This window comes from Pezoporus occidentalis, unplaced genomic scaffold (genome assembly GCF_034315485.1).
Source record: "Pezoporus occidentalis ecotype Australia unplaced genomic scaffold, CSIRO_AGI_Poc_V1 ctg38, whole genome shotgun sequence".
Lineage (NCBI taxonomy): Eukaryota > Metazoa > Chordata > Aves > Psittaciformes > Psittacidae > Pezoporus > Pezoporus occidentalis.
The window spans coordinates 1,062,878-1,197,225 of NW_026915702.1; the positions used below are offsets into that span (position 1 = coordinate 1,062,878).

Here is a 134,348-nt window from a genome sequence, read left to right on the forward strand (position 1 = left end):
GCATCCGCAGCACTGCCAGGACCCATTCCACATGCTGGGAATTTTCTGAAGGAAAAAAGCATTTCCTGACATCTGTTCTGAATTCGCTGTTCTCCCCCTCCTCCTGACTTCGTCTCACCCCACCTCCATCATCACCTGAGCCTGGCTGACCAGAGCTCACTAGTTAGAGCTGAGAATCTCTGTGGAGAACACAAAACCCACACCTCTCCTAGCCCTGTTCCTCCTCATTTTCTCTGCTGTTGACACAGGATTTTGCTCTTTGCAATGAGCAATCTGCCCCTAAACCCTAATCACTTGCACATGCGCTTTCTTTTACTGATTCAGGTTTTTCCTACCAGAACGATGGGCTTGAGTGTCGGCCAAATTAAAAAAGCCTTTGCAGGACTGAACCCACAACCAGGTTCATCCTTTTAGGATGGAGCTTTTTCAATGTGAACAATTCCAAGGTGGAATTCTATGCATTCTGATGAAGTTAGCAGGATAGGGAAATGATTTTCTGTTATCTGATTCCATCAGAAGTTTCCCTTCACACTCTGCCTCACCTTGTGCTAGCTGAGCAGCTTTCTGCATCAAAAATAATCAAAAGATAAGACTGAGAGACACAACAAGCTGCTGCTGCCAACTAATCTGCCAATAATTCTTCATACGCACACATGGATGCAGCTTTAAGGAGCCAAAAGTCATTGTGATCTTGTTTTTTCCCCCTATATTGCAGAAGTTTAAATAACCTGGGTTATCTCAGCACAGTGCCCGAGGTTCTGTTTGCAGCAGGACATGACAGACACCACCAGGTAAGCCAAGCATGTAAGTAGATTTTATTAAGCATAACTTTGGTTCTAAGTATTCCACCCTCATTCTTGTCATAGCTTTAGTTAAAAACAATTATACAAGAGCAAATACAAAAAATATTAAATTATGAAAACAAATCCATTAAGGCTCCCTTTTTATATTTATATATATTTATATATGTACACTCAAACAAGTGCAGATATTAACAGAAGGTTAAAGACACAAAAAATGCTATAAAATTTACTGCTATACTATCAAAAGCAAGAGTTTTAAAAAAGTACAAAGTGGTAAGTAAGCCATTTTCAAATCACTGAAGTATTTGCCAGATTGCTTCAAACCCCATATGGCTAAAGGGCAGATCAGGAGTTGCTTACACTCACTGACAAGCAGTTTCTCACTTGAGCAGCCGCACAGGACACTTGTGGTGTGACTAGCTGACCACCCATTGCAGGGTTGCCCATTCTAGCCCAATCCTGACTTTAAAGACAAGCTCTCGCCTGTCGAATCGACATGAAGGTGGCTGGGATTCCTAGACTAAAGGGTCAGCAGGATTCAAAGATGTTCTAACACACACATTGATGTTCTGTTCACACAAAGAATTAATTCCAACTGAAAACAAAAAACTACTGCACACTGTATGTACAAGGGAGTTGTCTGGCCTCCTGTGTTTCAGAAAGAGAAACTCTACCCTGAATCACAAGCTAACACGGAGAGAAAGCAGAATGCCTCCAGCCTTGAAGGGCCCAATCCAACACAGTCCCCGAAGCCAAGAAGAGGTCCTCATCCCACACTGACTCCGCTGCCATTGGGATTACACCAACTTCATTTCACTGTGCATTTGTGGAAGGGTTACCATGTTCACCAAGGGGAAATGGCAGAGAAATGGTCTGCTCAAGCCAAAGGAGGGTTTCCTCATCAACTTCTAGACATTTCCATACTGAGCAGAAGGTTAATTGTGGCGTGGAAAGCAAGAGGCATGAAGTTTGGTAGGCTGGGAGTGGCTAAAATAACACATGAATGTGGCATGGAAGGCTTGTGTATAGTGCTGTCTCAACAACATGAAACAAACTCAATCAGTGCAAGTGTTTGTGCTGCCAGAAAGGAAGATCTTCTCCTTCCAGAAGAAAGGAAAAGAGAGGGGAAGAGCCTGCAGCACTCGGGTTGTTCCTTTGTAGAGAAAATACAAGGAAGAGTCTTACGTTTGGCCCTTGTTGTATGTCCATAATCTGAAGTCTGGTAGACCAGATTTAATCTTCTAGACGCGAGTCATGCTGCAAGTCTAAATCAATGGCAATCCACTTATCACAATTCAATTTACTCTCAATCTGATTCTGTCCTCATTAAAAACACCTGGATCTTGACAAATGGAAGTCCGTATCTAGGAAACACTTCTAATTGTGAGCATTTTGTCCCAAGTGTTATGCTGAAATTGGATTTAAATCGTCCAATGCTTACAGGAAAGGGAAAAGGAACTAGAAACAAACCACCACCCCCACCCCCACCTTTACAATATAAACATGCCACTCTTGATATCAACAAAACGTGTTCTCAAACAGTTATAGCCAATGTAATTACGAAGCAGAAATTATTTTGTTTAGCATCCTAAGGCAAAGGCTAGGATTAGATCCTCAGGTGATAGGGATGAACACGGCTTCAGTGAGATCTACGACTGTGCCAACCAAGGAAGATGAGGATTTCTCCCCTCAGATTCTGAAGATAAGATATCTGCACCCATTCACACCAGGTAAAAAATCAATTCTATAATCCTACATGAGTGATCTCTTCCCCTCTTCTCATCACAGGCTTTCCTGGATATCTAGTAGTCATAAGCATGAAGGATCAGATTCTGCCATCCCTGTGCAAGCTGAGCAATATTTAACTTAATGGCAAGTCACAGGGGCAATTTGTGGAAAGCCAGAAAGTGACAGGATTGGACCCAAAGACTCAGTGGTAAACACACTTCTTTCTTGAGGCTAAAGAAAGGGTGGGATAAAATGAATTACATTTTATGCCTCACTTTAGAGTATCTCAGTAGATTCCAATTATCGGTCTGGTGTGGCTTAAACACTGCTCTGGTGCAGGAACTGCAACAAGTTCCTGCAAGCAAAGAGCAGGAACTGATAACTATTCTACGGTTATATGGCAAATCAGTGTCCTGATTTCAGTTCCAGCAAATGAGTTTAAACACTACCAAGTAACATGTTAACACTGTCCTCAGATCAGCATGTCCCTGGAGGAGAAAGGTCACAACAGCGAAGTAGGTAGCATTTCAAAACACAGAAAGTAGAAGACGGGTTATTTTGCATTGAGAGGTAAATCCACAGGTAGCACTGTACAGGCCTGTACACAGCAGTGTAAGCTTGGAGACAGATAAATCAGCTTCTGGGTTTTCCCTGGTGAGAGGGTTTCTGCTCTTTCATAGCCCAAATTCTACAAGCTGAACAGGGAGAAATGGGCTTTAAGGCTGCTTAACTTTTCACTGCTGGTGAATTTTAAGCATTCTTATCCTGCCCACACCTGCCTATCCTAGTGGGGATGGGCAGCAGCGATCAACATACCTCATATCCCCCAGATCTGATAGAAATTCCAACTAAATGCATATTCTTCTAGGATATACACAGGCTGTAGGTCTAGATGGAGCAAATCTACCTGCACAGCAAAGCTTCATAAGATATCACAGGAGGATTTTTGTTCTGCTTTAAAGCAAAATATAATCTGTGTATCTCCACTAAACTAGGATCACAAAAGATAAAGCAGTGCAACACTGAAGAAGTTTCTCTAGTATCCCTGGTTGAAATCTCTGAGTAAGCACATCAGACTGGTCCATGACACTTGAACTGACAAACAGGCTCCTTGTCCATTGATCTCAGGACTGCATTTGGCAAGTCGATCTGTTTACAGTGCTGTCTTTTTAATCCACACGTCCCAGGAATTAAATATCTCATCTTCAGGTATCAGCTGGATGCTGTTGTTTTCCCTCTTGAGGGGCAAAGCTGAGACAACTTGCAAAAGCCTCTCTCTGCAGGAAAGCTGGAAGTCTTAGCAGGTGCTGGCTCTAGGAGTCTGGTGCTTCTGTTGCTTCCTGGACCGTCCTCCTCAAGTTGCCCTTGACTTTGACAAATTCAGGTGCGTTTTCCTGCTCTTCCTGCATCTTCTGTTGCTCCAGTTCCAGCTTAAAAGAGAAGCACATGTGAAAAACAAAAGTATATAAAATAGATCATGGAAATACAAGACAAAAAATCTAAAGGTTTCAAGAACTGGCCACGCAAAACTCTTTAAACTGCTTCCCTTCCTCCTCTCATGGAAAAGATAAAGTTGCATTTCTTTAGGAGTATCTGCTCTCATAAACCATAGAATTTTTTAAATCCTTGGCTCTAGCTCATTCCAGATGTCAACAAACTCTGCAAGCCGAGTCCAAAACCAAGAGGAACCATTTTTGAAGAAATTCCTGGATATCTTCATTAAAGAAACAACAATAATTCCCATCTCTGGCTTTTACAACAGGACAAGCACTAATGTGCCTTGTTGGAGAACACATGCCAACAGCTACTACTGAGCGCACTTGCAGGATTTATTTCTGAGTGTCTAGGTATGGATTTCTGTATCGAACTTTTGCTGTATCTGTTTTGTCTATCACACAAAGCAATAATAAAACACAAAAATCCTCCTTGGCCCTTAGTTGTTCATTTTTGAGAGCCCATTCACTGACATTTTTAACCCAGCTGGAGCTTCTATGCAGACACTCAAAATTACCATGTGAGTAATTACTCTTGGGGCAATATTACTGTCCTATTCTGTGCAGTACCCATACAGAACAGGGCTTACACATCACACAGAACACAGATTGCTTAGCAATCCTCAGTGAAGGCAGATAAGCTGGCAGAAAGGAAGAAACAACCCTTTAGAAAACTAACAAAAGCTCCTCAAAGAGGCTTTTCCTTTTTAACAGACCAAGGTCTCCTTGATTAATGGGGACCACATACAGCTCACCTAAATAATCTTTCCTTTGTCTCTGGCTCACTGGGAAGGGGCATGCCTTGATGCAATAAATCATGACAACATTCCTCCATGAGCTGCATTGTCAATTAATGCCCTTTCTATCTTGTTTAAAGAGTCACAACACTGCTTGCAATGGGCAGGCTTTTCCTCTTCTAGAAGAGTTTTCTACTCTACCTATGATCTTGGATGGTTCAGTTTCAAATCAAATCTTCCTACAAGCTGAACGATTTGAAGCTGGGCCCTTAAGAGCAGAAAGGAAAAGTGACAGGATGGCACACTTAAAAACAACAATTAATTGATTTCCATTGACAAGAACAGGAGAAACTGTTTTAAAGCATTAATTTATTTAAAACCAAACACAATGCACCAGCACAGTGACTTCTCTAATGAGGTGCTTGTTTTACTGTAGAGGTATTTCCCTGTAGGTACAGGAAGTGCTTTAAGAGGCACAGACACACTTGCCTGTCCGGGTGTCTAGAAGTAAGCTTCACCACAATGAACTCCTACTCCACATCATCTCCTTAGCCAGGGTCTGAGTATCTTCCCCTTCATTTGAAAAGGGCAATGGGCTCACACATTTTAAGGCTACAGAAGATCTTTGAAAGTCACCTAGTTTCTTATGTAACCCAGGAGAAAGAATCAATTGATTTAACTCTTTAAGCATCCACCAGTTTTGATACACTACGGTCTAACAGCCATTCTTAGTGGATCATCTCTTAATAGTTAGTCCAAGAAAGTTGACTAGTTCATCACAGTTCAGTGGTCAAATAAGGTCAGTGCTCCACACACATTCCTGTTGCAGGATTCATTTGACCTAAGGCAGACACCATATGCAGTTCCTATACAGTAAGTAACAACAAACAGGTAATCACAGAGTGTGATTTGACTCATCCTAAGAAGATATCTGATATCTATTGGTATCTATCAATAAGACATTCTGATCAGAGGTAATGTTACAAAAATTGGCTGCTGCTTCTTTCCTGTCTACAAAGGAAAGCCTCAAAGTGAGTAGCTCCGATGTAGACGAATACAAGTAGTGTTACTGCCCATCTTACCTGCTCCAGTTTCTGCTGCCGTTTCAGTAGCTCTATTTCCAAGTCTGATTTCTTCTTTTGTGCTTCCTCTTCTTTTTGTTGTTTAATAACTTGATCTCGTTTCCTTTTCTCCATCACCTTCTGTAGCTCTGGTTTGTTTTGAGGTGCAAGACCCCTGCAAATTAAATGGGGGGAATGGTGGTGGTAGGGAAACAGGGGAGAAAGAGATCAAGTTTAATTAGCAGACATTCACATAGGATTGTATAGGTAGGTTTTATAAAGTCCAGTAGTTGCCTATTTAGATATATTGGAATATTAATAATTGAAAGGAAAAAACCACAGACATTTGCCTGGTTTCTACAACCCCTTAAACTAGAATTTAAACCATATTATTCCTGAGGGTATTTCCCTTTAATATGCATGCTAGTGTTTCTCCTGTATAATTCACTATTTTGACTTTCATCTTTAGTCTTTCCTCTATTCCCTTAATTTTAGAAGAATGTATTAAAAATCCCACCACAAATCAAGACTAGCAGAGCTAGAAACCAATTTTGGACAAAAAGAGCTCTCCTGCTGGCTGATAACTTGGAGAGACTGTGTTTACAGTCCTATGTAGGGTATTATGCCCAGAGAAGTTTGCATGGACAGCACAAAAAAGTGGTGTCCCTCTGGATTTTGTCTCACTGTCCTGGAAATCCTGAAAGTGTGAGAGCTTTACCCATGTCTGTTTGCGAAGGCACTTCCAGTGAGAGCTGCCAGGCTACACTCAAAAGAGGCTAAAGACAACACAAATCCAGAAGAAAAAAGTTGCAGTCACCTTGGAGACCAGACAAAGGCTGAGGATTCTCCCTCTTACAAGACTGTAGGTGCTACATCAAGTGAATGTTTCAAGTTCGCTCAGCAGAAACTGCTTCCTGAGCCAACTACTCTAAAATGAGAAAGCTTACTCTCTGGGAAGATGCATGACTTTACTTATTCAGGTACACACAACGATACACACTCACTCCTACTTCTACTTATTTTTGTGACTTCAGCCAGTTCTTTTCTCTCTGTTATGCTATCATGTCTTCAAAATTTGTTATGAGAAGATTCAAAGCTCTCCCTGTTATTCAAGTATCAGTGTCACTTAAATCAGAGCAGAAAGATCCCAAATGTGCCTTCCTTATTGTTGCCTTTCCTGTGAAGATTATTACAGAAAAACATTTTTTTTTTAAGTTTAATGTCAACCATTTCTTATTTCAACTTTAAGAGATTCTCAATAAGCTTTCAGAAAGCTACTTTTACCCTTCCCTATGTGCTGTGTGTCTGTGGTTGCCTGATTCTTCCATAATATGAATATTTGACAGCACGTCCAATAATACATAAAAATGCTATTTTACAGTGACATCTATGAATGACTCCATATATTATTCAACACATGTAGCCCTGTGCATACCCTGACAGCAAAATCAAATATTTAGCAACACCAAATGCTGTTCCCTTTTTCTCATAATAGATCTTGTGACCTGAAAACAACAGAAGCTCCGAGATCGCGTTCACATTTAATGTTTCATGCTATTTTAATTACATTTTAACACATAAAACTTAGGCAGAGAAAAGCTGGAGTGATTTATATATTACTACTACTACTACTACTACTGGATCATTGAGAGCTGAGTCAGCGGAAGCTTCCATGTTGGCAATTAGCAATTCAAGGCAGCCACAAACCAGAGGCAAGCTGCTAAGTAACATTACTTGTTCCTGCTTTTATTCAGTAAGGTTGCAGCATAAGAAACCAGAGGCACAAGGCTGATTTAGATGTGTTGTAGCTATAATAAAGGAGACCCACAGAAGTAAATACAACCTCTCAGTCTAATCAAGTGGGGTTGGTAGTCAGATCTGTAATGTCAACCATATGTAAAAAGGAAACGCAAGAAATAGGTGGCCACTGGATTAACTGGGAGTCCTGTAATACCTCCTAGTTATTGCTCTGGTTAAATAAGTAGTCCTAAAGCTTTGCTATACAGTAAACAAAATGTGCTAGACCACAAGTTAGAGCTGATAGGGTTAAAACCTCTGGAAGGGACAAGGCCAATACTCTGCAGAGCAGAGGCTGACTCCTACTAAGTAAAACCAGCTTAAGCTAAGTGACCAGTGCCTTGAGGCACCATTGCCTGGATCTTTGCCCCCAAAAACTACCATTTGTGCAAGTAAATAACTACAGCAGCAGGCAGGGAGGATGATCAGACCAGCACTGGCTAATATCTTCTGAGATATCTCTCTACAACTACCTGAAAGGAGGATGGTTTGAGGAGGTGGCCGGTCTCTTCTCCTAGGTAACAAGTGACAGGACAAGAGGAAGTGGCCTCGAGCTGTGCCAGGGGAGGTTTAGACTGGATATGAGGAAAAATGTCTTGACTGCAAGGGCAGTCAGGCATTAGAACAGGCTGCCCAGGGCAGCCTTGGAGTCAGCTTCCCTGCAAGTGTTCACAAACCATGTAGATGAGGCCCTCAGTGCCATGGGTTAGCGGTGGCCTTGGCAGTGCTGGGGTAAAGGTTGGACTTGGTGATCTTAAAGGCCTTTTCCAACCTGATTGATTCTATGTTTCTAAGATCCAGAAATGGCTGTTTAGAGCAGATTGGTCAAAAAGTGAAGCTGCTGGTGCCTACAGAGTCTTCACAATAAAATAAGGTGCTTGTTAAGCAGACTTCTATAAAAGCACGAAATCCTCCATAAACATGACAGTTTGCAGTAACAAAGCAGACCATAAGCTTAAGGCCTACATTACTAGAAAGCCTCATATCAGAGTTAGTACAGTGGCGCAAAGCACAAAGACTAACCCCCTCTTCTCAAAAACACCAGTTTTTCTGCTGGTGGAAACCCTCAATATATTTCATTTCTGCACCAGTAATTAAGAATCTAAAATTAACAGCTGCAGCTAATCAAAATCTCACAATAAAAGAAGATGGGTATTGAGAGCTGCACAACTCCACTGTGTAATAGGATACTCTCCCACAAGAAAAGAACTCCATAACTATTCAAAAGTGCTTTATGCTTTCATAAACTTAGAAGGAAAAAAAAATAGCCTTAATTTGTTGCAGCCTCCACATCCTTCAGAAATAGATCATAAGTTGGGAAACTTCGATTATCTTTTTTTTCTATGACTATAAACTTCTTGGTGCTAGGAACTGACTTTGATGTTTAATCCCATTAATGAAAAATAGGACAAACACCTATTTAGGCCAGTTTCTTCCAATTCAGTTGGTATTCTGCAGAACTTTTCTACTTCATCACTAAAGAAATGCTGTATTGTGTACGCAATTCTTTTAGAGTTAAGTATCTAAGCTTACTTTTTGTGAGGATTTTGCTATTACGAGTAAAAAGACCTATTTCTCCCCTCAAAATCCTCCCCTGCCAGAAAGGAGTTTTGTAATGTGCCTCTTCCTGCCAAACAGACAAATCCAGTTGTGCTGGCATAGCCAAAGCAATAGCAATAGCTTCCTCCTCTCCCTTCTCAAGGTCCTGGGTCTCAAAAAGCCTGAATGCCTGCCACCAGCAACTTGATTAGCAAATGCACTCTGAAATACTGTTCTCCCCTTCTGTTTTGTGGATCCCCACACCCTTGTCTTTGGAAAGCCCATTTTGGGTGGCTTCTACACACCAAATCTCTGGTTTATATCATAGTGAGTTTCTGTTTAAATGGAGGAGCAGCAACAAGCTTGGTGGCTTTTCCTCCACTGTGTGGTCTGGTGGCTGTTTTCTTATTATGTTTTCTAAATGAGTCACGCATTGTTGAAGAGATTTAATAAGAGAACTTCAGCTATCTCTGGGACAAGTGCTTGTGTCTCTGAAGTTGATGAAATCAAGTTCCAGTTATTTGCATCTTTAAAAGCAATATCTATAGCAACAGCTGTGCATCCCATCCCAGAATGGAAGCAGCAGCATTTGCATATCATACAAAGAAACACTTGTGTAGCATTGGAGCAGGCACCAGATTGTCATACTGCACTGTAAGAAAGATCAAGTAGGAGAGAATAGTTTCATGTGAAACAAAATATTGGATTTCTTTGATTTAAAAATGGCCCCATGAACTCAGTGTGCTGGGAATGGTGAAACCCACAGATTTGATCATCCTGCTGGTAATGGCAAAATGCTGTCAAATACTTTGTCAAAGTTAAAATTCAAGACAAATTACAGTGCCCAGGTAGCCAATATGAAATGAGATAGGGGAGAACTGAACTGCTTCCCCTTGAAACTGACCCCTTGCGAGTATTCACAAAACCAGAATGAGAGGTCTTGTACAAGCTTTTGCAGAGCAACTGAGATTGAAGCAGAAATAAATGCCATGGTTAAGAACCACACTCTTTTCATCTACAAGATCCAAATCAATAAGAACTGCTGGATTTTGGGTAGAATGTCATTTTGATGAAACTAAACCTCAAGCTATGTGTTTGGGGTGGGAGGGTAGCACAACAGGTTTTTAGATTCTTACCGTTTCTGATTCATAAGCAGCTCTCTATGGAGATCCTGATGATTCCGAGATGACTTCACAGGATTAATTAATTTCTGAGGTCTAATTAATTCAGGATTGTCATCATCTATGTAGTCTGGTTCAGCCATAATCTTTCTTGGAATGGGATATGGATCTTTGGGTTCAGTGTCCTTGTTCACAGTATCTGTAAAACAGGGGCAAAGCTCCAGTGAATCTACACCAAATGGCCTTTTAATAATATATTAAAACATAAAAGCAGCATATTACACTGGTAACAGTTATGCTTTCCCTAGATTAATTTTGTCTGTAGTAAGTAAAGGCTCTCAGAGCAAACATCCACAGCATATAGACAGCAATTTCACACCAATATCATCTCCAACAGCCTCCATCCCTTGACTTGCAGATGCAGATTCCCTCTGGTTTATGAAGGACCAGACAAATAGTTCAGGTTAAGTGTGTGAGAAACCCTATTGATTTTAATAGGCTTACTCAGATGAAGGATTTTTGACATCAGTAATACTGAGACCCTAAAGGCATTTTAAATACTGACTGTATCAAATACTATGAGTATGTACTGAAACCATACAAAGTCTCATTTTCTGCCACCAGTTCCATGTCAGCTAGGGGGTAAACACCTTCTGTGGATAAGTCTTCAACTGTAGTGTGCTGAGCAAAAGCTTCCATGTGAAAATTACCACATCTACAATTGCTGGGATAGGGCACAGAGTTTGGAGTGGAAAGATAGAGGAGAAAAAGTTGGGTGAGGTTGTTTCAAAGGCCAAATTTCACTGAAAACCCATTGATCTGAAGGCAGTGAAGTCTTGATGATTTATACCAACTGGAAATGTGGCATTTTCCTAACCTGTTATAGCAAAAGTATCTATATACCAAATCACAACACTTCTAATCAACAGCTGACAAGTATAGTTGTCAAATACTTTCCATATGACCATTCATACTCCCTTCCAGGACAAAGGCTCAGTTACAAAAAGCTCAGCATCCAAAACAAAGCACATTCAGAGCAATTCTGCCTCTGTTTGCTGTTGTGAAAACCTGCACAACTGCCGAATCTGCAATTATCAGTTTAATGAAACACTGGCCCCTCAAACAGACCCTAAAAAAACCAATCTCACAGCATGTGATTCATCCCATGAGATGAATCAATGGGACATGAAAGAAAAGACAAGAGACCTCCATTAGCCTGACTGGCAGAACAGCTGAATGCTGCACACTATATGGTACAGAGAATCATTGGAATTTGCCATGTATTTTCCAGTAAAAGCTGAGTATGTGCTTTGATTTATACTCTGCTGTTTGAGCCTTTCTCTCCCTCTCTCACTTCATGGGCTGTGAACCCTATATTCAGTCTCAGTTTAATCCCTGACCTATTGTTTTTTTCATGAGGAATCTCATGCTGTTGCTCAGGTCTGATTCAAAATCCACTCGGTAGAGTGGAAAGATTTCCACTAACACTTCAGTACATGAATACTGAACCACTATCACCCTGCTTGGGCTGTGTGTGCACTTACAGATGAAGCAGCAAAACTACAAGACCAAGTTTTCAGTGGATGCAGGGAAGCCACTCAATTTAAATGTGTCTCATGGACCTGACATAGCCCTTTCAGCTTCCTTGTTTGAATGGATAATGTGAACTGTGTTTTGCTGCAGCTACATCTCCCACACCAGGATTCTATGGAGCAAATGTGATGAGAAACAGCTTACACCCATGTGAGCTGCTTGCAGGGTGGGCTCTGCATTAGGTTTTCAAGGCAAGTTTTGCTGTAGCGTTTTTGCACTCTGTGGGGATGCCAGTTCTCCCAGAGACCTCTCAAACTAATATAAGAATTGCCCACAGTTTAAAACTATGTAAGCATATTGCTGTACATGGCATAAACCTCTTACTGACATGGCTCATGCCATAAAAATACTTCTCCCATCACCCCTTCAGAGTCCTTCTTGATTCAGTCAAACAACCAGCTACCACCACATGTACCAAATACAAGGGATCATAGAAAAACTGACGTCAGAAGAAGTTGCTGAAGCCTTTCAAGGCTGCACAGCCTCTGTGGGCAGCCCTTTTTCACTGTCTTCATGGTGAAGTTGACCTTTACACCTATATGAAGCCCTTGTTTTAACATAGGTACATTGCCTTTTACCTTCCTGCCGCAAAGCACAGTGAAGAGTCTGGCTCTGTCTTCTTGGTAAGAAGCTAAAAACAAAACCCCAACCCACAGCATACACCACATAGCACAATGTCATTAATAAAAAGCATGTGGAAGTCTATTCTCTTTCCCACAGACAATGAATATGCTACAGTTCTTTTCTCCTTTGAATAAGGCCACAATTCATACTTCCTCAGCGTTCACATCAGGCTTATCACAGCTAAACCAACTCCAATGTTACATATCCAGTCTCCACCCAAAATAAACCTGCTCTGTAAATATTTGGTTTTCTGTACTCTCTGAGTTCTGTTGCATTGATGGGGCTGTAGGTCTTTTAAAAGGCATTTACCAGACAGCTCTCCATTAAAGTAAATCTGAAAATAACCTGCTGCTGCTTCAAGATGAGTCTTGTTTGCTCTAGGCAGAGCTGAAAGCCGCAGAATTACCCTACCACTGTCAGAAACAATGTAGGGTGCTTTTAACACAAGCCCTTGAAAAATGATTTGATTCAATCACTTCTCAGAAAGTTTGATGTAAGATTTTGAAGCCTGTAGATTCCCTTTTGGCAAGCCCTGAAAAAGAAGTCTATTTATTCTGCTTTCTTCTGCCCCCATCTCCGCTTTTAAAAACATGTATTCAACACAGAGGTCAGGAATGGTTTCCTCATGTAACATGAACTCTACTAGCAGCAAACTTGAATGAATAAAACTCCCTTGGGAACTCACGATGCCTTCCATGTGTGATTAAGCTGCAGATGATCGCAGCTAGGATTTCCAAACAGAGCCAGCCAAACAGGGCACTTAGTTCCCACTCACTCCTCTCACACCCTTTGCAAACCTCAGCCTGGCTGGAGGCCACAGACCCAGTCCTGCAGAGTCACTGTGTAAGGTTATGAGCAAACAACACGATTAAATGGTGTGAGTTCTACCCACACCTTTTCAAAGCAAATGTTTACAGAAGCACAGGCGTGTTTCACATAAGAAGGAAACTGAGGCACATAGGATGCACCAAGCCAGCAGTAGACAGGAATGGAGCTGTCAGAAAAGCACCAGTTTCATTGTGAGATTCAGGCTCACACCTATAAACCAGACAAGCCTGATGACAGAACCCTGTAAAAGTCCTTAAATGTTTAATCAACATTCAAGCGATAACAATTAAAGAAATACATATTCCAGTAGTCCCTAGTGCTCATCACCACAGAGTCACAACCCATAGAGCTGCTTTCACATCATCAGAAAGTGCAATAGCGGGACATGAATAATCCAAATAATCACTTAGCAGGAATATGCTGCCTTAAAAGCATTTGAGAAGCTCCTTTTAACCATCTGCTGGTATATGATCAACTGAGAATGCACAATCCAGCTCTGTGTTTCCCCATTACCTTGCTTTAAGACAAAGAGATTTGGATTCAGGGATGTTTGAGCTCAGCTTGGCTCAAGTTTAATACACCCACTAATCTGGCAGGTGTTTCCCCAGTGCATTTCCTGAATTAGCTGCTGCTGCACAAGAGCACAAAAGCATTTCTCTACCCTATCTTGTCCTGCCCAAGTAGCTCTCACATACTTTGTCACTTCTTATGGATACATGGTTTTCCATCAAGAAACAATAAATTGTGGGTCCTGCATGTATGAGGCGTTTTAATTCCTCAAACAGCACTGAAAAGCAATTTCACTATCCTGTTAGACAAAGAAAATGATCTATATATAAAAATAACTTCAAGTATCCTCCTAGTTTAATGCTTTCAGATACAAAGATGCTCTTAGAGAAATCAAGAAGTACCATACTGGTACCTCAAGTCTTGGAGATCCAACACTAATGCTTGCAATTCTCCCATTTATTTTTCTTGGAGTGTAGGTAAATTCAGGAAGAATGAAGAGATCCTGCAAGCTGATCATATAGAATAGACACAACTGAACTGCAGTGTGCCAGAAGCACAGGTTACATGTGGGGGAATGTGTCCAACAGCCACGTTTGCTTACAGCTTTATTCATTTATAGTCTATTTATAGATGTTTTTTTCAGCCAAAGTCCCTCAATGGTAATAATGCTGGAAACTTGTACAAAGAGAGCTACAACCAGCCACAAGTGTTTTTAACAGATCTAAAGTAGATCTTAACAACACCAGGTTAAGGATTTAGCAGCTGTCAGAGCTTTTGCTACAACAGGGCTCCATGGCTTCCACAAGAAAGGGAAGTTCATGCCAAAAATCCCCTCGTGTTCATATGGCATGCAGGGAATTGCACTTATTTTCTCTCTGATACTCTTCATACCAGAAATCACCTTCTGCATATGGAATCTGAATATAAAAATTCCTATGGGACACCATATATTTAGATTATTATACATATATATGGCATTTTCACCATTCACATGATTCCCACAATTCTTTCCAGCTGTGAAAGCAGAGGTAGAGTTGAGGTCCCTTAAAAGGCACATAAATAAATGCCTAAAAATACCAATGAACAGCAAAATAATAGCCTAGTCCAGGACCCAGAAGTTACATTAAGGCCAAATTCATTTCCTTTTTGCCCTAATAAATTCTTGAACTGATACTTTGCACAGAAGCATTAGCTCAAATACTGAACACCTCCTGAAGATTTTACTCTCACAAATGCTTCAACATCTGCTCTGAGCTGTGCTGTGAAGCATCAAACACTGGTTTTTAAGACTTACATTTTTAGCTCTTTAAACTACTGCATACACTTGTGGTGTGTTACAAGTAACCCAAAGGCATTACTTGAGAAAAAATACGGTTTTACTCTCCCCCTTCTGATTTCAAGAGGTACTGGAATAAAAACTCTTCAGTTTGTCTCTGCTCAGACGTTACACAACCAGAACCACCTCACATCAGCACGGGTGGAAAGGAAAGAGCCACTTCAATGCAGAGTGTGCTTCCAGGCACCATCTTCCCACTGTTTGCACATGAAAGCTCACCACTGCTATCATTTCTATCCATATGCTCTCAGTGCAGCAAGAGACTCTTGACTAGAGAGATTTACTTGATTAATCCTTGATTATAGATATCATTAATAACTTCCCACATCTCACCTTTAATTCAAAGTGAAAGTTCCTGAAAACTGAATACAAAATAGTTTTCCCAGCCAAGATGCTCAAGCAATGTTCAAGGAGTCTGGCTCTTACTCACACAGCCTTTTGTGGCTGAAAGGGATGACAGGCTTTGAATCATGGCAAAACCCATCCAGACTGCCTGTGGAGGAAAAGGGGAGGACCATGGAGGTCCTGGTGGCTGCAGTTCCTCCCAGCCCCTCATATTTTGTTGAGCAAGGCTGCCACTTCCCAGCTACAAGTTTTGCTTCTAGATCAGAAGAGTGTCTGCACCTTAGAGAAACCTCCTCTAGTGGAAGGTGTCCCTGTCTGTGGCAGGGGGCTGGAACTGGAAGAGCTTAAGGTCCCTTCCAATCTAAACCATCCCCTGAGTCTATGATTCACCATTCTCAAAATTGTGTACCTACTGTGCCACAGGGATCACTCACTGAATATCACCCTGTTACCAGATTACTTACATTTCCATTCTTCAAACAAAATGGAGACCATCAGAGTTTTAAAGCCTTTAACAGGCTCTTGTTTATGGCTCCAGCCTTGCTCTTCTCATCTTAGGCAGGTTATTTCATCCCACAGCTCACGCACATACAAGAGAAAGAGCATCTCCGAAACCAGCTCAAGCTTCTGCAAGGCAAATCTCGTTGCTTCTTGTCATCTTCAGATCCCAGCAGACAAAATGAAGTAACAAGACTGAAAAACTTCTGTCTGTCCTATGAGAGAACAGCTAAACTTATAGCACCTTCCTTATACTGTGTATCATCAGTTGCATGGCTACCCAATGACTGACAGACCACCTAGGCTGCTCTCAGGAACAAGGGTGCTGCACATGTGATCAGGGTAGCCCAAAGCAATCTTAGTGATGTCAAGGATATGGAAAGAAGCAGAGAGCTTGCTGGCTACTGAAGAGGTTCCTGTTGTCACTTCAGAGGATATTAAAATGAAATAAACCACTCAAACTCTCAAGGAAATCCATCCAGTTAATGCTCATTTTCTTCCCTTAAGTACTGCTGAGAGTGTTAATGTCAACAAAGCACAGATAAAATCCACTAGATGAGACACCAGAAGACACAGGATCGTTTTAAAGATGTTTGTATTAGCACCAACACCTAAAGGGAGACTGTGTGCAAGATCGGGGGCAATGCTTCACACTGTTACAGTTCTCTCATATGCAAAGGGCTGCTTATGGCTCTCATTCAACTTAAACACCACCAGGCAGTCTCTGTTCCTGTGCTTTGAAGTTCAGTCAAGTCTTGAGTGTCAAGGGGAGAGCCTAGCTCCCCACAGAAGCTGAGGGCTGAAGAGCAATGCCAGTGAGGACAGAAAGGCTGGTTCCTCTTGGTCTCTAGTGTTGGAAAAGAGATACAGAAAGATGCAAACAGTTTTAAGAATAGCCTCACCTTCCACTAAAATTACCATGCCAAGAGAACAGGAATTTCTGTTAATTCAACAGAAATTTCCCTCTCTGCCACTGGCTTTGAAACCAGCTGAAAGCACCAGCTCTGAACAGTTGTATTTCTTTCTTCTCTTGCACAGTTAAAATGCTGAAGAGGTATCAATGCAGCTGTGTAATCAGAGGTAGAAGATGAGAGAAAAAGTGTCTCTCTCCTGCTGCAGCAGGAGGTCTCCATGCAAGGCGGGCTGGGAAGAGCACTGGGAGGATAGAAGGAGATGGAGAACTTCATTTACCATGAGTTAAGACACAGGAAAAACTCAGATATAGATTCTCCCTACAACAAACTACTTACCAACTAATGTTTAATACAGGCAGTGGAAAAGACTGAAAGACACAGGATGAAGACCATCACACTGTGAACAGCGCCCATCTACCCTAAACCCTCTCTATTCTCAACCCACTGTAACCCTATGGTTCCAATCCAACACTAATAGCAGATAAAGCAGACTATGCATCTTACATCATTTCTCTTCCCCAGAAGTCCTGCATGTTTATTAAGGAATGCATTTTCTCCACACTTATTTTACTCAGGTCCTTGTGATTGCTGAAATCCCTCGACAGAGTTGAGGATGCAGAAAGACATTCTGATGGCAAGGAGTGTTTTGGACACTTCTCATCAAAAAGGCCCATAGTAACTATATTGCTTTCTTCCTGCAAAACAACATCATGTCATGCACAAACCCCCTCCCCTCAACCTCATCTGATATCATTCATTGGAAAGGAATAAATCATGACTAGCAAAGGCAACTGAATCTCTATCTGGCTTTCACCAATACACTGCACAGGTTAATTACTACACCGCAGTAAACATGGCTTTTGGGAGGAGATCACTGAAATTATGCCTCTTAGGAAATGCACTCCACAGCACAGTTTGCAACTAGATTAATCCCAAAAGATAACTAGCAATTTATTTAGACATGGGTCAGCAGTGATCCATAGGAGATTCTGAAATGACACAGTTTTTAAGGACATTTTAAGATCAGAAAGCAAATCTGATCAGTTTGTACTCCCTGAAGCTACAGCGCAACATCAGTGTTCTAGACCAGTCTGTTTGGAGCACAAAATTAAACATGAGGGCAGATGTGGCTGAATCAAATTTAACTACAAATTTAATTACATTAAAACATGGGATTTCATATGAACACTGAGCCTTGATTCAAAAATCAGAAGTCCAAAGAGACAGAGGACAGTTTCTTCAGGGCTTCACTGTCGTGAATGTTAAGAACTATCAAACAGTGTCACCCAGTGGTAAAGGACTTCCTGCAGACAGGAACAGAGCAGAGAAAGTCGTAGGGAGAAGAGGGAAGGAAGACTGACCATGCTTACATACAAAACTGCTAAATATAAACAGCAAACAGACTAAATCCCATGCTGTTTTTGCAGAAAACCTTACTTCCAAGTCATCCTGTTTCTGAAAACATCAGCATCAGAGGGCAATGACTCTTCAAATAGAAAAGGTTTAGCACTAAAGGTATTTCTGAGGGAAAGGGGGCACCAGAACAGCCTCTTATTGACTGGGGGAGCAGAAACAGTCAAAACATCTGACTTGAGATGCTTAAAAAGAGACTGGTGAATCCTGAATTCTCTTAGAACCTAGAGCACAATACTTCAGCAAGATTGTTGCAGGGAAGAGGAACACGTTGATGTGGCTGTTTCCACACTTGTTCTGTATTTCTTTCGCAAGATCTAGTGAGCAAGACAAGAGAATAACATTGAGGCCAAGCAAATTCCAGGAACAAGAGTGTAGTCATACTTCTGAAATGTAAATCTTCTGGATGCTACAATGATGATGATGGAGGGTCTTGGTGAATATTCAACTGGATTGAAGTCTATGCCAGATATTTTATATATATATACATATAGGACAGAACCTTTTTGGGTAACATGGTCTAGGGTGAGGTGTCCCTGCCCATAGCAGGCAGGTTGAACTGTATGAACTTAAGGTCCTTTCCAACCCAAACCATTCTATGATTCTATGTAAGTCAAAAAGGGTAAAGTTATCTTTGATATACATCAAAAATGTGGAGCAAGAGAAGAGGCAGGTTATGGCACGCATATAAACATGACTGGCACAACAAACAGGGTCTTTATTTATCAATAAGGTAGGAATTTAAAAAGTAAATGGAAGAGCAACATCTGTGAACTGAAGAACATGTCCTACGTTGAGGAAGTTGTAACAGCCCTGCTCACTTGATTTTTAAAATGCAGAGATTAAGACCACCCTGATTCTCTCATTAGCAGTGGGCCTGACATTGGTTTGAGAAATTCCAGTGACTCAATATTGGGACTAGAAACCACATTCTTAGAACAAGGCACTCACTTTTAAGCAAAGAGAATAAAATGGTAGACTTAGTGAAAGGTTTGTGTTCAGCTGCATGAAGAGACTGAACTACAGAACATAATCATCCCCTCTAGCTTTACAAATTCATAAATCTACGAGTGCAATTAACAGGTGTTAGTAAGGGGGTCAGAAGATTAAAATCTCTCCATTAATCAGGTAGTTGTGCATTCAGTAGCTACAGCAGCAAAAAATGAGACCAAGCAAAGTAAATGTTCCACATGTTGCCTAAGTTACACCAGCACTGTGAATTCCAGAATCTTGCCAATAGGAGCATAATAAGGCTGGTGAAGCTCCAGATTTTGCTCCATGCCACATGCTGTTCCTTAGGGCACACCAGCATCCTGCCTGGAGCTAGGGCACAGCACGATCTGCTGAGCTGTCAGGCCTCAGCTCCCTTCCGGGTGTTTCTGAATGACAACTTAAAAGGAATTCTACCACCAATAAAAGAAGCCCATTTTCAACAAATGTAAAAATACCAATGTAACGAGAACCACACAGCGCTCTGCAGCCTGCCAGCTCCCCAAATACATTCATAGCTAGTTATGCAAAAGTTAAGTATTTCTTCAGACGGGGCAGATATGTATCAGTGACCTGCTAACTCAACAACTTGAGTTCCCTTCTTTTTCTAGCAACAAAACAGACAACAAAATTGCTTCTTCCTTCCCTCTGTGCTAGCAAATGGCTCAGAGCAAGCATCCAGCCTCTGCTTTGATTTCTTAACACAAGATATATCTTTTCTTAGATACAGAGAAAAGGAAACAAAGGTTTTCTTAAACCTATTGCTACTTCAAGCTAACACACTCCCAGCTTACTCACAGGAAAGAAATAAAACCTTCACCTCAGGGAGTTAGTGTTGGCACAGGCAACTACATCCGCATTCCAGCCTGCACTCTGTCCACAGACATCCCTCCTTGCCCAGACCTGTCTTACCACTCTGAGCTGGCAGAGATGTATTTAGGTATGTGGTTCCTCACTGCAACTCAAGTCAAAAAGTTTGCCACTACAAAGGCAGGGAAGAAAGACCTGAAGGAAAAGGCAAAAAATGAGACCAGTAAAACTGATGACCTGATCTTCCAAAAGTGAGGTAGAAAAAGAAATTAAAAAGAAGGCTGTGTCCCACCTTACTCACGACCTTAACCAAAGGCATGATGCCCTGAAGGATTTAAAAGGAATGAGGGGGTGCAAGAGTGTATGTCAGTCAGAACAAGCTACAGGAGGCAGTGCATACACCATAGGGGTTTAGCACAGTCAAACCTGCTACACATGAAGCTATTAAACTGCAACAGTGATCAACAGAAGCCTGACAAAGAACACAACGTGCCACAGGCCATTTAATGGAACAGCATCTTCTAACAGTTTGATGGAAAAAAAACAAGAGTTCTGAAAACCAAGAATTCATAGAAAACAAAACCTGAGAGAAATTGCACTGGGTCACAACTGTCAAAGCTGGTGACTTTTTACATGCTCTTCAGAAGCAGCTACAATCAGCAGCTTCTACTGAAAGCTCATAAATCAAGTAGCTCTGACTGGGCACGGCTGAATACCAGCCAGTACCTTGCACATAAAAGGATAACAGAGCAGTCTGAGATGGAAGGGCGTTACTTTCTCCAGACACATGCCTCCATGTGAACACTTTGCTGATGTGTTGCTCACACAACTGAGCTGCTTTTGGCCTTTTAGATCCTCTAGAATGAAGAACACCTTAAACGAAAGCACTCACACAACTGTAGCATGTACACAAGGATGAACTGTGGTTATGTATGGTGACACAGGAGAGTTTCTAGGTTGTTTTTTGTCATCTTCTTTTCTTGGTTTTCTTAGAAAGGCATAAAGAGGTTCAGGAAGGGAGAAACAGGCCACCATTCCCTAGTCCCTGCAGAAAGGAACTGCTCAACAAATTCCAAGTAGTGAACAAAGACAAATAAGACACTAGAGGGATGACCCCAGTGTCTCCGCAAAGGGATTGTTTGTTGGGCTTGTGAGCTGGTGGCAGGAAAGGAATTTCCTTCAATTGTTACCTTTCTGCTTGATAGACCACCTGGAGGGAAGTCTCAGATGGTCCTTCCTCAGCAGCACTCATAAAGGGAGCCAGCCATAGCACTGGAATTAATAGGACTCTTCAGCTCTGCTCCTCACATCCTTCTCCAGGGCATTTGAGAGGACAATTCACTCACTTTATGTGATACAGAAGTGGAATTGAGCTGGATTTAAACTTGAACTGGAAGAAAACTTAAGTACTCAAGTTGAACAAGCAAACAACCAGAATAGTACTAGTTCTAAGAGGCACTACAGGGTTCTCCATTGTGGTAAAATGTGTTAAAACAAGCCACCTGCATCCCAAAAAGTCACACACTAGTTCACAACAGTCTCATAAAGGAAAATGAAATGTGCATATTCATGTTTACTGATACTCATAAACAAAGAAAAACCTTACAGAAGCCAAAACCCAAAGGGCTGCAGAACAAGACTCATGCAGCGTCAAGAAAGGGGCTGAAAGTCTTTGTCATAAAATGCCTGCAGATGAGGAACAAAAGCAGTATTAAGTCATGGTTTGGCTCTTGCTAGTCAAGGTTCACAAAAGCAACTGTACAGAGCTCCCAGAGAAGTGAATGCCATTTGTCACTTGCATATGGACAAACACATCTCTGAATGAGGGTGCTGTCAGCCTGAAAAGGGTTTGAAAAAAGCCATCTCACAAGCCTTGGAGCCCTCTCAGTACCACCATTTCACAGGTGGTACTTTACTTTACAGCTTACTTTAAAACAGGCAGCTGAAAAGCTGTCCCTTAGCTCCAGTTTTAACAGCAGCAGCTTCATTAATATGATGAATACCTATTGATAGGCAACCACCCATTGCCAGCTGCACCTCTTTACAAAGAAGCCAGCCCTTCTCCTTCCTCTGCTGAACAGAGAACTCAGGGGGCTCTGAGCACCTGCTGGGGCTGCAGCCAAAGAGGGGAACCTTCTGGCCAGCAAGCTTCATATGCTGGCAAGAAAATACATGGTAAGGACTCCTTAAAACTGTCACTATCCGGTGTCCCCATAGGACTCCATCTTACTGCTTCAGATGTTTGTAGAAGGGAGGAAGAGATGGCAAGAGGTGTTTCTGTGGTCCTGTTCCTGCTCTCCTCCAATAGCTAAATGGGCTAGTTAAAAATAAACAGAGAAAAATTTTAATTAAAATTCCAACATGCCTCTATGACCCCCATGTTTTTTAAAAAGCAAAACCTCTGGTTTGCAATAGGACACTCCAACAAATGGTCACGGGTGAATACTTGGCACTGCAGTGAGCACATTGCACTGTATTACATCCCAGCAAGCACACTGATATCACACACTGATAGTGTGTCCTATCACTAAAGTAATCACTAGCTTTTTCCACGACTGTGCAACCTACAGAGACCTTACGGATTCATTAGGAAAGGAACTGTCTTTGTGATAAAGGGTGAAAGAGGAACTGGTATTTGTATAGGTATGCATTCTTGATTCCTTAGCTGTGCTTCCCTACAGGAAAGGTGCTCTGCAAATGTCAGCACCATTTCTGAAGAACAAAAGGAGGTAGAAGCCCCTATACTGTAAATTCTTGACTGTTACTGATCCCATAAACTTGAGTTAAACAAACCGACTCTCCACAACACCACCAGATGCTTAACCCAAGTTGCTCAAGTTCCTACGTACATCACAGGTTGTTCCTCAGCTTCCAACACAATCACTTTCTCAACCTGCTTGCTCTACAAGTGGTGGAGGATTCCACACTGCCAAAGCAGAAAATTAACAGCTGCTTATAAATTAGATAATCATGTTTTGTCATGTTTTAATTTATGTTTTAAAACTGAAAAAAAAATCACTGAGCAAGGAGAATATATCAAAATACAAAGTGGGACCTGCTCATCCTAATGGGCTTGGATACACCGGAAGCTCACTTCCTCAGCAAGAAAGCTGCCCCACAATTACAGCAAGGAACCCAGTCACGACAGAAGAGAAAGGCTCTATTCCAAACTGCACCAAAAATCACATTTCTGATGCTAAGCAAGTCACCAAGGCTTAAATTAATCTGGAACAGGCTGTGGTTGTCAGCACAAGACAACATGTCGGATACTAAACGCTGAGAGAGCAAGACATGCTTTTTTGGATGAGCACATCAGTAGGAAACATCATAAATTACACCACCACGATGCTTTGTTCTATTATAGGCAGCGCTTTGTCCAAAGTATTGGAGCCATTTGACGTTAAGTCTGTTTTTAGGACTGAACAAAATGCTTGGTTTAGGATCAAGAGGCAAAAATCCAAAGAGGTAATTTGCTGAATGAAGTTTAGAAAATGAAGTTGATGACGTTTAAAATAAGCTCAAAAGTTATGGATTAACAGACACACAGAAGATTTATAAACTATGTTAGAGGCTGTTAACTTGGTGCTGCAAAAGTAACACGAGGGATTTACGACTCTTGTGCCTGAAGGACTGACAGCATTTTCATCCCAAAGCCTATTTTAAGTATTTCTTCCTTCCCAAGTTATTACCAATGTCCCCAGTGTTTTCCTTTTTGTTATTTGTCTGTGGATTTATCATCTCTGCTACAGCAAAGACACATTAAACACATGTTTTTGAAAGCCACACTTCTAAATACTGTCCTCAGAAACAACTCCGCGATGAAGATCCACATTGAAAAGATGCAATATGAGCTGAGAGCCTGAGGGCTTTCCTATTCCATTGGGGAGTATAGAACATGCACTCCAGCATGTTAGTAGTAAGACAGAGACCCATTTATCAAAATCTGTCCTCTTTCAAACAGCATGTACTCCTCAACAGCCTCAGTGCTCAGCAGGGTGCATCTTCAGCCATTCATCAGTGGGAGTTTATTATACACATTAGTGTTTAAGATAACAGCAAACGCTTGCTACAGTTAAGTCCAATTTCATCAAGAGAAGGTGAGTAGTCCCCCTGTAATGGGAATGTTAACAAGCCAGCCATAGCTCTTCTCATATCAAGATACAAGACGTTATAAACAGAGGATTCTTACCCACTACACTGAACTCGGGACCTTGCCTGCACAGAGGATGTTGTCCCACTTGCTTTAATATTGATCCCCAAAAAGCAATCAGAAATGCTGCACAAGCACCACAAAGGCAGCATTTTTACTGCCAGACAGCAACAGGATCCATTTCCAGTTTAGAAATGCATTTGGTTATGAAAGCAAACAGGCTATCAAAAGTAATCCAGGAGCCTTCCCCTGCACACATTTGTCATTAATGCTTCTTGTTCTCTCACCTACACCTTTGCAGCACTGGTACCAGGAGCCACAACATCACAGGTACCAATGGCACCAAACTACGACTGGGGAATGTTTGAATATGGTGAACGCAGTTTGAACATGGTGTTAACTCAGCCAAATGTGAGTCTTAAGGCTCTTTCCAGCTGACAACAGCCATCTCCACCCAGTCCCAAATCAGCCCCATTTAAGAAAATCTATAGCCATGATCAGCCCGTGCTGCACTCATATGAGCAAACAGGCAATTCAAGGAAGCAGAACCCCCAGAAGAGACACACACAGTTGACTGGGATCATGCAGCTTCTGCCAGTGCAAGGTGTTAGTGAAAATCAGCACAAAGAGTAGTATCAGGCAAAGTTATTCCAGACTGGGAACAGTTGAACCAGTATGAACACCATCGGCTAATGCAGAGGGAGCATCCCTCTACTTCAGCCCTGCAGACAAAGCAGTATAACTTGTAGGCAAAGGCTGGAATCCCAGCAACATTTAAGATCAGACAAGCACAGATGGAAAAGAGGAATCTATTAAGGGCAGTCAGAAAAACAACCCCAGCTCCTTCATCCTTCACAATACATGCAGGCAATGAGGAAAGAGTTGCCAAAGGCTGAAATGACAATATCTCAATCATTACTGTTCACGTTTCATTAGAGCTCATGTTATACATTTATTTTACAAACAGCAATTAGAACCAAAATAAGAGCAGCCTCAGTGCCCACACACACTCGAGAGTCATTATGCTCCACAAGCTTACAGTCTACGCAGAGGGCTGAACCACTATTCCCATTTTACAACCTGTATCTTTCTGGAAGCCAACAACAACCTTGTCCCGAATCAGTCTCCAAAACAGGAGAAATTTTGGACACTTTACCTTTGTCTGCCCTTGATCAATGTTTTATCCTTCCAGAGAGACATGACCCACAGCTCGTCTTTCACATAAGGCAACATCCTGCTCATGTTTTAGGTAACTGTTTGGTTTAGATTTTCCAGATAAAGCTGCCAGTTGCCACCTCCTTCCCCAAACCTTGCCAGCACTACTAACCTGTTTGCTGCAAAGTCAGGCTGCATGAGATGCAGTATTATGTGTCTCTGAGCAGGGTGACGGTCACCTCCACAAGAGTTCACTACCGTGGCATCACTTTATGCGCAGCTACGCTAACGACTCCAAGCTTCAGGTTAAGCACCCTCTTTCAAGAATCATTTCCCCTCTGACAAACACACCTAATTAAACACACACCTCAGGGTCGGGTGGAACAAACAATAAGTCTTTGTGGTTGTACAGCTCTGCAGAGCTTGATTCAGGAAGTATATGTCTGCAAATCAATGTTGATCCGCATCCTACTGTGCTCAGTGTTTTCCTACAGCTTCTGTTCAACATAAGCATCTACTGCCATTGAAAACCCAGCACTTCCAGGAAAACAGTGTTTAGTTAAATTCACACAATGGTTAAAAAAAGGACAGTAAGGCCATTAAAAGTTTGAAGTCAATGGATGAACTTTGCAGGTCAGCAGCACTGGCCTTACTGGAGTGCATGCCAGCAAATGTGCCTTGTCCACCACGAGAAACACCAGTCTCACTACCAGGGAGATTAACACATTTGTTAAATGTAAAAATGTAAGAGTTTGTAGAGGCTACAGCACAGGTTCTTATCTTGGAAAAGAGATTTATGCACCATTTCAGAGTTCTTTCATCTTATCCAGGGGGCATTTCCATTGCGAGACGGTGCTGACACCCCTTCTAGAGAAAGCCTCTGAACATGTTTTTTAAATATGCGTTCTCAAAGAACTCACATGGGGCAGCTGCATTGCTTCAGCAACTGACTTGAGAGGCAGGAGGAGACAGTATGTTAAGGAGTAAGGCAGACACACAGGAGGCCAAGGCAACAAGAATTTTATCCAGATCCTCATCTCATTCTCCTTTTCTTTGCATCAGATAAATCACTGCAGTTCAGCCACAAACACCTTCTATTAATCTTACCCAAGAGCTCAGCTAAAACTTGAAGACATCAACCACTTGTCTCTGTCTCATGACCATTTTTTACATCTCACACAAGCCCACTCTCAATACCATTATGATCATTATTTAATTATAAACAATGGCTTGATTAAAACATACATATTTATAGAAGCATTCATGTCACCTACCTTTTCGTCTTTAACTGCTGTAGCTAAAATGGGAAGCAAGCTCCTTAGAGCGTTAGCATGGTCATCCAGAGGGCAAATCAAAGCAGCTATGCTGAGCATTGATGTCAAATATCATCACTCTCACACAGCTTCCATAGACACTCGCCTTCCTCCATTGAGTTTATGAGAAGTCAAAGGAGCCCAGACTCCCAAACTGCCATTTAATAGCAATGGGAAAAATCCCTTCAAAAGCAAAATAATCAGAAATTCCAGCTCAAATGTCATCAACTATAGTAATACTGAACAAATCAAACCTGCCACTGTTTTCTGCAATGCCTCCAGTATGCCAGCTTCACATACAGGATAACAGTGGAAAATACTCAGTTTAATCACTTCCTGTATTATTCACCACATTGTGTGCAATACCTTGTGGATTAATTATCTAGATAACAAAATGACTGTGAGTGCTATTAACATTGTCGGTTTGAAGTAGTCATCTAAAGAACCAGGGCGCTGTCCTCCTGCAATCTACAGCATAAGGGAAGCTGAACTGGAGAACCCCCGCCCCGATCTGCTACATACAGGGGAAAAAAGCCCCTTCCTCCCCATGTAGGAAGGTGACTAAACCACCGTGCAAGCGCAGAAAGCCCCAGTGATTGGGAAAGTACATAAGAGGAAAGGGTTTCCATACCTGGAAGGCAAACTATTCAAAAGAATGCAGAGAAGGGTCACCAAGTCCAATGTATTTGAGTCTTCTTCACCTGAGATCCGGTGAGGAGCCAGAGCTTCCTATCAATCATTACGTGAACTTACTATGTAGCAAAAACTATTTCTTAGTCCCCTATGTAGTCCCCTATCCCAAGGCATAGCACAACACCATCAATGGCTGAACTAACTGTGGAGCACAGTGGATTCCCAGAACTGACTGCTTAGGGATGCACACAACCCCCCTTTTCCCAGAGCACTCTAACTTGGCCAGAGCTGTTCATCTCCTTTCATGGAAGTGGGAAGCTAAACACTAGGTCAGGTCATGGGAGGAACAAAACCACAATCACTGAGTGGGACAATCCATTGCCTCTACCAGTGACATCTAGAAGATGTGTACTCAGGCTAAGCTGATCCTTTTGGCTGGTCTAAGCTAATCATGACTTTTTCTGTAGAGAAAAAAGGAAAACAGCACCTGCAGGAAACAACCTGCTCAACCAGGTCCAGAGGAGGACCATGAAAATGGTCAGAGGCTGGAGCACCTCTGCTATGAAGACAGGCTGTGAGAGCTGGGGTTGTTCAGCATGGAAAAGAGAAAGCTCCAAGGACACCTTATTGCAGCCTTTCAGTACCTAAAGGGTAGGAAAGATCGAGAAAGACTTTCTACCAGTGTCTGTAGTGACTGGTCAAGGAGCAGCAGTTTGAAACTAAAAAAAAGGCAGGTTTTGATTGGACATAAGGAAGAAGTTCTTCCCTGTGAAGGTGATGAGGTGATGGCATAGAGTGCCCAGAGATGCTGTGGCTGCCCCATCCCTGGCAGTGTTCAAGGCCAGGCTGGAAGGGGCTTGGAGCAACCTGCTCTAGTGGAAGGTGTCCCTGCCCATGGCAGGGGTTGGAGCTGGATTTAAAGGTCCCCTCCAATTCAAACCTTCTGTGATTGTACAGCTGATCACATTTATACTAGGACAAGATAAAGATGGTTTTGAGGGTGCTTGTCCTGATCCAAAAAAAGCAGACCAGAGTTGACATAAAGCACTGGGGGTGACAGGGTATTCCTGGACCCAGGACAGCCACACAAGCAAAGAAGCCCTTGAGCAGAATTCTGCCATCCCTAACCACAGATGGTGGTGACATCCCACCACCAGCTTGGCTGCATAGCTGGAAACATCTCATTTTTGTACACTGTGGTAAGCAAGAGGAACGGATTTCTGTTTGAAGGCAACATAAAGTGAAAATATCAGTGGAAATATTTCTGTTACTTCCAGGCCACCAAACACAAGTAGCACTTGCTAGTTTACTGCTCTGCTTTCCAATTTGAGAAATGCCTTGAATGGAAGTGTTTTCTTGAACACATACCAAATGTCACTGAACGTAAATATGCCTAAACTCCACCTCCAAGAGAGCTTCGTTTTTAAATTAACTTTGAGCATGTTCTAACCTAAAAAGGGAAGAGGGAAGAAAAGAAACAAAAAGACAAAAAGTGGAAGAAGGTCTCTTGAGGCATTTTTCTTTCTGTGAACACAGAAGGAAATAGGTGTTGGTACAAGCAGAGAGGAAGAGAGATTTACATCTCCCTGTTTTGAAATAAAATGCTACCAGCAAAAATACTAGATTATGGATGCAGAGAGAGGAAGTTGCAAAGCTGCCGAATGGCTCAAGAGCTGTGAGACTTCACTCAGTGCTGTAGCTGTGAAAAATAAAAGTTTTGGGTACTATAGAATGGTTTGGGTTGGAAGGGACCTTAAAGCTCATCCAGCTCCAACCCCTGCCAAGGGCAGGGACACCTTCCACTTAGAGCAGGTTGCTCCAAGCCCCTGGGTCCAACCTGGCCTTGAACACTGCCAGGGATGGGGCAGCCACAGCTTCTCTGGGCACCCTGTGCCAGTGCCTCAGCACCCTCACAGGGAAGACCTTCTTCCTAATGTCTAATCTAAGTCTCCCCTCTGTCAGTTTAAAGCCATTCCCCCTTGTCCACTCCCTACAGGCCCTTGTCCAAAGCCCCTCCCTGAGTTTCCTGTAGTCACTGGAAGCTGCTCTAAGGTCCCCTCTTAAGAAGCCACCTTTTCTCCAGGTTGAACCAGTCCAGTTCTCTCAGCCTGGCTCCAGAGCAGAGCTGCTCCAGCCCTCGCAGCATCTTTCATGGCCTCCTCTGGACTCACTTCAGGAGCTCCATGTCTTTCTTCTGTTGGGGGTCCCAGAGCTGGGGTAGAGAGTAGGATTTAGTAACTCAAAAGTTAAATAGATTAAATGTTGCATCTGTTGTTATAATTAAATTAACAAAGTACTGATAGAATCATGCATGTTTTCCCCTTGTGTACCATACCCTGGGCAAAGATGTGCTGTAGCTGTATGCATTTCCTGTGTTATAAATTAAAACACAAGCCAGATTCACCCTTCCTGCAATGCTATTAAATCAAGGAAAAATTACTCCAGGGATAGATCTGGCCCAGAGATGTTTTGCAACAAAGATGAGTTTCAGACTAAATCCTACCAAAAAAGGTCTGTGTGGAAACACTTAAAACATCTTCACTGGTGTTCCCAGGAGTACTTGTTTAAAAATATATTGGAACAGATAGTTCTCAGTATTAAATGTGTGGAAAATCAGTGGTTTAGAATACTCTGTTTCTAGGTGATTAACCTGATATTATTACCTTCTGGATATGGGGGTTAGGAGAGAGTTTTATTGTTGTTACGGTCTCTTTTTGGTGCTTTCAGGGGGTTTTGGGGGTGTGGGGAGGCACTGGGGGGGGGGGGGGGGGAGATTTGTTTTGGGTATTTTAAATACCAAATTAGCTGCAGTCTTAAATAAAGGGCACTTTATGTGCAGCATCACTTGTGTACCAAGAACTGAGGAGCTCAGAAATTACAGGTGTACTTGGAGGATCAGACCCATGCATTCAAGAGATTTCAAATCCTCACATTGAAGTTACACAATCAGGTGAAACATTACTATAAATAGCACCAGGTTAGACTCTCAGCTGGCATGAGCTGGAACCAGCCTAGTGAAATCAATTCATCTTCCATCTTCCACAGCTCATCTGAATCACTCAGGGAGCGTGCAAAACATTAATATTCCAGCTCTCCACAGAGTCACACATGCAGAAGTGCTGGCAAAGGCAATGGCCTTGATTAACCTTCATATGCAGTAGCATGATGCTGGAGACCTGCACTTGTAACACTCCTCCCACAAAAGACTACATCAACTAACATGATGAAAACAGCCATAAACCACACACAAGCTGTTGATCTCCAGCAAGTTGTACAGCTAGTTTAATCACTGTAATCACATTTTTCCAGAATCATGGAGAATTGGGCTGGAAGGAACTTCAAGAAGCCATTCGTCCCTTCCCTGCCTCAGGGCAAGCTGTAGCACAGCTACACACGCCTGATACCTCCTTTCTTAGAAGTCTTTGAGCCAAAATCCTTCGCTTTTGGTCTTAGTCCAAAACAAGATGTAATTTTAACAGTTGTTCATCTTGTTTTAAGCTCCAGGTGTTGGCCTTCAATGCTAATAAACAGACTGGCTAGGCCTGTGTGAATACAGAGCTGAGCCTCTGCTAATGCAGGGACAGCAGAAGATATAAACAGGTAGGATTAATGAGTTTTATAGAGCAAGAGTCAAACACAGCAGAAATAAGAAACCTGTTTGACAAATCTCCATCGCAGGGGATATTTTTAGCACATCTGGAGGAGACCAGAGAGGTCATGGGAAAAAGTCTGCAGTGCTCTCACCAGGGCCATACTCTCCATGACAGGCACTGAGGCACAGCAGGCATATGGACCGTACTGCTGCCGTACAGAAAAGGCCACTCTGCTCCCAAAGAGCTCTGTTCTCTCCAGCATTACTCTGACCAAGCCTGTTTTCCATCCCCAGCTTGTGACAAAGTCCCCTCACTACAGCACAGGAGCACGTACTTCTGCCTTCTGTTTTCCCACCACAGAACGTCCCATGGAGCAAACAGCTCCAAACCTCCCGAGGCACAAATCCAGAGCTGGGAAGCTGGCAGGGAAAGCCATTAATAGTACTTGGACGGTTCTCACCAGCACAGAGCGATTCAGGACTAACAGCACTTACTGATAGTGCTTCTGCAGTAAGGTGAAGAGAGAAGGGTCTGGCCATCAAATCCTAGTCTTAAAAGAGCTTTAAATGATTAAAGCAGGGCATCAATTCTTGTCACAAGGTGCTGCAGCTTATTTAAGTCAAGTAAAGTGCTAATAAGAACATGTTTTCCCTTCCACATCTTCCAGTCATGGCATCACTAGGATCTGCTTGGAAATGTTTCCACTGCTGCTGGCACAACCTTGTGCTTATAAAGAGATGCAAACTGGGATCCTCATTTAGATTCCAAGCCAGAATATAGATATACAGATTTCTTGTATTTCCGTGCTCAAACCACCCCCCCACACACACCCCTCCCACCCCCCATATTTCTTTGCATGCAATTATTTGGAAAAATCACACTCTTCAATCTCCTGGGACTCAGTTTATTCCAATAATTGAGAGGGCTTTTTTCTGTTCTGATGTTCTGGTTTTGAGGGCAAGGTTATTTTTTGTGTTTATGATCCTTCTTCAATTATGCAAAACCCACGGCAAAAGTGTAATAAAATATGCAACAATTCTGTTGCTTATTTCTGCAGTCTGACGTTTTCATTTCATGTCATAATGAGTCTAATCAATCCAATCCGCATTACACACACATCCCATTCCTAACCAGTAGCAATTACAAATAGGGATCTGATTTCTTTCTTCCAGAATTGTATGAAAATTAATGTCACTTGTCACAAAAAGAGTTCAGGCAACAAAGAGCAACACACAGAACTTAAGTATTTTAATTTGACACCATTCTTCATGCAGTTCTCAAATCAAAAGCAACACTGTTAAATTCTATTATTAGTCCTTCTGCTTGGATCATCACTCTGAATAAAGGCACTAATGAGATGGAGACCTGAAAAGCGTTGTCTTAGAAGCCATGAAACTCAAATTGAACAATTTGTACCTCGGGATTAAAAATCCTCAGTAAATCACATGTTCACCAACAAAAGGCTGAAGTACTGAACAAGGAGCACCTGCAGCAGCTCTGTTCCTGTCTGCACAAGTGACAGGCTATCTCTTGGGTGACAAACGTGTGAGTCTTCTCATGACCTGTATCAGAGATGCTGTACCCATTGTGGTTGGGATGCTGTACTGGCAGCTTTCCACTGGGGCTCAGATCCTCACAGCTGCCCATAGACAGCATTTCCCTGCTCTTCTCCAACACATTTGCCTTTATGTCCCAGGGTGCCACAAGCACAGTTGTCTCACTTAAGCGGGAGGTGTCTTTCACCAGTTCATGCCCTCCCAAAGACCCAACTGGTCTCACTTTGGCAGCTGCAATAAAAACAACTGCTCCACTTCAAGGAGCAGCCAGTTGCTGCAACAGCTTCTGCCCCAGCTGATGCAAGTGGGAAACACCAATGTTTCTTCATATAAGTTACAGAAGTCTTGCCTTGAATTTCACTTGGAAGCTGCCTATTGGGCTTTTCCATGTAGTGCATCGGCCACTTGTTCCTTAAAAAGTTCAAACAGGGAAAAAAAAGGATGGAGAAGCTGGAGGAACACTGAGCAATTCTGCAGCTATGGCTTCTGTATCTGTCTCCAGAAGTGGCTGTATCACACCCAGAGTACATAGTTTACCACCTCAGAAGTCAGTGGGCTGCTCCAGTTTCAATTCCCAGTGCAGCCCATCACGCAGTCGCATGCCAAGTGTGAAATGCAGACTGTGACTACAGCAGAGATGGGCACAGAGCAAAACATCAGTGATTCAGCCTCAGCAATCAGATGTCACATCCATTTCATAAAAACATCTACCTGTTCTGCAAACTGTGTTAATGGAGGAAAAAAAAAGCTGAGTCTTGCAGATGTGCAAAGCTCAGACAACAACAAAACCAGGTCACTGATCAGATAGACTCTGGGGGTGTAGTCACTGTGAAAGGTGGCATGAGTTTTTTCCTCACAAAGTAGCGAGACAGATGGACAGGAATGCCTACTGTAGAACTGTCTCATGAAAAGTGAGTGACACAATGAGGGATACAGAACATTTGTATACAGACCTGTTTAAGCTGAATCCCACATAGCGTACACAGGACTGGGGGCACAAGAACTGCACAACTGTTACTTTCAAGCTACCTGAATCTTGGACAGAATGCCCATGGCCAGGCATCCTAGGACAGACTTAGGGAAGTCTAACAGCTCTCCAGCTGCTACTAAAACCTGTATGCAACAAGAGGCTAAAAATTATCGAGTGATCTCTTATAGAATTATAGAATCATAGAATAGTTAGGGTTGGAAAGGACCTTAAGATCATCCAGTTCCAACTCCTGTCATGAGCAGGGACACCTCACACTAGACCATGTCACCCAAGGCTCTGTCCAACCTGGCCTTGAGCACTGCCAGAGATGGAGCATCTTTGGGCAACCTGTTCCAGTGCCTCACCACCTTCACAGTAAAGAACTGCTTCCTTATATCTAACCTGACCTTTCCCTGTTTTAGTTTGAGCCCATTCCCCTTTGTCCTATCACTACAACTTACTAGGTCCCAACTCGCCATTGAACAAAGTTACAAGATAGGCAGGATCTAAAGAGTCTCCTGTATTCCAGTGATCCCTTGAGGCCCAGTCCCTCCAAAAGCAACGGCAGTGACAAAGGTTCAGTTTTTGGTGACCTTTGCAGTCACCAAAACCCTCAAATTCCCTTTAGCACATGAAAGTTTTTCATACCTAAGTCCTTTATATAATCCGAGCACCAGCAAGGGCAGATAACTGGATTTATTTTCATACAGCAAACTAAATAGAAACCTGATAGTTAAGATCAAAATAAACAATTGCAGACTTTGAATAGTGATGGTTATTCCCTCCTCCTGTATGTAACTTCCAAATGCTGAGTAAATCAAAGCCTAGAGACAAATGCACACTGTGGACCAGATCTTTCAGCAGGTATAAGTCAGCATGGTCTGAACAACTCTTCATACATAATTATACTGCCAAATACTTGATGAAAAGAACTGGGTGGATGTCAGCATATGCTTTGTGTAAAGCAGACAAGAGGACCTTTGTCAGACAAGAATTAAATTAACTCACTATAGGAACTGTATCATGAAAGAAAACCACACTCAAAACACATGTGCAGGCCTGAAAACAGGGGTAAAAAGCATGCAGAATGTCAGCCGAGGTCTGCTCCTTACAAGGAAAGAGATTCAACAGCAAGAGATACTGTTATACATTGCATCCAGAGAACTGGTTTTATAGGAACCAGCAGGCTTGGCTTGAATACGTAGTTTGAAAGGTGGACTATTCCTCACATTTTCTTTGGTGTCTTTTAGCTGAAACGCTCTGCTGACACAGCAGTGCCAAACAGCAACATATTCCATAGGGGACCACAGTGCCTTTAGGCAGAATGAGTGCCTGGTAAAAGCTGCTCCTGGTTTGCATGCACATTGCAGTGGAGAGCACAGATCCAGAGGCGCCTGGAAGCTAGCACATCATTTTTGAGGACAGGGCTCAGTGGGTTCACATCAGCAGGGCGCTTGTACGTGAGCCATGGTCAGTGCTGGCTATTCTGTAAAGGCAGACAAAGGAGGAAGCAAGCAGAAAGAGACAGAAACCAGTGCAGCAAGGAGAGCAGCAAATGACTCACATGCTGTATTTCTGCCTGTGAGACTAGTCTGTGCTAGTCACAGCTGGATATTACAGATAACAACTCCAGCAGTCTGGATTGCATAGATACCAGTTTGCAGCCTACACATCTGCCAGATTTCTTGCTAGATACTGAAAACCAGTGTACATCTATCTAATCACTCAGCAGCAACAATTCCCCTTCCTTCAGTCTTTTCTTACACAGCTTCATCTTGCCCATGAGACCTAAAATTATTAACAACATCTGATTTTTTGCTGGAACGGTGGAACAAGAGAACTGATAAATTAAGGCTCAAAAAAAGAAGAGATAAAGCAAAAAAATTGAAGTTTACCAACTGAAAATCATTTCCAAAGCAATGATTCAGCTTAGTGTGTGATCTTATGCACAAAGACACAGGTTTTCCACATATTAAACTAATGCTACCTAGAACAAAAGACAGAATCATAGAATAATTTGGGTTGGAAGGGACCTTCAAAGGTCATCTAATCCAACCCCCCTGCAATGAGCAGGGACATCTTCAATTCAGGTGCTCAGCTTTCCTTCAAAAAGCCCATCACACAGGTAGGTAGCTAATAAATAGAGACAACTGCAGTCCAGTACAATATGTCAGTTTCAACCTAACACAGAATCTTGCTGGTACTGATGCTGAGGCCACATATTTTCAAGGAAAGCTCCCAGACCTTTCCTGGTGTGAATACTTAATGTTTTGAGGGAATTCTGTGTTTAGAAGTTACTCCATCAGAAGCACGCACTGTTATCTCATGCACTTTGTGTTAAATTATGGATAACCAACTTGGAAGATTGCTCACAAAATCTCCAACCCCTCAAGCAAAACAAGCACTCCTCAGTCGGACACGCTATGGACAAAGGGGATTATCAGCCTGGCCTGCAAGTGCAAACAGCCTGTTGAAAAAGGCAGGTTCACATTTGCATGTGGAAAAAAATTAGAATTAATATTACTAAATATAATATTGCACCTTTCTACCCCCCATGTCATTTACAGTAATACACAAACACCCATCTCTGCCTGTTCCAGTAGATAACAACAGGTAGCAGAGCCAAAGTCAAGTTCTTTTTCAAATCACTTGGGATTTGAGCACTCCCTCCCAGGTTCCCCCAGAGTAGAGCAGGAATAGGAAGTACCTGCACGTGGCCCTTGGACCCACCTTCTTAAAAGCCTCAAAATACCCACAAGATAGCCAGAATTCCCATACAAATTCAAACTGGGGAGTGGGAAGGGGAAGACTCAAGTATCAGGATGTTCCAAATTGGCATTAAGAATTGTAATCCAGCGCTAATTACACTGGGGGAATGGGGGGGGGGGGGGGGGGGGCAGGCAAATAAAAATCAGTCAAAGAGGATCTGTTTGCTATGGCATGTAGATGGCAAGAGAGAGAAGGATTTATTCTGCCACACTGAAATCTTCATATTCACAGTCATTGTCACAGTGTTGAATAAAGTGTTGCTGCTGCTTCCTTGTATCATTCTCTGCTATGGCACTCTCTGCCATCCCAATTCCCACTCCCTCTTACACCTTTACAAAATGTCAGTGCAGTGACTTTCGAGGAATTTGGGCCAAGCTCAAGAATCCCCATCTGCTCCCGTTGGAGAGGAATGAGATCAGACTGTAAATGAGTGGCAGACTCCTAGCAAGGAGACATGCAAACACAATTTGGACAAGTATGAAAGTCAGTCCCAGCTTCCTTCATTCCAATTAAAAACTTCAGGCTTGCCTCTGTCTCTCTGTAATGAAGCATTCATATATTCAGCTCATCATCCTTTTAGTATGAACTCATGCATGTGCAGGCAAGCGCTCTCCAGACATTTCATTAATCTACATTTAACTTAAAAATGGTTAGATTTGGAGACGTGCATGCACAAGATGAGGCTTTCAAGGCTTAAAGAGTAATTAGGTCTTCAGAAAAGTGGCTTTGGTAGCACATCTTCTCACAGTTACTCAAATAAATTCAAACTAAACAGATGTTTAAATCAGCACAAGATTTCTCATTAGACACCAGTGGGTTTTTTTCCTGTTTTAAGAGCTTTTCTGAATTGCTTCGCACTGTGTATGTAGAAGCATGTACTCATGCAGGTAATCAGCTTGCAAGGTGGTTCCCCTGGACACACACACAACCTGGGTTCCAAAGTGTAATTTATAATAATATGTCATTATAGTTGGTAGCACTACAGAAATAAATATACAGAAGACATGTTTCATATCAAACCATCAGTCTTTCACGTGAAGTGCAGGAACAAACAGCAGGAATAGAACAAATAACTGAGGAGCAGGGCAGCATGTCTGCTCAGGTCATGTGCTGGAGCAAACCTGGGTCAGTGATTCCCTGAGTGCTTGGAAGGAAGCATCTAGAATAGAGAAAGGCCGTAGCAATAAAAAAGAAAGAGAAAATACATTCAGCTTCTGGGCAGCTCACATTCACTTCTTCATTTATGCTCTGAAGTGGATAAATCTGGAGTCACTTTATGGAGATGTTTCCCTCTATGGTAGTCCAGGGGCTAAAATGAGGAGCAGAAGCCTGGGTCTACCCACTGGACACTTCCCAAGTTATCTTTATGGCATTTGTAAAGCTGAGATCAAACTTTCTTATTTTTTAAGATGGAGAACATTAAGAAAATGCGTATTAAAAACCCCAAACCAAACAGGAATCAAGCTACTTGCTCAAAGCCATACGAGAAATAAGGTAGAGCTGGAAACTCAAGGTGGATTCTGGCAGTGTTCAAAGGTAGATTGGATGGGGCTTGGAGAAACCTGGTCTAATGGAAGGTGTCCCTGGCCAGTGGCAGGAGGTTGGAACTGGATGAGCTTTAAGGTCCCTTCCAACCCAACCTGTTCTGTGATCATGAAGTCCCAGTTGAGCCCTGTAAGATGCCCTCCTGAATTTGACCCTCTACTACACTTCTAGTAGCAATTACTAGTACCGTAATTGCAAATCATGCCTACTTCAACTCCAACAGAAGACTCTTGAATTCCCTAAAAAGCCTACCTTAACTCTGGTGGGGAATATTAGACTTCCTTGTAATCCTAAGCGTCTCTCTTGCGTCCATCTGTTTTCCTTTAAGTCCACTTAAAAGGAGAATAAATAGTCCATTTCTTGTTTATTATAAACATACAGATACATATGTACATACATATACACGCATGTAACCTTTGTTAATAATCAGATGTTGATGAATCACCTCTATATAATTATTTTACAGTGATTCTTGTACAAAGCAATCCCCAAATGTGCAAACTATTAAGAAATATGTGACAAAACCAAAGTCTGATTGGCAGACTGAAGTTGTAGCTTGAATAAGACATAAGTCTGTTTAGCATTAATGCCAGAAGATCCCTTCTCACTCTCAAAATCTGACATGCTGCTTGCTTTATTAGGTTTAAATCAACTATTCATTTCATTTACATTAAAAATAGGAAATCAGAAATTTAAACAGTGCATTTATAACAGAAGTCATGCAAAGACAGCACTTTTTTAATAGACTTTCAGTTTGGAAGCTTACTGCATACTGCTAAATAGTGCAGTCCAGAAGGCCAGCACTAGAAGGCTGTTGATATAACCACTAAGATTTCATTTACTAAGAGTTGATTAGCTCAAGGCTTCCTTTTCCACTAACTGAATACCACAAACTGCCTCCAACTACCATAAGATCTGAGTGCATGAGCAAGAAATTATTATCTTATGCACCATCTAGAAGTACAATTTCACAGATACAGGAAATTAAACTTCTTAAAACTGGGAGAAGAAAACAGGCAGGAGTGTGCTTCACCCTAGGCAAAAAGCCACTGCAGCACAGATTAACGTAGAATTCATGAGAATTTAGTCAAGAAAGTAAAAATGAAAGTCTGACTCTTAAAAAGCAAGGCCAGATTTCCATTAATTTCCTCTTCCATTTTTGTGAAGTACATGGTCCAGGTTCACAGAAAAGTCTATTACAGGTCATAAATATGGCACCAGTAGCAATCCAAGAGTTTTCCTTCCAAGCTAAGGACAATTACCAACAAAACAGAAGACACCACTCCAGCACCAAGCTAAATAGAAAGCAAGCCAGAGGTCCTCATCAGCAATCCCATGTAATAGAATTGACAATAGAAAGAATGAGAGCCTGGGGCTGGCACAGCTCCCAGGGCACTGGGGCTACTCCCTCTCACAGGACATTACAGTTGCTCATACCCCCTACTCAACACAGGAGCCTTGATAACACTTGTGTTTACTACTGTAGGTCCACACCAGTAACTTCACAGTCCTTACCTTTAACCTTCCCTGTGTTCCAGCAGTGTTAAGGGCATGCCTCTTACTCCACTCAACTCCACCTAAGCCCACACAGAGGCTTTCTTCCCTTCCAATATTTTTAGTTAACATAACATTAGAAGAAGATGAAAATTTTCCCTTTCTTAATCTTCACAACACCTTCTTCCACTAAATGCTTTGTAATACACAGCAGCACAGCTACTGGAAGCCAGGGATTTATAATGGAAATGGTGATGTAACTTTAAACACAGCACCAAGCTGCATGAACACCCTGTCATGCTTCTAGAGAGAAAATGCATTTCAAGCCTAACAGTTCTGTCCCCATCATAAAACACACAAACTATTGCTGCATGCTTTCAAATAAACCTCATTAAGTGAGGCTAGGCACAGCAGCAATGAACTGCAGTCTGTCTCCCCTGTGCTCAGTGCATGGGCTCATTGCTACCACCAGCTGTGACCATCCCCATGCTAACAAGGAAGGGGAAGAGAAAAAGCTGCACTAAATTAGAGTCTGGTTTTGCAATCACAAAAGGAATAAGGGAACAGTCAGTCCCAATAATAGTCAGTGCTAGAGGGTTACTCTCACTACCTGGCCATTGTATACTTCGTTATTCTTTGCCTAGCATCAACACCTACCTGTTTTTCCAAACCAGTGACTCTCATTATCATCCTCATTCCTTTGCTGTTATCAAATTAGCCTTCTTCTGGGAAAGGCTCATCAGCTGCAAGTAACACTGGCCACTTACCATCATAGTTGGAAACTCTGCAGTTAAGACAGTAGTAGATCACCACTATTCTCTGCACACAAGAGACAAGATGTGGAAAAGCTATATAATGATGCTATTTTATTAAATCAGTAAAAGAACACTGAAGTGAACAAAATTTAGCCTTAGTGAACATCTGAAAGTTAACAGCCCTAGATTAATAGCCCAGATGAGGACTGCCATTACAAACATACCCAGGAATTAAACACAGGGTAAGTTTTACTTATTTCTACTATTAAAACTATTCTTACACCTAAAGTGCTCTGGATTAAGATTTATATAAGTGAGAGCCAGGAGACCTCATCTAATCAGGAATACGTTGTAGTAGCCTCTGATTCAATTTACTTTGTGTTCACAGGCTATGTACAAAATACTATAAAACACAGTAATAAAAAGATAAAAGGAAGGAGCTGATGCAGCAAAAGACCTAAGCAGTAGCAAGGGGAAATTAAAACACAAGAAGGGTGTTTTAAAGACAAACTCTGCATGGGCAGTTGTGAAACTGAAACTCCCAAAGTCCCCATCACATTGCTGTGTGTGCTGCAGATGAAACAAACCAATGGAGAATAACAGGGCCATGTTGTCTCTTTGGAAACAACAACTTCACCATCATGGAAAGTTAATAAAGGGAATAAAAGCAACAGGCAAGACTAAGCAAGCAGAGAATGAAAAGCAACAGTATTGATTCAAGTAGTTCATTTTTTATTCATGGATATTCTTGTCAATGGCTATCATAGAGGCATTTTATCCTTAATAGGTGCCATCACAGGGCAAATGTTTTCTAAAATAAAGATTTATTCTTAAGTACAGAGGAAAAAAAAAACACCTTTCCCAAGGCATTAAATGGCTTCAGTCCCCAATCCAAAGCCTGCACAGAAGGAAACAGCAGGAATACGCACAAATCCTTTACAAAGGTGTCATCACAGCAGACAGCCACATGCAGGATTCAAGAACCAAAATGTAAAATAAAAGAACGTTTAACCTCAGGGAAAGCCCTTTGACATTGAAACAATCTAATGGAAGGTGGGTGCTGCAGACGCTGAAGTATTCTGCTGATCGAAATTGCAAAGCAAATTAAAGTATGCTTTCATTTGGAAACACTGGTTAATTTATCTGTCAGTGATCCCTGACTGAAGGCATGTGTATTACTAATCACCTTTTATAGAGCTTCCAAAGGAAAAAAGGAGGAATAAAAATACACTCTGTGTCCTCAAAGGGCAATTGAGAGCTTTATCAAAAGCCACTCTGGGCACTTCCCTGACCAGCAGATGGTATATGCATGATTCTTCACACCTGGTCTAGACCAGCCACCCCAGTTCACTGCGGTGAGTGTAAGCCATCTTTTAGGCACAAACTCTAAAAACTGTCTTTCTTGATGACTATAATGGAAGACAGAGCCAGTTCAGTTGGATGGGATGAACATAGGCTGTATAGACTAAAGAAACCATCAGGTGCTTATAATACTGACACGACACTGAAACAGCGCATCAGAACTCTGACAGTTAAAAGATGGTGTTTTCTGCATAAACGGGTGATTCTCCCTCCCCTCATGCTCCATTTGCTCTTTTATCCAGTCACAAGGACCATTCAACAGCAGGGTGGCCAGCTGACCTTCACTGGTATTCTGACAGCAGACTCCATGTCTTTGAGGCTCTAGTGCACCACCAGACCCCTTCTCCCATGCCTTAAAGTAACAGTTTATGGGGTTTTATTATTTATGAAGTCCAAGTTTTCCAATACAGTTTTCTGAGTATAGCTCTAATACAGTAAACACATCTCTGCTGTTACCTAAAATGCCAGACAAGTAGCAGGGCTTCACTGCATTTACCTTGAGAACCATGCCTTTAAAACACTTACTATTGTTATCTTCAATTTTCAGCTTGCCCCCTGTGATCAACTGTATGAAATACAAACAGATGTTGATCAGAAGTTTCTGCTTCTTAATTAAACTTTTATTTGCCTTTACAATGGCACTTCTCCATACATGTGACACACAGGAAGCAGAATAACTTAAACTATGAACAGAAATACTACGATGCTGTTTTCTCTTATTCCCAGAAAAACATGCATATGGTGCATAGCTGTTAGGGATTTTTTCCTAAGAAAAATCAATATTGAATAATCAACATGACTGAAATCCAAAAGCCCTCAGTTAGATACACAAATCCTAGTCTCAGAGCCTTAACAGAGAGGGTGCCCAATTGCTTCCTACTTCTCTCCCTTCCTTTTCCTGCTTCAGGTTTAAATACTTGCAATACCTGTTTATCCCCTCAGTCCACTCCACATACTTTAACTGGAACCCCCTAATTCAGGTCACAGCTTAAATTCCATTTTTTAAACTACGCATTTTAAGCCATAAGTATGCAAACCGAATCCTCTTTTCATTCCTTTTGCATAAATTGCTCTTCTCCTTCCCCAGTCTCCAGGATAGAGAATGTTGTTTGTTAGTATTTTGCTTCATAGTCTCATTAGCAGTCTCTTCTTCCCACTCCCAGTCATTTTGTATTTAGATGGAAATGTCTTTGGATGTAACAATTACAGCAATCACATCCAGTTGGAACTGAAAACACTATTTAATCTGCTGTGATTTTATTGATATCAAATATTCAGATTAATAGTAAAGGTGTTGGTGGGGAAACTGTTACAGCTTTGGAAGGATGTAACATACTTGATACCCACTTATTTGCTGGGAGAACATGCAAAGACATACGTGTTCTCCTCTATGGACTCAGGACTGTGAGGGGGTCATAGAGTCTGAAGGAGACTGGGCAGAAGTAGGTCCCTTTACTGTCCGTGCTCCTTGTGCGCATCTGTGCGTGTGGTGTAGGATGCTGGCTGGAGATGACACAGGGAAGCACAGACGTTTTACACTTACTTTAGCAATGGCCGCACTTGGGTAAATGAGTATCAGATGACTGACAGTCTTCTGTGCTGAAAGGAGGCAGTAAGCAGACTGTTAACAAAGCCTAAAGGGTACTGGAAGGAGGCACTGGGATAGGATTGGCAATCTTCCTTCAGAAACCAGAGCCTCACTGGTGCAGCTGACCTAGTCTCCAGCCCAGCACTGTAGGCATAGCCAAAATATGCCTAAATAATGGCTCCAGATCAGCTGTATCTACAAGCATCCTGCTGGCGAGAACAAGTCGTCTCCTCCCGTGTACTGCTCCTTCACCAGACAGATGCTAAACATGATTCCAAACCGCTGTTTTAACCTGCATAAGGCCCTTCACACACCACACTGTATCTTGCCAGAACTTCATGTTAGATTGCATTTATTAACTCTAGTGGCAGTGAGAAATCCAAGGTTTTAAATGACTCACATAACCCTCACTTTTGAAATCTAATTGAAACTAGTTTTAAGACTTCCTTCTTATGACTAATTCCCTTCATCCAGGCACCTATGTATTTAAAAAAGAAATCATAGCAAGCTTTAATTTTCGAGGTCGCTTTTACCCAAGGCAGCCCTTCCTCAAGAGACCACTTTTCTTCAAGACCTGCACATTTAAGAATCCTCTTGCACAGCCAGGGGCAACTTTACATACTGAAAGCTTGCAGCCTGTGGGTTTCAACCACCAAAGTATATACAAGCTCAAATAATCCCATGCCTCCATTTCTCACTTCAACTGAAAAGGATTCAACAAGATGCATCAGAGGGGAGGGCACTGCTGTTGATTTGTATTCTAGAAATGAACAGATGCTAAAGATGAAAGTTATGTAAGCAGAAGTCTTGATTGTTCAGTATTTGTAGCATTGTCTACATTTTATTCTCTGCAGGATTGCTGTAACATGAGCCTTTGTTTGCCGAAGAGGCAGGTAACTTGGACATCACACACCCTTACTTAAATTGTTACACATGGAAAACGACTCGGTTCTAATGCTCTATTCAAACACACTCTCAGCTCTTATTCCTATCAGGGTGGCATTAAGAGAGGTGAGCGGAGGCAAAGCAAATTCATAAACCCATCAAACTGCTGTTATTTACTTAGATAAAATCACCTGAAGCAGGCTGGGCACAGAGAGGAACAGACATTTTGCTTATGGATCAAACTTATGACATGAATTCTCACCTAAATCACTTTCTCAGCTTTGGAATAACTATTTGTTGAATTGAAATAACTAGATACTGAAATCACTGAATGAAATAAAAATCAACAAAATCTCTCTGAATTTGACAGATAACCGACAAATTTTGCTTGTTTCTCAAAAAAACTGGTTCCAACCTCTTAGCCAGTAAATTTCAGCAGGTCACAAAGGGAGGAAGCCTTAAGGTGCTTAGATTAGGGGATAAGGGAACTTAAGTCAGACTGAATATTTCATTATAGCTAAACTACACATTTATTTTAAACTTAGTTGTAAATAAGATTTTTCCACATTATTTTTGTGTATTTCTAATCCAGTTTAAATTAATGTTTCAATCTACACAATATATATATTCAACAAAATACTTAAAGATGATGTTAAAACTCACAAACCAAGGAACTCCATCCTGTAGCCAGTCTTTGCCAATCCTGAATTTGCAGTTAGCATTTAAGTCTTACAACCCCAATAGGGAATCTAAAGCACACTCATCCTGAGCTCCTCCTGGATAAGACTCGCTCCTGTATCAACACTGGCAGGATGCTTATACAAAAGACAGTAACATGGTGGCTGCTTCCATACCTCCTTGAGCTACCAGTTAAACAGCAGAGTGGTGGTAAAGCAGTGCTGCTTTATCACACACCAGGCACCCAGAGCAGGATCAGGTTCATGTCAGACTTACATCCTGCAGAAAGCCTTCAGGCTCTGCTCATCTGCATTATTCTTCCCTGGAGAAGCAGGAAATGATCCTTCAAGAGCCACATCACCCAAGAGCTAAAGTCTTCCTTTTCTTCCTCCTACAGCACAGCTACCTACTTTTGGGTGATGGCTGCTGCAGATACAGCATGCCTCCTTCCTGCCTACCTTCTATCCTTGCTTTTACTGGCAACAACAGAAACCACCTGGCTCCCTATATCAGATAGCAGAAGCTCTACTCATCACCCTGCAGCAGTTCCCACCGCTTTCCCCCCTCTCCTCTCTTTTCCCACCTCTCTACATCAGCCCTGCTCCAGGGGGCTGGCTTAGCAGTCAGTAAATGCACAGGGGATGCAGGGGGACACAGCTCCAGCATAGGAGGTTTCAGTGTCTAGAGCACAGAGAGGTGGAACCTCAGTGTAATCTTGGCGTGTGTTGACTAGAAAATACAGAGCAAACACTGGATTGTGTGCATCTGTGTACACATAAGAATAACAAGGGGCAAAGATGGTCAAAAAGATAAGGGCTGTAGAAGCTTCCCATGCAAATGCAGGAGTGCCGGGGTACATGGCAAAAGCAAAGATGGGCATTGTATAGTGAGAGCCAGGACAGCAGCACTGCAGCAGAGAAACCTGAACTGGTTTAATTGGGTCCTTCTCCTTATAAAATAGTTATAAAAAAGAAATGTGAGATTACAGGACCAGCTGAAACTGCTGTGCTAATAAAACACAGGAAACCATTGATCTCGATAAGTCATTTACTAAATGCTTGCAGAGAGCTGAGTCTGTAGGGTTAAAATACCTTATTATTTCTCATTAAATTTCTTTACAAGGAACTGTACCTTTTTAAAGTTAAGGACAGCAATGGGAGAGAACCCATTCCCAAATGATTCTGCAGTGATCATGGTTTTGCTGTAATTCTGAAGGCAAAGACACCACAGCTTCTCCTGCATAAATGCAAGGCTGGCCATTTTAGAAAACACAACCTGCCCAAATAACTTAAGACGGTACCACATCATCTCAAAACACAGGGGTAATATAAGGAGTCCAGTGAAAAACACTCAGAAGCATATACAATTTATCTTCTTTTTTTCACATGAATGACCATACAACTGAGGTCCCTTTAAACTTAAGCATCACCAACAGATTAACCCATAGCACAGAAAGCCAAAAAGCAGAACAAGAATACAAAAGGAGAGACAGAATTTACTTAACAAGGTCTACAAGAGCTCCTGGCACATTTCTGCCTCAAGAAAAAATAGGAATATTGAAAAGACACTTACCATGAGATTCTGTCAACTTGGGTGGATGCTCACACACCACTCAGCATTGCACATGGTTGCAAAAATTCACTGTCTCTTGAGCTCGCACGCAAACACCCCAAGTTATGAGTTTATGCAAGCTTCTGCCAGAACCAGACGTTCTCCTTTATTTCCACAGCTGCTGAAAAGCATTATCGCATCCATACTCTATCACGTCCAAATTTTCCTGGCTTTTGAGATGATCCACGCTTCCTATTTAAAGCTCGAGCTGGAATGGATGTTTAACTCATTTCAGAAGGAGTCTGGTTATACAGATCCCTTTATGAAAAATTTAAATTGTTTGGCTAAGAAGCAGTGTCTTTTTTACCCCAAGATGCTTCTTCCGCAGCAGTTAAGTCAATAACATGAAACAAAACCAGGGAAAGGAACCAAAGTGTTTTGTAACTAACAGAGAAGAGGGGTTTGGTTTGTTTTCATACAGTTCAAACACAAGAAATTTCATGACTTAAGTAAAAGGAGTGCAAAAGGGTTTGGAGAAGGAAGGTTTCCATTAAGCAGATCTGAACTGGTTCTGCAGTAATTTGAGCTCCATATGAGCTCACTTTTTGCTGTGCCGCAGTCAGGAAAGAAGCAAAAACTTCACATAACACAGGAGGGAGCTGATGACAGATGAGAGGGCAAGAGGCAATGCAGGGGCCATCTCTGAAATAATGACTAGCACTACATTACAGCCTGACATGAGAGAGCCTTTTTAAAGCTGCAAACGTAAACAACACTTAAAAGGGAAGTTAATATGAGTGGTGAACCAGGAAATGAAAAAAAATGGGCTGGAAGAAAATGATGGATTTCCCTGTGCTCCAAGGAGCCGCCCTGGGAAGTCCTGGCTCTCAACTTCATGGTCAGAGAATCCCACTCCATGGTCACCAGGGCTCTCCGTCTGTAGGGACTGGGATTTCAGGATGATGTTTTCTTTCTCCCACCTTTTGCTGGCTATCATGAGAGGCTGCTATCAGCTGTGGCAAACTTCCCTCTGTAAGAAGCTGTAAGGCCACTCAGGATGGTCATTGTGCTGTGAGCCTCAACTGCTTTGGGGCTCTGACAGAGACACCCTGGCTTGGGGAGATGTCCTCCACCTGCTTTTAAGTCAGCTCTGATTCACAGCAACATAAACATTTTGATGCTGAAGAGCAGCAGCAAAATGCTTTCTTGCAACAACAGTGCCAACAACACCACTGACAGCATCTGCATTTACAGGAAACAGGCAACCAAGGAGCGGCCAGCTCATTAGTGGGTTCATCCCTGCTGCCTGAAGCTCACCCTCACTGCCAGCACCCACATTGCACAAGGGCAACGTGGTTCCTCAGTAGGTGATGCAGGTAAACCTTTGGAGAGGGGCCCCATCATCAGTCCACAGGAGGATGATGGAGGGGAAAAGAATCACACAAACCTGCAGATGAAAGATGTCCCAGCTCACATCCGGTGCCAGGGCTGCACTTGGAGTTCAGCGCTAATGCTGCCCCTAGGCTCTGCCCTTGTGGGGTACCAGGGGGCACCGCTGGGCTCTGGAGGGACATAGTGATATGTGGTTTGCCTGATGGGGATCTGACAAGACCCCGCTTCATCTCAGGCAGCACAGCAAATCTCCCTTCTGACAGCTTAATGTTTCACAGAATCAGCTCAGTGTTAAACCTCATTGGCTGAGCCTGAGGATTAGAGATAAAAACTGGCAGATTTGGGAACAAAAATAAAAGCAAGGTGGTTAGAATGGTTGTTTCCTTCCTTATTAGTCATGACCATAACTGTGCCTAAAGGACAACCACTTGCAGGCAGCACTGCTACTGATTCAGCCCCTTCTGGAGAGGCAGGCAGGCCACTACTGGTCTCCAGCATAAAAAGTGGAGAACTAACTAAAACCTTGCATAGGTTTAGGGTGAGGAAGTTCATTCCTCCAGCCACCATCAGCTGCCCAGTACCTTCTCAGACAGTTTAAATCTGACTTACTAGGTTGAGCATCATTTGCAGAAAGACCTCTCATCAACAGGAACTGGGTTAATGGTATGGGAGGAAGCAAGGCACAGGCTTTGCTGAACAGGAATTTTCCTGTCCAAGGAGGTGGCATCCTGCAGTAAATTGAGGCAACCCTGGATGGACCTTATAAGCAAAGCCAACAGGAGTCTTGCTGCAGGATCCATACTTTTTGTATATAGAAAGGTGATTTTAAATGGTTTGATGAAGGCGACTCTTTAGGACACGCAAATATAAGGAACCACAACCTGCATCACCAAGATTTCTTTGCACATAGAGACTTGCCAGCCAATTCATCTTTAGCTTCACTGCAGGATGACAACGTAAATGGAAACAGAAGTATTTCTGATAACAGCAAATAATGGCTTAGGAGAGTTGCTCTGATTTTTATTTATTACATGGGCAAGAGGCCAGACAGAGCATTTAGTTAATTAAAGTTTTATTGATAGTAGTAAGTGGTACATTTCTGATATCCTTTATTTTTTCCCTCCTCTGTAGAATGTGGTCCTCAGCCTTCCTGACAGGAAAGACCCTTGCCTAGGCTGATAAGGGGAAATGCTGCATTAAAAAAGGCAAGTTCTAAATAAAAACCCCAAAGGGCAGGAAGGAGGAAAAGAAATAATGAGATCCTGATACTCTGCAAGTTGGCCAAATATATCAACCATTGTTATATTTGTTTTTCATAAGTTACTCACCAGGCATCTTCATGCACTGGGAAGCATACCAGATACAACATGTGGTTATTGGCCAACAGAGATAATACAGTTATAACACAAGCTCAGGTCTGCGGCAGCTTTCCTTAATAGGTATTTCCTATGTAAGCGAAGATTGGTCCTACATGATGCGACAGGCCACTGATACAAAGAAATTGCTTTATAATATGGTCTTTGACTGTGGAAAAGAAACAATGCCCCCCACCCCCCCTCCCCCAAAATCAGCCAACATATATTCACTGTGGGCTTATGAGTTTCATACCAGTGTGTCCAAGTGTCCACTTCACATACAGCCACCTTTGATCTTTCTGTGATACAACCCACCCAGAAGTATGCTGAATTCAGTGGTTAGTCTTCCAGCTCCAAGGCCTGAAGCCCATTTACAAATACATAACAATTAGAAAGAACAAGAGTTTCTACCCTTATTTTCAAGACTTTGCAATGCACATCTTGCTGAATTATGGGAATAACTCAGTCAGTTACAAAGCAATAAATTAACATTACGCCTTTAGATTTGTAACCAAATAAGGGGACTGAAACACAGAGGGTTTTTTTCCCCTGTCTTCAGCTTTACAGAGTTCTGATGTTGCTCATTGATCAGAAGTTAGCGAGAATAAAAATGTATTTACTGTGCTCCATCTCAGCTACACACCAAATGACAGTTAACAAGAGCTAAAGGAAATCTGCATGGTTTGCTTAGAATCATAGAATCATAGAATCGTTAGGGTTGGAAAGGACCTTAAGATCATCTAGTTGCAACCCCCCTGCCATGGGCAGGGACACCTTACACTAAATCATATCACCCAAGGCCTCGTCCAACCTGGTCTTGAACACTGCCATGGATGGAGCATTCACAACCTCCCTGGGCAACCTAGCTTGCACAACAGGCTTGCTAAAAAGATAGCTATCATGTTCTAAAGCATTCAAATGTCAAGTAGGAAGAATCTAGGATGCTGTTCTCATGCCCACATCTTACTTAAATCAGTATGGCACTAGCAAAACCAGACTGCAAGAGCCACCACAGGGAGTTTCCTTGGTGCAAAGCTAAGCCACAAAAACATATCAAGAAAGACTGTTTCACAATCAAGAAACAAATACAGGATGAGGTCAGGTATTTAAGTTAAATGACCTTAGATTTCCTATATGGTAATTTAAATGTGCACTCGTAGCCCTCCTCATAAGTTTTGTCTGGTTTTTAAAGGGTTTGAAGCATTCAAGATGTGAGGCTCCCCTAAATTTCATGTGAACTGGTGGCTGAGTAATGAAAGACTCCAGCCAGGAGTCCAGGTTTATCCCAGTGCTGCTACACCACAGTTACAAGGAGCAGCTCTTGGAAGCACACTGAGAAAATAAAACCCAAAACAAACAAACAAAAACCCCAAATAAACTGAGAATTTGGATCAACAGGAAATGAATTGTCAGGAAAACAAAACCAAGGTTTATGGAAGGCAAAATGGGAGGATCCCCACGCTGGCTACATGTGGGCTGGATAACAACAGGGGTTTAGCTAGGCAGCATGGAAGAGCTCAAGCTTGTGATGCTGGTGTGAAAGGTTCATGCAAGCTTTTCTCGTGCACATCAGCGAGAACATTTGCAGTTTCCGTTTGTAGCAGAAATACATACGGTACAAACAGATACGCCAGATTATTTTGTTGCTGTTGTTATCTCACATCTCATTTACTTTCCAGTCTAGTATTACAGCATGACCCATTTTCTTCCCCAATACAGAGATAAGGGCAAAATTTAAACACCATGATGATGAAAACATCAACTCCAATGTACTTTCCTGCCTGCATTCTTTCTGAAAGTAGATGTCCTGTAGAATACCTCTGGCTTCTGTGGCATATACAAGTAAAAAAAAAAACCAAACAAAACAAAACAAACAAAAAAGCCCCTAAAGCCAACACTATTCCAGTTTTAAGTACAAAGACCTCTTCTATTAAGAAAAATACACCATCACTGTGATAAACATGATTAAAACTTTTGATTCTTGCACGAATCACTTTCAGACATTTTACAGACTTTCTGTAATAACTGATAGCTACAATCTGAAGCATCGTTCACTTTAGAAAAAGCAAAAAGAAACAATCTTTAATGAATTGTTTTATATGGGATAATGCTGCAATGAGAATAAACCCAGTTTAATCCCAGGCCATTTACTCAGATGAGGAAAAGCTGTCTCACTGAAAGTCTTTCCAGTTACCGCGTTCTTTGCTTTTACTTCTCTTGCTTATTTTGCTCATGCTTAGAGGGGAATCAGGCACAGACCCAGCTGCAGTTCATCATCGTCATCATTTGGCTGTGGAAGATACATACACGCTTGTACTGAACACAGAGCTTTGCTCTGTGCTATGAAAAGCAACACATGGAGTCCAGAATGCTGCTGGGAGGACAGAAGGTCTGGTGCCACCAGGAGTTAAAGCTGCAAGACAGCTTGCTTTTCTTTAGTGCACATATGTGTACACCTTAGCCAGATTTCAGCTGAGAGCCTTTACCTTCTGAAGTCAGGATTTCAGCTTCAAAACAGCTGGTTCTGGATAAGACGCTCTTAGCAAACACTACTCAGATGAAGGGGAGAGGAATTACACTATTGTACATTTGAGCTTTGCACAAGAGACACAGAAAATACACACATCAGAAAAGAAACAATTCACAGTAGAGACTAAATTAAGGGAGTTGAGAGAAAGACAACAGAAAAATCTGACCCCCTTACATTGAATAGTATGTGAATACTTCCACTCCAATGCCAATCCAACCCTGTAAACTCCAAGCCCTAGATTCAATTATAAATCCCAGGCAAAGATAAAGAAAGCCCTTTAAAAAGGCTCTTCTACTCCCCTTCCATTAAGGACTCTGAAGTAATAACACTTAGATCTAGTCTAGGCTTTCCATGTCCCAAACTTTAACAATTGAAGCTTTTAAACTTCCATTCACCTGCTCTTCATTCAATAATTGGTTTACAGAAAGACATTTAAAATGTCTTTAAAAAATCACCACAACTCGTTGTAGGACCTTTTGATTCTCCAGAATGTACTATCTCATATTTACTTTAGGTTTTCCATTGGTCACATTCAAATGAATCACAAGCACCAGAGCAAACAAGGCATTTAAGGAATCCAATTTAAACATCTAGTACAGAAAACTAAGAGAAGTTTGCTTTGCTTTCTAACTTAGTACATTTAAAGCTAAAAAATTATAAATAAAAGTCTGATACTGCCTCAGCTTGTACAGAAACACCATATAGATATATATGACCTCGCTATCTCTTAATTTTCATGGATGACAGGAAGGCATTGACTGAAAACTGCAATTAACTGAATTCTTTCCAAATGCATCTCTAGAAAAATGCAGGGGATGCGTGGGAATCCCAAAGCCTGTTACAGACCACACTGTTATCCCAGAATGCGCAAGTACTGAAGTGCTATGGTAACCCCTGAATACTATCACCCCTCTAGCAAGTGAGTGTTGTGCTTCAAGATACATCATCCTTTACATTAACAAAATAAAGGTCATGGCTCTTGTGATCCGGAGAGCTCACCAGATACAAAACAAGAAATTTTTATTCTAAACCTAGCCCAAATTCTAATGAAGATTAACATTTGACCAGGTGAGGGTGGTGAGGCACTAGAACAGGTTGTCCAGAGAGGTGGTAAATGCTCCATCCCTGGCAGTGTTCAAGGTCAGGCTGGACAGAGCCTTGGGTGAGGCATCCCTGCCCATGGAACCGGATGATCTTAAGGTCTTTTCTAAACCAAGCCATCCTGTGATTCTATGACAGAGGGAAAACAGCAATTTAATGAAGCCACAGTTAATGACATCCCATAAGCCAGTGCCAATCACTTGTCTTTGAGTCAGCTGCATTTCTACATTTAGTATGACTGCTCTGAGTGACTCACAGCAATAATCTATCTGGGAAATAAGTAAAGGAAATCTCCAGCATGATTGTTTTGCAGCTTTTGAGATGAAGCCTAATTTGCTGTGTGCTCCTCATCTGAACTTTGATTATTGGAAAATCTAATTTGAATTCTAATTTGTCTTTAGGAATTTTCTCAGTAGCAACAAGGTTAATGGTAGTGCAAGACACACAAAATTGGCAAGCAAGGTAATGATCATGGTCTAACCAGATCCTGTTTTCAGTAAGAAGCAGCATTTTAGGCTACCTACTTGCCTAAAGTAGAAGATTTCTATAAAGGGAAGATGATTTCTATACTGGGGTCATGAATTTATGCTTGAAATATAAAGTTTATATTATCTCTTCATTAGGTTTCCATTTGCGACATCCTCAGTTCAAATTGTAACCACGCACTAATCAGTTGTAGCTGTAGGCAAGTCAATTCAGCCTTTGTTTCTCAATCTGTAAAAGGACAATAATAAATATTTATCTACTCGAAATAGACATTGGAAGGATTTGTTTACCCTGACAGTTTGTTTTTCAAATACACAATATAAAATTTGAAGCAGGAATTACCTAGTTTAAACACATTCACTGGAAAGATTGTAGGTCTTTGTAAATGGCTTGTTGAGCTTTCATATCCTTTCATTCCTGAGGGATACTGTTTCCTACAGTACCATAGAATCATAGAATGGTTAGGGTTGGAAAGGACCTTAAGATCATCCACTTCCAACCCTCCTGCCATGGTCCTGCTGGTCACACTCCTTTTGATGCAGCCCAGGATACGGTTGGCTTTCTGGGCTACAAGCACACACTGAAGCTGGCTCATGTTCATTTTCTCATTGACGAGCACCCCCAAGTCCTTCTCCGCAGGGCTGCTCTGAATCTCTTCTCTGCCCAACCTGGAGCTGTGCCTGGGATTGCTCCCACCCAGGTGTAGGACCTTGCACTTGGCATGGTTAAACTTCATGAGGTTGGCATCAGCCCACCTCACAAGCGTGTCAAGGTCCCTGTGGATGGCATTCCTTCCCTCCAGCAATCGAACCACACAGCTTGGTGTCATCGGCAAACTTGCTGAGGGCGCACTCAATCCCACTGTCCATGTCAGCGACAAAGATGTTGAACAAGACTGGTCCCAACACCGATCCCTGAGGGACACCACTCGTTACTGGTCTCCAGCTGGACATTGAGCCATTGACCACAACGCTTTGTGAGCGGCCATCCAGCCGGTTCTTTATCCACCGAGTGCTCCATCCATCAAATTGATGTCTCTCCAATATAGAGACAAGGATGTCGTGTCGGACAGTGTCGAACGCTTTACACAAGTCCAGGTAGATGACATCAACTGCTCTACTCCTGTCCATCAGCTCTGTAGCCCCATCATAGAAGGCCACCAAATTGGTCAGGCAGGATTTCCCCTTAGTGAAGCCATGCTGGCTGTCACCAAGCACTTTGTTGTTTTTCATGTGCCTTAGCATGCCTTCCAGGAGAATCTGCTCTAAGATTCTGCCAGGCAGAGAGGTGAGACTGACTGGTCTGTAACTCCGCAGGTCATCCATTTTCTCCTTCTTGAAAATGGGGGTTATATTTCCCTTTTTCCAGTCATTGGGAACTTCACCTGACTGCCATGATTTCTCAAATATGATGGCCAGCGGCTTCACAACTCCATTTGCCAGCTCCTTCAGGACCCGCGGATGGATCTCATCAGGACCCATGGACTTGTGCACATTCAGATATTTAAGATGGTCTCGAACCAGATCCTCTCCTACAGTGGGCGCAAGGTCTTCATTCTCACAGTCCCTGCGTCTGCCTTCCAAGACTTGGGTGGTGTGGTCAGAGCCTTTGCCAGTGAAGACCGAGGCAAAGAAGTCATTCAGAACCTCAGCCTTCTCCAAATCCTGTGTAGCCAGTTATCCTGAGAGCTTCCTGAGGGGGCCTACGTTCTCCCTAGTCTGTTTTTATTTGCTATGTACTTGTAGAATCCCTTCCTGTTATCCTTAATACCCCTAGCCAAGTTTAATTCTAACTGGGCCTTAGCTTTCCTAACCTGGTCCCTAGCTTCCCGGACAACATCCCTGTACTCTTCACAGGCCACCTGTCCTTGCTTCCACTTATTATAAGCCTCTTTTTTCATTTGAATTTTCCTCAGCACCTCCTTATCCATCCAAGGAGGTCTCCTGGCCCTCCTGCTGCACTTCCTTCTAGTTGGGATGCAACAATCCTGAGCTTGTAGCAGGTGATCCTTGAATATCAACCAACAGTCTTGGGCCCCCTGCCCTCTAGGGCTATATCCCATGGAACCTTCTGAAGCAGGTTCCTGAAGAGGCCAAAGTCTGCTCTTTTGAAGTCCAGGGCAGTGAGCTTGTGCACGCTCTTCTCACTGTCCTGAGAATCTCAAATTCGACCATCTCGTGATCGCTGCATTCAAGGCTGCCCTGGAGCGTCACATTTCCAACGAGCCCTTCCCTGTTGGTGAGCACGAGGTCAAGCATGGCACCTCTGCTTGTCGGCTCCTCTATTACTTGCAGAAGGAAGTTGTCTTCCACACAATCGAGGAGCCTCCTGGATTGCTTGTGCCAGGCTGTACCATCCTTCCAACAGATGTCAGGGTGGTTGAAGTCACCAATGAGAACAAGGGCCTGTAAGCGTGAGGCTTTTCCTATCTGTCTATGGAGTGCTTCATCTGCAGGTTCTCCTTGATCAGGTGGTCTGTAACAGATCCCCACAGTAATGTCTCCCATAGCTGTTTTCCCTTTAACCCTGACCCACAAACTCTGTTGACTGCTCACCTGTCCCCAGACAGAGTTCCATACTCTCCAGCCTACCCCTAACATAAAGGGCAACTCCCCCTCCCCGCCTGCCAGGCCTGTCTTTTCTAAAAAGCTCAGCCTTTTCCTGACAAATGCTGCCAGTAGTCATCCCATGCTAGCAACACCATGACAGCTTCGAGGAAAGGAAGAACTACTTTGCCATAGGAAATCATGGCAGTGGATTAGGAAAAGACCAGATACCTAAATTACAAGTTAAGCAGAAAAGTTAGCTACTTTGGTACCCATATGGCCCACTGCTACAGGATCAAAGAAGCACAGCAGTGTTTAAATACTCTCACTTCTTTTGAAGTTCTTAACCTGCTTATGCTGCCCTTTAGGGATATTTATACTTTCCAGCTAGTTAAGACCTATTTTTTCCTCTTTAAAAACACTAAGAAGTCATCTCCTTAACCTTGTTACCTGTTTCAAAGTAAATAATAGGATTAACAGATCCAAGACAACATGTTCCAGTAGCAAAATGTAATCCATTCGCCAGCTTCAGTTCGCCAGCTTCAGTCAAAAACATTACAGGAAGGAGAAGCACTTTACATAGCAAATCTCATTTTCAAAGCGAAAAGGACTTAGTTAGACCCGTACTTCTTGCTAGAAAGTTTCTGCAACTGATGTCACTTTTATTGTGACATTTTACAGCAGACAACTCTGGGAGGACAGTTCGAAATGAAGAGCCAGAGAACACCCTGGTCAGTGATGCTGGTGCAGCTTTTAAAGGAACTGGGTGAAGAACTTCAAAAGAGGGGAGAGTATTTAAACATATTTGCACACATTTGAAGGGCTGCTCAGCAACTCATCCTGCCAGGAAGAAGAAAATTTCCTTTGGCTCAAACTAAACTCCTTGCTCTTCAGAGGTACTAAACTATAAAGCTTTTGCTCTATGCTCATATTAACATGCAAAGCAACTCAAGATCATCCATACTGATGCCATCCTTAAGTGCTCTGCTCATCTAGAGGTGCACTTCACCCATCTGACAGCATGAACTCCAGCTCCCCTGAAATCTTTTCAGCTTGTTTAGAAGCATCCACCACAGGCATTGGCCTAAATTAAGAGTGCTGTTATGCACACATGAATGGTTTCGACCCACTTCTTGTCACATCGTCTTGACTACTCAGAGCTGTGAACTCTGTTTTATTACTAGCACCAGAACAAAAGCCTGTGTATATATATGAGGTCTTACAAATGCCCATTCACTGTACAGGCAAGCAGTGAAAAGAATTGTTCTATTATTTCCCATCATCATCCTTCTCTCACCATCCCACCAAGAAGACCCACTGAATGCCATTGCTATTGAGATACCTTTGACAGGCAGTATTTGGCTCCCATTCAGAGCAGGCACCACTGGGTGAGTTTGCTTAGCACCAGTGGGCACAAGCATGGAGAACTGAATGTCCTTCCAAGACAGACAAGAGAACTCTTAATATTCAAGTAAGCAAAAGCAGCTTAACGTAGGTTTTCCTCTAGACAATAACGAGCAGTTTCAAGACTCAGTTTTGCCTCCCTTAAATATGTTATACTGCAAAGCAGGAGGACTGCATCAACCACAGTCAAACATGAGGGCAGTTTCTCCTCCAAAGCATTTGTGCGTTTTGGCTCTCCAGCTTACTGGAGTGGTCAATAATTTGTGGGTACCAGGGAAAAAATAAGACCCATCTCACCACAACAAGCAGCAAGGTTGCTGTCCAGGACATTAAAGCATCCCTTACAGAGAGAGCACGTTTCATGATTCATCACTGTAAAAATAGTTCTCTACAGGACTCTAATGCAGCTTATAAAAAGGGTCAGCAATTGTAAGAAGTTAAGATTTGCAAGAGGACAGAAGAGAGGTTTTGCAGTTCATCCTGCAGGCACACACACTGCCCGAGACTACAGTATAAATGTGAAAATAAATTGATCTCATCCCACTGTTCCTAAATGACTGTGCTGTTCCGCTCTTTGAAGAGTGGCACGTAATTGCACAAAAGGCAACCTTTACAAGAATCTTTACAAATGTAAGCAAATTCAGGAGGTTTGCTTCTAGAATAAAGTTAAATAAGGCAAAGGTTATTGCACTCATCATGAAATTAGGACCCTTTTTCCATCTAAAACAAGCTGATGACCTGCTGAAGACTCAATTAACTCCAAGCCAGACTTAGATCTATAACAGAAAGCAAACTGCACCAAGTCACCACAAAGCCTGCCCTTTCAGCTAGACCCATCAATTATAGCAACTACTGATTTCAAACATTCTTTTAAAACATGATACAGACCAATGGACACAGAACTGCACATAACTGATCCAAAAATCTTTGTGCCTTATTCTTTCTTAGACACAACTTGGAAATGCTGCTCGAGTTTCACCTGCGCGTTTCCTACCCTTCACTGCGCAAAACTTGCAGCATTGGCCTGAACACAGGAAGTAGGCTGCTGTTTTGAAACTGAAGTTAAAACTGTGACAGACTTTGCAACTGTAACAGTCAACCCAAACACAGTGCTGTAACGAAAAACCTGACTGCAAACTTCAGTTTTCTCAGTGTGATGAAATACAAAGGTGGGAGGCATCCTCTGGAGTTTATGAGTTAGAAAGGGGAAGAAAAGACCACATCCTTTTCTTGCAGTCCTCCCTGCTCACATAATCCCTGAAATCCAGGGATTACAGCAAGAGAGTTGCCACATATAGTCCTTCGCACCCACACCCTCAAGTGGAAGAGCAGCCGAGCAACAACAGCAGTTCTGTGGGTGCACCCATCAGAAATAAGAGACCCAGAAGTACAAGTGTGGCCTCTCAGGGTGAGGATCTGCACTCGAATTATCTCATGCAGCTGCTGGGGTCACACAAAGGCAGTCTTAGTCCTGCCAGGACCCTCCTGGCTCTGCAAAGCCTTCTCTTCCCTTCTGCTGACACCTGCTTGTATGCAACTGTGCAAGGAGCCAGATGAAGGACCTCCCAGAGGTCCAGCCAGAAACCCATGTGTAAAACAGCACACACTGTTTAAAGGCAGGTGTAGAAAGGAGAAGAAAAACATCCCTTCCTGTTTTTCCTCTCCTGTGTACACTGAATGTCTTTCTAAACACTTATCGCAAAACCCTGACGTTTGGACTGTGCCTCTTCTACTCTGTGCGGGGTGAAATTTTCTCATTTCAACACCAGCCACTACTTCAGGAAACGTAAGTTCAAGTTCTTGCACCACTGTGTAGTCATGGATGACCCATTTACTTTCTGGTGGTTTTAATCCTCACCTGCAAAGGAAAGGGGTCTTCCCCACAGTGAGAAGATGCAACACCTTTCTACTTCCATAGAGTGTTGAGAGGATTAGTAAGAATGAAGCACACACAGACATATGCAAGATGTGGAAAGAGGAAATATCACTGAGAAATGCAATCCTAGACAGATAATTGAACTTCCTCCTACAAAACATTTCTCCTGTCAAATCTGCAGCCCTATGTTCAGGTTAGCAAGTGACCAATTCCCTTTCCACAGCTGGATCCTTCCACTGTCTGATGTTAAAATTAAACATCAAAACCCCAATTTACGTACTCTTTTAAGTAAATACAGAAGAGTTGCAGGCTCTTTGCAACATCATGTTAAGCAGCAAACCACACTGCCACTGAGCACATAAGGTCTGGCCAAACCAGAACAAACTTTAGACTAATCATTGAATTAAAGAAGCATTAAGCACATTTTTTCCCATTCAGAGTTGCATGTGTCTTGCTCTTCGATACGTGCTTTTTCCAAAAGCATCAGAAGGGTATCAGCTGTCAGTTGTGTCTAACATGCTTTTTTTGTGCACTTATGAAATGCAGATAGAGCCAAAGTTGTACAGCACAAAGATGTCAGAAACAAAAACGTCTCAGCAGAGATGCTGCAAAACTGAGCAGTGAAGCTTGCTCTCTTTAAAGCTCCCACAGTGTCAGAACAGTCTTAGAGTTGGCCATGTGTATGTAACACTGATAACTGCCTACAAAAAAAAAAAAAACAGTTTTATTCAAGAAAATCTTTGGTTTTGAAACTTTTATGGAGCCAAAGTTCTGTTGAAGAACATTACTAGTTAAACAGTTCCATTCTTTTTCTCACATATTAAACAAGAATATTTCTTCTATGTTTCCCCATTTTTAATTCTACTCTTATTTTCAGGTGATTTTCCTGTCCTTACTAATGTTATGAAGCGGGTTGTCAAAAAGAGTTGTTTCTCAGCATCCGGAGTACAGCAAAATGTAAAAACCAAGTGACTCCCCACCTCCATCCCAGCAACTGTCTGTCTCAAGCCTGGCTGTTCCACAGCATGACTGTCAGACAATCTGCCACTTCAGCAAAACACACTGACCAGAGCCACCACATAAGTCAGCTTGTAAAGAACCATGTGCAAGAAAGATTTCCCAACTGCAGCTGCCACACAGCTACTCACTTACCTAGTTGTTGTGCAGGGATGGTGTAGGGCTCAGTACAGCAAGACTCGAGACCTTTAAAAGCTCAAGGGTAAGCTGGAGTTCAGAGAAACTTCTTAATTTTGAAGAGAGAAAAGAGGTGCTAAGACAGAAAAAGGACGAAGAGAGTAAATAAAGGGGTGTAAGATCAGATGCAGAAAGGAAAAAGGAAGCAGGGAAGTATTTAGAGGATCTGATGAGATGACTCTCCCACCTCTACCTCTTCCTTTTGGGAAGCATCAGCATACCATTTGAGTTAACAATACTTTAATGCTGGAGGCAAAGTAGCAGCATTACTCTTGAGCATTTTGGACTCTGAAAAACAGAAGTGACACTTCACCTGCCAGAATGATCCCTGGCAAAACTCCACGGACATCAGTGGAACTACACCAAGCATGAAATCGGCCCACAGTTGCTTTAAGACAATAAAGGCTTTGTTTTAGGAGATATAGGGATCTTGTGGTTCTTTTTAATAAAGCCCAGCAAACAATTGTTTATTGTCCCCGAGCAAATATCGCTGGCAATAAGCAACCAGCTATCACATAGTACGTACTCTCTGTCCATATATTGCTAGGAAAACAACCATCAATAAAGTAAGAGATTCCTAGTGTTCTGTCCACAACACAGCGAGATTAAAGACAGTTTAAAACCCTCTCAAATTACCTAGAAGATCCCCAAGCAATTATTGCCATTTTTTTAACAACATTCTTCCTTTCTCCCACTTCTGTGCCAAGCCAAAGTTAAATATCCTCACTGGTGCCACAGGACTTAGTACATACACATATACGTACCACAATGCAAAACAGCAACGCTGCCAGCGTTACTCAACAGTACTCCCACCACAAGCTGCACACAGCTCACACAGAAGCATCTTCCCCTTGTTCTGCTGCATTTTTTTTGACTATGCAGAATTCTCCACAAAACCCAGAAAGTTCACAAGTTCCTGCCTTGCTCTTCAGTTTGCTACAAACATGCCCTGAACTTAACAGGACCAAGCTCTGCTCTGATGCCAGCCACGGCCATACTCTGCAGTCGCACAGTATTGATACATGCCAGAACTCATTAAGCTATGAAAAGAAATCCACTAGAAGAAGCAAACAAGTAGTTTTGATACACAGAGCTCCTGCACTGCATCCCTTTCCCTTATGAACCCCCTAAATGGGTTTATCCATGCAGTTACGCTGGCCAGACGCAATGCTTTCCAACCCAACACATAGGAAAACCTGGACATTTGGACTGCCTGAAGGGAAACTCTGACAGACTCGCACTGGGAAGGATGGGAGCACAGGGGGACAGCGCAAGTGCTCACCACACTCCCAGTGTTTACTGCTTCTAAAGATTTGTAAGGCAACATCCACTGTCTACATCAGAAGTTCGACTGCTCTGAACCCTCATTCTACAAGGCAGGACCTATAGGAAACAGAATATATCTATTTCTTATTTTCCACCTCTTCTTCCCATCCAACACCACACACCCCGGCTCCAACCCCCAAAGTCACCAGAGAATAAGTTTGCCCTCCGGGAAGCAGAAAGGCCCCGCCGGTTCCTCAGCCCCAGCCAACTCGGGGGGGGGGGGGGGGGGGGTTGGAGCGGGCTTCGGTGGCCCCCCGGCCGGCGGGACCTGTGACATCCTCGGTGCCCCGCACCCTTTCCGGGCTCCCTTCTACTTCGCTCCCCCCTTTCATTATTGCTCTTACAAAGCCACTATCAACTCGCAGGGTTTCCCTTCACGAATGAAGGCGCAGAGCCGGGGCTCTTCCGCCGGACCCCCACAGCCCGGGGGTGCCGCCGCGTCCCGCCCCGCAGCACCCCACAGCGTGAGGAGGGGGTACGGCGATGGGACACCGCCACCACCCGGACCCTCACCGGGAGCCGCCTTCCCTCCCCACCCCGCGGCTGTCCCGTCCCACCCCGCCAGCGCAGCGCCTTTGTGTGAGGAGACACAAAACCTACCTCGCCGGGGCGGCTCTCCCGTGGGGGGACGAGGGCAGGGGGACCCCGAGGCGAGAGCAGGGGAAGAGTGAGCCGGCGCTGCCCGCTCGGTCACTCACTGACTGAGTGTCCGCCAGCGCGGCCCCGCCACACGCGCGGAGCCGGCCCAGCCTCGCCTGAGGGGAGCGGCGGGGCGGGCCAGAGGCGGGCCCGCCGCTGAGTCACCGCCGACCGCCTCCTTTGTTGTCAGGCGTGGAGAGATCCGGGCTGGGGGTGAGGGGGGATGTGCGGAGCATAGAAGCATAGAACGGTTTGGGTTGGAAAGGACCTTAAGATCACCCAGTTCCAACCCTCCTGCCACGGGCAGGGACACCTTCCACTAGAGCAGGTTGCTCCAAGCCCCTGTGTCCAACCTGGCCTTGAACACTGCCAAGGATGGGGCAGCCACAGCTTCTCTGGGCACCCTGTGCCAGTGCCTCAGCACCCTTACAGTAAAGAACTTCCTTATATCTAATCTAAACTTCTTGTTTCAGTTTGAACTCATCACCCCTTGTCCCGTTACTACAGTCACTGATGAAGAGTCCCTCTCCAGCATCCTTGTAGCTCCCTTCAGACCCTGGAAGCTGCTCTGAGCTGGGGTGCCCACGGGTGCTTCTCAAATGCTGCTGGCCCGGCTCACCTGTAAGAGCCACCTCCTTCTTCATGGAGCAGGAATGCCTTCATTTAACCTTCCCTGAGTGGTTTCCTCTCCCTGTTCATGGTCTGGAGCCCTCTCCCTATGGGTATTTCCATCAGTCAACCTGTAAGAATTCAGGCTCCCACTCTGCAAGTGGACCCATCCAAGTAAAAGGACAAGAAATCACAGCCAGACAGCCAAAACATACCTCAGTATGCCCCAGAATCTCTTTGTAGTGAATACTACGGGATGGAGACATGATGGAGAGCCTGGGACCCAACATGACATGCATAGGCTTTGGGAATGAACCCAAAGAAAAGAAAGACCTTTGAGGATGAAGTATGTGTTTATACATTGGTGTACATACTTGGATTGAATTGATTTACCTAGTCTAGTGGAAGGTGTCCCTTCCCATGGCAGGTGGGTTGGAACTGCATGATCTTAAGGTCCTTTCTAACCCAAACCATTCTCTTATTTCTTCTGTATATTTATCACTAGGATTATGTTGTTATTCTTCAGAGCAGATGACTCAAATCACAGCAAAGTGACAACAGCAACTTGAGTCATACCAGGGATGGAAAGCTTCAGACTGATTTAAGCTCAGTAACTTGAGGAGCTGAGTAGCCAACATCACTTGCGCTGTAGAGACAGATCCTACCCTTCCCAAAACCCCCAGCCCCAGGAAGCCCCTGCAGGAAGGATATTGGGTGCTCAGCAGGTGGTGCTGTTTCCACCGAATCTGTCCTAAATAACCCGCTGCCCCAGCATGGTAAGGGAGCAGAGTGGGTCGGGAGAAATATGTTTTCTGTGACCATGTTATTTGGTCACAACTGCATTTTACTCATGACAAGGGCCGACATCTGGAGAGCTGGTATGTACTAAAAGACCGCTCAGGTCTTTGTGTGCAGCTGTTCTTTCATTAAGGAGAAAAAAGGTGAAACCTAAGAAATGGATGAAATCCAGAGCATGGGTGGCCACTGTCAGTTCTGGTTCAATCTGAGTCTTGCCAAACAGCAACATCATCAATCAGAGCTCTCTGTGAACAAATGAAATGTTATAAAATGCTAAATGCTCCTCAAAAAGTCACTTGTAGTATACCAAGGTGGACACCCATTTGTGTTGTACAAGTTCGCAGTGCCAGCGCTGGTTATGGGCAGCCCCATTCCCCAGGTGCCCCTTCCTTCACAAGAGTGTTGTGAGATATAGTTGTTCTGTATTGTGAAGCCCATGGATACTGTATGGAACAAAACCTAATAAAAATTGATTTTTTTTTTTTTTATTAAACGCAATAAAATGATGTGTTTAGGTGAATGAGAGGGTATCAGCATTGAATAGTTCCCTGCTCTGTGAGCAATGCTCCATCTGAAGCACGGGAGGGAGGAATGATGTATGACCAAGGAATTGCAAACAGCAAAGAAAGAAAATGAGCTGCAAGGCCAGCTGGAGTGCTGAATTTCCCTATCTTTTGCATTCTTGACCTTACAACCTCTCCATATCATTTCTGTATGTAAGCATTAACCATTTGTATTCTAAAGATGCTTTGTAGTCCTGACCATGTTTTTATCTCTGCCCCCTTAGACACTGCACAGGCAGTTGTCCCTGCTCCGCAATCTGACACGTCACACCAGTGTTTCCCAACCTTTTCTCAGCTCAGACAGCTATTTTGCTGTGATATGTACCTTTTCCCCAACAGATCCTGCACATCCACACCTTTAAATGGAATGTAACACTTCACTGAAGCTACCAAAAATCTCTAGGTGTCTTGCCACAGCTTGTCAAAGGAGCATAGGCATTTTTCATGGTGATAGCTGCTTTGTTCCAGTGTTATATTCAGTTTGAGTGTGTGGTTATGTGGTTGGCCATACTGGATGCAGATATAGCAAAGTCCCTCCCATACATACTATTAACTTGTGCTCCATGAAATGACTGTGAAGCTGTGCAGACTCTAAGCTACTGTGGCTGTATACAGACTTGAAAACTATTGCTGGACATAAGCAATGAAGAAAAAGGTTTGGAAGAGGCAGAAAGTTGAAAGGACTCACCAAGAACACATCTGAGGATCAGCGATGGCTGAGATCAACCTGCTTGTTACCATAGCGTCTGAATTCCTCACTCAGTGCCTCATACAAGACAGTGCTTAAATGACAGGTTTGAGTCAAACATCTCACAAGTAATTTAAGCGATAGCTTGTCTCGTCAGGCTGCCTGGTTTTGGTGCAGGAGCTCCCACTCACTGGGGAGACAGTCCAGCACAGCTCCAGTCCAAAGGTGAGGAATTTGACCACTGCCTCATATGAGGTGTGATGGGGAGTCAGTATTGTCTCCTATCTGTGAGCCACTCAGGTTCCTGATATTCACATTCCTTCTTTAAGGCACATCGTATGCTCCTCATGCCTCTTGACCACATGAAAATTACAGTGTTTGGTTCATGTGATAAAGAAATTTGGTCACAGTTGCATTTTACTTATGACAAGCCTGCTTCCTCCAGCACTCTGGGTACTGAAACTCCAGAAAGCACTCAAGAAGGATTCAGGGATCTTTCTAGATGAAAAGTACTATATAAAATTAAAACATTACCTTTTTATGTAATGAATAATGAATAATAATGAAAAGCAGTGTATTGGAATCCAAAATATGAATCAACTGGCTGCACTTCAGAACAACTCTCAGGCAGAATTATGCACTGGAAACACTTAACAAGAGAAATCCCTTTTTTATTTACATTATAGCCAAAACTATATAGTCATTCTGTTGTATAAGTGTCATGGGACATATGTAGTACATACTTTGGCATTTTGGTATCTTATGAATCAAGTATTATGTATTTTAATTGCAGGTCGGTGTTTGTAATTCTTTTCTGTCAAACTACAGAGTTAAAAGCAAAATCATTCTGTAATTACTTGAGTTGTCTTCTTTGTGGAGTCGGGAATTGCATTTTACTCCACCATACCTGGCCTTTGAGTCTTACCATAATGTAACTTTAAATAATAATAATAGTAACAATTTTACTGCGGCAGAAACAAAGTGAAGTACAGAGTCAGATGCTGTGGGATTCCCCTTGCTTAATTTCAGCTGTCTGAAAGCAGACGTCTCCTCTAAGCAGGTCATGTAGGCTGGGGAGAGGGAGGTATCTCCAGAGGGATCATGCCTCCTACCTTAGGTGTCTGGATTAGAACTGGATTAATTGCTTCTGGAAGTGCTTCTGTTGGTTATACGAGGAAGCAGCCCGACAAGCATCCACTAGATGCCTTCCTCAGAAATTCTTTAGCTGTGTGTAATTCCTCTACCCAAAGTGGCAAAATGCTGCCCAGTTACCAATAAAGGAGAGATGGATGCTGCCTGTATTTTTATTCCACTTAACATGGAGAAGCACTGACTTACATCATAGCAGAATGTGGTTCTCTTTATTTCCATGTAGCCACTTCAAATGTTTTTGGGGTTGTTTTCTAGATCTTTAATTTAATCAAAGTAAATCAACTGGAATGCAGATTGTTATGAAGGTTTCTCCATACCATCTTTCTGCCAAAACATCAATTAAGTATCTGGAGAAACATCTGCTGTGCACGTAGACGTATAAATATATATAGGAGCTGAACAATATGACCTCCAAGTTTGCAGGGTTTTCTTTACACAAAGCCAGGGGCATAAAAAGGGATTTCCTCCAAGTTTTCCTGTTCATTAATAATGAAGATCAGGATGCCACCTTTGTTTCCTCCACTTCTGACCATACAGTGAAAGGAAATGGTTCTGGATCGAATCACAAAGAGCAGTGTTAAATACAGACTACACTCCACTTTGGCACTCAGAAGTTTAATTATCCAGCATGATGCATCTTTATGGAAGAAGGAGACAGATAAATCCCACATCTTAATAGCTGGCTCCCTGTGGCTGACCTTTGGCTCAAATATTCCATATTGTGATTAATGTTGCACAGTTGGATCCAAAACATGCTCATTCCCCAGGCTGCAGGAAAAAATAAGGGCTTTAATTTATCTTCCAAAAGTAGAATTTCATTTGATCACTCTTTTAGAGACTGATATTTACCACTGGCTGTAGGTTGGCCTCTGAAGAGCTGTTACCTGCTTCCTGAGTTAGGACTCTTAAGACCCAGCTTCTCATATCCCCTTCACTACTGTCTTGCTGGGCAGCCTGAAGTAAGGAATTTTGCCTCAGTTTCTGATCTAGTAGAACAACAAAATACCTGTGCCTTACTGATGCAGTTTGAAATTTGCAGATAGAAGACACTAACCAATGTTCATATTTAGACAAAATTGGATATTGACCTCTATAATCTAGAGGTCTCACAAGATTAGGTCAGAAAATCATAGGTGCTGTGCTTAGATCATGGTTTTCTGGTCACCTTCACCTGTAAGATTTCTTTTCTTATATAACATAGATTACGTTTTCCTTCTTATGCCATTGTAGTAATCTTACATCATTCTAATAATATAAGATGTATCAGTGGACCTGCCATAAATAAGCAGACATCAGGATTTCTGAGACTATTTTTCAGTTTGACCCTGAAAGACATAGGATCTGTGGACACAATATGCATCCCATATATTACGAATATACAGTGCATAGCATTCCATGGCACTTTTCTGGGGAAATCAGATCCTTGAACGTATGGTAATAGATGGACTCAGAGTTGCAATGCAGAACATTTGAAGAGACTCGAACATGTCACTGGCATCTGCTGTAAGGTTAAAGCTTTGAGGTGCTGCAATTAATAATACCTGAATTCCTCCCCATTTGGCTTCTCTAGGTCTGACACAGAAAGCCTCATGGATAGCTAATTAAAGCCATTGCTAAAATTGCCATTGCCCTCAAGTGAGTTTAGACTGAATCTTCATTTCTGCCTTCCTCCTGGATGAGATGAAGCAGCAAAGACTGATGAAGGCTTGGAAACTGTTCCTACTCCTGTGGAGATCACAAGAAATTTTGCTTGGACTGGGCCTATGAAGACATGCCCAGATGTCTTCCCAGGGATGCCACTAAAAGGTCTATAAAAATACAGCTGTAATAGCTGGAGACACAGAAAAACGTGAGACAGAGCCTCTCAAGAGGTCTGTCCCTACCTCCAACCAGGACACATCTGGAGTGTTGCACAGGCTGGGCAATTTTTTCCATTTCCAAGCTGCTTTATTTACCAAAGATGACAGGCTGTTAGCCTTACAGCATCTGGAGCAATCTCATATCATTTCTCACCAAACCAAATAATCAAGTGTTCTTTCCGCCACGAAAGGAAAGTCAGACAGATGTTCTCTGTGCTCTGAACCATGAAGTACATGCAAATTGCAAGTGGCAAGTAGCTCTTTTTCTGCCTTTTGTGTAGTTATGATTGCACTCCAAGACTTTCCTTAGGCCACATACACACTTCCAGAGGAACATGCACATTGAATCATAGAATCATAGAATCATTTAAGTTGGAAAAGACCTTTAAAATCACCGAGTCCAGCCATTAACCCAGCATTGCTAACTCCACCATTAAACCACATCTCCATGTCTTTTTGTTTCCATGCCAAGTGCAAGGTCCTACACCTGGGTCAGGGCAATCCCAGGCACAGCTACAGGTTGGGCAGAGAAGAGATTCAGAGCAGCCCTGCGGAGAAGGACTTGGGGGTGTTGATCGATGAGAAAATGAACACGAGCCAGCCTCAGTGTGTGCTCACAGCCCAGAAGGCCAATCGTATCCTGGGCTGCATCAAAAGGAGTGTGACCAGCAGGTCAAAGGAGGTGATCCTGCCCCTCTACTCTGCTCTTGTGAGACCTCATTTGGGGTATTGTGTGCAGTTCTGGTGTCCTCAACATAAAAAGGACATGGAACTGTTGGAACAAGTCCAGAGGAGGGCCACAAGGAAGATCGGGGGCTGGAGCACCTCCCATATGAAGATAGGCTGAGGAAGTTGGGGCTGTTCAGCCTGGAGCAGAGAAGGCTGCGTGGAGACTTCATAGCAGCCTTCCAGTATCTGAAGGGGGCCTCTAAGGATGCTGGGGATGGACTATTCATTAGCGACTGTAGTGTAGGACAAGGGGCAACGAGTTCAAATTTGAACAGGGGAAATTCAGGTTAGATCTAAGGAAGAAGTTCTTTACTGTACGGGTGGTGAGGCACTGGCACAGGTGACCCAAAGAAGCTGTGAATGCTCCATCCCTGGCAGTGTTGAAGGCCAGGTTGGACAGAGCCTTGGGTGACATGGTTTAGTGTGAGGTGTCCCTGCCCATGGCAGGGGGTTGGAACTAGATGACCTTAAGTCCTTTCCAACCCGGACTATTCTATGATTCTATGATTCTTTTAAACACCTCCAGGGATGGTGACTCCATCACTGCCCTGAGCAGCCTGTTCCACTGCTTGACAACCCTTTTGGTAAAATAGATGCTCTGCAGCATCTTCCATCACAGGATCTCAAAGTGCAGGTCAAACCTAAGAACTGTAAGAAATTAATAATCTCTTGAACCTTCTCTGCAAGATCTGCAGAATTGGTGAATACACCCATAGAATGCCCAAATAGTTACGAGTGTGCCCAAGTCCTCTCCCATGGGCAGATTAGCTGTGCTTATCATACTGTAGCAATGACTGAGCACCTAGAAATACTCAATATTAGCCAAGTTCCTCTGGTTTTCCATAAATTCCTAGAAAAACAGAAAGGTCACAGGAACGGCTGATAACTTAGGGATGTGGTAGAGCTGACAGAGACATCCAGGTCAGTACAGTGGGTTAGTAACAATTCTGGGAACAGGAGTCAGAGCTTCTGGTTCTCCTATCCCAGTAACAGGCAAGTTGCACACTGGAGTGCATCTCCACCCCGAACTGATTCACATATGTGATATGTGTGTGACATCTCCATCTAGTTCAGGCACATCTTAGACAGTCACACGTGAAAATCTGCCTGTGTTATCCCTGACCCTGCATGCTACTGGGACTTCTGGGGTCATTCTTCTTAGGGAAGTTGTGCTAAAATAAGTTCAAAGTCTTTCTGATTCTTTCTCAGTGAGTCATTCATCATGGGGGTGCTTGTCTTGGTCTTCTAGAAACATGGGGAAAAGCATGGAAAGAAACTGAAGAGACAAAGCAAATGAGTTAGCATCCCAGGGGAAAGTAGAGCCATAGCCTGCACTTCCAACCATGACTTCAAAGTTCGGTGACAGTGTATTGTGTATGATCAAGAAAGAAAATGTGGGGAAAAATGTATCAGAGCCTTCAACAGTGGGTAGGGAAGAATAGACCCATTTCAGCTTAGTCAGTTTATGGTTTCATCTGAGTCTCTAGTTACCAATTCTTATACCAAAGCATAATGACAGCAACACAAGCAATTAATAGAAATAGGTTTTCAACTTTTTTCCTAGTTTCTCACTTGAAATAAATCATTATTCTGTCCCTAACTCTTCACTTTTATTGTCTAACCCCTGTGGTTTAGTAACCAGCTGGCATTCCTCATAAAGAAATCAGCAGGTTGATTGACACTGTGGCTACCCTGAAGTCCTCTGAGGCTTTCTTATTGACTGACCATATCTTAGATAAGGTTGCCAGTAAATTATAGCTCTGCTTAAGAGCATCTGCCTCAGGGCTGCTTTCTCCTCATTATAAAACCTGATCTAATCCTGCATGTCTCTTCAATTATGGGAGAGTACAATTCAAGAAGTGGCTTCCCCAGTGAATGTGAAATGAGACAAACTATTCCTAAGGAGGGTAAAAATGAATACTCAAGACTGAAGCTAAGACTATTCCTTCTGATTTCCATGTGGTTTCCAATAGAATAATATATCACCTATCGTGCTAAGGTTGACTGTTATTTCATCAAAAATCAAACATCAGTTAAACAAAAATCAGTTAAACAAAAATCAGTTAAAAAGTTCTACCTGTCAGTAAGTATTTCTATGTGCAGGAGCCATGTGTGTGACAATTCAGGTGATAACCGCAGGAAAGGCACTGGATAAGTCACTTGCTTTAGGCTCCCCACTGAAAGCTTTGGGAGATTCTTCAGCTCCATGCCAAGATACAGGAAAGACATTTAATTTATGAGATCAATGAATGTCAGAGAGCAAATGGAAAAGGAACAAGCTTATCTAAACATTTTTGCACGTTAGACAGATAAATTATGTCCTGGATTGCAGGATGAGTTCAACACATGACTGCTGATGGAGACGAGTTAGTCCATCTTATAGTTCCATGAATGATAATATCTCACGTTGTGGGAGCATCCTACCATACTGAATAAAGGTGAATAAAGGAGCCTGTTAGGGTTTCTGTTGGATCAGTACCTGCTCCAAGTTCCAGTAACTGGGACAACTGCCATCACTGAGGCCTTCCACACACACCACAGCACCAATGCCCAACTTCGCAGGTCCTGCCTGAGCTCCAGCCTTTCTTGAACCTCACCTTTGGTGAGCACCTTTTCACTGGAGAATATGATGTCTTTATACAAATCTTGTATATATACATATATATATGTATACAAATCTTGTATATATACATATATATACAAGATTTGTATATATATGGTTTGAGCACTAGTAGATAGAGGACTTCTCCTTACAGCTTTGCATTTCATCTGGATAAATATTAAAAAACAGAAGGATTTATTTTAGTCAGGGGCGAATGTGCATCTAGCAACTAAATTAATGGAATCTGTGAACCCATGCCAAGATTATATGGCAGTTTGTCTCAATGTAACACTACTCTAATTGTGTATTAAAACCCCAGATTATGTTCATTCTACCATACCTCTTTCTGTCTAAGGGAAGTATATTGCTCACGAGCTCCAAATACAGAGTGCATTTTGGCATGTGAATTTTTTACTGTGAGGGTGGTGAGGCACTGGAATGGGTTGCCCAGGGAAGTTGTGAATACTCCATCCCTGGCAGTGTTCAAGGCCAGGTTGGACAGAGCCTTGGCCAACATGGGCTAGTGTGAGGTGTCCCTGCCCATGGCAGAGGGCTGGAACTGGATGATCTTAAGGTCTTTTCCAAACCCATTCTATCATTCTATGATTCTATGTCTGGTGGGAAATGATCAAGCTGACTCATTGCTGCTATCATCTATGTGTGCTCTTTCTTAGATCATTAATCTGTGCCAAGGAGGACAAGGCAGACTGTGATGTCAGTCAACATAAGGAGGAGCATTCATCTGATGACATAGTGGGACTACCCACAGATCATCCTTCCTCATCCTCAGCCTACACTGCCAGCCCAAGGAAGCACTGTCTGTCTTGTGGACAGTACTCATAGGATCCTCTCGGAAACTTCCGTCCTTCAGCACTTGCTCCTGATCAGTTATAGTACAAAGACATAAAAAGACTGTAAGAGTAGCTGCGGTGTTCAGATTACACTAGACCCATCTAGACCCATCTCCAGCACTGAACAAAAGTAGATGTCCAGGGAATATTACAAGAAAAAGGCAAACATACATGATTCCCCCATCACAGCCTCCAGTCACCTGCAGCTTCCTGAGCTGGGTGTAAGTTTCTACTAATTCCTGTAGATAACTCTCAATAGATCCTTTTCCCTGTACAGCTTCCCCTTAAATTCATGTAAGACTTTGGTAGCATCTTTTGCCAAGAAATTGCAGAGCTCAATAGTGTTCTCATGAGAGAGGATACTGCACTACCACTGGTTAGAAATTAATCGCTGTCAGTTAGTACAACTTTTCTTATAGGAAACATGATGCTACGAACAATGGAGGCAAATTTCTATAGGCTTCTTTGGTGTTGGATCTCAGCAGTATGGTCTAACCCAAGCCCCCTCAATATCAGCAAGATATTCCTAATTCTAGTTAGGTCTGCAACTCCTGGCTGCCAGAAAAAAAAATATTCCAAATTAAAACTTAGTCAAAGTGAGGTTTAGCCTCTCCTAAGTAGCCAGCCTTTAATGCAGCTCTGGCTTTGTAATACTGCTTTGGCTTCTAGCAGGATTCATCAAAACATTGATTTAACTTCAAAAAAGACCCTACAGAGTGTTTCTTCAGGAAAGATAAAAAGGTAAATGGTGAGTGGGACTGCCCCACTACAAACAATTAGGGAAACAAATAGGTCCATTAAAGAGCTGTGTTCTCATTTACATGGCTACAGCGCTCAGCTAGCTAAATTGCAGCTCCTTTTATCAAAGGATTTAAATCCTGATGATCTCCTTGTAATTCCCTCAAATTTATACGGTTTGCATTCCGGTTTTGATTCGGCTATTTTCTACTGTGCTTTTAACTACAGCAGAGGTACCCTGTAAATCCAGTATACGTCAGTGAAGAGAACTCATTTATGTACTTCTAACTTCAATATTTCCCTGAACTAGACATGCCACCATGACCCATATAGCCAATATGTCTTGCATTTGCATTCTTTTATAATGCAAGTCAGTTGTGGAGTTACGTACAAATAGACCTCAGGGGGCCCTGGCCTCCCAGCTGTATTAAATAAATCCCCTATGCACAAAAGAGGAAGAAAAGGAAGGAAAAAGCTTCCTGCTAGCTTTTCCGGGAAGGTAGAAGTGAAATAATTCACTTCAGTGTCCTGTGGAAATAAAGGGTAGTTAGAAAACATCAGAAGTAAGCCTTTACAAAAGCACAGTCCTAGCAGTGAAATAGTAAATATGTTGCCTGTAGAGAGGAATGGAGTTTTCCCAGTGTATTCACTCACTGTCACGGCTCTGCCGAAAGCACTTAATCTTTACTCAGGCTAAATGCCCTTGTACTGTGGAAATCATAAAGGGAAAGTTCACCGTTTGGATGGACATGGCTTCAGGGTAGATTTTATAGTTTATATATACTCCTTTGCTCTGCTTTACCAAGTGGCAAATGTATGTCTTTATTGGTACTTATATAGTACTCAAACTGACTTTGATCTGATAGAAGGCACTATGTGTAGACATAATTTCTGTTTTTCTTGCAAAATATTTAAATGAAAATTTGAAAACAATTTTGGTTTAGTTTAAAATCAAACATTTTTTCAGGGTTTGCTCATGAATTAACCAAAACCCACATGCCTTCCCTTAACTTTTGACAAATATTTCCATTTAGTCTAAAAACACATTTTTGTGGGGAAAAAAACCTTCTTTTGGAGATATCAGTTCTTCTAGAAAAATTGATGTTAGATTTACGGTGACCCTGTAATGTGGGTGGTTCTCAGTTTGTTCCTCCTTGTGGGCATCCTATAGGGCCCTCTTATACATTTAAGACTTGGCCAAGTAGTATATCCATTGCCTTGAACACCAAGCCCTCCCCTGTGTGGATTTCATTGTCTGTATTCCTCCATTTAACAGCAGTGTAAGGATATTTCACTCGTCTCCTATGGTGACTAGTGTTTTTCCGTATGTCCTTTCCCAGAAAGAGACTGGAAAGAACGGAAAATCAATGGTTTTTTTTTTTGTTTATCTGTGTGTTACAGGATGGATTTTGGAGGGGGAAGCTCAGTAGTGTTTAGTCATGGCCCTTCGGTTTTGCCTGCTGATTTCATTGTCCTGGTTTCACAGCATCCAAAGTCAAGATACACATTTTGTTAGTAATGATGAAGTAAATGGAAAAAGGCTGGCAAAAGTTTGGCCCATGGCACATTTCATTTCACAGATCAAGGGATCAGAGAGAGCAAGCTGAAGCTTACCATGTGTCACCAGCTCTCCTAGGACCTGCCTTGTCTTGCATACAAACATGATTTTACCAGTCTGAGCACTGAATCTGCACCCCTGTTTTCATGTGACATCATATGCCAGATGAGCTTAGTTCTGCAAAATCCAAAGTGGGAATAACTGGGACATAATTAAAAATCCCTGACTGGGAAGCGTTAGATAAATGGTTCTGGTTCTGGTTTCAATCCATCTCCTTTGTTAATCTTATTATTCAAAGACTGCTTAGAGCCGCCCCTTGCTCATTTGGACTAAATACATAACCCAATTAAAACAATCCTGAGCTATTTAGACCTACAGAATCGGACTAAATTTCAGTGCTTCCTACATCTCACACCATTCAGACATCCAGAGCAAGAATACCTCTACCCTCAGTTTATCCCCTCACATCCCAGCCATCATTAATGAATTGTACGTATGGGTTAGGAGGTTGTCATATTTCATATATGATGCAACAGTTCCAGCCAATTTCTTTAGTAAGCCAGCACCTAAAGCAACTAATGGATACTGAAATCCCTCAGTATGGCTTTATGTCCGATGACAGGATACAGGACTTGTGTCTGCAAATCCACTTGGGTCCCTGGGATCATGGGAATGTGCTGAAGCAATGGCAAGAAAGGACAGAGGAAAGGGGTGGAGTTGAAAGTATTCAGTCCATCAGCACAACAGCTTTCCTAGCAGAGCTGGAGCCTTACCAAAGGCCTGATGGCTCTCTCCTGCTGTAGGAAATAATCTGCTAACTAAATAGTTCACAGTGGAAGGAAACAAGGAGAAAAGAGTAGATTGAAACAATGAAATGCTTTTCTCATCAACTGTACTTAAACCCAGCTGCAAGTTGATCTGTGTGTTAGGAATGGGCAAGCAAGGTCTTTCCAGAGCATTCTTACAAGTTTGTGATTAAAAACAAGGAATGCTCAAGAAATTAAAGTGAGAACTTAACTAAAACAAGGGCAAGAAACTCATGGCAAACATATAGCTCAGCAAATAACTCCAAGCATGTAATTTCTTCCATGGATTTTATACCGTTTAAGTTCACAAACTGTTCATGAACAGATTGCAAAATTAAAACAAGCAAACAAACAAGAAAACATTTATTCATTTGGGGGATAATTAATATACAATATGTTACGACTTAGAGATAATTCTTGGTCTACCTCAGCCAGGATGATGTGATTGTCATAATTTGCGCAGTGTAACCTTATCACACAAGTCAGATGGCTCTGTAGGGCTTAAAACAAGTACAATTCATCTCAGTGGTGAATGGAAAGCTTTGATGTCTCAAAGACAGTGGAGGACCTGAAGAAGGTAAGGAGAAAGACAGCTGAAGTCAAAGGGATGGAGCAGCTGCCTTACAAGGAGAGATGGGAAAGTCTGGGACTCTTCAGTTGGAGAAAAGGCAGATGATAAAGGATATTACTGAGGTCTGCCAGCTCCCAGAGGTGGTGGGTAAGGTCAAAGGACAAAGTTATTCACTCGTCCCTCAACACTATAACCAATGCAGCACCCCAATAGCACCAGCTGCTTCTTCGGGGGGATCCCCAAGCTGATGCACTCCTGCCAAGGGAGCTTTGTCTGGGGACACAACTGAAGGGAAGGCAAGCGGGACTCACAGATAAAATAGAGGTCATGGCCAGAAGGTGGTGGAGAAAGGTGTGCAAGTAGACAACTGATCTAAGCATTCAGGCATCTTTATGTCCTTAATCCATTTGGTGTGGGGATAACCAACCCGTAAACAAAATGAGTCCTAGTCGTATAAATTTCCACAGTTGTGTAAGAATATGCAAGTGACACCATCATAAATTTGCCTGCCTTATTTTGGTTTGAGCAGTTCAGGTCAGATCCCACATACTTGCTCATGTCCTGGGACTAGTACATGAATTCCTTGTTAGACACGCAGGAGCTGGGCTTCCCAACATCAGAAATGCTATGAATAGTGGTAGAATGAATAACATTGTACTCCCCTCGTTAGTAGAATGAAAGAAAGTCAAAGAAACTCAAAAGGACTGTAAATCTGATTTAACTGATGCATGCACAAAGGCTCCGCTATAGGACATTCTTGTGCCCATTGCTTTGGTCAGGAGCAGACATCTGTCTGCAAGCACAAGGAGTTCATTAATCAGCAAGCAGCCATCTACACTGCGTTTTATCTTCTCAGATTGCTTTCCTGCTTTCCTGACACAGCTTTAAATTCCTCACAGCACTGATGAAGGCACTTCTTTTCCTCACACATGGCTTCTCCATTTGCCCTTTCCCACTCTGAATATGTGTTTGAACCTGGCAGACGCAGATCCCTGAACTTAACTTTTTTAGTTCCTTTTATTATCTTTTTCTCCTTTTACACCTGCAAATGTCTGTGGGTGTGATTTTCTGTCACCAGCTACACAGGAGTACAATTTGTGCCTCTCAGAGGGCTTATAAAACTGCAGGCACTGCTTCTTTCATAACCAGTGCTGGAAAACAAAATGCACCTGCAATTATGTACCCGTGGGTGCAAATTATAAAGATAATGCTTAGACAAGATCAGGACTTTTCCACTGAGGTGGCTTTTTTGCTAGGATACAAAGGGAATAAAACTGGCCCACATGAGCTGAGGGGGTTTTGTGGGAATGTTTCACACCAGTTTCAAAGACGGCATTTCAGGGAAAAACCCATACAACTTGATAATCACCTTGTCCCGCTTCAGCATAGCAAGAACTCAGAATGTAGAGCATTTACTTAGGATAAGTGTGCCAAAGTCTAATCTTGCTTTGCCTAATTCAGTTTGAGTAATTGATTCTGGGGTCTCACATCTCCAGTGTATGCCCTGCCTGTGAGGCTACCAATGACCCTTCTCAATGTCATTGGCTGAAGTTGTCTCACCTAAACTATTGACTCAGCTTTGGGAAGTCTGTCTGACTGCCTCAGCATTCACAGGACTTGTTAAGTCTGAGGGTCACAGGTGGGTTTTCATTGAGACAGAGCTAAATCCCAGCCTCTCTAACAAGCTATGAATGACTGAGGTTCCAGGTGATTGGCCTGGGGCTTTGTGGGGTTCACACTGACCAAAGAAGCTCCCAATAATCTCTACAGCTTGTGCTAAAACCATATTATCTTCAGGCAAAGCCCAGAAACCTGACTTCAGAACAAACTCTTTAGACTGGAAATGGTATAAAACCTTTAGAATCCTAAACACATTATGCATCACTCCATGCATGCCATCTTGAAGCAGAGCAAAAGATAGCTTTGCTGGTGCTGGTTTCTGAAAATGTCTGTTAATAACTATAAATAACCTTGACATTCAAGCAGGATTAGTTCAGACAGGTCTAGGTACTCCAGGAATATGCTGTGGGCTGTATCTGCCTCCTTTTTTCTAGTAAGAGGATACACACATGCATCTTTCTCCATGTATGGAAACAGTGCACGTATTTTACAACCCATTTCCCTCTTAGAAGACTGAAGTCACATGAGAAGAAACCAGCCTCCAACAATTAGCCCTGGCCAGCTGTAGCTGAAGGAAATCTGGTACCAAAGCTGTAGGAAGAGGTACTCTGACGTCCTGCTTCCCTTTCCATGTTGCAGCACAGCCAAGGTGTGGAGATGAGGCCAAGGAAGGGAGTGAGACATGTCTCTCACAATGTGTTGCTGGTGCAGGTCCTTCATCATGGATATCCTCCCTTAGATTTGAGAGTGCTACTCCACAGGAGGAATCATCCCCACTGAAGTTGAAGACTGGTCACAGAATCATAGAATAGGTCCTGACCTATTTGTAAACACGGTGGTGAAAAACTGTGGTGAAAAGAATGAGGAATTTGGGAGGACTTCTTTTATGGTAAGAGCCTCTTACTGCTAAAGAACTAATCTGAAAAGGATGAATCTTCACTTGGCCACTGCTGAGTCCTCTGAGCTTCATTGCTCAGTGACAGATTATATTTCTCCTCCAGCCTTGACGACAAAGAACAGCACTAAATTGAAGCTCTGTCTCATCCTGCTTCATTAGAACATAATGAGGCAAAATTACAGGGTTTGCTGGCATTGCTCAGCAATTCAACACAGTGATCATCCTCAAAGCCAGCAAAGAAAGAGGGCTACCAGCCCATTCTGCAGTGCCTGGTGCTGGCTCAGGGTCCATGCAGAAGATCCATGAAGGCTTTTCTAAGGGGTATGCCGTCGTGATAGTATCAGAAAGATCCCAGAAAGGACCAGGGGCAAACAGGGCAGATATAGCAGCTGAAAGACACTGGAGCAGAGCTGGCTCCAGCATTGCCATTCCTAAGGGCTGGAAGCAGCGTTAATGGGCCCCATGTGCTACAGGAATGCAAAGCTCTGCGTGGGCCGGGAGATTTATGCTCTTGACATTGGGGGGACTTCCTGACTAAGAGTTAATTGCTTTGGACTGTGAGCATCTCTGCTCTGAATTACTGCAACTTTATTGAACAGCAGACCTAAGGGAGCAGCAAAGCCAAAGGCGGGCATCCGTCCTGTGTAAGATGCCACTGGTTTAACCTCACATTTCTGAGGATGTAGAGCATGCAGTACTTTTGTTTAATGAAGCTCATGTTTAGTTGTCATTTAACTGTCATGAAAAGATGAGATTGATCTCATTATGGTTGTTTTCTGGTTTATGTCTTCAAGAAGGGCCAATAGTGAAGCTATGTGGAAGAGCACAGGAGCAGAGCAAAGCTATAGTGCTTTACCAGTGCTCAACAAGCTGTGGCATGTGCTGAGCCACAGATGATCTCTTTATGTTTTAGTAACCTTAAGTAATTTCAGTCATATTTATGAATTCGTCCATTGATGAGCTCATGTAAACTGCTGGCAGCCCAAACGTCCCACAGCTCAAACAAATGTTGTGTGAAGAACTGTCTCCTTTTGTTTGTTTTGTACTTGCCATTTGCCAATCACTACAGTTTCTACATGGTATTTAGGTGGTTGTGTGGGCTGTAGTGTAGTTTAATTGGCAGAATGATATACTTGAGACCAACAGAGTAATATACTTGAAACCAGACTCAAGAGACTAGAGGCTAGAGATCCAACTGTCCCGTTTTTGTTCACCTCTGACTGCTGACCATCAAACCTGTAGTTGAGCTCCATATGGGGAAAGAATCAAAGTGTTTGAAGGATCTGCTTGAGGTGAGATCATCTGAAGACACACATATTCAGTTATAAGCTCACTGGTCCAAGAACTTTGCTTTGATCTGTGTAACCTATTGAGCCACTCAACAAAGATTTGGATATGCAAACAGTGAGAGGAAACAAAAGCAGGTAGAGGCACATACTGCAAAAGGAGAGAAAAACAGCTCTGTGGGAGGGAAAATGAGTGGCTCTGAAAAGATCAGGACAAGGCACATGCACAGGGGTACAGTAATCGATGGAAATGTCAACGGGATGAAGGGGAAAAAAAAAAGAAACAACCCCCAGTGATTTAGTTCTGTGCTCAGTTTGAAATGGTTTGGTTTGAATGTGTACACAGAATAAAGAAAATCACAGACCACAAAAATGACAAAAGCTGAGGAGAACAAGGTCCCTTTTGTCAGGACTCCCCTCGTGCCACCACATGGTTAACAAAACCTTTATTCCCCAGCCCCTTACTAACGCAGAGTTGTCAGGCTCCACTGGGAACCTTGAATACTTCTAAATCATCCCTGTGGTTCCCTGAACATCCAAACAAGACAGAAATACACTCAGTTAACTTATTTAGGAAGGCCTTCTCCCCTTTCCTGTACTGCTCACATTGGAGTGTATTGCTGACATCATTTAAAGTATTACTGGCAAATAATATTGCTTTGTGCATTATAAATAGAAATCAGGCAGCAAATGCAATTAAATGTGGACAGAAAGGCACAAATTCCTGAGCAGAACAGCCTGTGTGTCTGACAGGAAAAGAAAAATGTTGTTAAGTTTGCCCGTGACCAGCCTAATTGGATCTTGGATTTATTTTTATGATTCTTTATAGATGTGCTATTACATGTCTGCAAAATGTAACAGCTTCCTGAAACCAAACCCAAACCCAAACCCACCAATATAGGATGTTTCCAGGGTATCCCAAAGGGTTTAAAACTGAATTCATTTCAATTCTGCTTTTCCAGTGCAACAGATAATAGTAAACAGGAGGTTAAAAATAAACACATCAGGGTTATATGGGCAAAAAGTAACAGCAGGTATCTGTGAAGCACAGGTTGGTGACAAACCCTCACTTTGGTTAGAAGTGCGCTTCATCCGTAAGAAAGATTGTGGTGATGGACTATTCTTCATTCGCTATAGCCTGTTCGATGGCATCCACCAGTCTAGGCAAGTCAAGGGAATTTTTGGCAGCAGGCTGGCCAGCTTGGTGAGGTGGGCTTTAAACTGAAGGACTTGTGGGGACTGGGTCCAAAGTTGCAACAGTCAAGTCATTGCAACCAACTGGGGAATAAGCCAGGCCAAGCAAAGAAGCGACAAATGTTCCTTAGCTGCTTCCCAAGATGAAAACCGAAAGACCAACCACCTCAAGTGTAGACCAATGAATGCATGCAGAACAAACAGGAGGGACTTGGAGCTCCATGCCTAGTCAGAAAGTTGTAGCATCATAGGAATAACTGAAACATGCTGGGACAACTCGTGACTGGAGGATCACAAGTGATGGCTATAGGCTGTTTTTTAATGACAGGAAAGGAAGAAAAGGAGGAGGAGTTGTGCTCCATCTTAAGGAGAATCTTGAATGTACAGAAGTCAATTATGGCAATTGTGGAAGCCCTACTGAATGCCTTTGGGTCAAGATCAGCAGGGTCATCTCCAAGGGGAATCATACAATTGACATCTGTTACCAACCTTCAAACCAAGATTACAAGGCCAATGAAGCAATATTTGGGTCACTTAAGCAAGCTTCAGGTCAACAGAACCTGGTTCTATGGGTGACTTCAACTGTCCAGACATTGTTGGAAGAAAGATACAACAGCTCACATGTCATCCATCAAGTTCCTGGAATGTGTAGAGGACCACTTCCTCATACAAATTTTAGGTGTGCCAACCAGGAATGAGGCACTGCTGGACTTGCTACTCACAGGCAAAGAAAACCTGTTTTGTAACATCATCTCAGTGATAGCCTTGGTTGCAGTTATCACAATAGTATTGAGTTTGGGATCCTGCTGAGCATGCTGAAAGTAAAACTTTAGAGGAGCAAACTTCAGTTTGCTCAGAGCTCCATTGAGAGGGATTCTGTTGGAAACTTCCATGGAGGGTAAAGGAGCTAACAAGTGCCAGAATCCCCTTTAAAGCTAAGGGAAGCAGGTGAAGTAAGAAACCCCCCGGCTTAACTGCAATCTTCTGAGTCTGCTTAAAACCAAAAGAGAAGAGTACCAGAGATGGAAATGTGATAGAACAATTGTTGAGAACCACAAGGGCATTGCCAGGGCTTGCAGGAGCGCAGTTATGTGCAGATTGAAGTGAAATTGTCCAGAGATATCAGAAACTACAAGAAAATGTTCTTCAGGTACATAAACAGCAAGCAGAAACAGAAGGAAAATATTGTTTCATTGTTAAACCTGAAAGATGAATCAGTCACCAACAATGCTGACAAGGCAGAGGTTCTCACCACTTTGTTCACCTCTGTCTATACAGGCACTGTTGGGCTCTAGGCCTTGGGAACAAAAGTACAAGTTGATGTAGACACAGATCCACTGTCAGTGGATGAAGAGTTGGTATGTGAACCATTACAGGAACTTGAACCCTGTGAATTGATGGCCCTTGACAATATCCACTTGAGGGCATTAAGAGAGCTGGCTGACATTGTTGTGAGGCTGCTGTCCATAACCTTTGAGAAGTCATGAGGATTGAGGAGCATCCCAGAAGGCAAATGTAATCCACATCTCGAAGGAGGGCTGAAAGGAGGGTCCAGGAGATTATAGTCCCATAAATATCACCTCAGTCCCTGGGAAGATTATGAAGCAAATCTTCCTGGGGGTTATCACAAATCTGATCAAGCACATGATTGGGAAAAGCCATGACTGGGATTCACCAGAGGCAAATCATGCTTGACAAACCTGATCACCCTCTACCGCAAAGTAACCTGTGTGGTTGATGTGGGGTGAGTGGTGGACATCATCTACCTGGATTTCTCCAAGGCTTTCAATAGTTTTCCACAGCCTCCTCCTAGATAAACTGATTCATCACAGTCTAGACAAGTGGTCTGTGTGGTGCATGGGGAACTGGGTGACTAGCAGCACCCAGAGGGGTGGTGAACAGCTCCTTTTCCAACTGGCAACAAGTCACTAGTGGGGTCCCTCAGGGATTGATGCTGTGCCCAATGCTGTTCAATGCCTTCATAAGTGATCTGGATGGTGGGATCAAATGTACCCTGGATCAAATGGTCCAAACTGATTAGGGAAGTGGGCTCTTTGGAAGGGAGAGCCGCCCTGCAGGATGACCTGGATAGGCTGTAAGAGTGGGGTAACAAGAGACTTATGGAGTTCAACAAAGACAAGTGTAAGATCTTGCATCTGAGTAAACACAATTCAGTACAGGCTGAGATTTACTTGGCTGTGGAACGGCTCTATGGAATGTGGCCTGGGGGTCCTGACACAAGCTCAATGTGAATGAACAGTGTGCAGCTGTGGCAAAGAAATCCAACAGGATTGTGGGTTACGTCAGCAAGGGCATCACCAGCAGAGATAAAGAAGTCATTGTCTCACTCTGCTCAACACATGTCAGGCCACACCTGGGATACTGTGTTCAGTTTTGGTTCCTGCTATCCCCACACTGGGGACAGGCCAGAGAGGGTCCAAAGAAGGGCCACAAAGATGACCCAAGGACTAGTAAACTGTGCGAGGAAAGGATGAGAGAGGAGGGGTTGTTCAGTCTGGAGAAAAGAAGGTTCAGGGCAGACCTTATCACCATGTTCCAGTATATAAAGGGTGGCTACAAAGAAGATGGAAACCTCATTTTTACAAGGAGTCACATGGAAAAGGTGTGGGGTGATGGGAATATGTTAGTCCTTGGGGAGATTCTGATGGGACACAAGAAGAAAATTTTTCACAACAAGAACAATCATCCATGGGAATAATCTCCCCAGGGAAGTGGTGGATTTCCCAACTTTGGATACTTTTAAGATTCATCTGGACAAGGTGCTGGGATGTCTTGTCTTGACATGGTTTTGCAAAAGAAAGGTTGGTCCAGATGATCCTTGAGGTCCTTTTGACCTGCTATTATATGATTCTATGACATTCCAATTCCTTAAAATACCTAAAACAACAACTATGCTGGCAATCTAAGATGCCCTACAGGGAGCTAGCTGGGAATCATACCCATCTTTCAGGATTTTCACTTGTCATCAGGTTCTGTCATACTTGGGCATCTTCCACATAAAATATGAAGCAGATGTAAAAGTCCTCAGTGAACTTCTCCAAGTCTTCAGTTCATTTTTGTACACATTAATTTGATATACATTAATATAATTAATTTTATGGATTTTTTAGTTTTGCTTCCAGCAGTAACTTCCACAAGAACATTGTGGACATTTTTTGTGGCAATTACAGCAAAGAACATCAAGTTTCCAACAGCATCTATCATTTTCTGCTGGGGTAGCAAAGCCTTTTGGAAGATTAAGATTAAGCTTTCCTCCTTCCTGGCTCCTAAAGATAGCATCCAGGCTCTTCCCTAACTGCACTGCAAGTTCATTTCACAGCTAAAAGCTCTCTGTTACCAATGATCTGTTCATACCCTTCCCTCGCTTCTTCCTCAGCTTGCTTCCTCTTTGGTGTTTTACAGAAAGATTCAGCCAACCTGACAGTTTCCATATCAATACTCAACATCGCTGAGTTGCAAGAATCCAGTCTGGTAACTGCTAACTGGATGTTTCCTCTACAGGCATTTCTGGGGCTTTCTGTAAACCCAAAGAATCAAAAAAAAAAAGTTGGGCTAGAATCAAATAATTTTCATTTTGCATTGCAAACCTTGAAACATTCTCATTTTTTCCATGAGATTTCCATCAGAAAATACTTGGAAGACATACTTCCTCCAAACCCACATTTTGGTTTTGGAGAAACCCAGCTTTTCTCTCCAGTTCTGCTGGAAAAGCAGGAGGAACCAATGTCAGCTTTGCTTTGCTGGAAAAAGCTATTGCAGACTCTGCTAGGGGATGGAGGGCTGTATGTATCCCCAAAGCACAAGGAAAGCTATGTAGAGATCTCAGCTTTGCTTTAACTTGACGTGAACCTGCCTTGATCTGAAAGCCAAATGGCTGAGAATTCCCAAACTCCTTGTCTCTTAATCCAAGTGCTCCTATTTTCCCGCTTTGTGTGGCAAAGGAAGAGACATTGAGTGCAAACACCCAGCTCAGGTGAAGCATTGAGGCACAGATATTACAAACCAAGGACTGAGTCATACTTAGGGTTCAGTCAAAGGGGATCTGACGCAGTCACAGAGACCTGGAGCTTATTTCATGCTCATGGTCCGAGTCAGTGTACGTGATTCTACGTGTATGGCAAAACTCCCACAGATCCTTATTATGTTGATGAGGACATGAATGAGCTGAGACTGAGGAAACACTGAATGTACAAGAGAGCTTTAGAAGTATTTTAATTACAACCCTTTGCTTTAAGAATGTAACTATGAGCTACAGTAGTAATTTATGCTTCAGATTTGTAGTCAGAGTATTGCACAGACAGTGTGATACTGCAAATGGGAGTTTAATAATTGCTGATTACTTTAGAAACATTGTCTTGTAAAAAAGACACAGGAATAAGTGATAATAATGGCTGAAGGATTAGTGCTGTTGATTTAAAAGCTTGCTGGGGCAAATCTGAAATCCCAAAGCCAGAGCATTTGTTATAGCAAATAAAATCATGAAGAACAGACTGGTGGAGTCCTTGTTCAAACAACTGGCAGGCAAGGAGCAATAAATCACAAGCAAAACATTTCCTAAACTTTCCCTTTAAATAAATTAGGTGTTTGTAAAATAGCTTGGGAGAACATGTTGATACAGAACTGCTAGCGAGGTAATGAGCCAAATCCAGCTCTGCATTTCGGCTGAGCTGCACCGGGGATGAATTTGGCTCCGTCTCTCTATAAACATGAATCAAGCTGTTTGCATTTTGTCATTATGCTATCCCCGACCCAAGAGGATACATTTCCTTGGCAACAACAATTAAGAGCCTGACAAAAACACCACGCATTATCTGCATAATTTTTTTCTTCCTTAACTAAAGTTGTCTTTTCCCACCCCTATCCGTCCCTTGCTTAGGAAGATTAAGGGGCCCATCCAGTTTCCTGCAATATCAAGGATAACATTTCCACTGGTTTTGATTGCTGCAGCAGAGGTTTCTTCATTTTGTAATTATTTATTGGATTGACAGGCTGAGCCAGGCAGCATTCCCTGCTCCACTGGCTCTGGTGTTTGCATTTTGGTTTATAAAACTTCTCTTGTCCATGGCAAATGCAAAGAAACAAGGAAGGTGACTGCACCAGTGCTGTGCTGGAGCCTTCTGGTTTTCCAGGTGTTTGGGGGAGATGAATGCAATTAATGGGGATTTCTTTGGGAAATTCACCAAAAGTAAGAGCTACACAGGTATTTTGGAATCACACACATATATATTTAACCAAGAGACACACAAGATGCGTCAGGGTTTTCCTCCAGTCAGTTTTGGCCCAATGGATCCTGTCTATGTCAAAGTGACTCCTCTGGCCACGCAAAACAGCTGGTCCATGTTTTGGGTCCTGCTCCCATAGATATTCCCTTAAATATGAGATACTCCTGTATCTTATAGGCATTCCAAGAAGGAAAGTGAGATTTTGTGGATGTCTCTGATTGAATTTGCCATTGGGAAAATGGGATGACCATTATTTCCTTTTACTAGATAGTGGGATCTTCAAAATCATCTCCCAGATTGTGTCTGTATTGCAGAGCTTGGATCTTGGCTAACCCTTTAGAAGCAGCTGTAACCTTCACCGCCATGTTCTAACATGATGAACACAGAAAGCAAGTGTATACTCCTTCATGTTTTTATTCTCTATAAAATATTTTGAGGAATGTAAACCCTCTCACAAACCCTTATCAGACTTCTCTTCCTGATTTGACACAAACCAAGACTAAATCATCGCACTTTTTCCGAACTAGATGACACATCAAGATAAGAGGAACAGCATGTGCATCAGTTATAACATATAAGATACTGCTTACTGAGCAGCAGCCAACCTCTGCTCAGAGCTGTGCAGGATGCATCCCTGTCCTTAAGGAATTTTGTATGCAAAAAAGCTTATTCCTGTCAAACTTCATTTTCAGAGGAGACCTCATGGACAGTTTCAGGGTTCATGTGCTCAGGTTTTAGGCAATCACTGCATCTGTAAGCAGTGAATTTATTCCCTTGTAGTGGGCTGAGCTGTTGACAATGCAGCTCACTGTAATGAACACTCACCTCTGCTGGAGGTAAAACCTGCTTCTGCTCACTTGAGATGGCTGAATCTAACTTGTAGCCTTTTAGCTGTCATTGCAAGGAGCCAGGAGGCAAGTAACATGACATGCAGTCAATGCTACAAGAGAACAGTATTTCCATTGCCTGCATCTGAAAACTCCACCGAGGTGCCCTGTGGAGCTTTCACCTGATTGATGGCAAGAAAAACAGCAAGAGACTAAAACAAAATCTGCTTTCCTCCTGCCTTGCTTGTCTGCACGGTGACATGATAACCCCCCTATCAGGAGCTGCAGCCCTTTTCCGTTCACACAACTAAGCAGTCATTACCATCACATCCAAAAAGAGCCTGAATCTGCTTTTTGCTGCTTTTGAGCGATAGGCTAAGGGGGAGGTGGATTTTCCACATCTGTTTCCTCCATTCACCTCCCATTTGCTGCTGCAGGGCAGGAAACGCATTGCTCTATGCACCAGCCGCTGACCCATCTGGGACCTAGCCTGCAAGCAGGGCTGGAAGTCCTTCACACTTCATCTGGTGGAGCTTTGAAAACACATATTGTTATTAAGCCCATCCCAACGTGCTGCATCAGGGCAGGAGTCTGAATGAGAGTGTGCTTGCTTGGGTGTAGTAAAGAAAAAGGGAAAAAAAAAAGAAGTCAGTGAAGGGAACAAAATGGACATGTGGCCTCACCTGGAGTGTTTCAATAGCTGTGCATGTCACTGTGAGGAGTCAGCTCTGTCGTGGCTGTCCTTTCACACTGCACTATACAGATCAGTGCTGCCACAAGTTCCCTTAGTGCCTGTCTCTCTCTGCTTCATAAATCTCCTCCAGGATGTCCTCTCCACAGGATGAGCCATGTTTGAGTCATTCCTGCTACAGACAGGTCACTAAAGGTCTGTTGCCTGGATTAAATGACTCCAACACCCTGTCACAGAATCATAGAATGGTTTGGGTTGGAAAGGACCTTGAGATCATCGAGTTCCAAACCCTCTGCCATGGGCAAGGACACATCACACTAGACCATGCCACCCAAGGCTCTGTCCAGCCTGGCCTTGAACACTGCCAGTGACGAAGCATTTACCACTTCTTTGGACAACCTGTTCCAGTGCCTCGCCACCCTTACAGTAAAGAACTTCTTCCTTATACCTAACCTGAACTTCCTCTGGTTTAGTTTGAAATACCCAGCCCCAAGGCAGGGTAAGCTCCTTTCCACCCATGGCTCCCATGAAGTTTCCCTTCAGCCTTTATATGCTTTGGGGTGCCACCAGCCAACATTACTCTGCAACACAACCTGCCAAGAAACTCTCCCAGTTGCTCCAGTGCTTCCTCCTTCACACAGCTTGTACCTTGCGAGCGTGTTTGCCATAGCAAGGATGTGTCTCTTTTCCTAAAGCTTCAAAGCACAGAAAAACATGTTCTTCCCCACCCATCCCCTGCTGACAAAGAATGCTTATGAGCAATGAAAGATAAACACTTGTCACTCAAAACCTCTTTTCCCAGTAACCTCCAGTCATCTGGCACCTGTCTCTTACTGCAGAGCCAGATAAGTTCCCATCCTGATTTCATCCAGGTTGTTTTCACACTTTCCAAAACCCAAAACTTGCACTCTGACAAGCCCTTGGGACTGATTAAAAATAGGCTGAGTTAAGCAAAAACACCAGCCATGTCTCTGCAGTGCAACAGCCTGTCCCAGAACCTCACACAGCACCTTGGCTAATTTGGTGGAGGCTGAAGCATCACTTCAGAGGTCAGCTCTTCAGCATGACTCACAGGGGGCCCTACAGAAGGATGGTTCCTTTTATCAGCAAGAGATAGGAGGCAAAAGGGGAAAGAGGTTGAAATCTTAAGAAGTTTATAACTCCTACAGCAGGAAATGAGAGGGCAATGCTGAATTGCATGGATGAAGAATGCAATGGCTTCCTCTGGAAGGCAGGCAGAGCATGCAGAGCGAACATTGTGGTCTTTCTTGCAGTGTTGTGCCCTACTGCAGCTGGTGAAGTGTGCACAGATGCTGCTTCTGGGTAGCAAAGGAGAGCAGAAGAGCAGGAAATGCAAAGTCATAGCAGAGCAGGAATGCAACATGGTGCTCTGAGATACCATCATGACTCCCTTTAACACATGTTGCTTCATAAGCAGAAATCAGTACAAGGCAGTGCTGTTCATCACACCCTGTGAAGGATGTGCTTTCCTCTTCACCTCACCCCAACCTTTTACTCCCCAACATTCTGAACAAGACGTGATCCGAATACTCAGCAGAGTGCAAATGAATCCCTGGCGTGCACAGAATTGCAGGGCTTAGTGTGGGGTGTTCACTATAGCTGCAGGATTATGTACAATTAGACTGTCTAGACCACATTCAGAGGGGATGTGGATGGGGTGGGGATTACCAGCTGGGAAATCAGATATCCAGTGGGAGGGTGGGGAGCAGGGCTGGGGCAGGAGAGAAAGCCAAGTGGAAACACAAGAAAGCACCGGATAAATTGCCACTGGGATGGATTTATTGTACATCCTCAGCTTCCTTTCATTAGCCATGTCCTGTGCTCCTACTGCAACATCTGAGCCCTTTGCAGTCCTGCATGTCTTTCTTCCTTCACATCCCTGATAGCAAGGAAAGTGGTTTTGCCTTCTATTAACACTGGGCCAGTAAGACACGAATTAGGTGGTGATATTCAGGTATACCTCCCATTTGCCTTCTGTATGTGCCTTGTGTTTCAGAGACACCAAGCTTAGATGTCTCTTGGACAAAAAAAAAAAAAAAAGCATGTGGTCCTCTACATGTGTTCTGTCCTCTGGGTTATGCAGAGGGTCTGTGGCCCTCTTTATGTTCAGTTCAGACCAAGAACTGAACCCAGATGCCCATGCTGTTCTTCTAAACCTTGGACCATGCTCCCACCCATAGCCCTTCCCTTCCAATGGCCTGAGATGTTCACATTATTGCCAGGTGTAGGAATAGCCCTAAAGATATCAGTAATACATAGTCATGATCTATTTGTCATGCCATTGTGAGTACTTCTGACAATGAGAACTGAAGGATGTTCTATTTGGTTCCTCTTGATGTTCCCTGCAGGCAATTGAGCCCAAATCTATCCCTGCACCAGTGCTAAGTATCAGAGATGCACGAGGGAGATGACTTGTGCTTCCTCAGCCTCAGGCTCAGGACTGGATTTTGTGGGACAAATCACAGCAGCACAGAGCATTATTATTCTTACTTGCATCATGAGGTTTAATACCCTAAAGCTACTCAGGATGACATGAGCTCTTCTCTTCCACCCCCCGGGGGTATTCCCCAGGGAAGTAGGTGTAGATGTGTTTTGTGGACACTTTGCATGGTCTCTTCTAGAACATGGTGGCCACCCTTGTTGGATCACTTCTGTTCTTGCTCCTTTACATTGGACCATGCTTTGCCTGTGGCAGTGTTTTGGAGCCAGATGGTCCTGCAACTTGTTGCTTCTTGCAGTTGGGCTCTGACAGCCTGAGCAGACGGATTGGAGCTTTCCTGCCTGGGGAGAGCAGGAAACCATTTCTGCTAAAGCATAGGAGCTATTTCAAACACATCAGCAAAGTCTAGCATGGAGGAGACCCTGCTGCCTCAGAAGCATATTTATAGCCAATCTGATACTGAAACATGACCATATTTTACAGAGCAAATAATTTACCCTGCTCCAGGCAGTGCCTGGGCTTGGAAGGTTCACGCACTTCCAACCATGAGCAAGGAGCAATTGGTTGAGGAAAAAACACATTTTTCACTGCATGAGCTAGAAAACCAAACACCAAAGTTCATTTGCTTCTTTATTTACTCCTCTGTTAGAGCTGTTGGATGACCTGCAGGTGCCTCTTGGCATCACTCTTGCCCTCTCCCACTCTCCTTGCTGAAATAAGACAGAAAGTTGGGGAAAGGATGATATTTTTCTGCAGACCTGCTTAACCTGTTTGTGCTAACCCCCGTGGTCAGCAGCCCTGCATAAGGGTGTGCTGCCTGCTCTTGATCCCAGAGGACCAGTAGCCTTCATCCCTGTCTGGATTAGCTAACTGATCCTATACCCAGGGCATGCCTTGGTGCTGGGGAGTGTGGGTGCTTTCATACTGCCTATAGCAGAAAATACTCATCTCTCTCTGCTCTTGTCATTCCTTATATCACAGATATTACACAGACTCCAGCTCTTCTAGCTCCCAGGGCTCTGTGTAACATCTCAGAGATTTTCCCTGTCTCCTCTTGACCCTAGGAAGGGATGTGCTGCTGCTCTCCGACATCCCACTTGCTGCAGGGTGGATCCAGGAAATACACTAATCTTTTTGGCACTAAGGAGCCACTTTCCCATCCAAACAAACCCAGAGAGACATTTTGTTTTATTCTCCTTGCATGACAAGCAGCAGGCACTATAGGTGTGGGGTGCTAGGGATGTATCCCACTGCACCACAGCTGGCAAAGCAAATCTTTCCACAAGGTTTTCACCACCTGACTGGCTTCCTCCCTGCAGGAAATCCAGCCTCGTCTGTTACTAGAGGTGACAGATGGAGCTTTGTTTGCAGCTCCCTTTCCACAAGTGAAGCCAGTGCTGACTAGGACACACGGTACCACCAAACGTGAAAAGCAGTACTCAGAGCTTGGAAGATAATGCTGTTCTTTTATACCGACTTGGGTAAGAGCTGTTGCCAAATCCTTGAGCTGTGTGCAAATAGCTCCTTATTACTGCAATTTCCTTTCCAGTCCTACACTAAAGCCCTGGCTGGGACAGGGGTCAGGCTCCAAACCCACTCTGCAGACCATATAGATGCATGGCTTCTTCTGGCACTCACTTTGAAGGCTGGTTCATATTGGTATTGGTTTGTATTGTATTGGTATTGAAGGTATTAAAGCAGGGCTAGATCCAGGATAGGTGCAGACCTGACTCACCTGGAAGAGTTTAGCTGCAGGAGAGTGTAGCATGTGAATGGAAACAAGGAATGTGAAGATCTCTACGCCTGATCTGCTCTGAAGTCCAGTTATTTCAGTATCCAGACTCCAAATAAAGCTGAAACCGGTGGCTTCGAGAGCAGACAAGCACATCCCTTGACTCATGAGGATTATATTTCTCTTCTAGAAGTGCTGATAACTTAAAAATCTATAAATCTTGTCTTTTTAGATCTCTCCTCCCCTAACTGGCCCCATACAAGCTCCATATCTCCCAGTTAACAAAAGGGCCTCAAGACTGAAGAATGTGAGAAATTTGAACATTATATCAACCTCTGTATAGTTCCTCATCATCTTGAGTTAAAGGAAAGGAGAGTGTAAGAGAAAGAGATAAAAGACTGATATCAATATTGGTAGGGCTGTAAGAAACAAGCAAAGACTGGGAAAATCCTCTTTATGCAAGCAGACTCAGAGAGGGCAAGTTCATCTGGATCCTTTCCAGAAGCATGCGATGGCATGTAGTATTTTTAATATAAAACCTCATTTTCTTTCTTTTTAAAAGTATTTTCCAAGAACTTTGTTAGCTTGGAGCTACTGGAGAATCCAAAGTGAGAGATAGATTCCTGGAACAAGTTTTTAGGGACAAAGTGGCCGATTTCCTGAGCACAAGGGAAGACCTAGTTTTGGAGAGAAAAAAGCTTCAAGATACAAAAGACTGAAGAAAAACTTGGAGGAGCTTCCAGAAGAGGATTTTTGTCTTGCAGGTCTGCCAAAGGTCCAATGCTACCTAAAGGCCATGCCAACAACAGTTCACTCCCCTGGAATTTGCCTTGGGAAACAACTTTTATGATTAAAAGGAAAAGCTGTAAATGGTCAGAAGTTTTGCTGACTCTGTTTCATGGATACTGGAATGTAACTGAGAGCATTAAGTTCTCCAGTGAGAAGTTTCTGGGAGCTGTGGTGATCCAAAACCAATTTGAAAAGAAGTGATTTACATGTTCTATAAAAAAGGCGGGAGGTGAGGAAAGCTTCACTGAGCACAATGAGAGAGCTCGAGATTTATATGGAAGAAAATAATAACCAGGCTCAACTGCCAAAGTCCTAAATGACCACTTTCCCTTCCAGAGATGGAAAAAAAGAAGGTCCAGCACCTTTTATTTTAACCTCACATTTCCAGGAATGACTTTGCTTTGTTTTTCACAGCAGGATTAGAAGAGGTAGGATTAAGATACCAAGATAAAGGTCATCTTCAAGTATATTTAGCCTGACTGGAAGTAGGAAATACCAGAGATCCCTCCAGAATCCCAGCCCTTCTTGGCCATTTCAAGAAACACAGATAAATCCCCCAACATCTGCTTGCTTCGCCAAAGGCAAACTGCAAATTATCTGCTGCTTGAAAAGGGATACCCAATGCAGTTTGCTCCTGCATTAGATGGTGCTTCATGCTCTGCATCTTCACCATGCAAGCCACCAAGGGCAAAGGAAAGGAAATCCCTGGCTCTTTGTCAGCGCTAGGATGAGATAGAGCTGCCAAGGAAACCTCTGCCTCTGTTCCCCTTCATATGAGCTGCAATAAAGGCTCCTGCTCTAAAGCAAGCCAGGTCAAGGGATAGCTTCCCTCCAAATAACATGAAGGGATCTGCTGTCTGAGCCCTGATGTGTTACATGGTGTTTGCATTTTGGATCAAGGCAGGTGTACCATGGGTTGTTATTTTAAATGACAGTCAAGGTGTGCGATGTATGTTTGCATCCTGTGCTGCAGGAATATGGTTTTTTAGTTCTTATTTCAATGCAAACAGATGAGCCATAATTTGAAAGGGGATCTGTGATGCTGCTATTGCCATGAGCCAAAAGATACTCAATTTTGTTACTGGAAGGTAAGCCACATTGAGGTTGTTCCTTGTAATAGAAGAGCCCTGCACTCAGCACCCTTTCGCCTCCTTTATTTCCAGCAGTGCCCATGATTTTCAGCTTTCCATATGGAGTTAGTATTGCAGAGGGGAACACACATGGATGCTAAGATGCGTGTGCTGTGTAACAAGGGTGGAAGCAGAATCCAGATCTTCCTACCCAAAGCTCACACTCTTCTTCCAAGGTCATCATTACCCCTACCATCATCACTCACACAAAGAAAATGTACTTTAGGGGAAGTGTAAGGGAGGCAAATCTGGAATGTGGGGTATTATTTGGTTTGCAGAACACAAATCCATCTCTGGATGAAGTCTGCTTGGCACCAACAGGCTACTTCAGCAAAACACTGTTCTAGACCCTGCTCCATTTGTCATCTTTTAACATGCTGCTCCACTATGTGCAAGCAGCTTTTTTAGCCAAAGATAAACATCTTGCCCCATTTAGGCTTTTTCCTTGTGAGCTGCTGCCTTAGGAAAGGCCAAAGTTCCAGATGATGAAATATCTCATTCTCTGGTAGCTGAAGAAGGAAGTTGTGGCTTAATGGAGAAGTCCTGCAAGCAGCAGAAAGCCATGAGGGGAGGGCAGACCTGCTGATCCAGGAAAACCATGTCTGTTTTGCAGCTCAGCAACAATCAGTTGCTTCAGTGCTGGTTAAAAATACCTGTGGCCTGATCCTGCTTCAATTGAAGGAAGTCTGGCCTGGGTTAAGAAAGGCAGTTAAGGAAGCATCATTTTGCAATGGTGCAGATGTTTGGTTTAGTGTCACCGGCAGCATAGGCTGGTCTGAAAGGCAGCAGAAATGAACACACAGCCATGGTAGAGGGGTGGGACTTGATGATCTTAAGGTCCTTTCCAACCCAAACCATTCTGTGATTCTATGATTTTATGTGTTTACTGGGCAGCTCACCACTACTTCACAAAGAAGATGGCATTTCCATCCAGTTGATTAAAGCACCTTCATTCATTAACTCTGGCACAGAAGCAGATGAGCAGCACATCAGTTGGAGTCCTTAATACCTTAAATTACTGCAGCTACATCCACTTGTTGGTTACCTGCACTCTGATATCTGCTCACAAATGTGCTTTCTGCTTTGCTTGGACCACGTCCAGTTCACTTGTGGTGCAGCCTGTAACCACACCATGGCAGCAAGAAGAAAGGAGCCACCCTGTGCATTTTCTTTAGCAAGAAGCCAGAAACTGTGTTTTAGCTTCATTTCTCTTGGTTTCTTACTCTGGCTTTGCTCCCAAGGTTTGATGAGGAGGGATGGGTGGTTTGCTGCTGGTCTGTGGAGTTGACCTTTCCTTGGATGCTGTGTTCCTGTGGTATTGACAGCCAGCGCTGTCATTGCTTCTGGCATCTGTGCTGGGAGAATGATGGGGCTTGTGAAGACACAGTTGCAAATGGTTGGTGAGAAGGGTGCTTAAACTTTGTCTTTAGATTGAACGGGGCTTACACAAAAGCCATTAGCTCAGATCCCTGTACCACTTATCCCTATGCCACAGATGTTTAAGCTATGGCTCAGAGCTAAGGAGAGACCTGTCACAAAGAGCAACAGGAGGAAGAGTGTGACAGCCTGCTCTAGCCCAGCAAGTGGAGGTGGAGAGAGGGTAGAACACACCAAGACAAGGAATCTGTGGCAGTTTCCCTTCCACTTTTGCTCCCCAGCCAGTGAAACACCATCTTTTCTTCCTCCTGGCTCTGCTTAGGGGTGTGATGGACCCCAGCTACTTCTTCTTCCTCTCCTCCTCCTTCTTTGCAGAATACTGGGACCTGCAAGCCCACCAGAAGGGACCACAGTAATATGGGGGTACCAAAAGGAGGCACAGTTAACCCCTTTTTGCCACTGAAAGTTCATGGATGGTCACAGCAGTAGAAGATACTAATCTAGTCCTTACCTGGAGGTAAGTCTATGGACGTGCCAAGGGGAAAACTCCCTCTGCCTCAGCATGGAGGGCCCAGGAAGCAGCTTCACAGCCACCCAGCACATCTCCTACCAGCTTCACACCAGCATCATGTCCAGCCTTGCAGAAGTCTGGATGGGAAAGGCTGTCTGTGCTGCAGCCTCATCTGTAGACAGATGTGGATGGCAGCTGCACATCAAAGTGGCTCCTGGAGCTTCAGTCTCTCCTCCCAGTTCCTCTTGGCATCTTTCTGGTCCTGAGCTGGTTTTTGTTCAGATTATTATGAAAAGCAACCCTTTTGTTGCTTTTTTAAAGAGTATTTTCTTCTGAAACTTGCATTTCTTTTGGTGCCAGTTTTTAAGCCAGGAAAATATGTGGGTTTTCATTTGTGAATCATGACACATTCCTGGGAGCCATGCTAAAAAACAATAACAAAATGATGCCTTTTCAGACCTCACATGGAAAATATTTGATATTCTGCTGCTCGGAAACATAAATAAGTCTTGCTCAGGTTCTTTCTTTGGTGGAATTCAGATAAATCACCATTCAGAGGGAAATCCTTCAGCTCAGGATTGATCTCCAGTTGACTGTTCATACACCAGAGCATCTCTGCTCACTAACATGTCTGTTGGATCACAGACGCAAGAGCCAGGAGGTTCACTTTCATTTCTCTGCCACAAGAAATAAAAGCAACCTTGCGACTGATTCCAACTGACGAAGGGTATAAAGCCACATCAGAAATGCTTCGTTTCATTGCTACTTCCTTACAGTGCTGCCTCCAGGACATGAGACAGATGTTACACATGAGCCCTTTCTGTCAGCGCTGGGCAGATTCAGCTCTGACATGAGTAGGGAAGATGGGAGAGATTTTCTTTATGTTTTTTAATCTGTTTTTTCCACATCATCTCAGATGCCATCCCTCGGCAGCTTTGTGCTGACCAGCATGGGCAGCCCTGCTGCAGCAGCAGCTCAGCTAATGCTGTGGCATTTTCCCCTCTCCAGTCCCAACATCCTAAATCTCAGCATCTGCAGCTGATAACAACCATTTATACCAGGGCTTCTATTATCATAAAGATTTTATCATCTGGGTTGGACGGGGCTTGGAGCAACTTGGTCTAGTGTGAGGTGTCCCTGCCCATGGTAGGGGGTTGGAACTGGATGAGCTTTGAGGTCCCTTCCAACCCAAACCATTCTATGATTCAAGTTAGACCTCATATATATTCCAGCACTGGATATTACCGAGAGATTAATTCACTCTCCCAGTAAATTTTAAACACATTAAATAGATGCTCAGACAGCTTTTCCAAGGGTCCTTTTCCAGCCCTGATCTCTCACTCACCGTCTGGGTGGGCTCATATTAAATGGTGGCCCCACTTCAATCTGTAACCACAGATTTGCTGAGAACATTGTGTTTTACTGCTCTGCTCACAGCAAAGCAGGCAGGGAGGGAAAGGTGGAGGAGGCCCTGCACAGCTGAAACCTGTGCTGGCCTCTTGCTTGTTTGGCCTTATCTAGAGAGCCCCAAAGGTAAGATATAAACCCTCCAGGTCCAACATCACACACGGAGCTCCTGTGATGGTGACATGCACTCAGCACTTGTAAAGATTATAGGAATCCATATAAGAAGTAAGCATCTGTGCAAGAAATATGGATGTTCACAGCTGCACCCATTTGGGATCACACGTAAGTAGGATCTCATCTTTCTCATCGTGGAGTCCATGTCTCAGGAGATGAGGGCATTTCACTGAGTTGTCCTCCCACCCACCCAGCTTCTACATCAAGTTGGAATAACAGAATTCATGTGATTTTACCAAATCACCCCAAATTTACATACAGGCTGGTCACAGGACCAGATTAACCACATCTCTGAAGTTAAAACAGATGCAGCAGCTACACCTGATAAGTGACAGTAGTACTGATGATGATGACTCTTTCTTAGCAGGCCTGGAGTCTTGTTTTTTTTAGGGAATACCTGTTGTCCCTTCACCCCAATGCACATCTGGGAGCAGGAGATGCACAAGACTCCTGAAAACAAGTCTGGGCAGGGAAGAGTAGTAAGAGCAGGAGCTTCCCACCAGAACAGGATCAGGGTGGCAAGGAACTGATACTGCTGGATATCCTTAGAACAGATGTTATGGGAACTTTCAATGATTTTAAAAGCCAGATCTACCAAACTGTTTAGCCTGGCTGTGATTCATAGCCAAATCTTTATAGAGAGGTTTCATGGCCCCCCCATTTCATGTTAGTGAAAAGAGAATTAAGATCTCTAAAGAGGAAAATGGACAAATTCCTCTTCATTCATGCTGTAAGAACATGTCTCTGCAGTGTATGGATTGAAGGAGAGATCAAATACTGCATGTACCCACAGTCACGAATTTTGCAAGGGAGGAGGTAAAAGCCATTTTTAATTGTATTAGCAGCAAAAACCTGTCCCATTGAACCAATGTGTTAACAAACTGAAACAAATCCCAAGACAATAGACAGGCTGTAACAGACATGCAACGAGACCCAGGACTGTTATCACAGGTATCTCTCTCTTTCATATGCCATGATCTGAATGTCCTCACATTGTCATCCCTGCTCAGGCCCGTGTAGAAAAGACAGGTTCGAATTTGCACCACAGAGTGGATGCAAGGTCCGTGTGTCACTTATACCTGGTAAGGGTTCATTCTCCAAGACTGGCAAATCCAGCTTCTTCTGTGGCTCCTGTTCTTCATCTTCTTCTTCTTCCTTTTATGTTGCATTTCCCAAGAGAAAGCAGAAACAAAGGAGAGAAAATGCAAATCATGAAACTGCTTGTCAAAAAGAGGCACAAAATTTCAAATGGCACTAATACCAAAGAGAAAAATGAATTACATCAAAACCTGCTTTCATCAGTCTTGTAATTGATGCCCAGCATGAAAAGCAAGCCTCCTAACATCCCTGTGTCAGATATCACTTCCACATAACGCTGCTAATACAGATGTGAAGCTCAGAAATCATGTGAAACCTCACAAAACTCACCCAGCATCTGAATGCTAAAGCTGGTTAGAGATGAACATCCAAGATGTAACAGACCAGTCAGTCTCACCTCTGTGCCTGGCAAAATCTTGGAGCAGATTCTCCTGGAAGGCATGCTAAGGCACATGAAAAACAACAAGGTGCTTGGTGACAGCCAGCATGGCTTCACTAAGGGGAAATCCTGCCTGACCAATTTGGTGGCCTTCTATGATGGGGCTACAGAACTGATGGACAGGGGTAGAGCAGTTGATGTCATCTACCTGGACTTGTGTAAAGCGTTCGACACTGTCCGACACGACATCCTTGTCTCTAAATTGGAGCGACATCAATTTGATGGATGGACCACTCAGTGGATAAAGAACCGGCTGGATGGCTGCACGCAAAGAGTTGTGGTCATTGGCTGGAGACCAGTAACGAGTGGTGTCCCTCAGGGATCGGTGTTGGGACCGGTCTTGTTCAACATCTTTGTCGCTGACATGGACAGTGGGATTGAGTGCGCCCTCAGCAAGTTTGCCGATGACACCAAGCTGTGTGGTTCAGTTGATACGCTGGAGGGAAGGAATGCCATCCAGAGGGACCTTGACACGCTTGTGAGGTGGGCTGATGCCAACCTCATGAAGTTTAACCATGCCAAGTGCAAGGTCCTGCACCTGGGTGGGAGCAATCCCAGGCACAGCTCCAGGTTGGGCAGAGAAGAGATTCAGAGCAGTCCTGCGGAGAAGGACTTCGGGTGCTCGTCAATGAGAAAATGAACATGAGCCGGCCTCAGTGTGTGCTCGCAGCCCAGAAAGCCAACCATATCCCGGGCTGCATCAAAAGGAACATGACCAGCAGGTTGAAGGAGGTGATCCTGCCCCTCTACTCTGCTCTTGTGAGACCTCACCTGGAGTATTGTGTGCAGTTTTGGTGTCCTCAACATAAAAAGGACATGGAACTGTTGGAACAAGTCCAGAGGAGGCCACAAGGATAATCAGGGGACTGGAGCACCTCCCGTATGAAGACAGGCTGAGGAAGTTGGGGCTGTTCATCCTGGAGAAGAGAAGGCTGCGTGGAGACCTCATAGCAGCCTTCCAGTATCTGAAGGGGGCCTATAGGGATGCTGGGGAGGGACTCTTCATTAGGGACTGTAGTGATAGGACAAGGGGTAACGAGTTAAAACTTACACAGGGGAAGTTTAGATTGGATATAAGGAAGAAGTTCTTTACTGTTAGGGTGGTGAGGCACTGGAATGGGCTGCCCAAGGAAGCTGTGAATGCTCCATCCCTGGCAGTGTTGAAGGCCAGGTTGGACAGAGCCTTGGGTGACATGGTTTAGTGTGAGGTGTCCCTGCCCATGGCAGGGGGGTTGGAACTGGATAATCTTCAGGTCCTTTCCAACCCTAACTGTTCTATGATTCTATGATTCTATGATTCTATAACCTTGGCACTAAAACCCAGTGTTGCCTGTCTCATTGCTGAAGGCATTAAACTTCTCTGTCCATTTCAGAAGAGAAATAAATTTTTAGTAGAATTATTCAACTTTCCCTTATTAAAATACTGACTCCATTCATTGGAAAATCCCATTGATGCCAAACGCCGAACAAAGTGAAAGGCAGAACCGGTTTTTCTTCTGAGATTTTGCCCCTCGGGAAGTGAATGTCTTCAGCTTTCAGAGGAAAAATCTGGTCACATCTCAACTCACCATCTCCCAAAGCTTAGTTTAGAGAAGCAACACAATATTTTCTCTAAATGGGTTGATATAAGTAATGGTGTGACCTGATGGTGTGACTTTATCCAACTTACCAAGGTAGACAAAAATACCATCAGCAGAGCTTTCTCAGCATCCATGGTAAAAGGATATAACATGGATCACGAATCACGTCAACATGTTTTGCTCAACACAGCATGGATCTGCAGACCAGGTTTCATCCCCTCCTGCTCACATGATTCCATCTCTCCGTGCCTGTTTTCCACACACAATCACAAAACTGAACCACCCTTCTGCAGGCTCTGTACTGTGCCTACAGCTTTGCTGGGATAGTCAGTGCTGAGCTGGCCGTGGACATAGAATCATAGAATCACAGACTGGTTTGGGTTGGAAAGGACCTTAAGATCATCCAGTTCCAACCCTCCTGCCATGGGCAGGGACACCTCACACTAAACCTTGTCTCCCAAGGCTCTGTCCAACCTGGCCTTCAACACTGCCAGGGATGGAGCATTCACAGCTTCCCTGGGCAGCCCATTCCAGTGCCTCACCACCCTTACAGTAAACAACTTCTTCCTTATATCCAATCTAAACTTCTCCTGTTTAAGTTTGAACCTGTTACCCCTTGTCCTATCACTACAGTCCCTAATGAATAGTCCATCCCCAGCATCCCTATAGGCCCCCTTCAGATACTGGAAGGCTGCTATGAGGTCTCCACGCAGCCTTCTCTTCTCCAGGATGAACAGCCCCAACTTTCTCAGCCTGTTGTCATACGGGAGGTGCTCCAGCCCCTGATCATCCTCATGGCCTCCTCTGGGCTTGTTCCAACAGTTCCATGTCCTTTTTATGTTGAGGACACCAGAACTGCATACAGTGCTCCAAGTGGGGGCTCATGAGAGCGCATGAGTGTGAGCGATGCATTCTGGAGGACTTGGTGCTGGCAACAGCAATATGCCCATGAGAGGGAGGAGCTGCCAATGCATAAGACATGCAGGAGATCATATTCATCTTGCAGAGTAGTATTTCCAGATTAAATATAAGAGAGAAGTTCAGAGAGGCCAGGGGCTGAGATTGACTTTCAGAACGATGCCTTTGACATCCAAAGAGGGAGGGCAGGCTTATTAAAAATGCAGTGTGGATTGCAAATCTGTCACACACCCAAGCTACCACGTGGATGGATGAGGCGGTTATGTAGAACCTGCTGACAACAACAGCCTCTCGAGTGACAGGTCACTGAATAGTTTGCTGCTATTCAGCACTGTTTTGACAGAAACTACACAAAGCCACTGTGTGGAGGGCAAGGAGTGAACGTTCATGTCTGCTTGAGGTTTGTTTATAATCTTGCAGTGGGTAAATATGACCATGAATGAGAATTAAGTCCTGCATTTGCTTAGGAAAGCCAGTTTAATGAACAGGGAAGGGAGAGAAGCAAGGTGAGGAATCATGGGGGTGCAGGGGTGGAGATGGCAATGGCGATGATGGAGAGAAAGAGCAGGCAACATTGCTGGGACATGCTGGGTGAAGGCTCCACCAGCTTCTGTGATCTCCTTGTCTTCTACTGCTGTGTCTGCTCTGGAGCACACTGGGTTTCACCTTCTGTACCGTTCCTTGGCCACAGTGACTTTCATAGGCCAAAGCTGATGGTGTCTGCCAGAAGGGTAAATGGCATGCAGGGAGCCACAGACAAAGGTCTTGCATGTCCACCACTGTTTCATTCCCCCTCATCTTCCATTCCTAAGCAGCTGCTTGAAAGCCTCCGCATCACCCTGTTGACAACATCATTAACTTGCTGTAATCTGAACCTTCCCCATAGGAAGATCAATGGAAAATTCTTGTTTGGTGGAAATGGAAAAAACAACAGTATTCATCACACATTGGAGGCAGTGGCTGTGGAAATGTTACCAAGATGCCTCATGGGCATTTAGTTTGGGTTTGAGCTTATAGACAAGTGGGTTATGCTGTAAGTGCTTCATTCTCATCTTAAAAGTGAAGCTCCATCTCCAAAACCATCTCCCTTTTTCAGGAAGTGGAAATTTCAGGTAATGAAACAACAGAGGAGATAGAGATCAGATACCCAGGGAGATACAGATCAGGATGCAGTGGGGACCTGAGGGAAGGGAATTAAAATCCATGAGTTTTTATTGCAGTATACCAAATTTTTTTGCATTTATTGTAGTTGCAAGAGGCAACTTAGAAGCTGAAAGCAGATGGAACATCAAAGCATTCAAACAAATGTGGCTTACTACTACTAAACAGGGCAAACAGCTTCTCCTGGCAAAGTTTAATCAGACTGAAGTATCTCAGACTGATGGAGTGGTGCCTTTTTATCAGGGAACTGAAGAACATTTCCATTTTATCTACTTATAACAAGACTGGAAAAGATTCAGACAATGAGAAAACTTTGCCCCTCTCCTTATTTTATGTAGCTGCCTCACGTCATTTGTGTTCCACCATCAGTGGGATCTCAGTGCCAGCTACCAAGCCCCTTCTGAAAGAAAGGAGGACGCTCACATGCCTCACTGCTTACAGCAAGTAAATGTTTAGCCTGGCTTGGGTCCCAGATAAACTTTCCTAATGGAGCAATGGAGGCTGCAAGCACCAAGCCCTGTGTCTTACCTCACAGATGATCACACCCAAAACTGGGGTCATGCTCCCAACCCAAACGGATTGGAAACCAAAGAGGGACAAGCAGTACATGGGCGCTCCTCCCTGCTAGGAGCAGGCTGATAAGGAAGGGACAGCGTGGTTAGTGACATGCCAAGGGGATGAAATAATGTCTTGGATGAAAGCACAGTGATAGGCAAGAGCCATATTTATGGGTGTACAGGGCAAGTAACATTTCATACATATTTCAGCACTTCCAAGATAAAAAGAAAATGTTTTCTTACAGGCCTTCTGGGATAGATAAGAGGATTTATAATAGCTACATTTCTGGCCCATAATCTGTAGAAATGTGTGTATTTGCTTCTCATGACATAGAGACGAGCTACATGGTCAGCTTATTCCATTGTGTCATTTGGGCTGTAATGACTACAGCTGATCTGTCTGTGTTTCTCCTCGGTCCAGCACAATGTGAAGCTGTACCACCCTGCAGAGAAGTCATCATACAGCTGAGGGCAGACCATGGTTCTGGCAGTGGGGTGCACATCATGCCAGGATGTGACTTCTCGTCTCCTGACCCATCCCATCTAGTAAGTCACCTCTGGTTTCCCACAGCCACAACTGGTTTAAATTCAGTGGCACCCTTCTCATATGAGACTTATTTGGGGATCCGTCCAACAGGCACTCATCAGCTCCTGCAGCACATCTACATCTCATTGAAAGTGTGGGCAGAGGTTCGATACAAGGGGAGAGCCCTGGGGAGCCCTCTGCTCCCCATGAGCTGGCCCCACAGGAGAGGCTGGAAGTGCTTTGCTTGAGGAAGAAGCATCTTCAACTGCCTCTTATAACCACAGGTTAAATCCAACCCTGAGGTTAAGGGACACCTTCTCACGACAGATCCAGGTTCATGCCTGGACAGAGGCTTCCTTCACTTTGGCTATCACTAGTTTATTTGAGACCTTAGCTTAGAGTGTATTAGTATGACTGTATTGGTATGCAGCATGGAGATGTAAGAGGCTGTAGAGTAAATAATCCTTCCCTCAGCTTTTCTGCTTCAGACCTGCTGGAACCCATGCGATGGTACAGCAGGGCAGCTGCAAGGATGTGGTAAGCAGTAGATGAGTTACCACCCATGAAGATCCAAAAATCACAGTATCACAAAACCTTCCTAATTCACCTCTCCAAGTCCATGTCAAGGGGAAGCAGACAGATGAGATGAGGACTAAGTCTCTGCCATAGACTTCCAGCTTCAATCACCACCTCTTTCTGAGGTGCTACAAGCAGGCCACAGCTTTTTCTCCTTGGCAGAATCTCTACCTTTGTGTCTCTCTGAAACAGACTGTGTCTCTCTAGTCCCTGATACAGAACAAAACCCACCAAGTCTCCAGGGATGAAAGTAAAGCCGTGGGATCCCATAAAAGCCATTGGTAACAGGATGCACAGGAAAGCTGGAGGATGGGTGTTCACACACGCGCTGTCTGTGAACCTTTTAACTGCCCACCAGGCCATCAGCGAGCACTTGATCTGACAGATGGTTCTCTTCAACCCGGACAAGCCACGGGGGATATCACACTCACCACACTTTCCAGCTTCCGCTCCCAGGCTCTCCTAAACCCCAGCAAAGGATCCCACTGCCCTTTCACACAAACTCCTGGAGATCAGCAACTGCACTCGAAACTCCTCATCCTCCTCTGAGAACTGCCTGTGGAGAAAGGACTTTCTGGCTTGCCCTGGCCATAGCCGTGACACAGACACAAGCTCTAAATATCCCCTTCATGGGCACTGTCCTTGAAGTGGTAGGAAGGTGAACTTTGAACCCCATGTTTACAGCTTGATCTTCATCACACTAAGCTACAAATAGTTTAGAACAGTCTGTGGACTGCTCATGCTAACTTGAGATTGCCCAGAAGGACCACAGGATGGTTTACAAAAGCCAAACCAGTGTCTCTAATTCAGGATCCAGGTGGTGATGCACATCTATTTACATTGGCTCCACACTGTCTGAATAGCTCTCCACAAAGAATGGTAGGATGGATGAAGAGTTGGGTAGGAAACCTATCTAACCACATCTGTCTGTCTGTCTGGATTTGTTGCGTTATTCGGGGTGTGCTCGCAGCCCAGAAAGCCAACCGTATCCTGGGTTGCATCAAAAGGAGCGTGACCAGCAGGTCAAAGGAGGTGATCCTGCCCCTCTACTCTGCTCTCATGAGACCTCACTTGGAGTATTGTGTGCAGTTCTGGTGTCCTCAACATAAAAAGGACATGGACCTGTTGGAACAAGCCCAGAGGAGGCCACGAGGATGATCAAGGGACTGGAGCACCTCCCATATGAAGATAGGCTGAGAAAGTTGGGGCTGTTCAGCCTGGAGAAGAGAAGGCTGCATGGAGACCTCATAGCAGCCTTCCAGTATCTGAAGGGGGCCTATAGGGATGCTGGGGAGGGACTCTTCATTAGGGACTGTAGTGATAGGACAAGGGGTAACGGGTTAAAACTGAAACAGGGGAAGTTTAGATTGGATATAAGGAAGAAGTTCTTTACTGTAAGGGTGGTGAGGCACTGGAATGGGTTGCCCAAGGAAGTTGTGAGTGCTCCATCCCTGGCAGTGTTGAAGGCCAGGTTGGACAGAGCCTTGGGAGACAAGGTTTAGTGTGAGGTGTCCCTGCCCATGGCAGGAGGGTTGGAACTGGATGATCTTAAGGTCCTTTCCAACTCAAACCAGTCTGTGATTCTATGATTCAGGTAAAGTCTGGAGAGCAGTACAGTGAAATGCTCAGTCTGAAGCTGGGTTTTGTAATAGTCATCTGAGCTGCTGGAATGAAACCACTGGATCACTGAAATGGTGATGCCCCAGTGGAGTTCACTGTTGGTGTCACTGTAGCTGAGCCTCAGGCTCCTGAGGGACAGCAACACAGAGCAGTTAAACAGACCAGTTTAACAGGAAATACCTATAAACCTGTGGGAATGTGCTTCTCAGTGTGTCACAGACTAACAAAAGGCGTAGGAACAGTCTGGTTCCAGGTGTCAGATGTAATCTCTGCCTTCAAAGTGGTGGAGAATGGAGTGTCTCTAATCCATTCAGATTGACACTGTTTGTATGATGGACCTTGATAAACTCATATGTAAGAATTTAATTTGATCAGGACTACAACTGGCTTTAGTGGGATCCCAAAGAATTCTTATTTCTATGCATATAAAAATTGATAGAAACTAAAAGAATTCCCATCTTATTCTCTCAACAAAAAAGCCTTGAAAATTTCTAGGAAATACCCTCCACTTTGACCTCATATCAGGAAAACTAATGAGCCTTGACAAATGAGTTTGTTTGACAAAAGCCTAGCACACGCAGAAATCAGGGGGGCGAATATATGTTAAGAAGAAAGACACTAACTTGCTTTGTTCACCAGCTCAGAAGTTAACAGCAACTCTTATACGTCAGTCACAATTGCAGTTTTGTATCCCTTCATAGTAACTGAGGAGTAGGCTGAAGACTAACCAGAAGTGATGGTCTTCACTATCATAACTATATCATAACTATTCTATGATTCACAATGCAGAGGCAGGCTCTGGGATGAACCTGGCTTTAGGAGTGCTAAGCCATTGACTTTGTCTCCCAGACATGCCAGCTGGTTCCTTATGTTCTTCTGTGAGGTCCTTAAGGACTACATCCAGACTTGCCATGGTGTGGTGCCCACCAGAGAACACCAATACCATCAGCTGTCTCAAACAAGAACATCCACTGGTCTACCTGGTTAGCCACCTCCTCCTCTCAGAGGTCTCAAGGTCTTATATAGTCATTCATCCCTCACCCAGGTCATTGCTCCTTGAGAAACAGAGTTTCCCATTGCCTTTAATGCTGGGTTAAAGCTGCCACATTTTCCTTTAAACAATGCAAGCCACACAGCCCAAAAGCATGTGGGAGCCAGAGGTTGTTCTTGGCTCAGGGTTCTCAGCTCTAGAAGAAGCTTCCAGATGTGTTAGGGTTGCATGTATGCTGCCCATTGTTGTGGGATGTGAGCTCTCTCTGCATAAAGCCGATTGCGAGTCACTGGGGAATTTCCTGCTCTATTATTGCTTCTCTCTCCATTTTTTTAATATAGAAATATATGTGTAGACATAAATAATTATAAAATGATTATTTATTTTATAATTTATAAAAATATTTATTTTAGAATTTATACTAAATTATATTTGGAGAAAGTTTTTTGATTTTGAAAGGATTCGCTCACCTCATTAATATTTTGTCTGTTGGAGTTATGAGGTTAGTGGCAAAGCCAGCACTGCAAAGTGTCATCTTTATGGTAGAAAAGCTTTTTACAAATAGACAAGGCATTTAAGTGGGTTTAAAGCTGGTCAAACTTGTCTTGCCTGATCTCTTCCTGCAGTTTGCTCCCTCTTGTTGGTTTCCCTCAAGCAAAAAGGCTTTGTCACTGGCTCTCGCCAGCCTTGCCCTAGGCTTGGTGATCAAATGCTGAAGCACATATAAACTACTTTTGTACTTTCTGCCTGGAAAACCTCTTTGTGTCCTTACAGGAGCATTTTCTCGCCATTTCTTTGGTCAGAAACCACTTTCCAGTTGAAATGAAAGCCTCACTTTGGCTGTCTCTAAGGCTCTTGATTATATTGAATTGCACTGGTTGCATCAACAAATTATAATGCCACCTCAAGATAAAAAAGTCCTCTTGAACACTTAACTGTAATGTCTCAGCTTGGGATAATATTCCAGTCTCCATCCTTGCTGTCAGAAACAGAAAGTCTTCCACCCTCCAAGTCTGGCCCTGGGAGCAGGCTGGGTCTGCGATTCTTGTGTATTTCTAAACTGAGAAAGAGTTTGCAGATACAAACTGAATGAAGAGGAAGAGGAGAAATGTCTGCTCTTATAGTAAATAGGCAAAAAAAATCCCAAACCTTGCTGTGGATCTGGCATTTTATAGCTTCTTGCAGGATGCAGGATGTTTATCTACCATTCTGAAAGCTCTTGCTTTTGGACCAGTTTGAAGCTAAATCAAATCTTGCTTCTTTTTGTTTTCCCAGGAAAAAAAAAAACACCAGAAAGACTGTGACTTTCAGACAGTTTATCTACAACCAGCTCTCTACTACAACACAGCTCATCACCTGGCTCAACTCATTGATTTCTGTTTTTACTATCCTGGTTTCTGCCTTTCCTGCCTTTGTTGCTGCTCATGCAAAAAGACACGCACAAATCCCTGGGTATGGGATGATCCCATTCCCCAAAGACAGTTTACTGACAATCACCTGGAATAGCCATGATGTTAATCATGATAAAGTGAGTAAAGCTGTGAAGAGGTTAGGAGTTGGAGAGATTAAAGCTATGTGTCATTACTTTGGGAATTTAAGGAGACAGGAGGCGGCAATGGAAAGTATTGCTTGATATTTGTGCAAGCGAAATCCCTTTATATCCATTTTCTAAGACATGTACAGCACTGTCATGAATTTTCCCCAAATCAGAAAGGGAGGATAAAGCTCACAAAAATCAATAGTGAGTCACACCAGTGCCAAAGAGGAGACGGTAACACACTGGCGAACAGCTCAAGCAAAATGGGGCCATGAGATATGGCCAGGTATTTGCCATTGAGGAGCATGGTAAACGTTTACTCTGCATAAAGGAGTGTGCCAGAGGCAGGGAAGAGGAGATCCATCCAAAACCTGGCAGCAAAACATCAGTGCAGCAGTTACACAGGAGTTTCTGAAAGTGGGAAGAAGATATTTAAGATAGGAGCTGGGTACAGGCAGAGGAATGAGCTAGGACATATACATAGCAGACACATGTATACTTTTCTATATAGGGATCATGTTTATCACAATAGCCGTATTCGCACAAAGTTTTTGCAAAGAACAAGTCATGCAGCCTTCCCTCCACATCACCAAGCACTGATTCCCACTTCTTATTAAATAAGGCTACAGATAACCATTATATGTTGGTTTATCTTCATAGAAATATGGTTTCTGTTCCCAAATGGTTACACTTCTCTGCTTGGAGAAAAGGTAAATAAACATTCTTAGAGAACACGCTGGTGGTCATTGGGAAGTACTTGAATGTGAATTGCCAATGCAAACACATTATTTTTCCCAACCATGCTAAAAGTGCACCCCAGGGTTGATCGACTCATGTCCTTGTGCTGAATACACCTTTATTTGGCATGGTCAGGCTCAAATTCAGGGAGAAAAGATGTTACCCACCAAGGGGAATGACTCTTATCAAGACATTTTAAAAGCAATAAACTTTTCAGTGACAACAGCCTGATCTGGTTTAACCACAGTTAAAAAAGCACGGTTAGCAAAGGTGGTGCAGCTGCTTGTCACATGTGTGTGTGTTCATGGGGCTCTGCACCAGGAAGCAGACCACTGAAGAAGGTTGTGCTCTCTCCTTCTTAAGGCTGAAATACAGCACAACCTGAGCTTCCCACCAACAATCTCTGAAGAACAATAAGGTTCATCATTAATGGGCTGGCTACCTCTTTGACTCTCAGAATGCAGAATTTAGACTATGATGTTGTTTTCTTGTTTCTATATGCGACTCATGCAATATTAGCATTCTGTTGTTCTTTACTTTCACTGAAATGTTCTTAAAACCTTGTCCTTGGGATGTTTAAGAATGAAGATCCTGGAGGATCCCCTTATCTACAGGTCATCCATGGACAAGCATCCATTCCAAGGCCAGGTGTGGGTGTCTGACCCAGCACAAGTATTGTGCTTGTGTTGCCTCTACTACAGAAGTCCTACAGATAACCAAATTGTAAAGGCAAAGCTTGAAGCCTGCAGCACTGTCCTTCCCCCTGACTGCCTCAGGATAGCTTTTGAAGTTCTGGGGAATGTTTATCACTTTGCAGTAGGTCTTTTCCCAGCAGGTAGGAGCTAAACCTGCTCACAGCTGCTCCCATGCTCCTGCACAGAAGGAAAACAGCTGAGAGGTTGGGTTTTCATCTCATTTTCCCCTCTGTAGAACTCAGCTGACCTCCCTCAGGCTGCAGCAGTGGAAGGAAATGATGCGCTGCTTCAGGATGCAGAGGATGCTACGTGCATGTGTCCTGTGAGCAGAGCTGTGATGGCAGGGAGGCTCAGTGCCTTTTGGATCTCCTTACTCCATCATCCAGCCTCATGTGTCCTTTGCCTGAGAAGCCTCCGTGCCAGGATGGATGTGGCATGAGCATCCCACTGAGCCCACTGTCCCTTCTTCCCCTGACACCCTCTGTTCCATAGGATGGAAAGGATGCTGACAGCATTGACCAGGTCACTGCGGCTTCCAAGGGAAATCTGAACAGCCCAAAGGCTCATCCAAATAAACTTTAATCACCCATTTGGATGTGAATGTGAGTACACATTACCTGGCAGACTGTGAAAAAAGGGAGAAACCCATCCTATGGATATATGAGCACTCTAGGGCAACCTAAGGGCAAAAGCTGTGGCTGCCCCACCCTGGCAGTGTTCAAGGCCAGGTTGGACAGGGCTTAGAGCATCCTGCTCTAGTGGAAGGTGTCCCTGCCCGTGGCAGTGGGTTGGAACTGGAGGAGCTTTAAGGTCCTTTCCAACACAAACCATTCTATTATTCTATGAAAAGTAGGCATCACAACCAACTCCACTGGAGAATGCTTCCAGCCTGCATCTTCGTTATTTTCACCAAGAGCCATGGCACACCAGAGGCCTCCAGTGACACATCAGCCAAGACGTCAGTTGGGTGAAACAGCACTGCAATGATATCAGCAGAATGGTCCCTATATACCATATGTTGCAGGACATGAATGTGAGATTCCTTGCATTGCGCTACATGTATGTAGATACCACTGGCAGTCACCAAGCAGATATTCCTGTTTAGAAATGTGTTCTTCAGCACTTTCAGTGGCTTCTGGGCTTTCCCAAGTAAACTCGGTTGGAGTAGAAGGTGGGGAGTGGACATCCCTGCCCAGCCCTGCTGTGTGGGTTACAGCTCCCTGTCCTGCTTTGTGTTTCCTGTGCAATATTCCAATGTACCATGTGCACAAGCCTAACAGCCTCCTGCACAGCCATCACCTCTATTCCTTTTTTCCAGGTTTCCCAACAGCTTCACCCATACGGTCACACAAAACCCGTCCATGTTAGTATCTGGGGGCTTGGCTGTAAAACCCAAAGCAAAACCATCTTTGCCTCCCACTCCTCACACCTTAACAGCACCCATATCCCAGCACAAACCTCCTCCACTGGGGTCCTCTAGCAGACCTCCTCTTTGGCTCTGGGGACACACTGGGTCTCTTCTATATGTTCCTCATTGGATTTCTCAACCCCCATACCCTAGTTTCAAGTGTGCCCCTTCACCACTGCAAGACTCAGAAATCCATACAGATCTCTCTGTCCCAGCCCTATGTACCCAGTGATGTTCTATTCTTAGAATAATTGAAAATAAACCCAACAGACCAAGAGACACAGCCCCAGAATCAACCTTAAACAGCCTCTGGTTACTTTTGTCTCAGAATCCGGTGACTCAGATTCTTCTGCATCTCACAGAACTATCTGGGAGCTAAAAATATGTGACCTCTGCAAGGAGAAATATATCAATCTGTCTGGCCTCTACAAGTCACCAAACTTGCAGGGTAAAGAGCGTTCTGCAGCCTCTGGTTTATTTTTCAACTTCACTTCTGCAATCATAAATGTCCGTTAGTGATGAAAAACTGGAACTGAACCACACTATGGAAAAGTGTGGCATGCCATAAAGTAGACCCAGATTAATGTGCAACGTGGTCTGCTCAAGAGCGAAAATTAGTCATGCAGTGCTAAAATGTTCATATGAATGTCTGAGAAAGGCAAATATCTTTCTTTCGTGACTGGTACTTGCCTATTAATGAATTAATTAATGTAATAACTGGAGTTCTTGGCTATTAATGAGTCATAGAATCACAGAATCATAGAATAGTTAGGGTTGGAAAGGACCTTAAGATCATCCAGTTCCAACTCCCTTGCCATGGGCAGGGATGCCTCACACTAAACCATGTCACCCAAGGCTCCGTCCAACCTGGCCTTGAACACCGCCAGGGATGGAGCACTCACAACTTCCTTGGGCAACCCATTCCAGTGCCTCACCACCCTCACAGTAAAGAACTTCCTCTTTATATACAATCTAAACTTCCCCTGTTTAAGTTTGAGCCCGTTACCCCTTGTCCTATCACTACAGTCCCTAATGAAGAGTCCATCCCCAGCATCCCTTCAGATACTGGAAGGCTGCTATGAGGTCTCCACGCAGCCTTCTCTTCTCCAGGCTGAACAGCCCCAACTTTCTCAGCCTACCTTCATATGGGAGGTGCTCCAGTCCCCTGATCATCCTCGGCCGTGACACTCCCCCTTTATATATTTATAGACACTAATAAGGTCACCCCTCAGTCTCCTCTTCTCCAAACTATAGAGACCCAGCTCCCTCAGTCTTTCCTCATAAGGGAGATGCTCCACTCCCTTAATCATCTTGGTTGCCCCTGAACTGAGGGGCCCAGAACTGGACACCTCTGGACTTGTTCCAACAAAGGCTTTGCTGAAGTCAAGGTAGACCACATCCAGTTCCATGTCCTTTTTATGCTGAAGACACCAGAACTGCGCACAATACTACAAGTGAGATCTCACAAGAGCAGAGTAGAGGGGCAGGATCACCTCCTTCGACCTGCTGGTCAACCTCCTTTTACTGGTCACTTGGGTAGAGGTCACCTTACTCCTGTCCCAGAAGCAACTTGCTTTGTTATAATGCTATGGATAAAGACTTCTCCAGTCTGCTCTGTTCTTGTTGTGGAAGTTTAACCAAACTGAAACCCCTTTAGTAACATCCCCATTTCCCACTGAGCACACTTTCCACTGTGAGTTCTGCCTCTGGCCAAGCACAGAAGATGCACTAATGTCCATGGGAACCCAAACCTGCAGAGCCTGACAAAGCCCAGCTCTGCCTTGGTCAGGAAGAGTGCAGTGAGATGTCAACCTTGCAGAAAACATGGTTATCTTCCATAAGCCGGAAGGAACAGGCGTGTGGTTTGTACAGACAGAGGTGGAGACCTGTCAGACCAAGTCCCTGCATGTGGACAATCCCAACAATAAATGTGTTGTCCAGCAGAATAGTCCTATGGGGAGCATACAGTAGAACCTTTTGAACAGGATAGGGGAAAACCCATGGGGAGTCCAATTTGAATGAGTTTTGGGTTGGATTCAGAAAAATAACAAAGTGCAGAGAAAGGGCCTGAACCCAGTCACTGGGAACTTGGATTGCCATCACTTTACCACAGAAAAATGGGGTCATTTAAGCAGAGTTCAACATAAAAGCATTGAAATTGGCTGCTGTGGTACATCTTGGTGTTTGGAATATTGCTCATCCTTTTCCCAAGCTGCATAGTAAATGTGGTCAGGCCACTCGGCAGGGGAGCTGCGGACAGCCAAGAGCAATGCTGGTGCCTGTGGTGCAGCTCAGCACGAAGGAAGGACAACATCTGGGGCTGTGATCCACAAAACAGTGATCCTCACAACCTGGGAGATGAGGGAGAGCTCCACAGAGGAGTGGCTCCAATGCAGGCAATGCAGGATGAATGCTCTCTTCCCCCTGGATCAGCACCAGCACTGAAAGCCATTAGATGAGCAAACCAGGTTGGGGTGAAGCTCTTCTCTGCTGCAGTCAATGCCAGCACTACAACCCCCTAACAGTTCCCCATCCCTGGTCACTGTGTAATGCACCAGTTGTCATACTGGCACAAGCATGGGAATGTGGGGAAGGAAGGGCGAGAGGATGGACTGCCCTTTTTGGTGTCATGCTGGGCTGTAACAATAAACCTGATGTTGAATATATGCTGTGGGAGCCTCAAAGGATGGTTTCCCAGCCTCAACCACTCTGCCTGTTCCCTTGTGGTAGCCCTGGACATACCAGGACTAGTGCTCCCACATTCCCAGCTGGAATTCGCCAAGTGGAAAACTCCTCATAGTTTGGGAACAGCCTGATGGCACATGTGTAGTGTAAGGAGGATGGGCAGCTGCAGCAGTGGTGGCTTGGACTCCCTGGGCACCCAGCACAGAGAGCAGAGAGGCTGCACTCCTCTGCTGGCATTAGACAGGAAAATGAGGCAAAAAGCCTTGAAGACTCCTTTCATCTTTAACTATCAGTGGTGTTGGTAGAAATATGATCTAACAATGTTCTGCTTTCACAAGATGCAAACAGCATGCACAGCCGTATGGATGTGACAAACGGGGTTGTCACATCCCCCTGTAATGGGCACATTCCTTCTCAGTGATTTACCCACAGTTTTACTCCTACCCCCTTCTGTGCAGGTGGCACACGGAGGGGCTGAGCTGTACATCATCTTGCAGAGCTGGAGCCTGAGTACAACATGATGCACAGTATGAAGCATTCAAGAATGCAGACCACAGGAACGATATCTGGAGAAAGACATCCCCACACTGAGGTTATATTAGAGCCTGTGAGCCAGGAACATCCCATATAACGTGCACATTAGGGGAGGACACAGCTGCAGTGTGAGCAGAATTGTTAACATTGCATGACTCATTAAATGCATGTTACATGGGGTGGAAGCAATGGGGAGCAGATTACCTCCTCCTTTACTGCTCCAGGAAATCCATCTGTTCACCCATGTGCAGGAATACTGGGAGCTGATAAGAAGAAAAGGACTGGGGACTTCTTCGTGCATATACATCATTACCTGTCCATGGGAGAGAGACATCACCACCACCTCTGCATGGGCTCTCATGTATTTACAGCTTTATAGCAGTATGAGTGCAAAGGGTTAGGATTTCATGAACCAGCTCCTGACCATGACAAGCCTTGGCAGCACAGAGCTGGTGATGTGCTCCCGCACTGGGGGGCTGGCTGGGTCCCATCACACTCAGCCCACATTCTCCATGCTCTGGTTGCAGTCACCACCAGCCTTTATCTTGACCTTGGTCAAGAGATTTTATGGTCTTTGCTTAGAAAATTCTCTAAGGGAAGCAGGACCTCACTGTCCTGGACCAGGACCAGCACTGGCATGTTCCTTCAGCTATGCCCATGGTTCACAACCAGGTTAAGCCAACCTAAGGCCACGTTGTCACCCAAAGATGTGGTCCTGCCTACTCTCTGCCCTGACCACACATTCCTGTTTGCTCCCTGGTGTCAGCATAAGCCATACCATGCAGTCCAGCAAGCTTGATCAGCTTGGTGGGTCATTTTCCATCTGTACTAGCAGGCTGACCTGACTCACCATGTGGTTTCAGAGTTGGCACAGTGGCAGTGGCAGAAATGCATGGGATGGGATAGGATGGGACAAGGAAGAAGGACTGTCCCTTCTGGCACCCAGGTGGAGCTGGGCTGGCTTGAACTTCTTGTGAAAACCTGCTTTTAATTTTCCCTTTGGTAAACACGAATAATTCCCTTTTAATGGGGAAGTTGTGAGGCTCCATTGTGTTCTGGAGGCGCTCAAACCACAGCATCTTTCTGCAGATCATAACTGAGTTAAATGTGTGAGCAAATAATGTTTCAGCTGCTAACAGTTGGGTCAGCAGCAGGGTGATCACGATTTAATCTTCTCTTTCGCAGGGGGAGACCATGCTGCTATTTTACAAAGCCTTTTTCATCACAATAGGATTCCCTGAATCAAAGGCTCACAGGTGTGATTTTTGGCTGGGAACAAGCAGATGCATTCCTATCAAACAAATCCTGCTTTCCAAGCACAAACAGCCTTCAACTCCTCCCTGTTCAAGAGAATTGCTTTCCAGAAGGGCAAGGTGTTGCCTTTCTGTGAGTTCAAAAGGCCCATGAGGAATGTGGTGGTTAGGATGCTGCTAACAAAGCATCCTTCATTTACCAAGGAACAATTCCTAGTAGTTAATCAAGCAAAAATGCCCACAGGAGGCTAAAACCAGCAGAATTTGGGGAAGGAAGTAAATCATTTCAGCCATCAGCAGGGAGAATGCTGCCTCTCCTTTTCTTCTGCAGTAGCTGAATCAGAAAACCACAACTCTTAGCTCCAAGCAATGTCCCTTCCAAAACTGATGGAGTAAAACCGACACCTCTTTCAAAGACAAGCTGAAACGCTGCTGAATGTTCTTGCTGATCTTTGTAGGGCTGTTACTATATAACAGTCAATGGGTTTGGAAGGTTAGATTAGATGTGCATAAAGATTACTTCTGCCCTTTCAGGCTATTAATTGTGTCATGAGGGTTTCTTTCGGAGTGCCTTCAGTTTATGACATCCATATTCTGGAGAGAGGCAGTGATTTCTAATCCTCTGGAGGACTGTGCATGGCAATACCAGCAGAAATGAGGAATTTTATCCTGCAGGATTGTGGGAGTGCCATAAATGAGATGTTCCCAATATGGAAGATGTAAAGGAAGGCATTTCCTTTCCCAGGAACATGAAGTGGACAAACCTTTAACAGCCAATTCCATTCTGATTTCAAATATCTCATGAGAGATCAAAGGAATTTGCTACAGATTCATTTCTTATGTGTTTTGGTATTGACAGACTTCCTTGCAGGATTTATGCGAGCAATGGACTGAGGCCATCTGAGCCTGCAGACCTCCTGCCAGGGCATATCCTGGATTAAGGCAGGAAGGTAGAAATAAAAGGATGGAGCCCTCCTCCCATGCTTGGGGGATTTGCCCGTATCTCACCAATGTCACTCTGTAGGGAAGTCACTTATCCCAAATCTTTCAGGACAGCTTCTTTAAGATATGCTCGGGATACCCTTAGGAGATACAGGGTTAGAGAGCAGGGGAGTCAGTGGAGCACCGAGCCTGTATCTCCTCAGCCACTGCTGACCACGGAGAACCTCAGTGATTGCACAAGGAGCAGAGCCCTGTTGCAATGCCAGTACTATCTGTCTGGTTATTGCAGTGAGACTGCTCCCTGCCTCACCAAAACTTGCTCCAAACCCCCTCAGTCCTGTGCTGCGCCAGGAAATCTGGGATGTGGGGAGCAGAACAGACAAATAGAGCAGGCAGGAGCATAGACAGGGGCAAGGCTGAGCCATGTGTCAATCTAGAACCCAAAGCTGGGGAGAGAAACCCATCCTCCCCTGCAGCAGAGTGCTCTGGATGAGAGGACGCAGGGTGAGGAGCCGCCACACACATCGAAAGCATTACTGTTTGCATACAATGTTCTGTGAAATCAGGGATGAAGAACGAGACTGTCCCAAACTGGAAGTATGTCCTTAGAATACATGTGCAATCCAGATCTAATAACCAGAGGGGATGGTCACCCCCATCTTAGTACCTGCAAGCTTGGGGTACTGAAGTTGCGGAATCTTCTCTGTGGAAGACCTTTTGGCAAATACAAGGCAGGAGATGTTGTTTGTAAGAATCTCCCTGAAGAAGCAGAGTCTGCTTAGGAGGTGCTCAGTAAGTCAGAAACAGAATCACAGAATGGTTTGGGTTGGAAAGGACCTTAAGACAATTCAGTTCCAACCCCCCTGCCGTAGGTAGGGATGCCTTACACTAGACCATGTCACCCAAGGCTCTCTGTACTACATTTGTTTTGCTTGGAGAGCAGAAGAAACTGAAAAGAAAGCACTAGCAGAGCTGTAGCAATTGGGGGCTGCAGGTAGCAGAGCCGCTGTATAAAGTGCCTTGATACAGCAGGAAGGGGGACAAAAGAGGGGAAGGGAAAAGGGAAATGAGCTGCTGGGAGGGGAAAGCTGCCACGATTTGCTTCTCTCAGCAAATGCTTAATGCCTTCTGCAGGCAAGGGAGCAGCCCACTGCTGCCCTTCCCTGGCCCACGCTCACAGCAAACAGCAGGGCAATAAATCTGTCAGTCCCTCAAGCAGAGAGATGCCTCCCTCCGCATTCCTGTGCAGACCTGCAAACGATTATTAGCTCAATATGTCCCTTTGAAATGAAAGTAAACTTCCAGAGCTCCTCATCTCACCCTGGCAGTGTGTCAGGTCATATTGCTGCACAAGTCTCCCTATAATATCAGATAGGAGATGGTAGCATTTGCAGTAAAGAATCATCTGCATCATACCCCTGCATTCCCAGTTGCGTGGGAGATTCTATCCCAAATATTCCCACCCTTGTTTTCAAGCCAGCTGAAGGACAAGGATAAAAAAGAGGTTAAAAACTAAAGTGGAGTAGCTCAGCTCTAACTTATGCCTGAAAAAAGTTTACCTTGCAATACCAGATTACCTTTGTCCCCTGCAAGACCCAGAACATCAATCGCACATGTTCACCACACTCTCCTTAGGTAAGAAGAAAGCTGATGTGATGCCAAATTCCTGTATCAGTTCAGTGACTCTGCTAAACTGCTCCTTATTACTCCACTTACAGACCTGATGTGAAATGTAGCTGTTTCGGGTTCCTGCCCTCCAGCTCCACCTGCACAGAGCAGGAAAATACATACCCATTATCTTGTTACCCTTTGCCATCATCAGAAATCCATTATGGGCCAAAATACATTAAAAGCCTTTGAACTGATCATTTACAGCAAATCACCAGCAATACTGCAGTTGGGTAGTTCTAGGGGTTAGTGGGTGTCACACTGCATGATGCATTTTATGATACAACCAGGAAAGACAGACGAGCAAAGCCAGAATATCCACACTGGTATCACATATCAACACTTTCAGAAGCTGTGTTACGAAACTAGAATTTTCTCATGTACAGCCATGGTGAATATTAACAAACGCATTAGAACTGATCCAAGTTTTGGCTTCTTGCTTTGTTTTGTTTGCCAAACAACAACAATTTCTTAAGCAGAAACAGGAATCATTGCAGCATGATGTATGCTTGTGCTTTGGGGGAATGAATAAAACCCTGACATTACAAAACACATATTCAGGTCTCTGGGTTGCTCTTGTTCAAACCACTGGGAGGGCCAGGAGAGGAAGCAGGATCAGGACAGGTTTCGGTCACCTCCTGCAAATTCCAGTTCTTCATCATTAAGAGAGTTTCTCTTTCTCTCCTACCTCTGCTTTCCTGCTGGCCGAGCTCTCGGACTGGGCTGGGGACTTGCATCCCTCTTCATTTACTTCTTAGCCCTTCCCTTCCTATAAGACCCCACTACCCCTGTGGCTGAGTTTGAGCCATCCGCACTGGGTCTAAATCCATGAGCAAAACCAGCTCACAGAGTTCACCAGCCCCAAACCTCTACATTGTTTGGTTTGTTTTGGAAGAAGGAAGTGGGGGAGCAACACCCTCCAGACCCCATGTCTATCGTTTCTTGTTATACATTACACAGGTTTGCTAAGGCATTTCAAAGGCTGGGTCAGGCCTCAAATGTGCTTTAGGGAGAAACAGTAAGAGATAAAAGATGAAAAGCAGGCTCAGAGGAGAGGAAATCAAAGCACGTGGGAAAGACCAAGGGGCCAGAGCCACGTACTGTGACAGCTATGAGCAGAGGTTAAAATCACAGTAACACTGTCTTTTAGAGAACAAACCCATCACGAGAAACCTGTCACATTAGATTAGACTTCTTTCCTCTTACATCTTGGTGCATCTTGGAGAGCAGCATGCTTTCTTTAAATAACCTACATGAATTACCCGAAGGTTAGGGATAGTGTTCAGGATATGTAAAAACTCGTATCTGTGCTGAAACATTCCCCCTCCTGTGCTGGAGCATGCGTGTACGTGCACCAAGGACAGGTACATGGGTGTACGTGCATCAAGGACAGCTACAACTAGTGCTGCTCTTGCTGTGCGCACCTCCAAGACAAGGAGATGATGGGGAGCCCACCACGAGCCCCCAAGCATTTCACCCTGTAGAACAGAGGAGTGGGAGCGCATTTTCTCTGGCTACATGTCCATATATGCCGAGCGAGAAACCACCTCGTCATGTCAGCATAAACTACTAAGATGATGGTAGCTTTGTCTAGCACCCACAGTTAGTCTCCTAGGAACAACACTAGAGCAAGCTAAGCTCCAGATGCTTCTTTATAGCTGAATATATTCATTCCTCCCTCTTGGGGTTTAAGTCCTAACTAAGCTTTGCAGTCAGCTTCATGAAAGCTAACCCTTTTCATTGTCCTTGCAACAAACGATGAACCTCTGAAATGAAACATCACAGCATTTGCACATTGGAGGGCAATATAACTATAATAACCAATAAATACACTCAATCCATGCTTTCTTATTTATCTGCCTGCTCTTCAGAGCTGAGCGAGGTGTGAGCTCACACCCTGCCAGGCCTGACAAAAAAGTCCTAGGATATTCCACTCAAGGAGGGGTTTATTTTATTACTTCACAATGTGGGCTGTCAATGAACCCACACATGGGTGAGAAGAGAGGGAGAGCTACTGATGTTCTTCCTTACTCCAGACTTATGTCACTGCGATTCCACTGATTTCCAGGTCTCCCATCTCAATCCCCTACAGACAGTACCAGCTTTTCGTTCTTTTTTAGATTCTATTGACAAATAATGCCTCTAAACTGGCAGATCTTAGTGAAATATTATGCCCATTATCTGCATGTGTAATTCTGCTGATTTGTTGGAAAACCAGGTTTCTTCATGCTAATGGTAACATTTGTCCTTAGGCTGAGAAATGACGGCTGAAGGGAACAGAAACAAAAGGATTCAACAAGCATTTGATTCCAAGGGGTTTCTCTCCAATGCAATTCCACAAACAAAACTAATGATGGTGAAAAATGATGTAAGTGTTAACATTATATCTGAGAAGAAGTTAGATTGCACAAGCCTGGGGAGCTAAAAGAATGGTTTAATTAAAATCTGCTTGTGTCAGCCTCTTCTATGCATACGGGCAAAGCCCGCTGGGAAAGTCCTCCTACAGGAAAGACAATTCCCTCTAAAAACTGGAGAATCCCCAAAAACTTACAGTCAGAAAAGTAAGAGCAAGTGGCTGCTTATGGCCACTGGCTTCAGCCAGAGCCCTGGTAACTGGGAGCAGTCCCTGCTGTCCTTGGGGAGCAGGTGCCTTCACAGACCTCTCTGGGTCTCGCCTCTCCCCTTCTTGTGGGCCTCTTTCCCTTCCTGGGAAGCCATCAAACACTGCTCTGTGAGTGTGTGTGCATGGCTCCAGGGATGTTCAGCTCAGAAGCCAGGCATGCTCAGAATAATGATGTTTGCTTTGATATGAAATCACTGTTAATTTCATTTGCTTTCTGTGCCTCTGGTGTGTTCTTTCTCTTCTCAGTATTCACGAGGACTCAGAACACGTCCTGGTTTTTAAAAGGCAGCAGGGGCTATCATCAAACACTGAGTGAACATCAGGCATGACCACCCACTGCAAACCATCTCCAATGAGATGGGGAGGAAAGACATAGAACATAAGCCTGAAAAAAGCCCTGCAGAGATAGTGGTGAAGGAAGGCAGAGCAAACCTGCCAGGTCTTGCACTGAGAGGCAACAGCTTCTATTCAATGGGCTGTGATACATAGGGGAGAGCAGATGAGCTCTGAGGTACACAAGCCCTCTCCTGGGTCTACCCATTGAGGCTGCAGCTCCGGTTTCAGCCCACTGAGTCCAGGCTGGAGAAAAGCCCCAGCAAGACATGGTCAGGAACCAAAGAGGGATTCCTGAAACCCAGTAATTTCCATCTATGATTATTCCCTCTGGGCCAAGAAGTGCTAAAATCATATGAGGAACAACACAATCCCAGTGTACGGACAAGGAGCAGAAGTTACGGGAGGAGCAGAGGTGGTCTCAAAGATGCCACAAGCAGAGGGGCCAAGCCCACCTCCACCTTTGCCCAGGTCTGGCAGGAGCACAAACCCAAAGGATATGAAAACCCCTAGCAGCAAAGATGAACTAAAAGGCTGTGGTGTCCACAAGGGGATTGCTTGAACTTCTGCAGGCTTCTGAGCAGGAACAGTTTCATTTGACCTGGTAGACCAGAAAGGCCACGGTTCTATGTTAAAAGAGTCTGAGAAATGTCCCAACATGTCATGGTGGTGGATGGCTTCAGCTGTTGAGTTTGGTACCTTGTCAAGGTGAGAACCAAGGGAAGGAGAAGACTTCTGAGAAGACACTGATTTGTTTTGTAACCCTTTGCTAAGCTAGAGCTGGAAATGCCCATATCTAGTAAACAGGAGTCATGTCAAAGCTATATTGAGAGTTGCTGTGACTTTTAGAGAAGATCCTGCAGACACAAGTTTTCTTCTCCTGCTCTCCTATCTCACCTGTACATCTACCTTTATGCATTTCATAGACAGGGTTTTATTGTATTTCATAGAATGGCTTGGGTTGGAAAGAACCTTAAGATCATCAAGTTCCAACCCCCTGCCATGGGCAGGGATGCCTCACACTAAACCATGTCACCCAAGGCTCTGTCCAACCTGGCCTTGAACACTGCAAGGGATGGGGCATTTACCATCATCTCATGGCTACTTTTGGACCTTAAATACTTCTCTTTTTCACTATTCTCAGTTACATGCCATCCTATTACTGAGATTCTTTTTCCAGTGGACGATGACTCAGTATAAATAATTATCATTTACTGCTTCAGTTTATTGTTTGAACTTCCAGACACATGAGACCGCCACTCTTTGGTTCTAGAAGCTGTGCATGACTTCAGACCGGAGCATCTCAAGATCTGGGACTTGATTTCACACACTTTTCTGTGAAAGAAAGTTATAATACCAGATACTGCTGAGTTCTTGTGCAATGAAAACAAGCTTGTCTTGAAATGGTGAGTTTGCAACATCTGAATTGATTTACATGATTCTATTTGGCTGAAACAAGAAAATATCTGTTCTGGTGGGGTTTTTAATTATTCATTTGCAAATGTCACAATTAAAAAAAGCTGTGAGGAGTGGAAGTTGTGTATAATGGGAATTGGGTAGTAACAGCATAATGAATACAAGATGCTTCTGTCAAAGGATCGCATCTCCCAGAGAAACAGGAAGAAAAACCTTATGTATGTCATCCAGACAGTGGAGGAAGACGTAACATGAAGGCCTGAATTTCACTTGAGTTTTGAAGCTGAGAAAGACAGAACTGAAGCTGATTTTTGCGTCGTAAGACATATTTGCTTTCAACCTCTAGAAAGCCACATAATATCTCTGCAGGGAGACAGCTCATACCAAGAAAATTTTGCATACAAAAGGAGTGGTTTGCAAGGTCTGGCAGTTCTGCAGAAGAAGCTGGCAGCAGGCACAAGAGCTTTTAGACAGGTTTGTGGAAGCAGAGGAAGAGTTAGGCTTAATATTAGAGAAAGACCTGCCCACTGAGGCATCCAGAGGAGATGAACACATGTTATTGTAGTCTTTATAGGGAAGAAGACAAATTTTTGCTCACACAAAGAAGTAGATATCTGAAAAATATCCCACTCTGGTGGGAGCTGGGCCTTATCTAGTGCAGGTGTTAATTATTATGTGGATCACTTGAGCTCTCATTCGTCCTAGAGAAGACACCAGTCAGTCAGCAAGAAATGGTATCAGCCATTTGAAATGTCACTGAGCTGAAACCTGGACAGCAGAAACACACTGCATTTAATTGCTTTATCTTTGGTCCTCAGAAGGGTCCAGATCACAAACCTAATCTTTCACTAAGACAAGGTCTTCTACCGCTCACTTGGAGTATTGTGCGCAGTTCTGGTGTCCTCAACATAAAAAGGACATGGAACTGTTGGAACAAGTCCAGAGGAGGCCACGAGGATGATCAGGGGACTGGAGCACCTCCCATATGAAGATGGGCTGAGGAAGTTGGGGCTGTTCAGCCTGGAGAAGAGAAGGCTGCGTGGAGACCTCATAGCAGCCTTCCAGTATCTGAAGGGGGCCTATAGGGATGCTGGGGAGGGACTCTTCATTAGGGACTGTAGTGATAGGGCAAGGGGTAATGGGTTCAAAGTTAAACAGGAGAAGATTAGATTGGATATAAGGAGGAAGTTCTTTACTGTAAGGTTGGTGAGGCATTGGAATGGGTTGCCCAGGGAAGCTGTGAATGCTCCATCCCTGGCAGTGTTGAAGGCCAGGTTGAACAGAGCCTTGGGTGACATGGTTTAGTGTGAGGTGTCCCTGCCCATGGCAGGGGGGGTGGAAATTGATGATCTTGAGGTCCTTTCCAACCCTAACTATTCTATGATTCTACCATTACTACTTTTTGATGCTCGATTTTGGTTAGCTGGGATTAGTTCCTACAGATGTCAAGTGAAGGGCTCGTGTTCCTCAGCAGCAAGAAATATATGTCCAAATTTCACTTTAGGTACCTAAAAACGAATTGAATCTCTTGACACCCAGCTACTGTTTTTCATAATCTCCAAAGAACAGACATAAATTCTGCTACCAAAGAGATCAGTTTTACCCATCCCCACCAATATGATCTGAAATTATACAGCAAGGAACACATGTTTTATGGTATGTGGGTCTAAATATTATTCAACAGATTTACCCACTGAATTATTTGTTGGCTCTGTTAGATGCCTTTGCTTAGCTTCTCTTCTTGGAGTCAGTACAACAGCAGGACTGGAGGCAGCTATGCATGTGTATAGGTGTAAAGCCTATTCTGTCCCTGGAGAAGGCATCGTCTTGTTAGGCACAGCATATGTCTGCTTTGTGTCAGGGCAGGAAAGCTAAGGGTCCCTTCTGCTACTGCTGTGGCATTCTCCTGCTTAATTAAAGAGTTACAAAAAAGGGCTAATTTAAACAGAGCAGCTGGAGAGCCGTGACCACTGGTGTGTGGAAAAGAGGGTGATAGAATAGGTCTGCATTCAAAATGTAGGACTAGTCCCAAATTACAGGAACCTGCCATTATTCTTGGAGGGGTTTTAGTCTCCATGTGGAGTCCTCACCCAAAATAAAGCTTCATGTGCATGTTCTGAAGCCTGCAAAGCTCAAGCAGCAGCATTTTGCATCTGATGCTCAGGCACTGAAATCAATGACAATATCTATTGGGAAGGACCCCAGTCATCAGACACTTAGGCCTGGCTGTGCCCAGTTGTTTCATTACGGAAACTAAAGGCCAAGATGATTTGTTTTTTGTTGGCACACTTATTTGTAGTCTAAATGCTTCCATTAAAAATAATCAAGAAATAAGCCCTTCCTTCTTATGGTTTAGATAAGACTTTTCTAAAGTTCAATAATTAGGGATGTTGGCTGGGGAGAGGCTGGATGCTCATTTCACTGTGTAGCTGGACACTGCCAAGCCACTACTTTCAGATATATATTTTGTGTTATCATCTAGCCCCAGTGTATTAGGTATTATCATATCTCTGGGTACGATAGACCTCAGTATATGGCTGTGGGACAAGTGAGAAAAGCAAAAGCAAATATTAACACTGCCATGCCAGAATCATGTGATGCCACAGAGAATGACTCTGAAGGTCCCAAAATAGCTATTCTACTATCTATTCTATCTGAATATAATGAGATATCTATAATGATATACATAGTATGTATAGATATACATATATATATATAAAAGTTTTATGAAGTTTTGGATAGCTTCAACTGTATGCTTCTGAGCCAATATATACTCATGACTATGGAAGACTTGGTTTTGATTCACAGGCAGAGTCCCCAAGGTCCTACAGGCTGGAAAGTGACTTCCTGGGGGTTGATGAGCAGTTTGGTGCTGGATGAGGCTCCTTAGGAACAGAACTCTTATTTGGCCACTAGAACTAACCCCAAACCACTACAGTGCAGGGCATCCTCAGTGAAAACATTTTTCTCAAGCGGCAATCAAAACAGAGCCAGGATTTTGATAATCTTCTCATACTCATTCATTGTAAAAAGCTGGAGCAGAGGGCTGCCACAGCTGACAGGGGAAAATCAACCTCATGGTTAGAGCCAGACTCCAAAGGCTGTGCAAGCCAAGCATATCGCTCTGGCTGGGGTTATCCTGTCTGAGCTCTCCGTAGGGAGAACAGTCAAGATCTGCATGGTGCCAAGCTATTCTGTAGTCCCTGGGATGCCCTGTGTCCTTTTAGTCACCCTGAGCTCAGCCTTTCTTTGCTAAGGAGAATCATAGAATCATAGAGTCATAGAATAGTTTGGGTTGTAAAGGGACCTTCAAAGCTCATCTAGCTCCAACCCCCTGCAATGAGCATGGACATCTTCAGCTAGATCAGGTTGCCCAGAACTACATCCAGCCTGGTCTTCAATATCTCAGGGATGGTGCATCCATCACTCCTCTGGGCAACCTGTGCCACTGTTTTATCACCCTCATTGTGAAGAATTTCTTCCTCACATCCAGCCTGAATCTTCCCTCTTTTAGTTTAAAAGCATCACCCCTCATCCTACTGCAACAGGCACTGCTAAAAAGTCTCTCCCATCTTTCTTATAGGCCTTCCTTAAGGAACACAACTAGTTGCTGGTTTCCACTTGGACACTGAATTGTTGGATGCAACTCTTTGGATGTGGCCACACAGACAATTACTTATACATCTAATAGTCCGTTCATCACATCTGTTTGTCTCCAAATGAGAGGCAAGAATGTTGGGGGGACCATACCAAAGGCCTTCCAGAAGTCCTGTTAGATGACATCAGTAGCTCTCCTCTTGTCCACTGATGCAGCCACTCCATCAACAGAAAGCCACTTCTATGGCCAGTAAGCAGCACTATTTGCCCTTGGTGCAGCCATATCAACCTTTCTCTTCTGCTTTTGCTGGTGGAGAGGCGTGTCCATGGCTGTATCAGATGGGTAGACTGCTCGGCAGCCAGGCCTGGATTGGTAAGAATGCACGGTATTGACAAAGTTTGCTTTATCAGTGACATGGATACTGCTGCTGAGCCACAAACAGCAGAGCTGCGATGTGTCAACTCATAAATAACTCATCATGAGGGAAGTGTGCACCATCTGGGCATGGAGCCATAGCATTCATCCTTAGATACGCATTCAAATCAGCTCCATTAGGATCATATTCTTCTGTAATTACTCCATTGATTCAAACTGCATCTTATCTCCCCCTGAGAGCTGTGAACACCCTTTAATTTACTGAAAGGCAGAAGGGAGGACAATGCTAACATAACATCTACACTGCTCAGAACAAGGCTGTGGAGAACATGCAAATGGGGCATGAAAGCCTACAAAGGCTGAACAGCACCAGTTCTGCAGGTCCTAAAGTCAGCAAAAGCAAAAACCTGAATGCTAATTGGTTGCCAGTGTTAACTTATATAGCAGCATCCCAGGCCCCTCGTGCTCACCATAAGGGTATGAACTCTTCAGTGACCCTGGTCTGTTCTGTGTTGGTGATGAAACCCAAAACCTGTCAAGTTTCATGCAGTCTCCAGTTTCCTAGCAGAGGTTTCAAAGTGCTCTGGTTACAATATCTTGTTTTCAGAAGCACCTTTCATGAAGCTTTACAAATTCCCTTCCTTAATCCCCTTTAAACAAGGGTCTCGTGACTTCCAAGAACTCCCTGAAAGCTTCACTATTTCTATTACTATTATTGTTGGCACACAGGAGGGTCGTTACTACCAAGAGCTGCTGGAATAGGTTTTGGGGTGAGAGAGGGCATGAAGGAAGCTCTTAGGCTGTCCTTCATCACTCTGCTATGCAGGAGCTGATGCAGAACAGCAGATGAAAGCTGCATGACCCCTCTGCAAAAGAATAACCCAGCTGATGCGAGCTGAGAAGTGAAGGGGTAGGAGCTAAAAGAAGGAAAGAAAGGAAAAAAGAAGAGCTTCTTGTCAAATAAACTGCAGCATTTGGGTTGGGGTCACATCTGGAGTAGTTACATATCAATTAAAGCAATTCTCTTCATCAGGGATTGTTGTGATAGGACAAGGGGTAAAGGTTAAAACTTAAATAGGGTAAGTTCAGGTTAGATATAAGGAAGAAGTTCTTTACTGTAAGGGTGATGAGGCACTGGAATGGGTTGCCCAAAGAAGTGGTAAATGCTCCATCCCTGGCAATGTTCAAAGCCAGGTTGGACAGAGCCAGGGTGACATGGTCTAGTGTGAGGTGTCCCTGCCCATGGCAGGGGGTTGGAACTTGAAGATCTTAAGGTCCTTTACAACCCAAACCATTCTGTGATTCTATGTCATGTGGAAGATGGAAGGGATGGCTGCTGATAGGAAGTCCCGCAGGCTGGTGGTGCTCGTTGGTCTGTGCAGAGATATGCTAACCATGCTGCTGTGCACCAGGACAGGACATGGGGTCTCTGACCAGAGCTTGCTGCTTCTATTACTAGGTTGGATTTTATTTTGCATATGTGTAGGCCACAGAAGTAAATGAGTTGTGTGTTGGCCTAGGATGAAAGACTGCACTGCATGGTGCCATTACCCCTGCATTTAGGTGATAGTGGAAAGCAAAGAATGCAATGAGAAAGTCTGGTTTCACCTCCATGCTGTTTATATTGAGAGTCAAGAAGCCCTGGCCCACACACACTCTCCCCATTCAGCTGCCAGCTAGAGAGTCAAGAGTAAGAGGAAGAGATGAAGAGAAAGCATTACAGTAGCATACACTACTGAGAGGGTTTGGTGGTAAAGCACAAGGAAAGAGAGTCAAGAAAACCTGAATCCTGTCCAAGAGCTCTCCTAATCTTCTTGGAGGGCTCTGTCCAAGTCACCAAGGCCATAACCTCCCAGCTGAATTTGCCAAAGTGTTAAAATGTAATTTAAATAAATGACAACATATTATTTGAGGTGCTAAGCTCCTGCAAGGGCTGAAGGAGCCAAGGGTGTTAATGTTTGTCTGGCAACCACAGAGCATACTTGAGTGCCCAGCTGGAGCACTTTGAAGGCATGGGGCTTACCCTCTGGATTTTATTTGCTTAAATTAAAGCAAATTTGCACCAGAGTTAGGTTTGGAGAAAATAAAGGTAGGTTTTGATTGTTGTGCTGGAGAAAAGACTGTTTCTGTACAACTTCCACAATCACAGTGATAAAACGACTGCAATCCTCTTCTGCTAAGGGGTGAGGTGAAACCTTTGAAATGGACTGTTGGTATTTTCCATATATTTATGGAGTTCACCTACAGGGTATAACTTCAGTATAGGGCTTCACCTAGGCAGCTATTGGTATGTTTCCTCCATCTCAACTCTCTCACTTGCAGTCCTGTATCTCCATTCAGTGAGCACTTTTCCCTCCTGTAAATGTGTGACAAGTCATGATCAGGATGTGTTTTACGCTTGATCTGAAAGGTTATAAGCAATGTGCAAAGTGTCAAGCAGGGAGGAATCAAGCTCTGAAGCTCGTGATACAAAGCACTACTTGAACACCTTAGATATAAACCAGATCTACCAACTGGCCAGAGGCAGATCTGAGGAACAAAATTAGTATATAATAGACATTTATCTTCTGTGTGGGGAGGGGTATTTGGAAGGTTTCTTTTCAATTTCACAGAAGGCTGCGATCACACCTTTGAATCTGGGAGTCTGTCATCATTATCTTGCCATTTAGATCAGTTCTGGTCCAAAACCTGGTAAAGATATTGCAAGTCAATATGGTACCAGTATATTGATTGTTGATGTCCAGAGACTTGAAAATGAGCTTCGCTGGGTCAATACACTCACTAGCTTCTCTAACTAAACAACTAGCCTACGTTTCATGAAGGTGCAGGTGAAAAAGAGGCAAAGTTACGCATTCAAGGTTTGAAAGTAGTTATAAGGTCCTCTAAAGAGGTCAATGTACCCTAAACATAACTGACATTTTATATAGGAAATCACAGGAAAGACTGGTTTCAATGAGGTGCAATGAGAAGCACAGCTCACTTCATCAGTCATATCATTCCCAGGATCTCTCATTTAAGCTTTCAGCTCCTGACTTTCTGCTGTCTCAAACAGCTTGAAAGGGAAGAAATTATCCCATGATGCACTGGATTATGTTTGGGTTTCTTTTGTTTTGGAAGAAAACCCAAGCTGAACTCTGAAGGTCAACAGAGTTCAAGTCAGGTGAATGCTACTGTAGTAGAAATTGTCACTATTATGCTTTTGTCAACATGAAACATTTATTGGAGTCATAACACAGTTGCTGGTTCAGAACAATAAGGCTTTATCCTAAGTTTCCACCCCAGTGTTTATCAGTGGCTAAAACCAGACTTGGAAATAAAAGACAGGGAAAATATTCATGTTGTAGCTGAGATTGAAAGACTGAGCAAGCAAGTTTCTGTGTGTAGATCTGGCAGCTTTGATTTATGGCCTTGTAAAGTCTGATAAAGACCCTCCAGGCAGCATGAAAAAAACACAGAAGAATTAATTCTGTATCTGTCAGAATCAGGACAAAGATGCTACACAGCGAGAACTTTGCTGGCATTTAATCATGCTTTATTACTGAGGCAATCTCTACGTATTAAAATGATGGTCAGTTATTTACAAGCACATTGCAGCCACAGTCCTTCATGACCAAACAAGTCCAACTCAATCACTTTGGTAATTATATTAAAATCTAACTTTTGTGGGGATCATGTTTATTTGGGATTTAAGCCTGGCTCCATCTGGAGCAGATGCAGTCTTCTCATAAAAGGAATAACTGATCAAATTCTGGATTTGGTTTCATGCGTGCAACTCCACTGTAATCCAAAATATGTGACAATGTGTCCCAGTGGGAAGGGTCAGCTGGAAGATCCCGTTAATTAGGATATTATGTGCTCAGATTAGAATTTTATGCTGCTATTAGTGAAAAATGTATGGATCTTCTGCTTGAAAGGGATTATGCTGACAGGTAGACAGCAGGTCTCTTGGTGCTGGAAGTTCTCAGTGTCATTAGCCCCTTGCTGATGTCAGTTTGACAATGGAAGGCATCAAAGAGTATGAGCATTTTACCTGAAGTCCCTTCAGCTTCTGTTGAAGAATTGGATGCAAGAACATGAATTAAAAGGCTCCTGAATAGGACTGCGAGATTCCTGCGCTGACATAGCATGTGTGCCTTTTGCCATTTAGCAGGGATGTCATTCTTTAATATATAGATTTCTGCTTGATTGCACAGGAAAGAGGAAGAATTTTGTCTGGCTTATAGCCAGAGGAACTGAGATACAAAAGGAAGTTCAGGTTCATCCAAGGAGGGTGGAAAATTTTGTCTTCTTCATTGGGCCTCACTGGCTCCTTTAGCAGTGATTATTATTTCAAAACAGGCGTGAGCTCTGCTTTGGGGACCAAAACTCCAACCCCTGCCATCAACCAGCCCTGTGCTTTCTTGTCTCATTTCCTCCTTTCCACCATACCATCAAAGCCACCCACACCCTGCTCATGGAGGCCCTGTGCTCCTCTTTCTCTCCTCACGGTACATATTTTCCCAAAGCTCTGCATTCCAGTCATAGAATCACAAAATGACAAAATGCTTTGGGTTGGAAGGGACCATAAGATCATCCAGCTCCAACCCCCTGCCATGGGCAGGGACACCTTCCACTAGAGCAGGTTGCTCCAAGCCCCTGTGTCCAACCTGGCCTTGAACACTGCCAGGGATGGGGCAGCCACAGCTTCTGTGGGCACTCTGTGCCAGTGCCTCAGCATCTTCATGGGGAAGAACTTCTGCCTAATGTCTAATCTAAATCTCCTCTCTGACAGTTTAAAACCATTCCTCCTTGTTCTATCCCTACATGCCCTTGTAAAAAGCCACTTTCCAGATGTCTTGTAGGCCCCCTTTAGGTACTGGAAGTCCCTTCCCTTCAATGTATACCGTATGTCCTGTGTGCCTCCCACCACTTTTTCTCTCCATCTGATGAGAAAAGGCAGGGTGAAGTGGTGGAAGAAAGTGGAGAGGAGCAGAAGGAGGGGAGCAATAGTCACAAAAGTGGTGTAAAGCCAGGAGTACCACCAGCTGAGTTGCTGTCACAGTGACACAGCATCTGGTTTGGCTCCTTCAATGACAGCAGGATGAAATATACTTACTTCATCCCCAGATAATGGTCAGCTAGGTCTTCAAAATCTCACATCAAAGACAGATCCCAGCACCTCCATAGCCAGCCCTCCCTTTTACACTGAAGTGAATTACTGCTCTCAGGCAGCTCCAGATGTTCCTTATATTCCGCATATGGGCTGTGGTTGAGGGCAACAGGACTGAAACAGTGGTTTACAGAGCCCCCAGCCCTAGTAAAAGCAGTCTAACCCACCTGGAAATCCTGATTCTGATTAATTCCAGCAGATACATCTCATATTAAACCTTTTCCTAATATTTCTTCTACAAGAAGGACTGATCTCTTTGCCAGACACACTATTACCTGACTGTGAAGGGGAAGCGAGGAGAGGCACTCAGAATAGATGCGATTTGGCAGAGAAATTGGTAGAGGAATGGGCTAACAAATACAAGCTGTGAGTCACACATATGGCTTCTATTCGTCAGTGTTTATCAGGGAGTGAAAAGTGTGTGATCTCCAGTTACCTAACCCAGAGAAAATGAGAACAGTGCTATTGACCCATTACTATTCATTATTTTAGTAGTGTCAGTGGCAAAATACCCAATTTTTTCTTCTTATTCAGGCAAGAACAAAGTGAATTCAACAACTCAAAACTTTCCTCTTGCCTCCAAGCACACACAAGCTAAAAATAAGATGGAAAAAGGATTCTGTAGTCGCTGGCACAAGACTTGAGGCAAAAATGCAGCATTCACTCAAGTCAGTGGGAAAAAAAATGCCTGTTCATTTCAAGGGATTTTGGATCAGGTCCAAAATAAGTGGGGATCACCAAAAGATAGGAAGACAACCGAATGAAAGGTACTGTGAAAGCACTTGGTATTATTGCAGACGTCCCCTAAGGCTTCTGATAATAGCACAGGAAAGCTATTGCTGTCATACTGTATTATTTTAGTAAGCACAGCCATTAGTCCTTCCTTGTCTGCATGGCAATCAATGCCAGATAAATGCTCCTATGGATTTTTTTCCCTCCCTGTTCATACTTTGTTAAAGCGAGCCGATTCTCTTACCCTGTTGCACAGCGACTTCTGGGGCACTCACCTTTGGCACATGGATGATGGATGGTCTGGGGATGTGAGTACAGAGTGCAATAACATCATGGCTTAGCTCCTTAGCTGCAAATACTGATGACTCGGCAGCGGCAGACGCTGACTGAGCAGCAGTGTGATTGCTAGAACTGCTGCTTGCAACCTTCTGTTTTTCAGAGAATCTGCTGCCTTTGAACATCTCGCTGTCCTTCTCTCCTCCGTGCTCGATGCTGCTGGCTGCTGTAGCAGATGGCTGCAGGCACACTGCTGAGGTTGCCTCGGTCGCCTCGGTCTTCTCCTCCTCCATGGCTAAAGGGCTTGCGTTGGACTGGTCAAACGGAGTGTTTTCGTGTGCGTTTCCAAAGCAGGTGAGTAGGGCTGAGCAAGGGAAAGGATGCATCTTGGATGACAGGTTATCGGATCCGCTTAGCCTGCTTTCCACATCCGCATAATCAACAGGCTGCATTCACATCCAGAGGAGCACCCAAAATGAAAGCCCAGGCATAATGGCATTCCAGCTTTCCTAAGAGACAGCACCCCCCTTTCTGCTGTCAGGAGCATTCAGAAGTGGGGTGCTACATCTCCTCCTCTGTCCTCCACCCAAGTTAGCGCACTAGCTCCTCGCTGCCAGCCCCTTTCATTGTCTGCAAGGCAAAGAAGAGCAGACACAATAGGAACGTTTGCAAGACTTGCATGCTCTTCCTCAGAGCTGTCAGCAGCCGAACAAAGCCCTCACAATAGCCCCATAACCCCAGCGGGCTATGGTTACAGGAGCGGACGCTACAGCACCAGGCAGTCCTCAATCAATAGTGCCGTGGCCTCAAGTTACCTGGCAAAAGAGGCATAAAGATAATGTAGCCCGGGCTCTCCAGCCATAACAGCATCAACACGTGTATCAAGTGTCATCATCACAATAGTATAACTGACTCCAGTTACACCACTCTGGTATTTGTTGGCAATAAAACCCCAAATCATTCATCTATCATTGGCTTAGATCAAAAACGTGCTTTCAGGCTCTGGCTGAGCTGCTCATCATTAAGAAGGGAAAATGAGTGGCTGGTCAGCAAGGAGAAGATGGGGTGTTATATGGGCACCCCACGTCCTGCCCAGCATACACTCCTATGGCACAGGCAGGATCCATCCCCATAGCTCCTCCTTCAGCCATGTAGCATCACCTCTCCCATCTCCTCTCAAAGGCACCTGCTGTTCCCCCTTGGCCCCTTCTATTCCCTAGGGAAAACCAGGAAGCATCCTACTAAAACTCATCTGCCATCCGGTGGGTGTAAGGGGATACATTTCCTTTCCCATTGTGCAGTGGCTCAAAGTGTTGTTACAACACAAATATGTGAGCAGTGAGGGAAGGAGGGAGATGCTGTGGTTACAGCATCTGCCTCCAGAAATTCCCAGTTCCTTCTTTTTTTGTGCTGCCACAGGCTTCCTGTGCTATAGCAGGGATGTTATTTGATCTCTATCTCCTTCTGTAAAAAGGAGGGGAGTAATCACTTCTTTTTTTCCACCCACTATACACATCCTGTCTCTTTCTAAAAGGTTATAAACTCTTGAGGGCAGCTTGCTCTTATTTGCTTTTAAGCTGCTGTACAAAAGATCTCCAAACGCAAATGTGGCATCTACCTGCTAATAGCATCTCAAGAGAAATTTAAGGTTTCAATCTTTCCCTACAAACCTCTACTCTTCCATCTACTTCTCTAGCCTGGTTTGTTGTTAGATGTTAGATGCTCATTGTACACTCCCTGTAGCTGTGCCTTTCATCGTACTGTAAGGCTTGACACTGAACAAAAAGGCATTAGGAGGAATACATTAATCTCAAAGACATAAAATGAAACTCACGTTTCCAGTAGCTCTTCAGGAACCAAAGTGCAGAAGGTTGAGGGTTAAATTCCCATTGGGTCAATTGCCAGTGGCCAATGCAAAACAATTATCAGATCCCTCATCCCCCATTAACTTTGACGTGTTCTTTGGACCCCTTCCTAACTGATGTCTTGTACATTAGCTGGTCTCAGTGGCTGGTGTTGGATTTTAGAAAGGTCCAAAGTGGCCTCCAGCTTGAGTAGCTATGCATTTTG

General features: G+C 43.7%; 1 protein-coding gene across 5 annotated transcripts; it reads right to left on the reverse strand.

Annotated features, from left to right (window-relative positions):
• Window positions 1–939: 939 nt before the first annotated feature.
• Window positions 940–62,129, reverse strand: FAM107B (family with sequence similarity 107 member B). Of its 5 annotated transcripts, XM_062631935.1 has the most exons (5): window positions 61,948–62,129; window positions 61,304–61,404; window positions 10,295–10,478; window positions 5,844–5,997; window positions 940–3,961 (listed from the first exon to the last, which is right to left on the reverse strand). In XM_062631935.1, the coding sequence occupies exons 3-5, from the start codon at window positions 10,420–10,422 to the stop codon at window positions 3,845–3,847; spliced, it is 399 nt and encodes a 132-aa protein (XP_062487919.1). In that variant the 5' UTR covers window positions 10,423–10,478; window positions 61,304–61,404; window positions 61,948–62,129; the 3' UTR covers window positions 940–3,844. The 5 variants fall into 5 exon arrangements, with proteins under 5 accessions (XP_062487919.1, XP_062487917.1, XP_062487918.1 ...); XM_062631933.1 differs by lacking the exon at window positions 61,304–61,404 and having other exon boundaries at window positions 61,948–62,128; XM_062631934.1 differs by lacking the exons at window positions 61,304–61,404; window positions 61,948–62,129 and adding an exon at window positions 59,980–60,120.
• Between the last annotated feature and the right edge of the window lie 72,219 nt (window positions 62,130–134,348).

Coding starts and splice junctions, on each gene's coding strand:
- FAM107B (XM_062631935.1), bottom strand. CDS start 10,422: ATGGCTGAACCAGACTACATAGATGATGACAATCCTGAATTAATTAGA. Junction 5,998..10,294: donor CTGCTTATGAATCAGAAACG/GTAAGAATCTAA, acceptor TTTAATTTGCAG/GGGTCTTGCACCTCAAAACA. Junction 3,962..5,843: donor GGCAGCAGAAACTGGAGCAG/GTAAGATGGGCA, acceptor TTCTCTTTTAAG/CTGGAACTGGAGCAACAGAA.